This window comes from Strix aluco, chromosome 5 (assembly GCF_031877795.1).
Source record: "Strix aluco isolate bStrAlu1 chromosome 5, bStrAlu1.hap1, whole genome shotgun sequence".
Taxonomy (NCBI): domain Eukaryota; kingdom Metazoa; phylum Chordata; class Aves; order Strigiformes; family Strigidae; genus Strix; species Strix aluco.
Genome location: NC_133935.1, coordinates 17,826,343 through 17,947,406, shown reverse-complemented (window position 1 = coordinate 17,947,406; position 121,064 = coordinate 17,826,343). Strand labels below are relative to the sequence as shown.

The following is a 121,064-nucleotide window of genomic DNA, read 5'->3' as shown; positions in this document are numbered from 1 at the left end:
CTCAGTTTGTTATACAGAGTGCTGCAACCACCAGAATCAGTGATCATAATGGAGGACTCATCTGCTTTTTTCTTGCATATTGGGGATATTGGGAATTGAGGAAATTGGTTTAGCTCGTGTCTACTTTCAGCAGAGCGCTACAGAAAGCTGAGAAGTAAAAGAGTATAAAACTTGTTAATTCAAAGGGAAGAAGAGAGAGAGATGCTGATCTAGGTTGCCTCGTGGTAGGAAGGAACAGTTATTCCACATACCTCCATAAAATGACCCATGCTGGATGAAATATCAAGTTCCTTGCAGGCATTTCTTTATCAAAGGCTTTTGTTGAATAAGGACAAACATAAATCATAGAAAGAGGAAAAAATGTGTCTCATGCTGCTGAGAGGTAAGTAAAAGAGGTCATAAGAGTCCACAATAAGCAAAGGATGAGACTGTACTTCTTACGGACTGCATGGACCAAGACTAGTAAACAGATAAACATAGAAGGATGAAAGTGCATACTGAATTCTGCAGATAACCTCCTTAAAATGGAGATGACAGAATTATCTGGCATCAGCAGGGATCTCATCAGTCCGGAGAAGAAAATCTCAGATCTTCAAAAGTGTTATTTCTGTCCCTTTAAAAGTCGGTGCCACTCCCAAACAGATCTGCCAGTACTTTGGCATCGGGTATTAATAATGGGAGGGTTTTTAGCAACGGGGAGAAAATAATACTGGTTTCTTCCTGGACGCAGCACAATGGTTAGTAAACCTTAAATAAACTGGAAACAAAGCAACATTTTAGATTTTTGCTTTGGAACAGAGTGCATGTAGCAAGGAAATAGTTCTCCCGTCCTAGAAGTTAAGGTGGTACGATTAACCTCAATCGCGGCGCAGGGATGGAGCCCGCACAAAAGCCATCCCTCAGCCCCCCTCCCCCTCTGTCAGCAGATCCTCGCTGCGATGGAGGGGGGGGGGGGGGTGGTGTGGTTGTTGCTTCGACATTCGTGTCAGGAGAAGAAAAAGCCATTTTCTTTCTCGGTAGGATTTCCGCGGAAAACGCAAAGCGCGGCCCGGGCGCTGGCCCGAGCGCGGGGGCCCGTTCCGGCTGGGGGTGCAGGGGGAACATCCCTCATAGGAAATGGCACCATCCCCTTTTTTATTGAAATAAAAGCCGACCTCCCTTATTCACACCCTGGGGAGCGGGAAGCTTTAACCACATATCCCGAGGATGGTGGGAAAAAAACCGCGTGGCAAAGCCGCCCGGGGCTCTCCCGCATCCCCACGCCCAAAACGCCCCTAAGGGCCGGAAATGTCCCGCTGAAAGGCCGCGGAGCGGGGCGGGAGGCGGCGCGGCCGCGGTGCGCAGGGTTTAAATGCCCCGCGGGGGCGGGCTGGCCCGCCCCGTTCCGCTCCCCCCGCCCCGCTCAGCTGACAGCGGGGCCGCTCGCTGCCCGCCCGCCGGAGCCGCCGCCGCCGCCGCTCGGTGCCCGCCCGGTGCCCGCTCGCGCGCCCCCGCCGGGGATGGGGGGCGGCGCGCCGTGACCGGCCCGCGGGCGCGCCCCCGCCGCCGGGAACCGCCGCGCAGAGCCGCGCTGCCGCCGGGAGCCGCCGGCGGGATGAGCGGGAGCGGCGCCCCCGGGCCCGGCGCGGCGCCCTGCCGCTTCGCCCACTACTTCGTGCTGTGCGGCATCGACGCGGAGAGCGGGCTGGAGCCCGACGAGCTGGCAGGTGAGCGGGGCCGGCCGCGGCGGGGAGGCCTCGCCCGCACCCGCACCCCGCTGCGGCTCGCCGCGGCCCGGTGGGGATCCGCTGCTTCAAAATGTCTGCTCCCCCCGCCGAGGAGGGGCGAAGGGGGGGTGAGGGGCAGCCGCCGAGCCGGCAGAAACCGCCGCGGGGGGAGCAACGCCGAAGGATAAAGCACACGCCGGGGGCTGGCGGAGCATCCCCCGAAGGGGCGATTGTCTGGCGGCCGCCGGGCTGCGCCCTCCCCCGCAGGCCGGGCGCGCCGCTGGCCCTGGTCCCTGACGGTGGAAGGGGAAAGGCGGCCCGCGGCCGGCTTCGGCGGGGGGGTGCAGCAGCCCGGCCGGGGGCAGTGGGGTGCGAGTGCCGGGAGGAGGGTACCGGGCGTTACGGAGCTGAAGGGAGCGGAATGACCGAGCTTTCTGTCCGGGCAGAGGCATTTTCTTCCCTATTTGCACTGAAAAGGCGGGGGGGCGCGGAGCTGGGAAGGACTGAATAAATTAATGGAATCGCATCTTTAATTATGCTGCTTTATTCACATCTTACGTGTCTTCAGAAATAGTCTTCCTGCATCTTTCCTTTCCCCTCCACCCCCAAAAATGCTACAGAATCAAAGAACAAAATGATGACTGTGGGATCTAACACATTTTCTAAAATGTTGATTTTTGGGGGATGTAAGCTGATGATGTCGGGAAAAGGCAGTATTCTTTGCTAAATGTCAGTTGTGTTGAAATAAAAGGAACCGTTTAAGTCAGTTTTTACACATAAAACGAGATCTACTCTAAGTTTAATAACGGGGCTTAACTGCATGGAAGTGAAACATTTCTTCACCGAGTTACGAGTTTGGAAGCGTTTAAGCGAATACATTTGACCGTTCCCACGCGTTCGCACTGCGGGCGAACGAGCTGCACGGGACCGAAGCTGGACGAGCTGTGGCTGTCACGGTGGGCACCTCTGCCTGGCGATGGGATCCCGGCGAGGTCCCCGCTGCTATTGCGTCAGGAAGGACATCACCTTCTGCCTCTGTAAGAGAAAGACTCGCTGATCTCCGTCACTGATCACCGTACCCTGGTTGAAGTTCATATTTTTGTCACCTGTAAAAGGCGTGGCTGGAAACTTGATGTTCCAAGGAGCTTTATCTTAACACGGGGTACCTGAATCTTTTTCATTCGCAGTGAGCACACGCTGGAGGCAGCCCTGGGATCTCCAAGTTGAAGCATTAGCCAGATGTGCTTTAATCTCTGTTTGCTTTTTCACATGTACTAGTGACCACAATTGTATGTTTTCAGTTTTGCTGCTTTTAGTAGAAAACTCCTGGCTCGTGAGCCATCTCCCAGCTGATGGTGTACAGGGTTTGATTTGCATAATATGACCTATTGGGGTTTCAGCTACTTAAACTTTGAGTCATCTCTAACTCTTCTATCTGAAAAGAAACTATTTTTAAAGCAGAGTTGACTGGCAGGCTGTGCCTTCCCTGAGGAGTACCCAGACTTTAAAACTTGTCTTTTGCTGATTTCTGCTCCGTCTCCCAGTGAGATGCACAGGCATATTCTTCTCTCTCAAGGACAGCCTGAGCACAGTGGGTTCATGCAGTATAGAGGCTCAGCTACAGGGCTCATCTTTTATGGTCATTCAGTAGGTTTAGCTGAACTGCTCCAGCAGATTTCAAAGCTAAAGGAAGTCTCCTTCATTTTTCAGTGAAAGAAAGATATTTTGGCACATGTGGGATATGCCTATTTATAAAATATAATGCAACCATGAATAATTTCAAAGAGAAATTACCACAGGTAGTTGCTTTTAAAGCAAGCAGGGCTTTTTTTTATCTTCCCCCCAAGAGGAAATAACAAGTGGAAATATCTTTGTAACTGGTTTAAACTAGGCAAGGTCCAGCAGTATGCTTTGAGCATACAAAAAGTTTTGGAAATGCCAATTTGGGAGGCATTCTCGATAGCTGGGAGGGTTGGAATATGATAGAGGAAGAAGTGGAGTAACAGAAATATGATGGGACTTAATATTGCCACTGAGCAATGTTATATTTTTAGGGACTCGTGACAAGAGCTTTCTGCTATCAGCTGGGAGCTCAGCAGTTGGAAATGTTAGGGAGGAACAGGGAGTGCTGTGAGCCACAAATATAATGCAGCAGTGGAAAAATTAACTCTGGTTTTAGATGTAGCTGAGAACATTTCTGTTAAAGCTTGGGGAGTATTAATGCCACTGTAGACAGGCAGTGGTGAGATCCCATCTAGAAGTCTGTGTTACAGGTTTCAGAAACCAAACTACTAGGATTGAATTCATTACCAGAATAGCTGGGGAGAAAGATGCTTAAGGGAACAGAAAGTCTATTATATCACAGGAAACCCACAAATGAAGGCTATTTGTTTCTAAAAATGCTCTTACAACATATTGTAGAAAGAAATGATCCTGTGCTTTCAGTACCAAATTATGTAGCTGTGATAGCTTTCCATCTTGCTATCCTTGTGCTTAAAGAGCTTGTTGAGGTAAGTCACGGTGCCAGTGAAAAGTTGCTGTGACTTAAGCCGCTGCACAGATCATCCCCAATTTCGAAAAAAAAAAAATGATCAGGAACCTGCTTATCTCCAAACCTGAATCCCTTCACAGCTAGGGTACACAAAGTGCCTTGTTCAAGCTGGGTCTGAGGGAATGGAGCTGTGCGAGGGCTGAGCAGAGGAGCACGAGAGGAGCTCTTCTGCCAGCCTGGAGGCCTTGGGGCCTCTCCTGTGAACAGAGGAGCAGAAGTTACAAAATCCTCGAGGGATTTTCATCTTCCAGATGGACACGCTGGTGATAGCTGAGGCACAGACGCCTCACCGGGGTACGTGGGGTGTTAAGGAGCTGCCAGTGAGTCAGCTCTGGCGTCATCTGGAGCTGCCTGACCTGCACCCTCTCTTCTCTGGGGACAGCCTGGGACCCATCCCCACGTGAAGGCTTTCCTTGCCTGATGGCTTAAGCCCTAAATCTCTTTGCATGCAAACCCTCTGCAGTAAAAACAAAAACCCACAAACAAAAAACAAACCACACCAAAAAAACCTCATCTGCTATATCAGGCATGAAGTGAAATGTTTCAATGATGCTCTTGGAGGCAGGGTGAAGAACTGAACTAACTTTTTAATTCTTAGTGTAGGTTAGGTCTGTTCACAAAATGAAATAAAATCAAGGTTTTAAAGTTGTATAAGGTCTTGACATGTTTTTAGGGAAAAGTGACTTGCTTTATAATTCTTGTTCCTGTGGTGCTTAAAATAAATTTGGTACATGAGAAATTTCCACCATGCAAATGGTTCATTTTGCTTAGATTTTTTTTTTTTCTTTTGCATGTATGTTATTTCTGGTACAGATTTTCCTTTTTTTTTTTTTTTTTTTTTTTTAATAGGAAATTACTCCACAGCTGGCTTTTCAAATAGATTCTTTTTGGGTTTTTAAGTTAATTTTGAAAAGTAAAAAGCTGTTTACCTATTGCTCAACTTGATAGCATATCCAGGCACACAGTAGAGTAGCGTGTGAATTATAATGCTGTCAAAACACTTGTGGCACTATCACAAAGCTCTTGGTCAAGGATAGAAGAAAAAAAAATCTTTCTAGGGACTTGAGGGAGGAAAGGAAACTAAGGATTTCTTGGCACTGAGAGAGGTCAGAAAAGTGGGGTATTTGATGTGAAATATCTTGAAAAGCATGACAATTTCAGTATTGGTTTCTGTGCCCTGTTAAACTCCACTAAAATAGGACGAAGGGAGCTTTTCTCTCATGTTAAGGACTGATGGAAAATATATTTCAGTTCGCTTTCATCTTCATGCCTACTTCTTTCAGGTAAGGCCATTTAGAGACTATCAGCCTTGGAATTGTACATGCTTAAACTCCCTATAGTAAATATTTAACATTGCCTCAAACAAAAAGACCTAATTGTTCATTAAATTGTTTCTATTACATATTTTGTCATACTACATGAACTTTATAAGTGTTTGTGCAAGGCACAAGACTTTTCTGTCTGTAGTGGCTTTTGCATTTTGCTTTGAGACCATATTAAATTTTGTAGTAATTTGTTACCAGGGTGTCGCAGACTACAATTTGGAAAAATCCAGAATACATATGACTCAAAAAGAAAATGAAAAATATCTTTTATCGGGGAAGTAATTTAGTGCTCTGGAGGAAAGTAGATAGAGAATTAGGGATGGATGTTTTGTTCCCAAGTGGAAGGCCTGGTCTGTGCTCCATTGAGGATGCTGTTGCCAGAGCGGTTTGGTGGAAGAGAGGATGTGGTAGGCTGGCATGGGAACTGGGGCCTGAAGAACCTTGTTGGATGGTGCCTTCTGCGTCTCAGAACGTGAATATTGGTGGAGTTGTGGTCACCCTCTTGCTGTGTGAAATGAAAAGTTTTATAGCTTTTTTCCACATATTACTTCAAGACTATGCTTATAGTGAGGAGACATTCTAGTTATTGTATCTTGTCTGGGAACATATTTTGCACTGTCTAGTTTCGGCCACTGCATACAGATTCACTATCTTATTGTCCTGGTTCAATGTGTACTTTAAAGCTGTAGAGAGCTTCATTATTCTACTTTTAAGATCGATATTTTATTATTATTATTATTTTTATTTATGACCGGCAAAGCTGAGAGTGCTTACTGGTCATGCTCATTGAAAATGTTGAGTGTCTTGGGGAAAATAAACACTACTTCTACCTCATGCTGTTTCCCTACAAATATCCAGATATTGGTAATTAATTTCCCCCCAATGAAATATTACTTCAGTTCATAAAGTTGAAAGCTGAACAGGGCACATTGCAGTCTGGCTAACCATGCTTCTTATCTAGTAGGCTTTTATTTTTAGAAAGCTAAAAGACTTTTTCGTCCCTGTGTGTGCTTGGCACCTGCGCGCTCATGCCTTGCAGAGTCTTGCTGCAGCCCGCACAGTTCTCCATTGCGATTCCTTTGTGCCAAGTCACTCTGCAGTGCCAGAAAGCTTGGTGGCATTACTGCAGTCATACACCTTCTTGTGTACATGGCTTTTCTGAAAATAAGTAATTGGGTTTTTTCCTAGTTTACTGGAAATAGGCTGAGAAATTTCCCTTGACCAAGAAATATCTAAACAGTTGCGGTTCCTGTTCATGACTTACTCAGTTGCCACAAATGAAAAGTGGGCCACAGGAGCTTTGCTTTTCATTTTTAAGTACAGTCCAGAATTGCACAAAGCATTTTTGGATGTATTGTCCAGATTAAGTAACCTGGATGTGGACGAGAGTGGTACAGGTATAGGACAAGATGGCTTCTGCTGTACAACTTTGTTAACTTGCTCCTCAGAAGCAATTGTAGTAGGTTGCTTAGGATTTCTGATCATTATAGGGCTTGTGGGAGGGATGAGACTCAAGCATTTCTCCTGCTCGCCTTAAGAAGGGATGTTCAAATGCAGCACTAAATCTTCTGACTTTATGGCTGGAATAAGCAAGTTTTGCGCATGAGGGATTGGCTGCAGTGGCTGACTTATTGAAGTAACTTGGCTTTTTTAAATTGTCATAATAAACAAGGAAATGCTGGGTATACATTTAGGAAACCAGTTTGATAAAATCTAAGATGGGTTAATATTTTGTTCATGTGAAATCAAATCTTTTGATCTTAGTCTGCATAAGTGTTGCATTTCTAGTCAAAGGGAGAATGGAGATAATGCCTGCTTCCTTGCAACCTCGACTCAATGCTGAAGTAGAAATAATGTTTCTGCTCTTTTCTACATCTTTAAAGGTGTTGGCATGGATAGTTGCTGTAATGGTTTATTCTTAAATGTGGGGTGTTTTTTTTGGTACTGGGGAGAAACAGAATTCTATTGTAACACCACACAGATCATTTTCTTTTTTACAACAGATGTCTGAATTATACATAAAAGATTTAGCTCCTGTAAGAGGATTTCTGCAGCCAAAGAAAACACTGCTTTTTATAAAGAATTGTCAATATTATTGACAAGTATCATCTCCAGTTACAATAACCTTTAATAAGGAGTAACTCTCTTGCTTACTTGGATAACAGACCATTTGCAGAATTGCTAATGGCTGTGACATATTATTATGCTTTAGTAATAGTGCTTTCATTCTCTGTCTTTATATATGCCAGAGAGACACTGGATTTAAATGCTTCCCCAATCCTTGTGTGACTAGTCTGTTATACATTTGCCTTCATCTAAGTTTTTTATACTGTATTCCTTTGAAAATAAGGTATTGACTGGGTTGGAAAAAACATCATTATTCCTATCAATAGCACTGACCCACTAATGCTAAACCAAAGAGAATTTCTTGTACTTTTTTTGCCAGATAAGCTTCTGTTTTAATTTCCACTTAGAAAGACTAAACCCTCTTTCACTCTTGGAGGCTGTTTCACAGCAGCTGTTGCGGTAGCACAGAGAAGAAGGTGTGACTTCTACGTGATGGGTTTTTTTCAGTGAAAATCCTAGTAAATGGTCTGTTAATATTGCAGTAGGTAGCATTTTTCCTTCGTGTAGCGTAAACCGCAGTAGTAATCAACGTGCTGGCAGGCAGAATGGCTGAGCTGCTGTCCTTTATAAGAACGACCTAAATCCAGCCCTAATCTTGTTCTTGCGCATCAGCTTGAAGTCACTGCTGGCTCCATCCTAGCGGCTTAGTGCTGTGGTGACTGGGGAGACCCAGGGTCCCCAGGACTGCAGCCACCTGCCTCAGGTGAAGAGCTCTGAAAGGCAAACGTGCACATCCTGAGTGGCAGTGCTGGATCAGGCCTCATCGTGACTGGGTGTCAGTAGGGAGCGTGAGGATAGATGGTGTTTTTGAGCCTGTGTTGAAGGTGAAGGTCCCTGTTGCCAGTGGAGATGCTCCCGTGTCAGCATCCGCCTCGGTGGCAGTCCTCGCGGGGCTGGAGGATAGCGGCATCTTGGGGATGGTGATACCTGCCCATCTGAAAATGGGAGAGCAGAAACCATACATATGTCAGAATTGCTCAGGGCTGTGCGTGACTCTAGTATTGATTTCTCAGCTCAGCTGTTTGCTTGTGAAGCCTTTCTGTCCTTGCCAGAGCAATTTCCCAGCGCTGCAGGAGCTGTGCCAGCACCCTGACACCCTGCCCGCGGCTCTCCCATGCCAGTGTGGAGCTCACTGTAGGAATACCTCCAAAATGAGCTGCTTCAGGAGGGGCTGAGATGCATGCAAGCCAGCAGGACAAGGGTGTCAGGGCTCTCTCGCCTGCCTTCTTTCACCTGCTTGTCATGGACTAATCAAGTTGTCCTTAATGCCAGCTCGTCCCTAAAACATGCTGGCAAACGTACAGCCCACAAAGCCTCTGCGTGGGCTGACGCTGGATACGTGGCTGGCACGCTGCTCCCCGCTGCAGTTGCTGATCTGTTGCAATGAGGGTTGGAGTCAACGAGAAATGTGAATGAAGGAAAAAAAAAACCCCAGCATGTGCACTTTGATCCAGCTAATGCTCTGGTGTTTGGCTGGTGCTATCTGAGATCATGTAGGACCACTTAACATATGTGTGAATGAGATTACAAGTAGCTTGTACAGCCATCTCTTGTGCATATTCAGAGGAACTGTAGCAGCCAAAATATGTGAACCTTCACAAAGCTTATGAGTTAAAATAACCCACTTTTTTTTTTTTCATTATCTACCTCTTGATCAGAAAATAGCAAAAAAATATGTATAGTAGGAAAAGTTACATTGAGGAAAAACAAATTTGGTCAGGAAACAGTAGACCTTCACTGTGGTATTTTGGTCACATTAGCCATATTGATAGTCTCAAAAGTAATTAGGGAAGAAATGGTGATGGGTCATCACAATAATAGACACATACTGGGGAGATGACTAATGTGTGACAGACTGCTGAGGTGTCAGATACTGGCATAGCTGGAAGAAGCTTCTGTTGCATTACCACTATGAAAATATAAACAACTCAGTTTGTGCTCCTTGCTTGGAGTCAAAGATAGTTTTACTCAGCTGTCTGATCACTGTATCTTAGCTGAAAGCTTTCTTATTAGGGTGTCCTAGGCTTGATGAAGGTCCCTGGCTGGAAACGTGAAGCTATGCTTCCTCAACGTGTGAGGTTTTGTTTCCTCCTCCCTCCCCCACCTACCAACCCAATCCAGGAAAAAAATAACATCAGAACATCCAAACAGATGCTTAAAGAGTGAAATGGAAATAGTATTCCCATGCTAATATACACTCTGTGTAGAGTTGGTTTGAAGGATCTCAGTGACCTGCTTCAAGTGTAGTATAAAAATTAACTCTCAGTAGAATATAATATTGGGGGGAGCAGTCTGGTTTTGGTGGATCTGTAAAGAAAACTTGTTATCTCACTGGAGAACAGCCTTCACAATTTCATACAAAAATATCAGCAGTTCTTGGTTTGCATTCAGAGACAATGTGTAAATATGTCAGTATTGGAGAGTGAGCTCCCCCCCCCGCCCCCCCTCCCCCTTGGAGCATGAACTTGGCTTTGCTTTACAGTCATATTAATTCATCAAACTGCAATAATAATGCTGGGACCTAGTAGCATTTAAAAAAAACCCACAAAACAAACCAAACAAAAAACCCAAGGTTCATATCAAATGGAGTCAAATCGTGCTTTGAAGCTGTGTGAGTGGTAGGTTGTGCAGCATGAAAGCTAGAAGAATCCTCTGTCTCTGTCCACCCCCTTCTTGGTATTTTCTTGTCATGTTAAAGACTAACATGTGGAAGGGTAAGGGGACTTAATCTGAAACACCATTCTGTGTAAACAATAACAGGATTAAAAAAAAAAAAAAGCAAAGCTCAACTGTCATGGGTGTGTAGTGGCTGCTGCTTTTCATGGATGACTGAAATAATTTGTATAAATTTGCATTTTCTCCTTAGCATCTATATAAACCTATGTTCATTTCCATGCATAGCTATTTTCACGTACAAGCTAATTGGCATGCGGTGGTATGCAATGTAATGCAGTGTCACCTGTATTAGCAGTAACTATAGTTACAAGGAAAAAGCAAGTGTCACCATGGATGCTCCTTACACGGGGCTGCCGAGGTGTAAGAGGTGCTTCGAGTCTCTTGTGACTGAAAGACAAGAGGGCTGAGCTCTTTGTAATGAAATGATGAAACCAAGCGCTCGCTTAACTGGTAATTTCTCAATGAAATATTGATCAAATGGGCCAAGCAGACTGCTTCAGACTGACTGACGTTTGGGATGCAGAGCTGGAGCCTGCTCGGAGAGGATCCTGCTGTCACGGTCCACATAGGTATTGCTTATGCTGACTTTAGATGTCTGATGGGTTCTGGAGCCCAGGTTCTTGCTGACCTGGAGGCTGTCTGGAGGGTCCAAATCCCTGATTTAAGACCCCACCTCTCCTGCTTGTTTTTTCCAGGTTGCTGCTGAGATTAATCCAGTCAGATGGTGTAAATACCTTCTGCTGGGCCCTCTGGTCTCCCATGAGATGCTCGGGAAAGAGTTGAGATTTATTTTCTTAAATTCAAACTATGAAGTATTTGACCAAAGAATGCAATATACAATGAGTAAATATTTGGCTTTTCATTGTTGAGGGAGGGGAGGATTTGCTGATTAGTTAGTTATTCACACAATACTATTTTTCCATCAGTATTCCCACTTGGTATTCTTGTCTGTTTTATGCTGTGCAATACTCTGACATGAATTTAAAATTAAGAACAATTTTATGCTTAAAAACAAAACATCAGCTCTGTTAACATAGACTTTCTCTCAGCTGTGACGCTGGCTGGTGTGGGAGAGATGAAGGGCTGTTTCAGTTTCTAGAATGGGACTTTTTGTAATATAGATGATGTGCTTTCTCACTTTGTTTATTCTTCCCGTATAACAATTTGCAAATACATAGCACCAAGTATTTGGGGCAGTATTCTCACATTTTATTTAAAAGACAAACAAAAAAATATCCAACCAAACCCAATAAAACACCAAAAACGTCCAAACCCCTAAAATTTTGTGTAATTATATGAAGATGAAATGGCTGGCCATAACTCACAATGCTTAAAAACTGCTAGGTGCTTTGCAAAATGACTGAGGGTGGGTGTATGCTCCGTCACAGAGCTTTGAAGGGTGGACTCTACATTTTGCCTTGTAAACACTTCAAGAATGTCAAGGCCGGGAAGAATGGTACTATGGTGTCTCTAATGCACCCCTTTTCTTCGGATTGTTGACCTTTGTCTCTAAGGACTATTGTTATGAATCTATTAAGGGAGAATATTTATCTCTGGAAATCAGGATAGCAGCTATTCAGCACAGATGAATTAGGTGTCCCAAGATGATGCTATTCAAGATAGGTTTGTCTTACTAGCATTTGCAAATATGTTGACTCTTCCTGGCTTTAGTGTGATAGCAGATGTTGTTTGAGTCTCTTAATTCAAGCAGGGATGTGTAGTCTAGTGTTTCTATCTCAAATTGAGGAATGACTAAGAGCTAAAGAATCACGGTGTAAGGAATGCTATTAAGTAATCATTTTTCCCTGTATAAATATGAACATCTGCATAGGGTGAGGCAGCTGTAGCTGTGGTCTGCTGTCATACTTAGCAAAAGGGGAATGATGATAGGAGATGTTAACTTTCACAATAGCAGTTCTGGTTAACAACTTACTGTCGTTTCTATGCCCATATCTTTGTTTTCTTTCTTCTTGGAGCTGCCCACAGGGTGGTGAGTTGGAAGGGCAAAGAAAGAGCCCTGTTGAAAATTGCTCAGTCTAACACACTGTTAAAAAAACACACCCCCCACCCCCAGCTTAATGTGGACTGAACTTCCCATGAAAATTCTGCCTTAATGAGCTTGGACCCTTCAGCCCTGCTTTGTCCCTGACAGCAGGTGAGAAAGAGCTGAGGTCCCTGGCGCGGGTGCCCTGGCTGTGACCCTGAGGCTCGGGGCCCCGATTAGTTCAGCTCTTGTGCTTTCAGCAGGAATAAGAATGAGAAAACATCATGTCTTGGGGCCTGGATGTATCCCTGCTCCTTGCCTGCAGGTCTGTGCTAGTGCTGGAAGAGGCATTTGTTCAGGAGTCAGGGAGAGAAGGCACAGATTTAAGTCTGTCCCAGAGCTGAGAACGAATTGCTCAGAGCAAATATCACAGTGGAGTGTCCAAGATATATCATATCTGATAGTGGTGAAGATCTGAAAACTATTTGCAATTCAAAAATCTGTCTTAAGTTTCAGTTATTGGTTAATATTTTGTCAGCACTTTGTGGCAATGACTTCTGACTGTGTCCCGGCATTGGTCATGGTGCACTGCAAAAGGGAAGCTGATGCTAAGCAGGAGACCATCTGTGTTATTCGTAGTGTAGTGTTATCACACCCAAAACTCAGCTCGTGTGATTGATAATGTGATCACACTAGACCTGTTTCCTTTTTTTAAAAAAGTCAAATAAAAACCAACCCCAAAAACAACCTGTATCCTTATCTACCAACTTCTGAGCCCATAGGTCAATTTAATTTTGTCAGAGGTGAAATTGAAAAGATATGGGATTTTTTTGGGTGAAGTCCCTGCAGCTATAGCAGAGTTCCTAATTAACCTTCCAATAATACAAAGGCTGTGGGAAAAGTAACAGCACTTTATAAAGCAAGAGAGGCCCCTCCACGTGGGTATCCTGGCAGGCTAATTGGCAGCCGCATAGCTGGGATTGCAGCAGAGCGTGCTTTGCCTCCTGCCCATCTGGTGGGTCAGGGAAGGAGGGAAGATCAGAGCTAACAGGCTGATGTGAACAAAAGGAGCTACAGATGAGAGGACCATGATTTCTGCCCTGGTGTCCTGTCACATTACTCCCAGTGCTCTTCATCCATACCTGTGAAACCATACAGCTGCGTTAATGCCATCTATCTTAGTCTTTCCTTCTCAGTCTCAAAAGAAAGAGTATTTGTTAGGGGAGCAATTCTGCTACAGCTCCTACAGTGTGATAACAGCAGTGGGAGAAAAGCTACTTTTGGCAATAAATAGCAATGTAAGGATGGTTGTTTTCTGGGTCCAAGTCCCTCCTCAAGCTCCATGAAAGGATGTAGGAGCTTGGCTGTGTTGGTGCTATTGCATCCAAGAGATGTGTCTATAGCAAAGCACTTTTTGTTGTTCCCCCCTCAATGCACTGAATGGGAGAATCAGCAGCAGAATATGCTTGGCAAGGGGGTTCTCTCTTCTTCCTTCTTAATCTTCCCCCTTCTCACATTTAAAAACAAACCAGCTCATCCTCATGCATTATTATTTTAAAAAGCTCTTCTGACCTTTCTGATAATATTGTTAAGAACCAAGAACTGTATTCTGATGTATTAAAGTGCTAATGATGCATAAGGAGTCATAAAACTGTATTAAATGCATTAAATTTTGAGTAACTCCAGTAAAAGGCACTGCAAAGGATGGCTAATTGCTCTGCTATTTTGGAAGTAAATGGCAATATTCAGCTGAATCTGTCCACTGAAATGGCCTAGAAGGCGATGGCATTGCCTTGCAGTGCAGTGGGAGGCTGGCAATCCACACTTGATTAATCTGCTCATACCGAAGTGGCATCGCTCCATGCTTCCAGCAAGCTTGTAATAGATGAGTGCATTAATGAGCCCCTGGGTAACCGAGACTATGCTCGGGGGCCAGGGGGGAAATCAGAAAGGATAAATGTTGCTGACTCAGTTTCTCTTTCTTCTCTACATGTTTTTTCCAAGCAGTGCTTAAGTGATTCCACATTAAAGTGAGCATTTTAAAATGCCTCTCCTTGTAGCTAACAGCAGCAGAGCTGTTTTGTGTGGGTTTGTCCAGCTGGGTTATTTAAGCCTTTTTGTTTCCCTGAACTTTCTCTACCTAAAAAAATGTGATCTTCAGATGTGAAAGACTGACTCTTGGTTAGTCACTGCTAGACTATGTTGAGTCTTAGTACATTAGAGAGAGGTTGAGGCCAAACCTCCCTCAGGGCCAGGCAAGCGGTCCATTGAGCCATCTTCTTCTTTTGAGCAGATTCAATTAACTGGTTGGTAAAAGCGTGTAGAGGTCTCTGAGGGCTGATGATAATTTGTGGTCCAGAAAGTTTGGAAATTATTCTAGCCTTAAGAGAAACCATGTGAGGAGGCTACTTAGCTTTTGCAGGGTTGATTGTCTTTTTATTTTCACTTTCTGAATATGTTTAATAAAAAAGGATTGCAGCTAAATTTAAGCAAACTCTCGCATTCAGGACTTAAATTTCTGTTTTCCTTTCTTGCAGTGGCTTACTCATGATTGTCTTGCTAATGTATTTAAATTCTACTCCTTAAAAATATATTATCTGGTTTATTTTGTGGGAGGTCATCAGTTTCACAATATTGTATAAAACTGAAACCAAATCCTCCTGTCTTGCAGCTGCAGTGTTAAATAGAGCATCATTGTCATGTGGTGAGCATGGCTGTCAAAACACTTCGGGCAAAGTGGGTAACATGAACAGTTCTTCTACGTTAAATATTTATAGAAGAAAATGCAAACTCAGAAGGCTGCCAGCAGACAGACGTACTGCTTAAATACATTGTTGTGTTGGTAAGGGCATGAATCTTCATGCTGCAGCTTTAGGAAGACCGCAAGTTGTTTCTCCTTGCGCATGGGCTCAATGTGTACTTTTTCTGCACATAAATATATGTGAAAATGAACTGGAAGTTTAAAACTTCAGAAGAAAAACAATAGCTCTGCACAAGTGTTTTGCCTGTCAGCTGCCCCCAAAATGGGTAATTCTCTTTGCCCACTGGTCTTCTGCTACAACAGTCATAGCAAAAGCTCAGCACAAGCCCTCTCTTGCATGCCTAGCCTCAAGGGCCAGCATGTATTTATTTCAGGTCCTCTGGTGCAAACAGGTGGTGAACTACAAGTGGCGAGATACTGAGGAGAAAACCATGTAATTAAATCTGGCACTGTAGTATAATAAATCTCCATTGTATTCTTTAGCTTTCTAGACGCCTTTCGAGCCATACACAATGGCTGTGATTAATGACTATTGTATTGTCTTAAATAATAAGCTTGAGCCTTCAGATAGGTGACATGATTTAGCCGTAATGAGCATCAGCTTCGTGTGTTTGATCTCAATGCTTTGAATTTCAGCGTCGTTGCCATGTCCTTGAGAGATTGTTTTATGCCGAAGAAAACCAGTAAAGGGGGATGGGATGCAATTTCTGCGAGAGTGTGAAGAATCCAACCAATCTGTTGCTCTGAGGACATTGACTTTTTTGTTGTTTCTCATTTTTAAATATGCAAGATGAAAGTAATTGGGTCATTCATAAACTGGACCACTGTTATTGAGATAGATTTTCTTTGACAAAGGTATTCCTTGCTGGGAGGTGTCTGCTGACAGTACCAGTGATGGGTGTTTCCTTTTGTGTGTCAAGATGCACCAAATACCCATAGCAGGGAAAAGGCTTTTCTATCCTTTCCACACCATCACCCCATCAGTCACCTACTCAGCAGGCTTCTCTGTTGTTTCCTTCCTTGACTGAGGGCAGCAGGTCTTTGATATGAGCTCTTTTTTATTCACATTTCTCTTTCCATTGCCTGGGTTCAGCTGACACAGGAGAAAAACCATTATATTCTCTTCCCCGCAGCTACCTGTGAAGAGCTTTCCCCGTCTCTGTGCTGTGTATCTGCGTAGCACTTCGGCAGAGCTGGGGAGGGAGGGCTGAGAAACTACAAAGCACATCAGACCTAATTATACAGCTAGCATAAGGGCCTTTCTTTCCTGCTCGGGATATTTGCTCTTGACTGTGTGGGTAGTTTGACTGACATAGTGTGCTGACTTCAAAGCCATTGCACAGCACCACATAAATGCTTCAAACTCGAATCCATCCTCCTTTGGGCAGCCTGGCCCAAATGGGCAGCCCTAATGGCAGGGTTTGGCAGGGCTCCTAAGTGAAGGGTCAACACAGACTCTCCCCCTTGTCATTATTTTTGCGGGGATGAGGGGAAAGGGATTTAAAATCCCTCACCCTTTCCTATTAAGCCTGACTCATTTTGTCTGGTTTAGCATTGTGGTAGAAAGAAACATAATGGATTTGTTAGGGTCAGTGCTTCACAATGTGACGGTTGACTTTGATGGGCAATAGGGCCTAGTTTGCTACTCCAGACAAAGGATTTGTAGGTCTTGCAGGCTGCCATCTGTTTCTAAAAGCAAGTTTTTGTGGAGAAGGGATGCAGCTTGCATGCTGAAAAAGTTTTTTTTTTTTCTTGAGAACTGCTGAGCCTTTGTATTTGAGCTTTTAATTTCAAAACTAAGCACAGTTTATTAACAGCAGGACTCCCCTTTTGCCCTCCCCCAGGCAAGCTGAACATCCAAATATCATCAGTGATGGGTTGATGTCTTCTAAAATACTTGTATTTTAGAATACATGTGCTCATCCCCCAAGTGTGTTCTATTCTTCTCTCCAGCCCCCACCCAAGCTCTCTGAAATGCAGTGTCTGGCTGCATTCAGGTTGTTTGCATTTATTCTGATACACAGGCATAAAAGGCACAGATTGGAGAAGAAACAATGTTCAGCCTTCATCTGATTTTTCACTTGTGCTGAAGTTTTGTCTTGTGCTTTTTTAAAAACAACAGAAAAATAGCTGATCGTACTCTGCTTCTATAATCAGACGGGAAGGTCCAGCTTTGCTGCGGTGATTCCACTGCAGTCTCTTAAATAAAATGGCCAACCAACCTGTAGGGCTTAGACATGCTGACAAGTACTATCTATTTATGTGCCATGTATTAACCTGACTGTTAATGGATTGTTTCTGTGTATAACTACTGGAGGTAGCACAGACCTGTGCAAACCAGGTCTGGAGGGTAGGAAAACATCCTGCTGCAGGACTTAGCAAAAATAATGAGTAAAGCCTCTGCAGTTTTCTTCTTTCCAGCTGGAGACGAACAGGACTGCCAGCACTGATAAAGAGGTCTTGGCTCACAGTCCTGTCCTGCCCGTTTATTTAGCTGCTTGCTCTCCTGATGCAATATGTGGGGGGTTGATCCAGTCCTTCCTAACACTCTTATGGTGCATTTTTCTTTTTTATTAAGAGAAGTGACTGGTGTGGCTGCTGTAGCTGTGCAGGTACACATGTGCATCACTGAATATGGGCTGGAAGTGCAGTTTTCCCCTTGCAGCAAGTGAGTTAATATGTTGCTGCTGAATGTCACATTAAGACTGTGGTGGCAGCCAAAAGAAACTGGCACCTTCCACTCACCCCCAAACACTGCAGCTGTGTACTGTGCCAGGAAGGCCTGCCTGCGTAGCCATCCCAGGAATCTCGGCACCCTCCTGCAAACCAGTGTTTGCTACCGACACTTTTTCTTTGTTTCTGCCAGTTGCCAGCCACTATCAGAAAGCTGGCAAGCCGTGTGGGGACTCATGCTCTCATTGCTGGAGTGCCGTATTTCTGGCCATTCCTGGAACTTGCTTCTAGCCCTGGCGAGTCGGTGTGGTGCTGGGGGCTGGTGCAGGAGAGGGGGCTGCTGGCTTGCCTGCCCTGCCCTGCCCTGCCTGCCGCAAGGTGGATGGAAACACAGCCATCAGCTGGTGAGCAGCTCAACCAGCTCTGATTCCCTGCCCTGGCTTTCCTTGCAGCTCTGCACCTGAGCCAGCATGGCTTGAGCAAGGAGGGCTTTTCTTCCATGCAGAGATCTGTGAAGAGAGGAAGATTTTTCTGAGGGAATTAAATGAATAAAATGAGTGACTTTGACATGGTGGCATAGTCCTGTACCAAGCTTTCTGCCTCAGGAGGTGATAGCCTGCCCCTCTGCCAGATTTGCCTCTGGAGTCTGTTAATGGCTCCTGCAGAGCAGCCCCTGACTGCCTGGGGAAACCACACCAGTGGTGTGGTTTTGCCTAGGTCAGTTCTTCCAGCCTTCATGTTTACTCCTCAAGGGTATAGGACTCTTCAGGCTTCATCTTGATAGGTGAAGAACAGCATCTATATTCCTTGGAGATCCCACCCTCAAACATGTCAGGAAGATTTTTGTCAGAGGCGGTTCTGCAGCTGGTGTGGAGCACCTCTGCTTGCAGAAGTCCCTGTCTTGCTTCTGAGGAGCTGAGGTCTTCAAGGTGCAGAGGGTAGCACAAGAAGCTTGGAAAACACTCCAGATAAATACCTGAGGCCCAGAGAAGTGGCAGTCCTGGTCAATAGGCTTAACTTAAATGAGAGTGTACCCAGCTCTTCCATCAAGACCAGAGCTGATACATAGTAGGCAGTCTGATCACAGGCTGCTTCTACCAATACAGGCTCCTAGGTGCTCTACCTGGTCATTTTGTGGAGTTGAAATATTTTGCCAAGGAAGGGCTTGTCGGGTCCTGCCATGTAATCTAGCCATCTCAGGATAGCTGATGCTGGTGATTTTCTTTGGAGATATGTGGTAGTTCAGCCATCAAGTATGTGCCCCGGGAGTGAGCCCATCCAGCTTCCTCTAACTTCTTTCAAACAGCAGAAAAATTTGGTGTCTCCTTTTAGGTGCAACAGTGCCATGGTGTTGAGTCCTAACACCTATATGGGACCTTGGAAATATGCTCAAGGAAGTCAAACATTTCCATACAGTTAACTTTAAATTACCAAAGCTGAGAATCTCTTGGCTCTCTTCCACTGACATACAGGGTGACATAAGCTTCACGTAAGTGGCTTCATTAGCTTAAGAGGAGCAGAGTAAAATTGAAAGAGTTTTGTTTAAGAAAAATTTTCATAATTGGATGCAGTAGTCAATGATGATGCATCAAGTACTTCTAGGTGGTTGTGTTATCACTATATTTAAAATGAGTGTTGAGTTTAAGAAACCAACATGCTCTTTATGGTCCATTTGTGGTCTTCAAGATTTTGGCAATGTGTATATACTGCTTCTTGGGAGCTATTGAAGTTGCTGCAGTGGTAGCCATATGATTCTCTGTATCTTCTCGTTTTGTGTGGCCTTTGTATGATCTACACCTTAAAAAAAAAAAAAAAAGAAAAAATGGGGGAGGGCAGGGGATAAAATACTTAAGAGTGAGGACAAAAATGATGGAAACATCATTTGCAGAAAGAGCAGTTGATTTAGCTGGTTTAGCCCAAGAAGCTTTGGCTCTATCAGAGGAGAACTTTTCTGCTGTATTTAATTAAATTTGCCAAGCTGGAACAAGCCCTGGCATAGCAGTTTCAACCCCTGCCTTTGCTAGTCAGCAGCATTCAAAGCTGCAGAGAGGTGATGAAAAACGCTGAGCAAATGCTGTGTGAACTAGGGAGTCAGCACTGAAATGCCTTCTTGACCTAGTGGTGGTGGTGGGTCATTTCCTCCTTCTGAGGCAGTTTGGGACATTTGGGCATGTGTCCAACACACAAAAATGAATTGCTTGCCGCAGGCAGCACAGATTGTCACTGCAGGAATTTTCTTCCTTGCAGAGGTCTGTGTGTGCGCTCAGCGCTGTCCGGACAGGTGCTGCACAAGCTCTGCTCTGGAGAATGCGTCTGATCTGATCAAGCCTTTATGGAGAAGGAAAATTGAGATTACTTGGGAGCTGTGAGAGGAAGCCAAGAGTTTTCACATCCCATTACTCAGGAGCGTTATTTGTGCCTGGAAGAATAAGGGTATAGTAAAGGAGTCTAAATCCTGAATTTTAATCCTGATGTGGCATTGACAGTAGGTCCCAAGGAGCTTTATGTTCTCTTTCCTGCAGTCTACTGGAAAAAATGTGTTATTTGTACAGGGCAATGAAAGCATTGGCTATGAAAGCTGCAGTTATTTTCACGTACAGTTGGACAGTTCTGAACCAGTTCAATGCTGAGTGGTTTCAGCCTGCCTGGTGAGATGATAGGGGACTAACATCCTACCAAATTAGTTGTTACTTTTGTTGGGAAGGGGAGGAGCAGTGTGCAAATGAATGCCTTCCATTTGAGTTCATTTGGAGCCGTGGATGTAGGAGCTGCTGTTTTTGTTTGATAAACTTGATAACCCTCATCTGCTGTAACAGTGATTTCAATTGGAGGAAGATAAATTGAGGTGGAGAAGGAAATTGGAGGGCACAGGCTCAAGCCTGAGCACGAAGGAGGTTTTAATAACCTTGTAAAATGCATGTTGCTCTGGTTCAGGATGAATGCCAACTCTTCAAAGTTTTTTAAGGTAAAAAGGCAGAGACCTCTAATTGTTCAGATATATTTGAATATAATATTTGAATATATTTGAGATGCCTCTTAGAAGCGAGCCAAATTTCAACCATCAGAACAAGACAGAAGACTATGTAACTTCCTTGTGAAAACAGACAGTCTCGCTGCTGGGTTTGTGTTCTCAGTCCTAGAATGAGAGCTTTCTGTCTGAGCTATCCAAAATACTGATTAGTAAGATGTGCTGACAAAAAGCAGGAATTTAATGCAGTCAGGGGAGAGTGATGTAGTTTATCTGTGGGCGTGGGTGTGCCTCTGTGGGTGTGTGAGATTCCTGCCCTGGGTTAAGGGAGATGGTGTGTGCTTCTGTTGGACCCAGAGGAAATGACTTTAAGTGCAATGAATAGTGTTGGGGTAGGGGGGTGTGTGTGTGTGTGTGAAGAATAGAGTTTCTTCCTAACTTCGGGTTGTCTTTTAGGTTTGTTTTTTGTTTGGTGCACTGCATTAAAATAGCTCAGTTACAAAGCTTGAGGTGAAAAAGTACGCTTAAAACAGGAATACAGACTATTTGGAAACGTGAAGTTGCAGAAGTTTGTGGAGGAGAAGTCTGTAACCTAAGAAGCAGACAAAACCAATAAGAAACCTGATAGTTTTTCCAGGTTATAAAGGAAAAAAGATTATCAGACAGAAGAGTGACGAGTTGGTGATGCTGAAAGTCAGATAGTTTTACAACACTAAAAAAATCCTTAAAGCAGAGATACACAATCCCTGGGACGCTGAGGGTGGTGGTAGCTGTTCTTTCTCCACATCAGTGGGAAAGCGGGCGCGTGTGAGTGTGTGTGTGTGTGTGTGTGTGTGTACAGATGCATATGCAGATCAAGTTCCTCTCTTCCATCACAGCTGAAGGGAGCCCAAATAACCAGGGTTGTTAGAAAATGGAGTTTCTGCAGGCTCACAACTCTCTGACCCTTTTCCCCTTGCTAGATGAGAATTCAGTGGAGTTTTCTGATCCTAAACGAGAGACTATGATCTTGATGGCCAACGGGTACAGCTTCGAAGAATCATGGAAACTTAATGGCGGCTTGTGTGATTTTTTTTTTTCTGCACCAGATCTGAGAATTAAATAACTGTAATAATCTTTTGCATGGGGTGTCCAGTCAGTGATTTGAGGAAAGAAGCCTACTTCATTTGGTGCTAAGAGTCCTTGCAGATGAAGAATGTGCAGTGGCTTTTTTTTATGGTACATGACAACTGATTCTAATGCTTGTTCAAGAGCCTCGTTATTCCACAAGTCCTGTTATTCTACCAGGAGTGATCCTCTGAATTTCTCCAAACTTTTCACTTATGTTAATGGTAGAAATTTTGACATCTGGTTCCCTCACTCTGTCCCTCAGTTCACTAACAGAAAGTTGTGGAAACATGAAACAAGAAATCAATCTTTTTTTGTGTGTATGTGTTCATGATGAGTCAAGATAGTGTTCTTAACTTCCTTAGGACTCTGAATATAAAATCCATATTTCAAAATCTATGAGGTAAGAAGTAAAAAGATATAAATGGGAGTTTCTAAGGGGATTTGTTGAGATAGGTGATGTACAGGGATTACCCCATATATACATTTTTTTGTGCTACAAGATCAACTAATGTTAAACCTCTGACAGACCAAATCACAGTATTGCTTAAATGGGTACAGCATTTACATTTTTCTTGTGATATGGCTCTGATGCACAGTCATTTACCTCAGGCTTATTCAGAAGCCTTGCTTGTGTAAAAGCACAAGCTCAGTTACATCCACATTCACCAAAATGTTCAGTCGTCTTCAAAGCAACTAATGGGTGACAGCTGTCTTTTTGTTTGTTTGTTTCTTTTGAAGGTAGCAGGTGGTGTTATCAGCCAGGGTAGTGCTTTTGGGGGCTGCATGGTCTTTGTCCCTACAGTGCAGGTATCACATAGTTCTGCAAGGTGATGTGCAGCTTCTGAAATTGGCTGGAAAAGTTGTCCTGCTGTTGTAGCAGTGAGTGAAGACTGAGTTAGTTGTTTCAGTGCAGTGGTGACAGTTGCTGCACCACTGGCAAAGCAGTGACTGGATGAAGAGAAGAGTTGCAACCATTCATGACAAATTTTAGGGACATGTATGATTTGATCGGGACTGGTCTGTCTGGTGACACTTCACTGCACAAAAAGACTTCGCTGAACTATCATGCTAAAAATCTCGTGGGTGGGAGCATGGAACAAATTTTGACAGTTTTCAGAGACCATTTACCTATATCTGAAATTCTTTCCTTCAAAAACAATTTTCAAAGTTTTCTTATTCTTCAATCTTTGACTCTTATATTGGAGTATTAGCAAAAAAAGAGGATTATCTTGAGGGCATGTAAACTTTTTTTGCAAGAGGGAATGCAGTGGAATAGGCCTCAGAGGACTTGTTCTGACAGCAGTACATACCCTTCAGAAGAGTCCTCTGCTCTGTAGGCTTTGTCTTTCTCCATGATACTTAATCTGTCTAGTAGGAAAGAGGTCTTATAACTCTGCTGTCTGTCTTACCTTGCTACATCTCCAAAGAAAAGCAGTTTCCTTTTTGAAATATACCAATTTAATGTAAGATGACTATGTTGAAATATGTTCTATTGCTTGGTTAAATTTAGTTGGAAGGTTGCATTAAAACCTAATTTGTCTCATTCAGGCAATCCCACATGTTGATTAAGTAGCTTGACCTGCAAATGCTGTTCCATGCTGTGTATCCATGTCACCAAAGGGTCAGCCTAATGCCAAAGAGGATTCGGAGTGCTTCCTACTACCCAGTAATGGTGGATAACCTGCATGGCAATTCCTGTCCTGGTCAGATGTACTATTCATCTTGTCTAACAGCTGGTATGTGCTGTTGCTATGGAGTATGATTTATCGACAGTGTTATAAAATAACTCTCCCTAAGGGGGCACATCTTCATGGTTACCCTTTGGAAAGGCTGATTTACATACTGAAATAGTAGGGAGCTTGTGTGTGTACACATGCATCCTTCTGCTGAGCCCAATGCACTGGGGTGGGTGGGCATGGGCAATGGCCAGTCAGCTTTTCATCCTCTACTGACATCGAAGGGAGTTTTTGGTTTGCTGTCTCCTGTGTACCCAGAGTTCTCTTCATGAGCATCCCCAGCCTGTGAAGTAAGTCAGGTGATGCCTGTATAACTTTGTTCTGTTTGGTGGATGGGATTTATCCCTATCACTGTATTACACTTCTGTTGCAACTTTTAACCTTATTTTGGAAAATGATTTAGTCAGTTGGGGCAGGGGGAGTCATAGCTTCTTGAGACACGATATTTTTGAAAGTGAGAAAGAGGAGGACGTAGCTATTTGGATTGCTTCCTTGAGGCTGCTAGATTGACTTTCTGAAGACTGTACCAGTGCAGGCAGACTTGATGTTTTTGAAGAATATGCTTACTGCTCTTTTACACAGTATTAGGAAACTATTCTGGCTCAGGAAGATGCTGGACCCCTCTCATAGTCTAAGAAACTGTACCAGCAGTGCATGCATTGCCCCTGAATGGGAGCTGGTGCACCCTGCCTTTTTGGAACCCTGTCTCAAATGGTACAGCAGCCTCTTAGTGCATGGTTACCCATGCTCAACAAGCCATGGTCCTTCAAACAGAGGCAAGAATATGAAGAAATAAAATATTAAGCAGATTGAAGTTCAATGTAATCACTCCGTTAATCAAAACTGCCCTGCTATTTAGCACAAAACCAGTTGAAACAAAAGTAATGGACTCATCAATATGGATTTCATTCATTTGCAAATGTTTCCATCAATACTTTGCTCTTTGATGTATTCATTTTATCCAGTTCATTTGTTATGTAGCTATTATTTCTCACCAGTCTCAGCCCTCCATAGGAGGCAACTTGCTTTGACGAGATTCAGTTTATCAGCATGTTTGCTCACTGCAGGCGTGCCAATGAAGTTGTTTATCGGCCTCATGTTTGGGCTTGCCTATAGAAAATTCCTGGGAGAGCCCCAAGAACCCTTCTAGGAAGAGCAAAAGAGAGCTTCTAGGTCCTATTTTAATTTGTGTTTTTATGTCGTGGTTGGCTGAGGGTTCAGCAGATCTGCACCTCCGAGCACATGGGAAGCAGTGGCACAAGCTGAAAGAAGAGGTTTGGGGGTGCTCCCCTCCAGAGTCCTGCACTCAGGCTGCATGTTCTTCCCTGCTGTTCCCTTCTCCCACCTCCTTTCTAGGCAGTATCCCTGAGCTGTCCCTCAGGAGAAGTAGAGATACCAAAACCTTGTCTTCTGATGAGAATTGATGTACAATATCTGTGGGGTCGAGGAAGAATAAAGTCCTCTTGCTAAAACTCTCCTCACAAAGGGGATGTGAAGTACTTTGGATATTTAAGAAAGGCTTAAGGTCCCACTATTTATGGTGGTTGCCTATAACAAATCTCTCATAGAAGTGGTTGCCTATAACAAATCTCTCGAAGAAAAGGGAGGGCGGGAAATGTCTTTGAGAGTTGTGTGAGCACTTGACATGGGTGGACTGGGTGCTGTATGACTCTGAGTAGCTGCTCCTGGACTAGCTGTCATTGATGAGAAGATTAAATATCCTTTCAGTATAAAACATAAGTTGATGTATATTTTAAATGTGATCCTGTGGTTCATATTCCAAGGTCACAGCTTTGGTTTACAAGGACAAAGCTTTTGGTTGCATTGCAAGGTGGGTAGTGGCTCTAGGAGGTGTGTGAGGGAGTGCATCCTCCTAGGGCAGAACACAGGGCACTGCCTTGATGTGTTTTGGAGAACCGCAGTACCTGTCTGAATCAAAAGCTTTTGCAGGTTGCATAAACTATTTGGTACAGCATGGCACAAGGTAATGCAGCACATTGTGAAATATTAATGTAGATCCTAAAATCTTGCTTTAAAAAGTTGTTAAACTTTCATTACAACAAGCGTGGTTTAGACACCTCATTAAAATGTTAGAACTTGATGTTCAGTATGTGAGTTCAAGCAGGAGATTATCCTGAAATATGCATGGAAACAGGATTTTCCCTGCCCTTCTTTTCCTTCAAAATAGTAGGGAGGAGGCATCAGAAAGTAAAGTATGACATTAGCAGTGCCAGTTACAGGATTTAAGTCACTAGGTTCATATTCATAAACTTACCCCGGGAAGTAAAAAACAATTGTTCATCACAGTCTCCTTAATGGGGCCCATAAATCTCCCTGACCTAATGAAAGCTGCAGAACGCAAGAGGAACTTTGATTCTATAATGAAGTTACAAGGTTCATCATGAGATTGAGGAAGTCCCTGTCCATGCTTACAGGACTTGTCCCTGTATTTTGTCTAGCTGAGGATTGGTCAGGTATTTCACCTGACAACACTGAGCTCATCCCAGTCAGATGAGTGGCATCACCAGGGAACTATGGAGTTACAGTCACCTTATGGGTCTTGTCTGTGGTCATTTTACAAGCTTCTTGGCTTAGCCAGGCATAACATTTTTCCTTTACTAAAGAGTTGTCAATGGTATGGCACCATTTTAAGTAATGCATAATCCTTAATGTAGGCTCTGAAGGACTGTGTGTAATGATTGATTTGGCAGTGCTTTGGAGCACCCCATTTGCAGCTAGGTGGTCCATGTCTCTGAAACAGAGAACTCGAGCACTGTTGCATACATCTCTAAGAGGGCCTTTTGTTCTTAGTTACAGCAATTATGGTTCAGTGGTTCTGTAAAACTGGTAGTTCTCTTAATTTGATCCTTTCTTTAAAAATAACAAATACATTTAAAAAAAAATATATCCCTAGCTCACTGTTCCAAAGCAGTGAAGAGCCTCGGGCTCTTCAGGTGCAGGCTTTTCTCACTGCAGTAGTTGCCTTGGTGTAAATTATAAATGCAGTCATGCTGAATAACAGCGTATTATTAGACTGCCTTGCAGTAATGTGTGTGAGAGAGAGTGGGAGGGAGGGCAGAAATGAGCAGTATCCTCCTAAGAGGAAGTCGCTGGCTACACATTTGGAAAACCCCAGGATTACCACTTTGTAAAGCCACTCTTTGGTAAGGTAGCTATGAGAACCTTCTTTCAAAAAGAGGTAATTAAATTTTTTTCATCATCCTACATTTCAGGTTGGTTTTCACATGTTTAATTGTTCCTTTCCTTTCTTCTGTGTCCTAACAGTTTTCTTTTGCAAGTTTGGAGTCTCAAATGCTAGAGAGAATGTCTGTCTTTTATGTCATTTTTTTGAACCAGTGCCCATTAAAATATTTCTTCCTTTAAATAAAAATTTCCACTATTCAGAAATCTAAAACTTCCTTTTGTCTGTGAAACCAGAGGTGGTTACCCTGAACTGTTTAAAGCTGGTGTTGCTTGCTTCCTTTTCTCCATATCCTCCCCATCCTCCAGGTGTCTTTTTAACACGAGACTGAAACCATCTCTGAGACATCACTAGCCTACCATGCAATGCACTGGGGCTTGTGGAGACTTTTATATTGTAATTAACTTGCAGATGTTTAACATGAAAATTTTATATGTGGATCTGAATGTAGCATTATTTACAATCTGTAAATAGAACAAGGGCAGGGCTTTGCAATAATAATGAGACTTGTTAGTCAAAAGAAATGTGAAAATCTGAAACAGAGATGTCTGAGATCCTTTTGTGGCACTAGTAGCAAAATAAATTGACTCAGCTGCACAGGTGCTTAGAACAACAAGGACACAGGAAATAGAAATCTTTAATTTCTCTCGTAAAGCCAAAACTAATAAGCACAGCTTGTGGTGCCTATTTCTAGCCAGTATAAGCCTTCTTGGTAGATCACTTGTAGTCTTCTCCTGACAACAGTCCAGATGTAAAGGCTGCTGGCTCTGGGTTGGATGTGAAGAGCTTGAAGTGACACGAGTCTACGTTTTATTTGGTTTCTGTAATGCTACAAAGATTATAATTCTAAAGCTCTGATGGCAATTAGAGGTGACCAACATTATACAGAGCATAAAAGTACTGGGGATTTTCCACGTTACTTACCACATCAGCTGTACTTTTGCAGGGACCTGTGGGGTCCCAAGCATTGCTGAAAATCTGATTATTACAGGCAAAGCAGATAGCAGCCTGTGGGGACAAAGCCACAGCGTTGGTTAAAAGTGAATGTGTGTAAGACAGACTGGAGAGCTTGTTTGAGCAGTAGCGATAGGAAATCATAAATGGGCCAGGGAAATGGTAATGATTAAAGTTATAAGAAAAAGAATATGGATGTGTCTGATCCTTGCTAAATACTTAACAAGTGATGCTAAGGCAGCATGGAGAACAGAGTATTCATCTCTTCCTGCCTCCTCCCCAGCCTGAGCCTGCAGAGCAGGGACACAGATGAGAAATTAAGCAGAAGATTGCAGCCACTTTAAGGACAGCAAATCCCGTTCCCTAAAATGTATGTAGATGGTTACTGAAGCTTCATTTTATATTCTGCTTCATCCCTTATGTGGCCTCACAGAGATCCTGTAATTTTTGCAATTACTTGAAATATTTCAATGCTCCTTCTGAATTAAGGCAGAAAATTGTGCAGATAAGTACCAAAAGATTATTTACTTTTTCTTTAGATTGTGGACATAATAATTGCTTAAAAGTTATTGTATTCGCTAATTTATAAAAAAAGGACATTATGCTTTCTTATTATGTACAGGCCTGTCCCTTTTAATGAATGCAATATGAACATGTTCCCATCTTTTTTTGTCCAGTTGTTTATTGTAGTATAGTGTTTTAAATAGCTGTTACTGAACAATTGAATGTGTCTTCAAATATGCTTTCAGATTAGTTTTATTGCTAGTGTGAAAAGTAACAGATGCCTTAGGGTGGCAGCTATCTTAATGTTCTTTAGGAGAAGGGTGTAAATCCACAGATACAGGGCACCTAGGTACACCTTTTTGATCCATACCTTTTTATTTCACTTGCTCCTGAGTGTTCCCTTTAACATCTCTAGTCTACTTGGGCTATGTATTTGGTTGGCTTTGTTCTTGTGACTGGATTTCTTTTAAGATAACTAACTTGTGTTTGTTCATCTTTCTTGAAAGAAAGATGATGAGCCAGAACTGAGTCATTTTATACTTTGAAGGATTAAGTAAAATTTGGGACACTAGATTTACTGGTTAGGGTGAATGTTGCAGTGAAGTCGTATTACCGAGGTCCGTCACTGTTCATCCAGTCGTCATGCTGTGGTCCGTTAAACAAAACCACAGCTACAGGAAACATATGGTTTCAGTTTTAGCGGCACAATGTGTTAAGCAATTCACGATTTGTGTTCTTAACCTGTTTATTGAGCCGATTTTTTCTGTCAGTAGGATTTGTTTGTTCTAGGGTGGCTTGTGTCAGGCTTTCCTTTGCCAATTTATTGGTGAGGCACTGCGTATGTTTACAACACAGATGTCTGTCTCCTACAATGCAGTCATACAGTTCCCATTCAAATTGAGCTTTTTTTAGAGCCATTTGAATGTTTTTAATATTCAAGCCCACTGCAGTCTCATAACTTAACCTACCAGCTGAAGTAAAGGCTTTTAAATGAGACTCTTCACTGCTGTTCCTATGGTTACACTGGAACAGAAACCTGCTAAATAGGAGCCAGAAGAGCACAGAAAATCTTCTAGTAACAGTTGCTATCATTATTGCAACTTTACAATTTCCAATTTATTATTTTGTTTCCTTTGCAATATTTTTTCTTTAAGTGGAAGTGTATATTTCTGAGGATTAGTGGCTGCTACTGTTGGAAAACAGTAGCTAGTAGATGATGGAGACAGCCCCCCAGGAAACAGGTTTTTGTTCTGCTTGCAAGTGGATTTATTTTTTACCCCCTTCTATCAGAGTCAACTTAAATTGCAAAGCACTCTTTATGTGCAATTCTAAGAGATAATTCCTGGGTTAGCTGTAGGTGACTTGCATGCAAACTACAAACCAGTGTCAATGTACACCTTTCTATCAGATGGTGGGAGTAATAAGTGGTATGTTAACTGCTATTGTGGGGAAATAATACATATTTAAAGCAAACAACCAGCAGTCCCTTGAGCGCTGGAACAAATGGACCCCAGGTCTCCTGTGGATTTGCCTTGTGCATGATTGATTTTTACTGTCTGAGAATGAGCACAAGCCTTTCCTTACAGCTGGGGCATTTTGTGGTGTTTCCCTCACGTCGCATCTCCAGGGGAAAGCTCACACGGCAACGCTGGTGGGAACTATGGTGTCCTCCTCCCTCTCTCATCCCCACCTTATGCCCACCTTTGGGTTGGAGCAGAGGGGTGTCCCCACTTACCCAGTTTTGCCATCTACTTTTGCTAGGACAGGAGTGTATCGGGTCACTGCTGCAGTCTCCATACTCATCGCTTGGGCTCCCTGGAGAGGTGTGTGGAGAGGTTAGGGCACCAGGCTTCTCTTGCCTGGAGGTTGGAGAGGACATGGCAGGTCCTGGGAAGCCACTGAAGGGGTGCAAGGCTGGATCAGCCCCTCTCCATCTCTCCAGGGTGGTGCCAAGCAGGCGGCTGGCTGCCCCTCCAGCACCTGCCTGCATTGCGTCTGCTTTGAGCTGCCTCTCCCAGAGAGCTCCTTCCTTTGCCTAACCTTCCTTGGGCAGCAGATTGAGATGTCGCTTCTCTTATCTCACTAACACTGGTGAACGCAGAGTTTCCACTGGAGAGCAAAGTGAATGGTACCTGTGGGAAGGCATGTTACCTGCTTGGGAAATGACCTCCTGGGGCTTGTTCTGGTTCCTGTTTAAAAGCATTGCCCTTCTGCACTACAGCAGGCTGAAGCCAGCTTTTGTACTGCAAAAAGCCCAGGGTAATTAGACTCTATATAAATAACACTTGAGGACACATTAAAACAGAAGCATCTTTATTCTAGCTGCTCTCTGGATACGTGAGTTTGCCTTGCTTTTTAGATTGTCGTAAAGAGGAGGAAAAAAATCAGACAATAATCACATAATGCAAGCTTTCTTTCTCTTTTATAACATGTTTGTGACTCAAGTCATTTGTGAGATCTGTCAAACAAAAATGAGAGTAAAGAAGTATAGAGTTGTAATAGAGATGGTTTGGGAGGGATGGAAGGGAAAGTGGCAGGACTACAAATTGTGAATTAGGGGGTTGCTTCCTGCTCTGAATAATTTCAAGCTGTATTACACAGCATGGTGCCTACTGGAGCAATCCTTGCTTGTATCTCAGTGGTAAAGTGTCAAGAATACCTGGGGCCAGTGGGGTCAGAAATAGCAACAAGCTGTTGGGACATTGGGAGGTAAAGCAGCAAATCAATAAACTGTAGCAATATATACCTGTTTTTCAATCATGACTGTGATAAATTAATTGCTTTTGGTGGTGGACTCTGCCCTTTGAGTCAGCAGCTTGGTTCTGACCTGTGGATGTTACCTGGCACTGGGGGTTTGGGGCTCCCTGGGGGGGTTTGGGTGCTCTCATCCCCTGTTCTGCTGCTGCCAGGGAGCCAGCCTGGCTGTGTCCTGCCACGCACAACACAGGAGGAGCCACCTCCTCAGTGCCACGCTGTTGTCTCCAGAATATCCAGAGGATAGAGGGTTTGGCATAGTGATAGTGCTCTGGGATAGCCACCCTGAAGAAAGGGAGTATCTTGTGTCCATCACTTGGCCTGAAATCTTATCTACTGTTAAGCAGCTTGAGGTAAACATGAAAATTTTTTTTTCTTAATTAAATAAATCATAACATTGAAATGCAACACATAGTTGCAAAGTTGAGGTAAACAGGTGAACAGGGATGAAAGGAAAACTAGAGCTATCATTTCTTGGACTACCTTCTGCCAGCCAAACAGCTGGCTGTCCCTCCCTGCTCTACGGAGGAACCAGGCAGCTGTGTGCTGGGGAGATCCTCACATCTGTCTAACCCCCCTGATCTACCCAAGAATCAGGCTGTGTGCTGGTATCTCGTCAAGCCTCACGTGCTAGAGGGCTGTTGGCAAATCACATATGAACCTTGTAAGTGTATATGGGGTGTAACTGTGATCAACGCACCTTGCATGCTATTGAAATTTCACCTGAGACCAGCAATGACTGTAGTCAGTCACTCGGGGTGATGGTTGGTTTGAAGATAACTTGTGCAATTTAGTCATAAGGACTAGTGTAGCAAAGTGAATGACAGAAATACATTTGAGTGCCTCCTTTCTGAGGGATGATGGAATGATGAACGCACTGCTTGTCCAGTGCTGGATCTGAGACTTCTGCTAAGCTTCATCTGTAATAATGTTTTAGCAGAGGTGAATTTCCAGCACTGGTGCAGTAAATAACTCTGCCATGGTAATTTTACTGAAACATTTAGTGAGGGTTGCTGTCTGCTAAGAGGCTGGCATTTCTCCCCAGTCTGCTACTTCCAGGGAAGTGAAATTATTGTTCCAGAAGCTAGTGGTTTATTGGTGTTCATCCTGAGATGCTTAAAATCTCCTTCAGTCTTTGATATGGTTATCTTTACGTAAACATGGTAAGTCTTGGAGGTAAAATGGGGAACTTCAGAAAAGCTGTTAACTGCATGAATACATTCTGAATTTAAAATAGTAACACTTCTGTCTTGTCGATATATAGACATATAGAAGTTCACTTTGTACTTTCCCCTCTCCTTCTGTGCCCATTTTGTCTTTTAACAAAGTTTCTGTTTTTATTTCTCAGCATGATCAGTAAGACTGCCTTTTTCTCTTCCGTGTGTGTAGAAGCTGTCTATTGAATAGCTGATGAGGGAAAGGTGTTTAGATTGTGACCTGAAGCTGGTTTCTGCATGGCCAGGTCCTTCTGCACAGAGTTCCCCAAATGGCTTTAAATGCAAAGTTCCTTTGGTCTACATCTAGACACTGAGAACTACTGAGAAATATCAATTTCTTCTATTTGCTCACTGGGCAAGATTTAAGCCTTATGACAGGCCAGCAAAGAGTTTAGTGAAATTCCTTCTTTTGGCAGGATTTTGATGGTAGTTGCTTGTGGGGTTGATGAAGTAGCAACTAGTAGCTCTGGGAACCTTGTTGTGATATTGAGAGTCCTACTCTGCAAAGGGTGATGTGGTGCCTTCTTCTGCAGGTACTCAGATAATTGGAAGATACTGGTTTTTGCTGAAGATAGCTGCCAGAGTCCTTCAGGTGTGTGCTTTATTTGTTCTTAATAAAATGGAGAAAGGAGTCACCTTTTTAGTGAAGGTGCTACCCTTGTACTAGAATGTCGGTGCCATACCTGAGTGGAGAGGAGGGACATCTTTTTTAAAATGAGTAGGATGTAGGAAAATAGATTAAGCTTTGTGTTTTTACTCATTTATGGTTAGTATATGTGAAACAGAAGTTCTGTAGCCGCTACTAAACTTGTAAGAAAAGTTAATTGATAGATTTTCTTTTCACTTTTTCAAGGACAGAATTTCATTTCCCCTACCTCAGCCCTCCTTCTGGTGATCTTGAACAAAATGAACTGAAGAGATGACATTTTTTTCCCCTTGCTCTTTCTGCCATTCAAGAACATATGGGACTCAAATCCTGTTAACAGGAAAAAAGGTTGGTTTTTTTTTTTTAAATGAACTTTATAATTAAGACAGCATATTGCTCTTTTGGAGTGTTGTAGGTGACATATGAAGTAAACCTAAAATAAGGAATATCTTTCTTTACATGCCTTTAGTTCTTAGGATCTCCTTTGTTGGCTAGACACATCACTTGGGAGTTACCACTCATAGCCTTCTCCACAGCTGTCTGTGTGCCAGTCCCTGCTCTCACACTGTTATTTAAGGGCTGGTTAGGAGAATTCCCATGCACGTGAAGCTGGGCCGGGAGCAGACCGCAGGAGTGTTCATGCACTGACTGAAAATCCGGACCACTGGGTTATGTTTGAGATCGTTCTTGCATGTCTCCTTTCAACGTATTAATGGTGCACTTCTCTTTTTTTTTTTCTTTTTTTTGTGCAGTAAGCCATTTTTGGTTGGTATCACCTCTTCTGGAAGGTGAGAGGGAAATTTAGACCCAGCCTCTTCCCACTCCAGCAAGTGAAAAAACCCCAAATTGAACAGTTTTCATGCCTGAAGGCAAGTGTTTTACCTCTTATGCCATGTTTAATCAGACTCTTGCTATTCATTTAGAAAGAAGCTATAGCTGCATTCTGTGAGGATACTTGCATCCTCATATGATTGTAAAACACTTGAAGTTTGCTTGCTGGATCAGGCCACGCAGGTACTAGAAACCAGACAAAGTGATGCCTGAACTGTACCTAACGTGGGCCGGAGCTTTGTCTCTGGTGGCTGAGGGAGGAAACGCGATGGGAAGGAGCATCCTGCAGAGCTGGAGGTGGCCAAGGAATTTTCAGGCTAAAGGAGGATTTATTTAATGAACCCATAAACCCCGAATCAGTGGTCAGCCAACCCTGCAAGTGCCAAAAGCCAGGCTTTTTATATATGTAGAAGGAAAATCCTGTGGTGCTATACCCACTTTTGGATATGAATTTAAAGTTTTTCAAAGACCAGAGAGCTCAGCTGTGTGTTATTTTTCCATTAAATCCCTTTTGTAAGAGCCTGAGTAATACCAGCCTTGCTAATGTTAAGTTTGTGAAAGCAGTTCACATGCAAGTGTTGCCTCTGTGCATGTGCTGCCTCTGGGAAGATGATGTATTCTGTAATTCATGTCAAGAGATCTGTGCCTCATTCTACAAGCGGACATGATGCTTCAGATCAAATCAATAGATCACTTCTGAGCAGGAAACCTTCCAAACAGGATACCTCCTGCATTTAAAAAGTATTGTAGGTAATACTGCTATACAGGTACTAACTGTCAGCATGCTGATAAGGGCATCTTATTTTAGAAACTTCCTTAGCTTCGCAGGTGCTCTTTAAAGCATCTCTGAGGTTGGTGAGTATCTTTTACATGTGGAGAGCCAGGCCATTGTAGCCCAAGGTGCTCCCCAAGGAGGGGAACAAGGAAGTGTATGATTAAGTGATGACAGAAATTTCCCTTCAGACTACACCAACAAACAAAAAGCATAGCCTTAACCTCTTGCTATTAAGGCAGCTTTCGCAGCTACGCATAACGCAGTTTTAACCAAACCAGAGAACAGGTGAATGAGGAAGATATAAGCACCTTGTCAAAAAATACTTTGGTTGTTTCTCTTCAGATTGAATCTTCTCGACTCTTTCTTCTTTCCCTATTTCTCCATATCTAAACCAAGAGCAGAAATCATCTAAATGAGTCTTTACTTATACTGCTTCTCTCAATCTTGATGCATCCTAATTTTAGTTATGTTCTGTGGCCTTAACAGTATATTGTCAGTCGTAATGGTTTTGCACCTAAAGACCATCTGTCCTTAAATATATACCAGAATGACTTTAGAAGGCATGTTGAGTTTTGCTTTGGCAACAGTCTGGAGATGCCTGTGTGCCTGATGAGCTTTATGGTGTTGCCCAATACCATAATACAAGCATCTTAAGTTAGCTGGATAAATGCTGATTGATTCCAGTCTTTCAGCACAGGAGAAAAGCAGAACAGGAGGAAAAAGTGGTAGTGAAATTAGGGCCTGCTGCTGCCTTAAGGGCACTGAGAAGACGGGGGGCTTATGGAGGCAGGAGGCTTCTCTCTTCCTGGAGCTGGAAGAAAAGGAGATGGAGAAAAATATGCTCCAAGTAAAGTATACACTGACTGTCTCTGAAAAAAAATCTGAGGGCATTCTGCTTGTAATCTTTCCCTCCAGAAACCTTTCTTTTTAACCTTTAGCTCTTACCTGGGCTAGGGAGTTCGCTTTACACAAAGCTTATGCTTGCCCTGTGGCTTATTTGAACCCAAGCAAAGGGACCTGACCAAGTCGCATCTTGCACCTTCCAAGCCAGGTTGGTATTGCTGGCTTTTAGGATTTGCTCTGTCCTTCTGTCTCGTGCTGGGCTAATTTAGCCTCATCTTGGTAAACAAGAAAAGGGTCCTTATTCAACAGATTTGAGCTGGAGTGACTGCAGCTGTCGTCTGGTCTGTGTGCAAACCAATTTTGTTCATTCCCTCGCCTGGCAGGAAGCCTGCACCAGCATTGTGTCGGGACTAATCAGCATTAAACCGATGTCAGGAGGGCTGTAGCAGGCTGCCCTGTAGCAAGGCAAGAGCAACAAGGCTGTTCAGGAGGGATTAGCTAAGTCCTGCCCGGGATGCAGCTGTGCTAGGAAAGGCACTGAAACTGTACGGAGTGTTTTTCTTGGGCCTTCTTGTTGTGAAAGTCCCTAGCCAACTGCCAAAAAAAAGTGGCTTCACAGTGAGAAATCAGCATGATTTGCTGTATGTGACCATAAATATGGAAGCCAGGAGAAGGTGCAGTGTCCATGGAGCCGTAATAGCCAGGAGATACAAATGGTGCCTTTGAGCATACTGGGCTTTCTTCTCCTGGAGAAGCAAGGCAGTGGGTAATGAGTAAGTTCAGTGTGTGGTCTCCAGCCAAAAGATGATGTTAGTGATGCTGCTGCTAGTCATATGTTATACCATAATAGATGTGTTAGTACTCAACAACATGAAGGTTGGGAGGTAGAAGTATTTCTGAGAGAAGACCTGAGGCTTGGCAAGGGATGATTCATAGCTCTAATGCCTCACAGTCTCTGTTTTCCTTCCTGGTATTTACACTGCAAGTTCAAGAGTGCCTCCTGGTTTGCACTAAAAGCATTAAATCAGAGAGATCTCAACTTCGGCTTTTGCTCCAAAGATGCTGAAATATTGACATCTTACTTGACTCTCCCCTCCCTACAGCTATTGAATTGCCTTTGCAGTTTTTCATCTCAAAAATTATTTTTGTCTTGCTCCTGAGCACCATGATTTGGCTTTGAAGTCAGCCCTGCTTTGAATGGGGGCATGGACCAGACGACATCCAGAGGTCCTTTCTGACCTGATTTTTCTGATCCCCTCAATCCTGATCCCCCTGATTTCACAGGTACATGTTTTGGGTGATCCTACACCTAAATTTCTCCAGCTTCCTCTGACTCTGTTAGAGGCCCGTCTGTGTATCTGCTCAGCATTAGTCATCCCTTCTCTGACTGTAGCTATAACAGTTCACTGTATAACCACATAAAATGAGTATGCTCTTGTTATCCACAGCAGGCATGGCCATACTCTAAGTGCCTTTTAGGCCTCCTAAACCTCTAGATAAATCTGCGTCTGCCTAAATTTACAGGTCAAAACTGTTTTCTAGTACAAAGCTAAGCCCACATGAACTTTTGAACCATGTCCCTGCCACATGTTTTCGTTGTTTAGGAAGCTCATTGAGAGTGAGCAAGCAGACCTTCTGGTCTAAGATGCCCCAATTAATTATAAGCTATGCAATGTAAGAAATCCTCCTTCTTAGGGAAGAATCATTAGCCACAAACCTTTCTGAGATGAGTGAACGGAGACCCAGGAATAGAGCAGCTTTCTGAGTGCTCTCATCACTAAAAAAATCCTTCAGGCCTCAGTGAAGAAGGGACCTAAGTCCCCAGCCTTGCCTTGTGCTTACTCATATGTGAGATAGCACTGGTGGGGATCTTGGCAAGACTCCAGCTGCTTTGGGTGTGGGGGTGTGACAAGATACAACACTGTGTTACCAAAGCTCATGTAAAGCCTGAATGCCTCTCCGTGGAGGTCTCCTTGGGTGGTGTCTGATGGGGTGGAGCATTTAGTGGGTGTGAGGTTATTAATTAGGCAGTGGAGTATCATCTACCAGCAGTGCCTTCTGAAACACAGCTTTCCTAAAGGGAAGTGAAATGGTTTGGGGGATACTCGTAAGCGGGAGTAAAAGGTTTCAAAAAACAACCAAACAAAAAAAATTAATTTTTTGAAAACTTGATATCCAGCTAGGCACTAACAGAAGTGGATGGGCTTCCAAAGGAGTCTCCAATGCACATCCTTGAATAGTCACTGAAATCATTGGTGCCCACATGTGTGTATGGAAAATATTTATGACCCTCTCCAACTCTTCCAACTCTGGTATCTCTGATGATTTTTTTTTTTTTTTTTTGTGGTAGTGTTTTGGGGTATTTTTGGCAGTCCTGGGCGAGAGAAACCTGGCTGGTGTGGGAGCTCTGCCCACGCTGGGTGGTCAGGGCAGACAGGGAAGGCTGGGCAGGATCTGGTCCCTTGTCACTCTCACCTCCCACGCTGTGGGGCAAACGGGATTGTGCAGTGCTGAGCATGCCTCCTCTCAGGTTTCTCCTTTTCCTTTTCCCTAGTCATCTTCTTACCTGTCATGTTCATGCTAATGATATGTCTCATTCTTTCTTGATAAAAGTGACTGAAAATAGCTGTTTAAAAGAGAGATAGCCAGTAACAGAAATTAGATGTGCTGTAACCCAACCCCCCTTTTATCTTCTATCCTTAAAGACTGGTATTTTTTCCTAAACAAGTTACTGCTTTTTCAGAGTCTCTCTGTTAGTCTCTGGATCTTCAAAAATTACTTTCCCCAATGCAGTTGTTGCACTTGGATTCTGGGGGATTATTTTTCATGCTTAATCATACGCAGTGTGCTCTGCTGACAACCAGTGGCTTCAGGCCGTTACCCTGAAATTGCCACCTCTTGCCATTTCTAATTCAAGAAATTTGTTTTTTTAATTCAAGGCATTTGACAAGTTTGAGCCCCCTCCCTGTGGGAGCACAGATGGCAGCTAAAGGGATGCTGGAACAATTTCACTCCTACCTTGATGATGACAAACCAGGTTTCAGGAGAGAGCAGCAAGACTCTGCCAATATGTTTGACCAGATCCCCTGCCCACAAATGTGGAAGGGATTTGATGCTCCCTGTGATGGCTAGTGCTGTGGTCTGAGGTCCTACCTGCTTACCTGTGCTCTCCTGCTTGATTGTTATGTCCAGGACTCCCCTCCTCTCCACCTCTCCAGATCTGTTTGTTGATTTCTAACGCTCTGATGGAGCTTGTCCATGTAATGTCAAACCAACCACTTCTTAGTTTTGTGAGGTTTTGTCTTCCTATTCCCCCCTTCCCCCCCCCCCCCCCTTACAAAACTCCAAATGTCATGATTGTCTACTAAAAGGGGATTTTTGCATTTGGTGACCTTTTTGAAATTGTAAGAAGATGGGAGAGAGAAAAACAGGTAGCATTTCTAAGACGGGAAAAGGTCTGCCGTAACAGACCAGAAAGGCACCTTGATATTCTAGAGTTGAGGATGTAAAGGAAGAGTTAGCGAAAACAAGGCTGAAATCCTGTGGAGCCTGTCTGCGTGATGTCCCTGATGGAAACCCCCTTTTTCACAGCTCGGATTTACCTTGCAGCAACTCCCGAGTTGGTCCTGGAGGAGCTGAAGTATCCTGCAGTGCATTGCTGCCTCTTCTGCCTCAGGGCATCCTGTGAGAAGTGCAGAGCTGCTCTGGTTGTCAGGGAATTAATTATTCATCTTCGAGGAGAAGGGCTCTTTAGGAAAATTCGACCTGGTGCAGCTCCTTTCTCCATCTTAAGGACCATGTGTGGGTTTCAAGTTTTGTATGTGTCCAGCTTGCATAAGACCAGGGGTTTGAAGAAAGGGAGAGCTTAGACCTGAAATGCCTGGAGGTGCAGCAATTTCCAAGTTCGTGATCTGACTTGGGAGTTTTGTTTTCTGAATAGTGCTCAGAAAAGAAGCTGTAGTCAAAAGCTTTTCTTCTGCTTAAAATCGTGTATATATATAAAAAATAGACACACATGCACATTTATGCTTCTTGCCATAGTGCACTACTATTGTATTGCCTACCTTTGCCTGTACTCTTTGTGGGCCAGATGGGCTGGTGCTTGTAAGTTCATTTTGTAGATGTGCCGCTTGTTTTTTCAGTTTTTGAGACATTGTGGGTTTTGTTGGACTTGAATGTATTCTCTTGTTCTGGGTAGTAGTGCCAGCGTGTGCAGTCCTCCTTCCTCCTGCTCTCCCTCACTTACTGTTTCCCACCCTCCTACAGTCTTTGTACACATGTGATAAACTGGATGGAGAGACAAATCCAGCTTGGAGGGTGGAAAGCAGTGCTTTCTCCTCTATTCTTCATCCCTCCCCCAGCTATCCTTCAGCTGGCTCAGCTCTCCTGTGTGGGTTCCCCACTGGAAATGCCTGAGCTGGTAAACCAAAAGCTTGGATGCTGGCCTGGGAATAAGGAGAGGTGAGAGGAGAAGCTGGGAGCTGCTTGTGGTTCTTGAAGCATCGCTGTGGCTGCTGGGTCTCAGCTTTGTGGAGCACCTGCCCTGTGACCAAAGGCCAGGTGGCAGATGAGTAGCAATGACCAAGTTACAACCTGGGAATTGTCTGGGGCTGAGGTGACACAGGCTTGATGTTAAGAAATAATCCATTGCAGCTTTTTTCTATTGTAGCCACTGAAGTTAAAGCTGCAGAGGAACTCATGCAATTTTCTCCCCCCTTTTTTGCTAATTATGGGTGTAGATTGTTCTTAGAAGCCACTGCAGAAGTTTTCTGTTGTGGACCTTTGCAAAGCTTTGTGCTATTTTGTGATTGGAGTACACTTCTGCTGTAGCTTGCTTACTGAACTGCAACCACATAAGATACGATCTTTCTCAATAGAGTACAATTTCCAAAATATTAAGTAAAAGAAAGATTAGGGAAAGGGAAAAACTGACCTTCTGTCAGGACAGAACATGTATTGAAATAAATGCTTTTGCTTCTACAGGTTGACACAAGGTTGTGATTAAATGTATTTTCAAAGCAGAAACTAAAAAGGCTTAGGAAACATAAGTTATTTTAGACAATGTTGATTGCATGGCTTCTTCAACATGCCCTGACAGTTCAGGGAGATGAAGCAATGTTGTCGTTTGCCTAAGAAAGTGCAAACCTCTGTCAGAGTCCACCTGGATGACTACTGCGAAGTCATGTGAGTCTGTGTGTTATCATTTGGGTAGGGCGACTGCACTTTGATCTAAACTGGAGAAGGAGCTGTTCCTATACAGGGCTTGGGTTTTGCTGCCATTGTCAGTGGCTCAAGATCTACCCCTGCGGGCTGCATCGAAATCCATTGTCTCTTTAGGCTTGGAGGAAGCAATGGAGAGGTGGGAAGGTGATGTGGGATACTGCTGTTGCAGGATTGTTACAAGTGCATCCTCCACCCTCACAGCAAAGCGGACAGTGTTACTGACCTGCATGAAACAGGCTCAGCACTAACCTGCAGCCTAAACCAGCTTTGTCGGAAAGCACCAGTATAAGAAAGGGAGCAGAAAAGGTGAGGGAGACACCTGGATAAACACACCAAAGAGTTCAGATCTCTGGGACAGGTGGCAAAAGGATGTTTCTTTGGGGAAGGATTAATTTGGGAAGGGGTTAACCAGAAGTACCACCAAAACACACAGTTCCTCAGGCTGTTTATAAATTGATACTCTGATGCCACAAAATACAGATTCAAGTTGAATTTTCATATTTCTGTATTAAAATAAGTTGTATTCAGGCTGTCATATTGGTATAAATAGAGAATAAACCTTGCTGAATTCAAAGCCTGGGGTGGAGTCCTACTTTAACAAGCAGCCTTCTTCAGAGGCAAAAGGAATATATTTTGGAAGCTTTGTTGTTTTGGCTTATAAATAAGCTTAGCTAGAAGTTTGAATGTTTTGTAATTCTTTCATGACCCTTGAATTTGCAGCTGTAGGATGTATGTGAGCGCTCAGATTCCTTTAATCTCATGTACATACATAGTCTTTTTGATTTCAAAGGGGAATTCTGTTCCCCACATGCACTGCCTGTTCTTGTGACGACTCGGAGACCAGCCCTGTTGAACTGATTTGCTGTATATGTGGGAAGCCCTTGAAATATTCATTATAGTCTGCAGTAATCTAATATTAGTGAATCATTTTACAGTCCTTTACAAGAAGGGTTTTTTTTTAGCCTGATAATAAAACTGCAGGCTTTATTTAAGCAAATATCCAGTAATACTTGTGCTCAGCTATCCTCTGCTTAGCTTATTGCCAACAGCTGTGTAACTTCTGAGATCTGCATAATTTGTTGTCACAAATATTTATAGTTTGGGTCTTTCCTCTTGTGTGTGCTTCCTATGTAAGTATCAAAAAAAAATTTGCTTCCTTAATGTAAATATTTAATCCAACACAGAGACCTGTTAACCTTTGATGGAGGTATCCATCAGGGATGCTCTTGGTGTATTTGCATGTTGCAGAATAAATCACCAGAAACCTGTCAAACCCCGAAGAGATATGCAAATGCCTGCGTCTCTTTAATCTAGCATGTGTGTATCCTGTCTGATTTGAGATGGGAATTCTAATCCCGTGGGAGCAATGCAGGAACTCCTGACGCTGCTGCAGTGCTGTGAGGAATTACGAGCCAGCTGGTCTCCAGGTTTAAGGACTGTCCCTATTGTTGCTCAGGCCACTTTGTGGAGCTGGGAGGAGCCCCAGTTGCAGGGGACAGCTTTTGAACCTGTAATGGAGCATTCCTGCCAGTCCCCTCTCTTTGGGAGAGAGGGAGTGTGCACACATATATGGTTGTGAACACATTATACGTGTGCTCTGTCTTACATAGAATAATGCTTTTTAGTTGGTAGGCTTATGTTTTATAGGGAATGTGAGTTGGGGCTATTGAAACCCATCCTTACACACCATAAACAACTCTCTCTTGATTTGAAGAAATAACAATTTTCTCCATGCAAAATTATTATGCTCTTGTTTTCTGTAATAGGATGCTCAAATTTAGCTGTCCCACACTGTCACACCACGACACCATCATTTTCAGAGTTGTGTTGCTATACCCATACATTTTGTTAATGCCATTTCCTTTTGCATGCACTTTCCTGTATTTATGAGACCTGCCAGACCTTGGTACACTCACAGAGACCGTAGGTATTAAGTGTGTTCATCTATGCTGTGGCTCGTGCCTAATCCAGCCTTGATCTGCTCAGTATGAAATACTCCATTTCTGATGTATGTTCAAACAGTTACTGAGGTCTTCAGAACAGCATGGTGTGGCTTGCTCCATTATGTGAAGCATTCTATTTAACTCCATGAAATTCCCCTTTATGTGAAAGGAAAGTGTAAAATACTATAACATATCTCATACAGAAATAACAGGAGTTGTGTGCAATGGCCAGGAGGGCTCTCGTGTCTGTTTGGGGTGGCTCTAAATGCCTTCGTTTTGAAGTAGCCTCTCTGTAGTCGGTGACAGCTCACGCTTATTTAAAAATTAGAGCAGCAATTACATGCCTTCTACCTACGTATTTTTAGCGTGCCAATCAACCTGGGATCCAGGCACTAGAAGATTAGTGGATTAGTGGTAAAGAGGAAACATTTGCTTAAATGCCAAGTAATTTTAAGGTTGTATAGATCTCCGTTCTCTGCTGCTTCCATCTCTACTAGCAGGGCACTAAAATAATAGGCAAAATATGCACTTTGGGTGAAAGTGGACTTCAATTTCTTACCCTTTTGTGCGTCTCTCCAGCTCCTCTTTCAGAGTCTCACTGGCTCTTTTCAACACTGTTTCAAGCCAGGAAAAGTTCCCTGTTCCCTTTTGTGACTCTCCACAGTCATTTTATCTTTAGGGTCTAAAAACATCCCTGAAACATGTACTGTTTTTGCACAGGTATCTACTGCTCTAGAGAGGGATTTTTACTGTAGTGACAGTGGAAATTTGAGGGAAGAGGAGACAAGGCACTGGTTTTCATTGCTGGGCTTTGGCAAAAGAGAGGCTTCTAGGATACAGAGTCCTTTGCACTGACCCCTTTTGATTGTTTCGTGGGACTTTACCTGTGTTCTTTAAGAGATCTTGTTTATGACAGTGGAAGGTATATCCTGGGGTTTAAGGCTGGGTTGTTGGGAGAGCAGGCAACCCCAAAATACACTGGAGAGGAAATTTGATAGAAGTGGTATTTTGGGGGCATGAAGGTTAGGACCAGACCTGCAGAATCGCCTCCATTTCCAGACATCTGTGGGGACAAGTGGGACAAGGGAAGAAAAGGTCTGAGGTGCAGGGGCGTTTGTGAGCTGAACTCAGAGACAATTATTTTTCTGGCCTTCTCAATGGAGATCCACCTTTTACAGAGATGCTTTGGCACCTAATACTTCCCAAGGCGTTAAGGGAAGCCAAAGGACTCCCTTCTGGGCTCCCCTTTGTAGGGATCTGAACTAAATCTAGAAGCATGGTAGAAATGCTGCTGTGCTTTGAGTTTTCCATCTGGACTCTAGTTTGGATCCAGAAATTAGTATTGGTCCATGCCTTTGGATTTGAATCCTGACACTTTACTGTAACATGGTGATTGAGTCCTGGTTTCAGCTTTCTGTATTTTCAGTAGACTTGGAAACTGGCCACAAAATGGTCAGCAGTGATAAAGTATAAATGTAGTTGTTTATGCTTTGTCTGAAATATATAGAGTTCTGTTGCAATGAAAAACAACTAAAGCTGTATCTAACTAGTCATGGTTTACTTAAGCATAGAGAATATTTTTCATGTGGCTTAGATGTGCAATTACTGTGCACTGATAGCTTCTTAATGATCCCTCATGTAAACTCACTGGCAGCAGCCTGTTCTTCAAACAGTTTCTAAATGCAGGTGGTGTTGACCAAGACATGCATGTTCTTGCAAAGATATTCGTGGCAGAAGAGGTATTTTAACTGAATAGTTACAAGAACTGATCTTTCTTTCAATATGATGATTTTTTTTGCCTCTTAACAATGTTCTAACACTTTTAATTGACAGAACTCCATTGTTGGTTTTTAAAAGTTAGTAAGAACTGCATCATCCAGCATGTTGTATAAATGTCTTGTTCCTTCGGTTGTAGATTTGTCCATAGTAGAAGCATTTGCAGCAGTATGCTGATCTCCAATTATTGTAGCACAGCTGGGTTGAAGAAGCTGAGAGTAATCTCCAAATTGAAATGGTTTTTCAGGTAGCTCTTAGGTGGAAGTATGAGCTCTAAGGACCAATATGGCTGTGTGAGCAGTGGATCCTCATCTGCCCACATCTTTGTTCCTGCTCACCACCCTTCTCCATCCAGGAGCTCTGGTAACTTCAAGCCTTGCCTGCAGGTTCTTGTGACTTTTCGGTGTGCAGAAAGTTTTTGTCTTTTTTCCTTCTAAAAGGATTCAGTTCTTGTAAACTGCCAAAAGACTGGCTCTTGGAAACTCTCATAAGGACAATTCTTTATTGGCAGCAGCTTGAACAGCAGTTTCTCAAAAAACCCTAAACAAAATCAGTTTGTGTTACACAAGGGAGTGTTTCTACTTCATGCCGATGAAAGAGCTTTCTTGACTACAAGAAACAAAGTTATTTGCCAGACTTTTCCCATCAAAACCACATTTAACTAAGTTTTCATAAAGTTTAGCAGCTGCAGCCTAACAAGTGAGCATTTCCTTGCTGTAACCCTTTGCTTGTAAAGGGTATGTAAAAAAAGTAACAGTACAGTGAGGAGGTAATTCTGTGTCTGTCTTCTCTAAATCCACCTCTTGCCCCACTGATAAAACCAGTTGTCTAAACCTTGCAGGTGTGTGCTGGCTCTTCGAGGACCATGAAGAGGCTGTCCCTGCTCAGGGTGTTTTAAGTAGCCAGCTTGAGTGCCACTGTTGGGTTGTGGATTGTGCTGTTTGAAGAAGAAAAACCTTCAGAAACTGGGGCTAGCTTCCTTCTGGTCACCACAGCCTGTGCTTCTGGAGAGTGCTGATTAAAAACCAACCATGAGTCCTTTGGATCATCTTTGTTGCTCAGCACACCAAAGGACAGCTCTTGGGGACATCAGAAAATGAGGGTTTTCTTTAAACCAGAGAAATCTATTGCGCAGCATAACAGTGCTAAGTCCAGGGAGCAAGGCCTCAGGCTTGTGCAAGATGGGTAAAAAGAAAGCCACTAAAAAGCAAAACCCCAAATCAGGCATAGCTGACTGTTCGAGCTGCGGTACGGGCATCTTCATGCTCTGTTTATATCAAAGTTGATTAGTGCTGAAAATGGTCCAGGCCAAATTAAGCTTCTTTCTTTCCTTGTACTGATTTGCAAGCCGAGCTTAATTAGGGTGGCAGAAGGTGTTATCAATGAATTTATTCACACCCTGCTGTTATATAAAAGCAGATTTGGTGAAACTACTTCTAACTTCAAGTAACAAAACACCTGAAACTTGCCATCCTGATGAGTCAAGGGAGACTAATATTGGTGCATGATATTATGTGCATTGCAGAGTGGTTTTAAAAAACCTGTCTTAATAAAGCCTGGTTTAAAAGGTAACTGAATGCACTGTAATTATAAAAATAAAGCTGCTTGTTCTTGTACTAAAAAAGCCCCAAAGTAAAATTTACTGAAAAATTCCCCTTTCTTTCCTGCATCCTTGCACACAAACCTAAACAGTAGTAGTACAGGGATTTTTAGGATGACAAGTTCTCGTTGTTTGTGGGTTGGTTTTTGTTTGGTTTTTTTTTCCCTTTTCTCATCTCCAGAAATACCAAGTGTAATAAAGCAGATCTTGAGACAAGACTCTTGTACTACCTCTGTCCCAGTGGGGTAGACAAAACTTACTTTAAGATTCATTTGAATTGAAAATTATGTTTGTGAGTGCCTGCTTCCAAAACCAGTTTGAGAATGCAGCATCATGTTTTAATGAGAAATCAGGTACATTTGAACTTGCTCCTGCCCTTGAGTAGGAAATGCAAGCGTGAAAGGGCTCCTGTGGAAAAGGCGCGACTGGATGCTGCCTCCTGCATTCAGTCCACAGATGGAGGTGAACTCCTTGAAACAGGGAGTGAGAAACAGGCATTGCGATGAGCAGGAAGCTGTCCAAACTTTGCGGAGGATGTGATGGCATCTAAAATGCCTTCACTTCCTTGGCACTTCAGCCCAAGCCTGCAGTCAGGTGCCTGTTGCTCCAAAGCCAGGGACCTCCTCGCCAGATGGGCTTTGGCATCCTGTGGCATTTAAGGACCTGAGCTGGTGTCTTGCTCTTGCCTGAACAGTTTTCACTCTGCCATCGATAATGTTCTTCTGGGAACTGAGATGAATTTCAAACCCCTCAGTTTCGTATGGTTATGTACACTGCTCATTTGCTATGTAACTAACCAAAAGGTTAGCAGGCAATTTAAGAATAATAATGTATGAAACTTAAATTTAAATTAACTTTTAATTATTGCTCAAATTGTTTTCTCTATTAGTAAAAACATTCATTCTATATCAAGTATTCAAAATTAACAGTAGATTTGAATATTAAAGTGCAATAAAAAAGAAAATATGCTACTTACTGTATATAAACAGGATGGACCAAGGATCTTTGGGGCACGCTTTCTGTATACTGCCTAGCCATGAATTGGGAGCCCATGCTTGGAAAGGCAGTGTGGCAGCACAAACAGAATGAGTGAATTCCACAAACCTTGATTTCTAGAGAAAATAAAGTCCTGAGACATAAATAACTCCATATCATGTAAGTATAGGTCCAGTTTTATACCTGCTCCACTGTTTCCTGCTAAATAAGTTCCAGCCTTTGGGGACAGATTCCAAGATAATCATGTAGGAGCACTGTGCCTCGGGTACCTGGTTATTAAACTCCCCCGACCCTACTGCAAAAAATCACCCAAACTGACATAATTTAAGACATGACTTTCTGGATTTGACAAGATTATGATGAAATTTTATGTAAAAGAGATGGTATAATTCATACTTGTTTGCTAGTGTAGTGGGATGTCTGTGGTCTGTTGGCAGCTGGGACTTGGGGTTATTTTAAGCAGCTGACAGTGTTAGTGCTGTATAATGTTACTCTGTAGGCAGATAGTTACATATTTTAATCAAGGTCAGAAGGAAGGAGTGATGGCAAACTACCCATGTTAGAGCCTTCTTCTCTTTGTTTAGGCTTGTGCAATAACTCTTTAGGTGAACACATCTCCTTTTTTAAAGGATTTTTGAAATACTGAGCCTTTTCTAAGTGTAATTACTTTGTGGCAATAGTTGTGTTCCATTATGTTGTGATTGCATAAAGAATTAGGCTGTACAACAGTGTTGGTAGCTCTGTATTTCAGTGATCTGTCATTTGACTTCTTGTGCAGGAGTGTTTACATAACTTCTGTGACTGTTTAGCCATACGACTGATGATGATAAATGGTCAAAATACAGAAATGGGTAGCAAAACCAGAAACTGTCCCAGTGCACCTGGCTACACACCCCTTCACAAGTTATGTCTTTCCTTTTCACATTTCCCATTGCAGAGGTGGTGGCTAAGTGTGTGGAAGCTTGGTGCCAAATTTTCTTTGAATGATAAAGTTGTAAAGGACTTCTGGGGAGAGCTGCCAGGGCAGCCTGGCAAAGAGGCTTGTAAAGGCTGTTCGGGTATGGGCCATTAGCAAGGGGAGTCCCCAGCTCTGACAATTGTTTGTTTTGTTTCCTTTAATTTAAACATTTATGCAACTTTTTAGTTCAAACAGCTCAAAAGTAGAATGAAATAGCTTAAGACACCTGGAGTGGAAAAACATCATCCTGCGGATTTGAATGTGGGTTATCTTCAGGTGCCTCCTAAAGAAATGAGAACGTTAACTTAAAATACAAATTCATATCTGAAAATCTGTATTGAAAGAAATCCTGTGCCCTCTGCCAAGGGCTGCCTTCCCAGAAAGTACAGCCTTGGCAGAATTATCTGGGTCCTCTGAACTGATGCCTGGATTAACAGCTCAAGTAGGAGGTAGTGGTGGAAATACTCTGAATTTACACCTAGAAACTGAATGACCAGGCAGGTCAGTGATATTGCAGCTTTAATATACACTCCAGGTTTATAAAAATACACTTCAACTTGAGGAGGATTGCATAATGGCTTTGCGTAGCGTACAAATGGGACTTTTTTGACAAAGGAATGCCATGGCATCTGTGAAAACACTTTTGGTTTTCTGCAAGAGATGAGCAAACCAGTTGGAAGAAACCTCAGTTAGACATACTATCAGGAAGCTTCTCCATTAGAAGTGCCTGCTGGGGTAGCTGGTACTGGAAGAGATTAAAATTGTTCGTCCAAGTTCTAAACATAGTTTATTTATTCAAATTTTAGTCTGAAACCACCCTATTATGAGACACAAATGATGAGTAGAGCTATTGGGTAACTTCACTAAGTCCTAAAAATGGCATGCAGTACAGCATTGAAGGTGTAACAACATAGCTAACAGTATTATACTGAAGAATACTTATTGGGTTTAGTTCAACACCAGTTAAAGAACTGGTGGGTTTTCCCCCTAAGTTTCACAGGCTCTGGAATGGCTCAATATATGAACAAAGACATCTTTCATAACAGGGAAGCTGTATGGCAGCATGCTGTTTGAAGTACTGAGAATTTAATCTTGTTACTAATTTTGACAAGTATTTCTACAATGTCTCTCATTGCATTCAACACCTTTATAATAATTCAGTCGTGGAGGGTTTTATTTATCATGTGGATTTACCCTTTGCCAGTAGTGGGGGGAAGAGAGTTTGCAAGGGGGAATGTTTAACGTCTGCCTCACATTTTTTTCCCTTCCCCAGTACTTTTGTATATTTCTTCATTTTGTTCATATTTACTTTTTTTATCTCTGTTTGTTATGTTGTGTAGTCTTGTACAAATGGCTAGAAGCAGATCTCCATGGCAAGAGCTCAGATACTGCAGACAAAACCTCAGGTAAAAGAGGGGTTAAGGACAAAACAATCACCAGGCCCTCTCTATCTCTTTATTTTCATCTTTCAACTCCCCTTGAATCAAATTAAGGGTCGGAGTTCAAAAGCAAAACCAAGATCCCTGGACTTCATCGTTCTTTTACCTAATTTAAATCAATATCTGGAAAATTCTGTTCTATTTCTTGAAGCTCTCTTGGCAGATATACTTCCACTCTCCAACAAAATGTCACCAGTGGTGTCAGGTATATTGGTGCATATATGATATGCTAGATCTTTGTGTGCTTGATTAAAGACTGAGTAATATCTTGTGTGAGGCTGTATGAGAGGACACTTATCCAGAAATCCAACTAGGCTTGTTATGTAGATCTGTGAACAAAGGGTACTGGAAGGTCCAACTCACCAATTTCTGCTACAGAGACCCAAAGGTTCCTGACACCTCAAGGAAGCATGTTTTGCAGTCTAGATTTAAATAGTAGTATTAGTGAAGTCCACACAGATACATACACTCCCCCAAAAAGCAAAATCATTTAGATGTATTGATAGGGTACACAACCCACTTGGCTTCCTGTTTAAATATGATACATCAATTCTTTTACATATTGACATGCAAGAGGTAGGTTAGACCCTGCCCCCCTCCCCAGCCCTGCCCCCACAAGCCACCATTGTCTTACAGACTACTCAGATTTTAAAATTTTGGATTGAAAGCTGGTTTGTCTGCCTTGTCCCAGTTCTCACTTTCATATAATTTCCCTCCTCCGCTGCAAGATTATGAGAATACATGGTCAGAAATCATGCCTTTGAGTTAAGGTCCTTGAACTCTGACAAGATACCACTGCCACTTTGGTGTCCTGGTAAGGCACAGAAGAAAAGCAGCAGAGCCCAGTTTCTGCACTACTTAAACTAACTAGTTCCTGAACCTGAGAACTAACAGCTTAGTTGTTCCCCAGACAAGCACTATTATTCCTTTTCCCATGTTGTTTTCTCACTTGCACGTTATATATTACTTGATTCTCGTGCAGGGTCATCCAGTTATCCAATAAGCTTAATAAAGTTCAGTCTGCAGGGAAAGAACATAACTGGATGTGCTGAATGCTTTTAATTAGAAATAGCTATCAAAGAGGCTGTCACCATGAGGTGCAGTACTGTACATAGTTGTGCTCCCAGTTTGTTCCTCTAAAGGAATAAAAGATATTTTTATTTCTGTGGTCACAAGCATTCCTGTCTGCGTTCCAGAGCTTGGAAGGAGCGACAGATAGCTCGCATTCCCTGGGCCAGAGTGTGCGTGGAGGATGCCTCTGCCTATTTGGTTCATATTTTGTTTTGTCTCTATAGCTGTGATAATTAATTAAAACAAATCTGCTTAAGCCTTAAGATCACTAAACTTTTAAATATGATCACTAATATGAAGGCCATCATGACTGACAACCTCACAACTGTAGCTACACTTCCTTAGCAATTGTATCCTTCATCCAAAACACAGATCAGGCTTATTTTCTAATTTGGGGAAAACTTTTCATTTTGAAATTAAATTAGCACATTTTTTCTTGATCTAGCATCCATCACTTCACCATCTGCTTTTAATTTGAAACTAAATGTCCCTTTAAAAATTAGTGCCTTAAAGGGAAGGTACAAGTTGTTTACAAGTGCCATTACATAGGATATAGTATCCAATTGAAATGGAACTTGGGTCTGACACATTTTAAACTATTTTGAAAAGTACTTGAATGATTATTTTTTCAATATCCTGAAAGCAAAAGGATTCCATTCAAAACTAAATTTTTAATTTGCTTCTGAGAGGCAGTTTACACTATGAGAGATACTGTTTGCATGAATGGGTATCATACATCAAATACAATGTTTCTGTCTGTATTCATAGTACTGTTATCTGGCCATTAATATTTTAGTATATGGATTACATTTGCATTTGATACTTGCTTCATTTTTAATGTGCCTTGCTAATCTTGTTTGGGAAGTTAGCAAGCAAGCACTTAAAAGCACATAGTAGATTTAATGAAAATTCAGTTTGCCTAGAATAACAGCTAAATAAATTTTATTTGCTACATGTGACTCAGCAGTTCAGAACTACCAAGGCTGAGAGCTGATAATATCAGGTACCCTTTAGTTCGGATCCCTTCCCTCATGTTTGCCAAGAAGGTTTTTCTCCCTGTGGTTCTCTTCCAGCTGCTTGTCAGTGTGGAGCTGGCTGTCACGGTCCATGTCTCTCATCTCATTTTGGTGAGAGTCGAGGTGTTTCCTGCTAGTTTGGCCAAATGATGACATTTCACCCTGACATGCAGACTGCTTTCTGTCATATCCTTGTACTGTTTCTTTCTAAATTATATATCTTCTCTAAAAGTTTACCCTGCCTGGCTTCCAGGGAGGCAGCTTTGTATGGAGAGTGTGATGTCGTGTCCTTTCCAGCTAATTGACTGATTGATTCACTCCAGTGTGGTTTTTTGTCTCTTCTCTTTTGTCTCATGATCACTGATTGAGATAATTGCATTTTCTGTGTGTGTGTTTTACCTTTAATTTATATTTTTAAAAAACTACTGGAGTAGTAAAATGCAAACCCTGCAGACACTCTGCAAAGGTAAGTTATTTGTGCCATTTACTTTTCTGGATAAAATAAATCCATGTTGTCAGCCTACTAGGAGATTGTTACTGCTGGTTTTGGGAAGCTGGATTTCTTAAAGCAATGCTTGTGCTTCATAAACAAAACTTTTTAGATGTGTCTGTTGTCTAAACAACTGCATGAGTATTTGCAGCAGCATACAAATTATGGTCATTTCCAAAAATTGATTGAAACCCTCAGTTTTTCATGATTACAGTGGTTTATTGGCAAACATGCCTTGTTCTTCTCCACTGGTTTCAGATGCTGCCAGAGTATTATTGCCTGTCAAGATTTGGGGGGCATGGTTATAGGAAAATGAGATGAAGGATATTCAAAAACAAGAACAGCAAAAAATCAAGACCTTCCTAACTCCTACATTGCCAGTGATGTAGTTTTTGGACTATCTTGGAAATAAGTACAACTTTATTTGGTGAGGTTAGTAATTGAGCCACCAAACTAGGAAAGGAGGATATTTTCCCATGGAGAAATCTTCCAGGACTGCTTCCCAAATCTCTCTGAGCAGTCTGACATGCTTCCAGAGTCTGCTAGTGCTGCTTTAACACCAGAGGACAGGTTAAAGGCAGGACAGCACCTAGCACCGTGCAGCAGCTGCCCTCTCTGCTCCACCACAAGCTTAGGCTTCTGGGTGCATGTGGAAGTTATTTAGGTGAAAGTTGGGTGGTTTGCTGTTCCACACAATATAAGCAACACAGAGCCACATTCCCTGAGATGCCACATGTCTTAGGTGTGTAGGAATTGGGGCTCTCCCGAGCATGCCCAGCACACAGGGCAAAGCTTGCACCGATTTCTTTTGTGCCTATAAGTGAACACAGTCATTAGAAACAGTAAATGCAGTAATTAATGTGCATGGCTACTGGAGTCCCATTTACAGTTATGTGCTAATACCAGATGATTAATCAATTTAGTTGTTGACTGTCATCACTGTGGGCTATTTTTCAAGCAAAAGGTGTTTTTACAACACCTATACAATGTAGAGGGGAAAACTGGCCCCCAAAGATCCTGTGTAGGGCTCAACCACTGAACTGTAGAGGTGATGAGTGCCTCTGAACCGGACAAATTACCCAGTTAGCATCAGGTTACAGTAGCATTTTTTTTGTCATGAAAAAGAAAACCTTTAAAGAAATTTGGACTCCAGCAATGACTTGCTCTTAGCAGTGGAGAACTTAATGAAGTCATCCAGATGCTCTTTGAACTTTTAGTGGAAGCAACCAAACAAATTTAGCATCAAGTATCTGCCTTTCTGTTAATTCAGTTGTAAGGTAAACTCTGTCAGATGTGAGAAAGATTGGAGATCTAATTAGGAAACAACCTCATGCATATTTATTTGAGTATACAAGCACATTAATTACTGTTTGATACTATGAATTAAAAATGTTGCCAAGTATGTTTAAGTGCATACCTGGAGAGAAAATTTTTGCTGGCTTTGCTTGTTGAGATTTTTATTTTGTGAAACTTCAAGAATTGGTGAATGACACTATATCTTTATCTCTAATGCCTCTGCAAAGAACTTCTGGACCAAAATAAGAGGTTATTCTACTGCCATGTTCTGTAGTAGAGTAATGGTCTCTGGTTTTGTGAACTTCAGTCTGAGCTTTGTAACCGAGCATGGAGAGGATCTTCACAGGGCTTGTGCTCTGGATTGCCATAGCAGCTAGTGGCAAGTCTGATCCAACTTGGCAGATGTGATGAGCTAATCAGCTAAACCCCGACATGTCTTTTAATTTGATACAGTTTAGCTGAGGCCTTCAGTTTTCTTTATTTCTATGATACATACACTTTTGCTGGATTTCTGGTTTGCCTTGAGCAATTCCAGAAGCAGGTTGGATTCCCCTGCCAGAGCTCCTCACATGTTACCATTTCCATTTATTCCTGCCCCAGGAAATATGGCTGCAGCATTGCATCATCTCGCACTTTTTTTCCTCCCAAACATCCTTGTGGAAGCTTATTTGCTTTTCTCCCCCAGGGTTACCCAGCAAAATCAAGGGAGAGACAGACATAGTGCTAGGAAGAAAAAAAGCTGCAATGTGTCTAAATCCTGTGCTAAAATAAGCCATTGTATAACAATACCCATATCTTTAAAATCTTGGAGTTGTCTTGGGAAGGAAAAGATTTTAACCCCTTTCTCTGAGTGTATTTGAAAGCGAGCGCTGTTGGAAGAGCTAGTTGGCTCTCCTGTACCTGACTCCTGAGCCCACTCAGTGCAGCGGCTCTTACAGCCGGGCGAGCTTCAGTCCCACAGCTGACTCGTGCATCTCGAGGAATTTCCACTTGCCTGCACACATCCTCGTGGAGGGGAGCTATGCCGTAAGCCTCTGCTTCCCCTTCCCCACCAAGCGGGTGGCTGCAACACCAGCCAGAAATGCCTGACCTTCACCTCCTCTTCCCCCACTGCCTCTGTTGTGCAGGTGCCACTGGGATGCCCCTGGCACTGCAGCCCCTGAGAGGCAGTGCAGGCTCTGCCCTCCTCCACAGTGAAGATGTATTAAGGGTTTCACACAACAAATGGTTTTCAACCCTCCTAAAACTTTGCCTGGATAATTTTTACCTTGTGAAATGCCGCTGTGTTTTTCTCCGTCATCTTGTGTTCCCTGCAATTATCTGCAGATCCCAAGCTCTGCCAGGCAAAGACCGAGCAGCTCTGCTTTCAAATATCAGTTTGTACAGAAATTGCCTTGGATTAATTCACTCTGAGCTTTCAGACTGTGCTTCGCAAGGAGCAAAGGGCACGTGCCACATGGCTGTGGCCTCAGAAACCTTCAGGTAACTGCTGAACTGTGAATTTTGCAACATCACTCAGAGGCCGCTAGCTGTGCGAAGGTTGAGTTGTCATATGTAACTCAGCAAGCACAAATTATGCTCCAGTCCATGTTGCCTTCAGAGAAGGGTTAGTGAGGTTAGTGACTTGTAGTTCAACTTTTCTGCAGGAACAGTGGATTGCCCTTAGAGCTTGCCAAGTGGTTATTTTTTCATCCAAAATAACCTCTCATTAAAAGCATTAATGAAATGCTGGTTGTCTCTTTAAGTGTAAAGAGAAATATTATTTTTTTAAGAAAAGAGATCCAATTCTATTTCAGTAACATATTTTTAAAAGTATCTAGGTAACACTAAGATGTCCCAAAAGGAGCCTGTGAGTGCAAAGTAAGGTTTGGTGAAAAACATTTCACATTGTGAACTTAAGGCTTTCATTCCATTCATATCTCAGGTGAGAAAGGAACTGAACAGGAAAGACCCACCTGTAGTCTTTAAAGCAAAAAGCCTGAAATTAGTAACCTGATAACTGAGAAAAGTGTAGTAGATGGTAATACAATTACTGTGTTGCATACTGTAAGCTATCCAGTGATGGAAACTCCATTAACAATATCACTGTGAAATACACTATTTGTATGCTGATAACTGGATGCATTTCTGCTTGAAGTCTTATTTCAGTCTTCCTCTTTGCACTTGCTGGATTCTTTGTGTGGAAAAAGTCTGTCCTTGAAATTTGATGTAGAAAAAATAAATGTTTAACCTTCATACAGGACTTGTGATATAAAAATATCTATAATGAATCACTGAACAATTAATAATAGCTGAAAGGTGCTCATACTTTTTTATTGACCATAAGACAGTTTCTAACAAAATTGAAGGAACGTGCTCTTTCAGTGTCTAAGTAAAGCCATCTCTAGATATTCTAGCTATAGGAGAAGGTGGAGAATTCAGTTGTTTGCAGGGTCTTTTTCCATAAAACTCCAGCAGTAATTTTTCTCTTAATAAATTTCGATGCCATAAATACTAAGCTGGAAGCTGTGTTGCAACTGTAGTAAGATTTTGTGGGAAGAAGAGTAAGATCAGTCTGAATGTGCATCTTTTTGGTTTCTCTTTTAAAAATAGTACATCTGTTAAGAATGAAAATTCCCTTCAGATTTCACCAAAAAAAAAGTGAAAGCAAGCTGCCCAGGCCAGCTCTCTGAAGTCTCACTGCTGAGACAAGTCATTATTTCTTCATTTGTTGCAGGAGAGAATTTCGACCAGAGTCCCTTAAGAAGAACCTTCAAGTCCAAAGTCTTGGCCCATTATCCTCAGAACATTGAGTGGAACCCCTTTGACCAAGATGCCGTCAACATGGTAGGTAGAGAAACTCTCTTCTCAGGCTGTTTCCTGACAACTTCAACTCTCAAGTGGTTCCTGGGTTTTTAACAACCAGCCCTTGTGATGTGATGAACAAGGTGCTTCTGCTGGGACTAAGAGTAACTGCTAGGCATGCAGGTTGAAAAGCTGTAGAGGAAGAGGTAGTGTTGTGAAAATACCAAATACTTTCAGGCACAACAAAAGTAAAATGCCACATTTCCCTCATTAGTTCTAGTTAAGTCTACTACATGATGAAACAAGTCTAACCATCATCTCAGTGACTGGGTGTAGTCACCCAGGATACATATCCACAGGTGGGAAGGAGGCAAACCAAGGAATTTTTAAGATACTAATATCCATGTGAAATTTTTGAGTACAAAAAACCTTGGTGCTACATATAGCAAGGGAAAGAGGAATCTTTACAGAAGCTGGAACTTACCTAAACCAAAGCTTTTGTGGGTAGTCACTTTTAATGGCACCTGCACCAATGCATCTTCTGTACATCTCTTTCCTCTTAGCTAAATTTGATGTGAATGTCTGTGTGGCTAAGTCCCATGAACAGGGGAGGGAGAAGAAAGCAGTTTCTGGAGTGGGGGAAGTGACAACTGGAAGACTGATGATCCACTGGAAATTTTCCCAAAGAGTTGCTATTCAAAGGATGTTTCCAAAATCACCAAAGCACTTGTTAAGAACATGTCCTGACAAAGACAACAAGATTACTGGTATTTGAGCTTCCCAGTACAGAAAAGGCTATTCGTTTTATAACTTAAAAGTAACCAGTTGATGTAATAATAACATTGAACAATATTACAGCTTCCATCTGTTTTCAGAAAAATGTATCACGTCTAACTCAAAACTGGAAAATTAGGGAACCCCTTCCCCCCAGTCTAGTTTGGATGTGCTTTGCATTTGAGGAGGGTAGGACTACATACTAGCTACTTCAGAATAGAACCAACCTTACTGTATGGTTCAGGTATGAAGTCAAGAGAACCTCCTGGCCCTCACCCAAGAGATGGAGAGATGGGAAACACATAAAACCCACAATAAAGTGGCTTTTGCAAATGCAAAACTGCATTTGGAACTTCTCTGCAATCGTGAAGAAGTAGAAATCTGAAGTTCATCTCAGTTTCCACTGAATTTTAGTTTTTAGCATTGTGCCAGATATTTAACATGAAAACACACCGGCTGGAAGTAGCAGTGATAGCTGATACTGTGGTACTGCACGTCCATAGGAAGGCAGAGATGAGCCTGATCACTCCCTCTGCCCACTGACAGCTGGGCATGCCTGTCCTCTGCTTCCAAATGTACACTGATGGAGGTGGTGCGGTGTTTGGGCAGGCCTCCACATCACTGTGCTTATACAGAAGGCATGAAGGACTCGGAATGATGCTTCATCAGCACAATTAAGATGATAATAACTCAGCTACCAAGGCTACTTATGCCATTTAGTTCTACCTTTGAATTGGGGGTGTTCAGAGGAGAAGTGATGGGGGGTGTGCAGTAGGAATATGGCAGCAAGAGGTAATAGCTGGAATTGCTGCATTATTTGTCTCTCACATTACAGTTGAAAATGTCTAGTATTCATGAAGTGTGATCATATTATCGGACAAAAATGGAATACTAAAACCAGCAAGAGACCTATTAAAATAAAATGATTGAACTGAACTGCATTCCGCTGAAATCATATAGCTGAAGAACACATCTTTCATTTGCAATGTGTCTTGGAGAAAAAAAAAAAAACATTTACTAACAGCAGCAGTATTTAATGGTCTTTTAAATAATCTTCTGGAAAACTTCTTTATTGTTTTGATCTGAAACATTATTTAAAGTAAAATCCACCTCCACAGAATCCCTTGAGGCAATTATTGGCCTTTCTGATCTTGCCTTGCTGTATTAGTTCTGCCTATGTGTTTGCTTTATGTGAGCTTCCAGAAGCAATTTTCCTCAGAGAAGAAAATGCATAAATCCTTGAAGGTTAACTTGTGAGAACTCTGGCTTTGCTGGATGCCTAAGGAATTTCAATTGCCTCCTGAAGCCATCCTGTCACTTTAAAAATAACCCCTGAAGTCCCAAGCAATCACTCTGCCTACAGAGTCATGTTTTCTCTCCCTTTCAAAGTATATATCAAAGTGCAGAGTTCTCTTTATAATAGGGAAGTATTTCTTTCCCCCCACTGCTTTTTGTGATTATCCCTGCCCAACGTCCCATATTATCTTCTGTGGCCATTCTGCAAGTAGCTAAGTTGTACTAAGCTGAAGTTCTCAGTAGAGAGGAAAGTTAATTTTTTAGGAAATAAACCTCCCATTTTAGCCCACTGGTTCATTCAGGTATATAAATCTTTGCCTGTATTTCTGAAGTCTTAAGGAAGCATTGTCTGTTTAACATCTCATATACTGAAATAAAAGAATTAAAGGTTCCCCAGTGTAATTCGAAGGAGCAGGCTTTAGTACAAGCTAAAGCATCTTTCTCTCCATCCCCTCACCCACAGTGCAATTTGGGTATGGAGTTTGCTGCCACAGCATGTTGTGAGCATGAAAAATATACAGGGACTTAAAAAGTGAAATAGAGGATCTATTGGAGAAGAGATGAACCAGTGCTAATGGGCAGTGGCCCGGAGGGGACCTTTGGTTCAGAAATATCTGTAACTGATTATGGCTGGGAGGAGGAAGGAGGGAGGGATTACAGTGTGTGTGTGTGTCCTGCCTCCATGTCTAGGAATAGTGTACCTCCTACTCATCACTTCTAGAGCTGGGGTATGGATTAGCTGATACCTTTTTGCCTGTCTCTATGCAGCTTCCTTTTGTTTTTACAAACCATGTTGATTATAAGCCTTATTGCAAGTATGATTTAATTCCATATTTTTCTGTTGATGGATATGTTTAAATATAAATAGTAAAGTGCTCTGAAAACCAAAATCCTGTCTTTTGATCGGTAATCTTAGATAGTTTTCTGTGTTTATACAAAGATGCGATAAAGGTGACTTACTGCCTTCTTACTGTTAGCCAGCCAGCTTCACCAGCAGGCAAAGCTTTCCAACCCCCTTAGCACATCCCAAGCTGCCCTTCCCCAACACTCTCCTGTGGTGCATGTGGCAAACACAGATGAGATGGGAAGTGATTGATGTCCAAGGCACCAAGATGAAAGTTTTCATGCATTAACTGCAAATTTGAAGCTTTCTGTATTGCTGGAAAATGAGCACAGGCCGTTCCCTTTGATCTTAACTTCTTAAGTGACTCTTGGTCGCTCTTCCCTGCATCGGTGCTTTCCCGTCTTCTTTCTTTCTCTGCCTTTCCCTGTGTTCTCTTGTAGGTCTAACAACAGCAGCAGTCTCTGGGCCAGGGTTTGCAGCCAGGGTCTTAAAATGTTGATATTCTGCATATGCCAGGCTGTGGCTGAAACTTAATAGATGGGTGTCCCTTTGTGAGTGTATACTCAGCATATAAAGGACAAGGGAATAATAATTAAGACATGGAGGAAATTTATTTAAAACAGCCTTCTGAAGCTGTCTCAGCTGGTCTGAATTTCCCTGATGCTTATCCATTCTTGATTGTACCAGTACATATAATTTGCTTATCCAGGTATTTTTCTGTCAAGTGAATAAAATATAGTCTTTGATAGTGTTGACATTAAAAACCTATGATTTCAGCCTGATTGGATTTGATAAGGCTGTAGCCACCATTGAATGTCCACATTCTGGAAATAAATTTTTATTAAGCAAACCTGTCAAAAATGAGGTTAAGAGATATTTATTGTGCAGAATAAATTTAAATAAAATGTGAAACTAGGATTTTTTTATTACTTCCTTATTGGAGAAGCCTTAACCAGCTTTATCAGGTTGTCAGATGGTCTCTGCAAGGTGCAGTGGTGAAATTCAGGGTAGGATGTACCTGAAAACCTGTAATTATTTCTCTTGACCTCTTCCACCATCAGAAGAATTTACTTCTGGTCAAGGTGAGACATTAGGGGATGCACTCAGTCGTGTGTAGGTTCACATCCCTTGGGAAAGTTGGCTTCTAGTGTTGCCTTTTGGAACAGGAAGAGCACTTTGAAGGCTCTCCCTCTCTTCTTTCCTTTTATTTCTTCAGAGGGAAGGTACAAAGGAAGCTTTAGTTCTTAGTTTATAAACATACTGATTTAGCTAGAACATAAGGAGTTTCATGCTGACACACATTCAAACAAGTTTTGCTGGATGTTTGTTATTTTGTATTAGATGGCTGATAGAATTCCTGAGGAATGCCTGGAAACACCCGGTGTAGTAGACTCACTGCAAAAGATTCTGCTGAGTGGTGCATCAAAAAACGAGGTTTTCATACATTTTGGGTGTTTACCTCCCCTCCCCATCCTGTCCCTCCTGCCGCCTTCTTCCATTCTAAGCTATTTTGTAGCACTTAAGGAAGAAAGTAAATGTAATAGCTGTCAGTCAATTGGGGTATTTTTCTTTTAAGAAAATTAGGGAAGATAAAGAATTTCAAGAGTCTGTGTAATTTGAATTCAGTGGTATAAGATGCTTCATTGGCTCTCTGATTCACATATATTGTGCCCACAATACTCTAAAATGAGAACAAAACTGGTTGTTTTTATATGATGCTTAAGTAAATGAGACAAAGACAGTAGTGAAAATAATCTCAAAGTAATGAAAATGAGTCGTAATGACTTAATAGGGAGGTTGTTTTGGAGGGTGTTTCCCTTTCTGTCTACCTTTTCTTTTAAGTAGCATCAGTTTTAGGCTGTTTGTTCTTGGGCTACTTTTCAGAGGGATTATGTTTAATGATAAATGGCTTGTTATGATGCGGTGGCTAAAAAGAATGTGCCATGAAAGCAAAAGTAACAAAATAAAATTATAGCTTAGATAACTCTATCTATTTCTTTTCTCTTTTCCTAGCTGTGTATGCCCAAAGGGCTGTCTTTCAGGACACAGGCAGATAACAGAGATCCGCAGCTCCATTCGTTCATCATCACCAGAGAAGATGGCTCCCGTACATACGGGTTTGTGCTCACGTTCTACGAGGAGGTCACGAGCAAGCAGATCTGCACAGCCATGCAGACACTCTACCAGATGCACAATGCAGAGCAATACAGCAGCGTCTGTGCCTCCTCCTCGTGCAGCATGGACTCCCTGGCCAGCAGCATTGATGAGGGTGACGCCACTTCCCTCGCCAAGCTCCAGCGGTACAACTCCTACGACATCAGCAGAGACACACTGTATGTCTCCAAATGCATATGCCTCATCACCCCTCTGCCCTTCATGCAAGCCTGCAAGAAGTTCCTGATCCAGCTCTATAAAGCAGTGACCTCCCAGCAGCCGCCACCTCTGCCCCTGGAGAGCTACATCCACAACATCCTCTACGAGGTGCCCCTACCACCCCCGGGGAGGTCACTGAAGTTTTATGGGGTTTACGAGCCCATCATTTGCCAGAGGCCTGGGCCCAATGAGCTGCCGCTTTCTGACTACCCGCTGCGGGAGGTCTTCGAGCTGCTGGGCCTGGAGAACCTGGTCCAAGTTTTCACCTGCGTTCTTCTGGAGATGCAGATTCTTCTGTACTCACAAGGTGGGCACTCGTCCAGCAATACATGTTGGGTCTGTTCCCAGTGGCAGCTCCTGGGCAGCTGCAGCCACAGGAGCTAATATAAAGCTGTTGATTTTCAGCGGATTTGTGAAATGTGAGAATGTAATGAAAAAATGTGAGAGAAATGAGTCTGTCCTAATGAAAGCACTAAATAATTGTTTCCTCCAGGCAGTCTAGGTGCCACTTGTTTAATTATGCGTTGTATTTATCACTTGTGACAGCTAGCAATAGAATTCAGTTAATTATTATCCTTACATTGCCCTTGATCATGCTGCAAGACAGCATGAAACTAATCCTCATCTTCTGCAAAAATACCAGCAGAAAGTAATACATCTTGCAGAAGCTACTCTTGCTACTCTCTTTTTCAAATCCCAGCATCATATTGAAGTCTGGTGAGATTTCCTCCCTCCCATATGATGGATATGTTGTTAAAGCACTGAGAGTTTTTTAGCACTTAGAAGCTGAAGCTTTAATGCTGTGTTGAAACTGAGTGGAGTTACAGGGCATGCCTTTGTAGTCCTACTTGAGATATTTGGGAACTTTTTTGACAAGGATGCTGGTACATCTTTTTAAGACACTCAAGAACGCAATTGGCAAAGGCTAGCTACATTGGCAGAAGTTGCTTGCACAGGGCCTGTCAATGCTGAAGTGTGGCAGCAAGCTTTTGTAAATCTGGCCCGTACCTTTTCTCTTCTGGTTGTGTCTTTGCAATGGTGAAATACTCTGCTACAAGTTTTGAGAATCTTGACTTAGTGCTGGCATGCTCTGAGGTTTTACACCCCAATTACTGTTTTCTGTATGATGTTGGTTGCTGTGAGTCTGGCCCTGGTGATATTCAGGTACCAAAAGGTATGTGCTGCAACTGTTGCAATGCACCAGAGTGCCCAAACAAGTCAAGTTCAAGTTTCTTGCTGACTTTCAAGGGGTTGTCCAGACTTGTTGGAGGTTCCTCTGTCTCACTGGATGCCTGTCTGTATTGTCTAGGTTCCCAAATGGCTTCTGTGATGCTGACCCTAAATTAGTAAAATGTGTCTCAGGGAAAAAAGCGGTGGGGGTGTGTGTGGGGGGGAATGATCTTCAGACTAGAATAAACAACGTGAAGCCAGGAGGTATGCATACCTTTTAACAAAAAGAAGAAAAGATGCTGAATACCTAGACTTCTCAAGAGATGTGGTTCAAACAATGGACAGCTTCAAGTGGAGAGGAGAGAGAGGATAGGAAGTCATCTAAAATGAGGACGGGTAATTGAACCTTCAGGCTCCAAAAGTGAATCTTGGGTTTGTCATATGAAAGAAAAGGTCAGTAAGTGTGTAATAGTAATACTAGTGAATAAATGACTGAGAATAGGGAGTAATGTTCAGGGAGGTGGAAGGAGGGTGGTACTTCTGAAAATTACTGAATTCAAAGGATTGTCAGTTCTTTGCAGAGCATTTCTCCACATGGACTCCTGGGGTTTGCTTTCAAGAACCGAAAATGAAGGGCTTTATCTGCTCTCAGTTTGAAGTGTGAGCAGAAATCCTGCTGTTAGTTTTGATTAGGCTGCTTTTCCCCTCCCTTCTGCTTCTGTGTGCATGTGTTCTTACCCCTTTCTTCCTCGATTTGAATCATGCTGCCTTTCCCACTTGACACCAGGGTTTGACATTAAGCAGCAGCACTGCTGAAATGCCTCCCCATCCCTCCTTGTCATTCCTTGCTTATGGACTCAATGAGAACTGAGTTTTTTGGGTTTTTTTTACTGTAAGCTAGTAGCATTAGGAAAAATCTGCTTGTCAGATTACATTTTAGTAATATTTTGTGCAGAGAGAAAGCAACCTGCATATGCATTACTTTTGTAATAGTCCTTGAGACGGATACAAAATATCCACTAAATAACTTTGACTCAATTTTCAGTGTCACCAGAAATTAGATAAGTAAGTGTTTTTCTGTGATAAGTGTTTTACTGGCTATAATTTAAGGGTTTATTTGTTTTGTTTGTTTTCACTGTGGGGGTTTTTTTAAATAAAAATGAGATAGTGAGAATTAATTTTCTCCATCCTCCAAAATTCAGATTTTTTTTTTTTCTCCCTCTATTATTGGTGAATCTAGGAACGTGTTTGACATGACCTTTACTTCCCTGATGTAGATACAACTTGATGGTGCATGGGGTAAAGCATACAGTTGTATTAGGGAAATTCTGTGATTATGTAAATAGCATCGTAATGCTGATTCCCAGAGGTGAGGAATGTGGAGTGGAGGTCAAGTGCAAAGCCTCAGTTTTGGCATATCCTGATAGTCAAGTGCTTGACTAATTGTGCACTGTGGCTTCTTTTAAATGTCAGTCTTGTGATTCCTGAAAAAGAAAACAAAGCAGCTCTTTTCCTATTTGAGAGATAACCAGCCTAGATACTACTGACATCTCTTCTCTAAGCTTTGAGATCCACCGGGGAGAAATGCTTTCTTAACTCCAAAGTTCTTGCAAGGCAAAAGATGAAAAGAAGCTTTTGGCTTATGTATCTCTTGTTCAAAGTAACGAATGAGTGATTTTGCAAATTTGTCCTTCTTTCCCTTTCTGCTTTAAAGAGGATGGACTCACTGCACTGTTTGCAGTGGCCTGGCCTTGCTGCAACCTTCCCAAACTCCACAAGAGATTAATAGAAGATGGTCTTGGCATCCAGAAGGTGCAATTTCAAGCAAGACTGCATTATGAGCCTGAAGTCAGAATTTACTGAAATGCTACCATACCCAAGAAATCAGAGCACTGAACCAAAACCAACTTGAGTTCACCAAGTGAGAGCACTGCTAATAACGCATGGGAAATGTAATCTGTTGGGGGTTTTTTTTGTGGTTCTCCTAGCCTTGTTGGAAGGAAAAGCTTGCAAAAAAAAATGTTCATCTTTTTAAAGAATAAAGACTTATTCTGGAAAGTTGAGTGAAAAATATAAATTGTTGCTCAACTCTGACAGTACAATGAGCCCACTGGCCGTCTGCTGAGAACCTGAAACTTCTCACTGAACATCTCTCCACTAAAGGCAGATTGCTTATTGCAGCCAAGAAAGAGCAGGAGGGATATGAAGACTGCAAACTCTGGGAGTGACTGGCCAAACAGCTTTGGTTCCAAACTTTATAGGCAAGCATGGGCAGTGGTCTGCCTGGCGAAAGGATAGTGATCAAGTGGAGTTGCGTCTAGTTGGTGATAATGGCAGTGAAGGCCTGACAGAAAGGTTGCACAGAGACTACTGGCTTTTCTGGAGTGCTTTTTCTCTAGTGAACTAGGAGTAGATAACGAAAAAGTTTATTTTTAACACTGTAGCTGAGGCATAAGGTTTCCAGCAGCCTGAACAAAGGTATCCAACTAAATGAAGAGGTGAGGGTGTTGGGTGACTTTACCCAGCTTGACCCAGCTGCATTCCCAGCACGATATGAGAGTGTCTGGCACAGCTCTGCTGTGGGGACAGGACCAATTACTAGCTATTTGTACCACAGCTGCTACTGTCAGCTTTGGCCATCTAGTTGTTCTGTTCATGGTGTTTTATGGGTGAGTAGTATCCCATCACTTGAGAAAATCAAGGGATTGCAGTGGACTGTAAATTCACTTTGCAGCTGTGGTGGTCAAGCAGAGTGGTGGAGAGACTGACGTGAAAACATGATGAGCTAATTTTTTGAGCTCACTTTTTAAGCTCTTTTGCTCCCAAAACGTTTTGGACTGCAGGCAACTACCTTAATCCTCCATTTCTCTCAATTTATGGTTTAAACTTTAAAGCAGCCTGATGCTAAGGAGCTATCACCATAGCTTTACAAACCAGAGTTTGAGAACCACTGGTGTGGATAATTATGTGTTTCTGGGGCAAAAGCTACTATGACCAAAGCATTTCAGCCTGAAGATGTGAAATGTCTGTGCAGCTTGGGAGCAGCAAATAGTGCTGTGGCAGCATTAGGGCAAAACGCAGAACAAGGCGAGGATAGCTTGGGAACTGGCAGACACCTGTGCTTGTACCCTAAATGACAAGACTGAAAAGACAAGTCCTTACTGTTAATGGAGACAGTGTGGACTTCCAGAGAGTTAATCAAAATCACTGTCGGTGGGTAGATGTGATAGACTGCTCTAAGTGCTGGCTTTGGCCTGCAAAGGTAGTACAGAAAACTGTACCTGAAAGCACTAGAAGCAGAACTCCTGTGGCTTCAGGTTACATCTTCCTGCATATAGAGAATACTTTTAAGTTTAAATAGGGCCAAATTTTAACAATGGGGCTTTGAAGACCGAGGGGAGGGATTAGATACTTTTTCCCTGCAGTTCTTCAGGGTGCAGTCTTTGGATTGCAGCCTTATAAACCTCATCCTCTAAAAATCAAAGCTTGGATTATGATGTGTTCCTGTGACTTTCAAAGGAAGGGTGTAAGAACTGCCAGACTCCAAATAAAGCAGAAAAAACTGATACAGATTCATACTTGTCACTAAACAAGGCACACAGTGTAGCATACATCTAATGTTGTGTAAGCTTGGGTCTTACAGACTTTCATTTATGAAGCAGACTTGCTGTTATAGTTTTATTATAGTTTATTCAATCATAGAAATGAATACTCTTGCAAGTGCCCTTTACTTTATTCAGAGCACAGCTCTCCTGTGCGACCGTGGAGATGTAAGGATATTGTGAATGTCCAGGCTTCCAGCAGTGTCCAAGTTAATAACACTCTGCGATAGCTGCTACAATTTCCCAAGGATTGGTAACAAAAAGCCACTGGCATGAGATGTCTGCTGGGGAGAGATGAATTAAACTGTGGGCTCTGTGGAAACCTCGGCAATCCATTTTGTATGTCTGCATTTCTAGGGATTTAAACATGAGAGGGAACATGTGGATGAGACAAAGATAAACTTCTTAGAGCTTAGGCTGTTTTCACTCATTATAATTCTGAGCATTTCCCAAGTTGTTTTCTAAAGGGCTTGAGTAATTGCTCCTCAAAGATTTAAATATTCTTTACATTATTTTTTTTCAATCTTAGAAATTGTAATACAAATCACTGCATATATATTATGATATCATCATATCATAAAAAGGTAATGTCTGAAAGATCTTTCTTACAAAGTCTGTTTTGGGGAAATTTTTTAAAACAAGTACATTCATGATGTGTTTGCCTTTTAAAGCACTTTTACACCAAATAGTTACATAGAAAACCTTTGCTCTTCTGCTGATTACTTAAATAGTTGCCCTCCACACTATTATTCATCAAAACCAATGGGAAGCTATTGCAGAGAACAGTTTACATGGGGACAAAATGTGTCTGTGCTGTGAAAGAGACCTGGGTTTAGGGCCTCAACAGCACCACGGAGGTGCGCACACACACACAAACACACACGCTGGATCCACCACCTCTTCACTTTTTTAATGGGATATTATTGTTTTCCATTATAAAACATTTTTACCTTTTAAGAACGGGGGGAGGAAAGTTAAATTAGGCCTTTACATTCCAATTATGCCAGATAAATAACATGGCACTCAGAAGTGATCTTGAGCAAAGTTGTTGCCTGCTGGAGTCCGTGCCCTCCCCACCAGCCTGCTGCCCTGGCACAGAGCTGCTGCCTGGGGGGAGGCTGCTCGGCCCCAGCAGCCACAGGGACCAGCAAGGGGCTCCCTGTGTTGTCAGGGGCATCTTCGGTGTCCTGTTGCTGCCTTGTCAGCTTTGTCACAGACTTTTGCCCTGCTCTTGGAGGCTTAACCATGCTGGTAATGGGAGCTAATTCAAGTTTTCCTGTGAATTAATTCTTAAGGTGGCTCTAAATCATAAACTAATTTATGCTGAACCACTGATGGCAGGCTGTGACACGGATAAATCGCATAAATGGAAATTTATTGAAGTGGAAGTGATTTTTTTTCCATTAAGCGTTTGCCAACAAGGGAAAATGGGAAGAATTGGCCTTGGTGAATATCAGTCTTGAGATGTTTTCCTTGGGGCAGAGCTGACCCCCAGTCTGAGAGGCTAATTCTTAGTTCAAGCACTTGGATGCAGGCTCGTTTTGATCATCCTGTTTAAGAAAAATATGTATTTTCAGATTTGCATAAATTGCCGCTCTGCTTTTATCTTGTAATTCATGTGCTGTGTCACTTTCTGGTAAATCCACTCTTCTGTTGGGGATAAAGGGTGTTGAGATACCATGGGTTATTTTCCCAGGACGGTCTGCTGGTTACAACCCCACGTCACTGACCTGTCCGAGTTCTCTGAAGGCAGCACTGGTGCAAGGTGATTTCTATGGTGCATAAACATTTCCTGAAGCATTTTTGTGCATTTTATCTGAACAGCTCTTGAAAATCACCTGGTCTGGCTTGTCAGTCATTGCAGCTGCTAGTATACAAACCAGATGAAAGATGGAAGCTTCGAGGGCGCTTTGAAGTCTGTGACACTTATATGCATTGCTTTCGTGAAGCTATTGAGATCTGATTTGAAAACCTCTGCTTTCATAAACAATTTTTGTCTCAGATGTGAATTTCAGATTTCCCTTTTCATCTGCTGTATGCTATATATAAACATTACAGATCTGAAGGTGCCAAGCCCCTAGACAGGTCTTATAACTGTTGTGCGCCGTTCCTGACTCACACTCAGAGCTCAAAGCAAAATATGAATTTTTATTTTCCAGTTTTTCTAATATACTTGGCTCAGCTAATCCATATCTTGTTACAGAAAGTAGCAGTTGAAGAGCAGTTGCTTATAATACTTTGAAGAGGTAACATGTGGAAAAACTGCAAGGATGTTTTAACGCTGGTTCAGGTGTTTCCTTCTGAAGAATTAGCTCTTATTTATTAACGTTCATTGATTTTTATTTTTTTTTCTCTGTTGTTGGCTTTGTTTTGTTTAGAACTATTGCTTAGAATCATTTTGTTCCTTTTGATAAGGTACTCTTTGAGAATGTCATCCAATTATCATCTTCCAGGATACATATTTAAATACGTGACTTTGCAAAGCTGCGGTTATACTTTATACATGTTCAAAAAGCAGTAGAGGAAAGGAAGTGGTGTCCAGGTAACCCATCTTTTCAAATGCTTCCGAGTGCTTTCAAATTGTATGTAAAGTGGGACTTAAAAAAGAAAAAAAAGAGGAAACACAGTCTATTTTTAAAGCATTATACTGGATTTAGAAGATCCAGGCTGAGACTCCAGCTCTGCAGTTTCTACCTTCCCTTTGGTAGGTTACTAGAACAGAGAGTTGGAAAACTGCCAACTTGTTCTTTCATCCGGAAGGCTGGGTATGTTGGAACCAGAATAACAGTGTACTGATCACAGCAAGAACGCCCTTTCTGGTTTGAATGAGTGTGTGTGTGCTCTTACACATGCCTTATACTCAAAAATTGTGCGACTGGGCATTTGCAAGAAGGTCCCAGGTGAAATTCTCTTCTGTTCATGACCAAAGATTTGAACCTGTTTTGGAGGTAGCACCTGAAGAAGGGAGGTCTTAGCTGTTCTGGGCAGGAATAATACTGATGTCCCTTTCCCCTGTCAAAGGATCTTGGTTTTGCTTTGCTGCAGCATGGGAAGGATTTTGAGATACCAGACTCCTCTGCAGCAGGAAAAACAATTTTTATGTTGAACTTTGGAACTGCCTAACATCTCAGAGCTTCTATACCCAATCTATAAAATGAAAGGAGAATGATTGTTTTGTTTTCTCAGTCACTGCTTATGTTTGGACTTTATGCTCTTTGGGATATATATTTCTGCATGTACAGTATCTGTTGTAATACCATGCTTCTTGGTTATTGTATTATGGAGAATCGATATCAAGACAAATATTTGTCAAATCTAGTACTCTTTCAGAAAAACATTTATAGTGAATTGATGTTCAAATGCTGAAACCATTTCTATCTCCAGCACCAAATAATGTTTCGTAATTATACAGGAATCTCTCAGGATTTGCATTTTAAGCCTTATGTTATATTTGTGAGCCATGTGGATGTCACCAGACCTTTGTAAAGCATGGCTAAAACATGGCACTCACACAGTGGAGCTGCCGCTCTGCGGCAGAGCAGATCCCCACTGCAGTTACTTGTCCTGTGCAGGGAGGTGAGATGCAGGAACTTGGACAAAGGCCCCCAGCACATGCTGCCAGAAAAAGGGTTTTCATCCAGAGTCGTTGAACTTGACTTTGTTGCCCTCTTCTTCACTTAGGGAGAAGGTTAAGTGTGAGAGACAGACCCATGCCAAATCCAGCTAGGTGGTTGTTAGAAGGCAGCCGTCGCAATAGAAACCCCTAGGGGCCACTTTGCCCTGGGATTATCCTCCTTGAACAGTTTCTCTTGGAAAATGTCCTGTGTACAAATTAGAGATTTAACTCTGAACACAAAGAACTTGCTGTAGGGACTGTGCTCAGTGGTGTTCCCTGTCCTGGAGAACATAGGATGGTTCTCTGTCCCAAGAAGGCAGGCTGCAGGTATAGGTGCCAACCAAAATAAATAACGTGGTATAAGCTATCGTCACTTTGGGAGTGGGGAGAAGTGAAAACTGAAAGTAAGAGAGTGATATAGAAATGCATGTAAGAGAGGTGGAGCAATCAGATGGAAAGGAGATCCAGGGTAAGAGAAATTTAAAGCTAAAAGCTCATCTGCACACTGCAGAGAAATGCATCTGGTGTTTGGGACATTCAGTAAGTCTCCAGATCTTCTGGGTCCTTTCTCCACTGTGCTGGACTGCACAGCAAAGAGAAGGGAAGGCACTGCCCTAGGTTTAGGTCTCCGCTGTCTGTTACTTATTTCTGTACCCAGGGAAGATTTTGCATGGATCAGATCTTTGCTCTGGTGGCAGCAGCTGCTGCTGTGGGCCATCCCCATGGACTGTGACCTTCTGCTCATGCATTTAAAGCAGTCAGTATTAGCCTTGTTGGCATTGCAGGACCTTTCACTGCATCCAGCATGGCATACACCACATGAGGTGGATAAGCCCCAAGAAGAGGAAGTGATTTATTTCACAGATCTCAAGAAGTTGCCTTGATTCGAGCCATTCATCACTCTGAGTTTGTGACCTTCTGTGGATATCACCCAGACAGTTTTTACTTTTTGTATCTTTTCCAGATGTTTCTTGATGTCAGATGGATAGGAAACAGGACTGTTGTGTCCCCACTCTGCTCAACAGACAGGCCTTTCTCAAAAGACACTCCCTAAACTGGCAAATACTATCTAATCCCCTATTCTAGCTTTAAAGGTTGGAGCAGGATCAGAGAATAGTTTTGCTACCTGGGCCTGTCATTCATAAAATAATAGGCTTGCAGTTGGAGATTGTTATCAAAGTCTAGTAGTGATGATGGGATAGGATCTGAAAACACTCTCTCTGTTGATGCAAGCACACACAGTTTATACAAACCCTGTTTTTTCCAGCTGCTTCCATTCTTTCCCTCCTTCCTTTTTTTTTGTTCTGCCTCCCCTTTCCTCTCTGGTTTGGGAAAATGGAGGAATCCCTTATTTCCAGGGTGTCCTCAGTAACCACATAAGCTTCCCTCAAATGCTGATAGGTACAAAAAGCTCTCCATCAAAAAAGGCTTTATGCCTTACAGGATAGGTGTCTAACTTTGTACAGGCTTGAAAGTAAATACAAAGTAACTAGACTTTCTTACTTCATTAAACAAATATCAAAAGAACCTTTTCCAGTTTTTTAATACTATTTTTCTGGAGGAACCTGGGAACTTCCTTCTCTTCAGTGAAAACTGCTGGGTACATAAATGGTTTTTTATCTCTGCTAATCACTAACAAGCATTGCTAGATGGTAACAATTAGCCTAATAATTTGGTCATCGCTAGGGTTTTTTTTAAGAACAGCTTTCCTCATAGTAAATTGGTTACAAAACCTGTGCTAGTGGCCATGTTAAATATTATCAGTAGCGTCAAAGAGAAGTAAGTATGCATTTCCAGAGTTGAATACCCTTATGCAAAAAGATACTTGCAACTTTGCTGTGAAAACCTGTTATTTCACATGGCTATGCAGATCAGAACAGACTTTGAAATCATCTCATGCATACTAAGACATGCTACCTTCTGTATTTGGGGTTTTTTTAACCTTTAAAGCTTTCAGTTATGAAATGTTATGATATGCCCAAGCTTCACCAGTAGGGGTTGTAAGTTGAGTTTGTATAAGTGCTCTTCAACCAGACAGCCAACAGACATGTATAATTGTAGACCATTGCACAGGGAGGGATTCATAAATGGCTGATCTGTAGCTGTGAATGGTTTTGAGGTGTAACCTTGAGACTGACTTGTATGCATGAAAATAATTTTGAAGATTGAGTGACTAGCTATTAGGGAGACAAGATGAAAAATGTTTTTGCCCTGCCAGCTGACCTTCTGCAGATCGAGGCTGGTTTTCCACAGAGAGGTGCTAGCAAGAAGGAGAATGGGTTATGCAATTTGTTGTTTTAATTTGCATATTTATTCAAGTGCATCTTCCCAGTGACCTCCTAATAGCTGAGCAGTGTCAGATGACAGCGCTTTTGCTGTTGCTGATGTCTGCCAGGGTATCAGGCTGGCTTGGTCAGGAAATGGGAAAGGGCCAGGCAGGGTTCCTATCCACGCTACAGCAGTCAGTGGGGCTATAGGAAAGAAGCCTTCTTAGTCGACTCAAAACCCGAGTGTTCATACATATATCATTAATTTCACGAAGTGGGGCAGAGGGGCTAGAGGAGATGGGCACAACCCAAGTGTTACCAAGGATCTGTGTCTGGCCTTGGTGAGAGTCAAAATCTTTTGGTTGCTCAAGCCAAAGCTCGTGAGACTTACCTGGCACTGATGAGAACTGGTTTTGCGTACAGCCGTAGAGGAGACATCCCTTCTGCCACTCTTGCTGATTACTGACCTCATAACCATGCACTCAAGCTGCGGGGAACAAATCCTTTTGCAAATAGTGAAGAGCAGCTTTCACAAGTAGCGGAGGCCCAGGACAGGAATCGGAACTAACTCCCCCTCTTGTCTGTGCTATGCACCTCGTGCAAGTTCAAAGTTAATTACAAACTTGCACTTTGGTGTTCCTGTCTTTAACCACTACCATTAAATGAGATGTGCTGCTTCTTCATGATAAGTTAAGATTCCTAAGGAACTTCGGTTTAACTACATTCATGTTCTTAGAAATTTGAGGGGATTTGTTATTAATGCAGAAGCTGCTGTAATATGAAGTAGAAGCAATCATCTGGTTTCACATTCAGCAGCAGCTTACAAGACCCAGGGGTCTTTCCCTGTTTCCTGGTGGGTTGTCTGCAGTTTGAGATTCGCTGTAAGGATGACCACCTCTTTAACACCATGTGATGTGTTTATTTATTTATTTTTAAAAAACACTGTGTTCTCAAATTTAGATTCCCTCAAGTGTATTAATAAATTGGTTGTGGTATTGCATCATGCCAGCTGGATATTTAAGAAATAATTTGCTCTTATCCAAATTCTGAAATATTCTTGCGGCTCAGCTGGGTTGAATTAAATTTTAATTTAAAAATAATGCATGATGTGTTTACTTGAACCAAAACATTGCAAAGCAATGAACTAGTGGATTAAATACGAATTTGGGAAAATAAAGCAATATAAATATGCTCGCTATACAGAATATTTTTGAGAACTAGATTTCTATTAGGCTTCTGTTGGATTTTACTTATAAGCAGTGCTTTTAAATACTTCAGGACTGTAAAGTTCTGCTGGTATGTGGCCAAGGTGAGTCTTCTGGAAAGTACACTCAGCCTTAGAAGTAGTAGCAAGTGCAGTGGGAGCAGGCAGGCAGGAACAAGCAAGAAACCACAATGTTTCCTTGAAGTTCACTTCTTTATTCTCCTTTTCCCTTGTAAAAATACTTGCTTTTTATAGAATTAGAGTATTATTATCCCGTACTATGGAGAGAACTTTTGGTATCCTTTTAATAAATGAATTTAATGATGGCATAGATCTAGATAAGATATGAATATTTATGCTGAGCAGTTTCTTCCAGGGGTAATGGGTTTTGACGAATTAAATAATGTTTAAGTACTGTCTTATTTTCAAAATAACATCTTACCATATAAACATGGTTTCTGTCTTGTTTTGTCACTGATGTCCTTGCCAACCTGATTTCAAAAGCAAAACACAGAAAGATAATTCAATGTCTGTCTCTCTCTCCCTGTCTAGATTATCAGCGTCTGATGACAGTGGCGGAGGGGATCACGACGCTGCTGTTCCCATTTCAGTGGCAGCATGTGTACGTCCCCATCCTTCCTGCCTCTCTCCTGCATTTTCTGGATGCTCCCGTTCCCTACCTAATGGGGCTGCAGTCCAAGGAGGGAACCGATCGCTCCAAGCTGGAGCTGCCTCAGGAGGTCAGTCTCCACGTTTGGGGTTGCTACCCTGAAACCACATTGTTAATATTTGTGTGAATCCCTGCTGGAAAATGCCATGCCTGGTGTTAGGAGGCTTCTCTGGCACTGTGAAGATTGTTTGCCAGCAGGAGTAAGATAGTAGGGGAAGTTTTCGCAGCGCTTCTTGGTCCATTTCTGAATTTAATGAGTGCCACTAATTGTATAGACTTCTAAATGCTTCTGCTTCTGCTTCTTGCTGTGATGTTGAACGTTTCTCTGCTTTCCCTACATCACATGCTTCACCAGGTTTTGATACACTTTGTCAGTGTCACGGTCCTATTGACAGGGCTGAAGAGCATTTCATTTGGGGATGGTCTTTATGAATCTGGATCTTGTGTGCAGTTACTAGATAGTATAAACCTGTCCCTGTTCCCCTGCTGCTGCTGAGAAGCATGCCCCATCCTGCCAGCCTTGTCCCACCCTTGGTTGAGCCCGTGTGTTCCTGCCTGGGTCAAGGTCTATTACTAGACCAGCGTCCTGGCCTCAAATGAGCCACATTTGCATTAACACTGTGCCTGTGACCCACTTAGAGGTGTACTCGCGTACGTACTTTCACAATATTGAGTCACTCCAGTGATGGTCTTTTGAAGATCTTCTGTCCTCCCACGCAATGGGAAGTGAAAATTTTGCCTGGTCTATCACTTTTTGACAGAGGAAAAAAGGAAGGAAAGATTGTCCTCCTAATCTAGGTGTTAAAATCACTGGTGGTAGAGAGTGAAATGGAGATTTTTCTCCTCAAAATTTGACCAAAATGATTAAAACTGCTTCACGTTTTAACCTGGCCAATGATCACTCTCCATACTGCAAAGTCTTTGGGATATGGCTAGCCTGTCTGCATTTGAGATGGTGACTGGACCCATCTCTTGAGCGTGCCATGCATTTTAACTTGGGTTTCTTCTTAAAAATCAGTGGGAACCCTGAGAATAACTGTTTGTATGACTGTAACATCTTGTGACGGTGGCAGCACTGTGCTCAGCTCCATGTGGGGACCTCTCCCCAGGGCAGAGTCCCTAGGGCTTGCAAATAGTTGCCCTTACTAGAAGGCAGGGGGGAGCAGCAGCAGAGGAGAGTATGCGGGAGAGCGGGTTTCTATGTGGAAGTGGAGGGATAAACACAAGGCAAGGAAAATATGTTTTTTAATTAAGTATTGGGTTGCGGGGACTGATTCGTAGCCTTGGTGGTATGTAACAGTGCAAATCAAGCCTTACCTCGTGGGTGCAATGACCCAATTGCATGAAACTTGCATTGGTGTGGAAACGAAGCTGGTATCTAGCTACGCTTTTCAGTAAAACCATGCTAATATTACATAATTACTGCATATTAGTCATATGCTTTTAGTTAGCAGATTAAGCTGTCATTTTCCTTAAATTAAAATTTTAATGTGATGGGCTTGCAGTATCACTGGAATAATAAATTAAATATCGCGACTGAGAGAAGAGTAATAGCGGGGTGGAACACCTCCCCCCTTAAGATGTTTAACAAATGAGTGAAAAATATCAGTATTTATGCACACCACAGGTCCAGTAACTATTGGAGAGACAAAAAAAAAGAAGAGGTATTGAACAGGGAAGATCTTGAATCTTAAATTCCTCTAGACAATAAAAAATAGAAAATCCTTCAACATGCGAGCAGTGATGAAGCGCTGTTCGCTTTAGCATTCCTTTATTGTTCAGGCCAGGGGCTAGCTGTTTCAAGCTCTTGCTCTAAATGTAAACCATTTGTTTATTAGAGATAAAAGTTCTAACAACTGGCCATCATGCTGTCTTAAGGTTAGTAATCTCTCTGCATTAATTTTAATCATCAGATGTTTTTGAAGAGAGAAGTGAGACCAATTCCCCAAGGGTTTTCTGAATCCAAATCTCATTTTTCAAATTTTGTAAATGATATGCAGAGCTGAAATTAAAAAGCCTTTGAAATGAAATATTGATAGATAAGAAGACAGTCCCTGAGCTGAAGAACTGTACCAACGCACATCACAACTCTTTAATAGCTGCATAGTTAAGTAAAGCAAATTGTTTTGTATCAAGAAATGCTTTTCTTTGTACGGTCCAAATTTATTATGAAAAAGTGAGCTGAAGGGACACTTCTGCTTTACCCGTTGAATCCTAATACCGTTTAAAGTATCTGTGTGAAAGGTGATTAATGTCAAGCATGTCTCTGAAATATCCAATCTATTATAACCATGTTTGCTGTGGAATGTACTGTCCTGCTGAAAATTAACCTTTTCAGAAAAGGAGGAAAATAAGTTCTTTCTGTTCACATAATCTGAAGATCAGTCTACAGTGTTTGATGAGAAGTAAAGAGCAGTAAAAGTGCTTTGGAGAAGGCAGAGGAGCTGTGCTAATGGCCAAGTCAGGCTAACAAAGACCTGCTGCTGCCCTGTGGGTTTCTGCAACTCCCATTCTGCAGCTTTATGCCAGGGTAAAACCTGTCAGAGCCCAGCATCTTGGGAATCTGACCTGGTTTAAGATTTTAGTCAGCACAGTGCACTCAGAGAATTTCAGATATAAGCTGCAGTTCAGAAGATCAATTACTGTTTTTCATTCTTCTATTATTCCTGAGGGTGCATTTGCAATGTAATTAATTTTTATGTAGGGTTCTTCCATCCCCCCATTGTCACTCTCCTAGGAAAAGTATCAGCTCTGCTAGATTCATGTCTTCACTTAGCTTTAATCTTATGGGCTGAGATCCATCTCCATTTGTAGCAAAGCTAAGAGCACTTTGTTTAAATCTCAGGCAGAGGAATCACCAAGATTGAAAGCCTCTATGGAAACGGGGCTTACGGTGAAGAGGGGAAATAGGACTTGATCTCCAGTGGACAAGCTATACTTAGACATGATCCCAAAGGATTTGCATGGGGCCCTCTTTTGTAGCTTTGCTCATAGCATCGTTATTTTTCTCACTGAACAACTCATTCCTTGGTAGCATGGCTACAGAGGCTTTCTGTAGTTGGCTCTTGGTAAAATAAATGTGCCCTTGAGATGCAGTAATTCACACAGATAGTATTTACATAGGATGAAAAGTGGTTCTGTGCATCCTACTTGCTGGTGTGTCCTTGGCTGGTCTGGGAGGGCATATCAAATCTTTGTAGTGGGAAGTTTGGGACCTGCAAGTCTCAGGAGAACAGGAGGGGGCAGGAGGTTTTATTTATTTGTTAAGTCATTGCCATCCAGTTGTCCCCCAGTTTTACTGAAATCTGAAATGTCACAGGCTGGATGACACAGCTTAAGTCTCCTGCATATGTGTGCTCTTACCCTTTTGCCTGGAAGGACCCCAGGAAGATAGGGCTACTTAGCAGAGGAGCCAGTTCAGTGCTGAGTGTCCATTTTGAAACTTTTCTTTGTATTTCAGGCAAACTTGTGCTTTGTAGACATCGATAACCATTTCATCGAACTGCCAGAAGAATTCCCTCAGTTCCCCAACAAGCTGGAGTTTATCCAGGAAATCTCTGAGGTTCTCCTGCAGTTTGGGATCCCGCCGGAGGGTAACCTACACTGCAGCGACAGCACCACCAAACTCAAGAACCTGGTTCTTAGTGACTTGGTGAACGACAAGAAGAATGGGAACATCCCTGGTAATGCCCTCAACATGTACGAGCTACTGAAAGGCAACGAGACGATCGCCCGCCTGCAAGCCCTTGCCAAGAGAACCGGTGTGACGATGGAAAAAATGACCATCACAGCTTCCCTTGTGGAGAAGGAGAAGGATGGGAAATTGCCTTGTGAGGAGGTGGAGCTGAGGGACTACAAACTGAATGTACAGCTTCGTGAAGTTTTTGCCAACCGCTTCACGCAGATGTTTGCAGACTACGAGGCTTTCGTCATTCAGGCTGCCCCTGATATGGAGTCGTGGCTGACAAACAGGGAACAAATGCAAAACTTTGACAAAGTAAAGATAGCCATGTATTCATTTTTCCATCTGAAAGTGCTTTTGGGAGGGAGGGAGAATAGCTATATTATGTAAATATAGCCTAAATACTCTTTAATCCATTGTTCTTCATCTACCTCACTGAGATATTTGTCTGTTTTGATTACATAGTGCCAGATTGCCTGGCAGAGTAAACCTGTGCAGATCCACTGAGCTGGTCAGAGACATCCTGGCTTGTACAAACCAAGCTGGCAGGCTTCTGCCCAGCTGATGGAGCTTCTCTGCTGGGTTTAGTGGAAGGGTAGCAATCAAAAGTGACTTTTTTTCTTTTTCTTTTTTTTTTTTTTTTTTTTTTTCTGAGAGGAGAGGTGCACAGAGGAGACAGGAACCAAATCCAGCCTTTCTTGTTTCCTAATCTCACAGTAGAACTTTTTCTTAATGGGTAGTGTTGTTCTGTAGAAGGTTATCACATCATTATGCAGAAGAGTACTGTTATGACTCCATTGTAGTGTGTACACAAGAGTGAAAAGGAAGCCAAGATTAGAAATGGGAAAATAAAGAGACTGTAGGCTAGCAAAAGGAATGAGAAATATTGGGAAGCTTGCACAGTTATTATTTCTGAGTGACTCTGCAAACTAGATAGCACTCTTAGCCATCAGCTTTTTTTGGCTACAAGTCCTTCTCTAAGGAGAATGGTAGAAGGATAAACAGTCGGGAACAGACTAACTATTGATCTGAGTCAGTTTTTGATAAAAAAAAATGCTGCCATGCCTTTTATTGGTCTTGTTTGTATTCAGGTGTTGAACAGTGCAGCATTCAAAAGGAGGGAGTGGTTTAGGCAATCTCTGCTAGTACTGCTACAATAAAATGGGCTGCTAAGGTTAGGATTTTCAAAGCTCATTTAGACACTTGCTCAATTTAATTGGAGATTTCTGATTAATTGCCCTGCATAACTTCACAAAAGAGCATTAGCTGAAGAGCACTGTACACCCCTTGAATATGTACAACACCTTAATAAGTGATGTGGTCCCAAGCAGGGATGTGCAGACCAGAGGTGCCAAGTGGGCACGTGGTGGTGGTCTGCTGTGGGTTGCACAGGGCTCGTTCCTGCAGGTGGTAGCTGCTAGGCTGCTTTGATAAAGCTGGTAGCACGGGCACTACTTCAGTAACTCCATATTCCCTTTACTCTAGCTGTCACAAAGCCTCCCCGACTGCTTATTTCTCACAGTGGTGACCAAAGAGGTGACCCATGAACAAAAGCCCTTTGTAGATGGATTCACACCTCTCTGAGAGGGGTTTTTGTGGTGGGGAAGCCTTGTCCAAGCCTTCGCATCGGCTGATGGATCAGTCCTCTGATGCAGGACGGCTTGTCGTGGCAACACCGGGCAGGAACACGGCACTAACGAGCTGTTCTGTATTTCAGGCTTCCTTCCTTTCGGACCAACCCGAGCCTTACCTCCCATTCCTTTCACACTTCATCGAAACACAGATGTTTGCAACCTTCATAGACAATAAGATAATATCCCAGTGGGAAGAGAAGGACCCTTTTCTGCGAGTTTTTGACTCCCGAATTGAGAAAATAAGGCTATATAATGTAAGGGCCCCTGCACTGCGGACATCCAACTATCAGAAATGCAGCACTTTGAAAGAAGCAGGTACGTTCAGACGGGCTAGTAAAATATTCAGAAGTACAATGTCAGCCACAAGAAATATATGTCCTCAGTCATCTGAGCGTTGCAGCTGATGAGAGAGCCCTAGAGCTACCTGCGGAGGACTTAGCGCGGTGTCCTTATTTTCCCTAGGCAAAAACTTCAGCATGCTTTTAAACACCAAGAATAGCAGGAGCCTTTACCTTCCCTTTGAGCTCTCCTAGGCTGGTGCCTGTAATAAACACAAACCAAACCATGGAGCTGGGCTTGCTGTTTCTCATTTCAGGCAGCTCCTGTTCCATTGCCAGGAGAGCTTTCCTTCACCGTGGTGGTGGGACCAGTGCCAGCCACACCAAGGAGCCGAGTCCCGGTGTCTGCTCCACTGGCCTCATCTCCCCCTTCCCGTAAAAAGACTTTTTTTTGCCTTATGCCATTTGGTTAGAGCAGTGGGGGATGCCAGGGATGTAATCCTGTGTGGCATATTTAGTAGCTCCAGCAATAGATGCTCAGTGTTAATGAACAATATGCTGTGTACTGAAGACTGATTTTTTTTCCATTACAGTCACAGGATGCATTTTCAAATTATACTTGAGTTTCTTACTGTGCAAGTATTTATTTAATTTCCAAGTAATACAGGGAAATTATACTCTTAAATTTGTTGGGACACATATTAATGAACTGGGGCAAACACATTTCTCATGGGTTTTTTTGTTTAATTCCTTCAGAGTGTTTTACTTGTTACAAATGTGGCAAAAATAGAAATCCTGTGTCTGCTTAACTTTGTCTGTCTAAAACCAATTCTAATTTGCAGGTCGACTGTCTATTCAGCGTCTAGTTTTGGTAGATATTGTGGCACCGGAACCTCATTTTCTGTCTTGTGAAAAGCAGCAAACTGATAGTAATACCAACTTTCCTTCATATTTACCATTCACAATATATGTGACCCTACCACCAGTCCAGCACCTGTTTGTTTAACCTGCCATTTTCAGAACCCTTCAAACCCTCTGACCCCACACTACCCACTCCTTTTCTCCAAAATAAAACCATACAAAGCATGGGGGTGTTTTTTGAGGGGGGAAAAAAAAAAGCTGCTGAGTTTCTAATGATAATGTATGTAAATCTTATGACAGTTTCTTTCCCATCACAGTTTCATAACATAGGAAATGAGTTCTGTGTTGTTCTTACCAAATGGAAAATGGATTTAACTTCCACATTTTGCATATTTATTCACTAGTGGTAATATGCTGAAAAGAACAGGCCTGCCTGTTAATGGATAGACTATAGAGATGAATATTAAAGTTGCTAATTAAATGCTGATTTCCCCCATACACCTCTTTTCCCCTCTCCTTCACAGTGCATCTGACTCAACGTTGAGAGGGTGACCGCTTTTATTTTCATCCTGCTCAAGATTTGAGATTAAATCCTCATGTACTTGAAGCAAACAACTGAACCACATTAGTCTCAATGGAGCTGAGATTTCTGGGGAGCCCTCTCTGGTCTTGCCATAGTTTCCCGTGTTTCCAAGCATCTGTTCATCTTCTTGATGCTGCTCAGGCCTTGCTACAGTTAGCTGTGCTTTTTGAAGGCCTGTCATTCAGTAATGGCATATCTAATTTCAGGAGGAGGATCGTTATAGGTGCCAGATGTTTGCAAAACTTGCGTATTGCCACCCCATGCGTCTGCCCAGGGAGACCTGTCTGGGGCAAAGTGAGGTGCCTTACCCCACAGAGAGTTGCAGCCGGCCTCAGAGGTCTCCATCCTGCAGAAGGACCGTTAAAGCCAAACACTGAATTTCAGGGAAAGATTGAAGTGCTCTTGTTGATTCATAACCCATCTTGTAGGCTCCCGTAAATACCTGCTTGCTTAACAGCTAACTTGTTTGTGCCAATACTGGTTGTGTTGGGTGAAGAAACTAAAAGCACAATAACAAAATAACAGTGCAGATGTTTCCTCACTTCTGTAAGTGATAGATTTCTGGGTCTAAAGTCATTATTTAACTTTTTAGAGCATTTTCAGGGATCGGAGCATGACCACTTCTGTTGTCGTAGCATGTGTCTTCAGGTGGTCCGTTAACATGGTGGTTCACCTGTGACTGTAACTTGCAGCCCAATCCATCGAGCAGAGGCTGTTGAAGATTGATCACACAGCTATCCACCCGCACTTACTTGATATGAAGATTGGCCAAGGGAAATATGAACAAGGATTTTTCCCGAAGTTGCAATCGGATGTCTTGGCAACGGGACCCACCAATAACAAGTAAGCACAGGTTTTCTTTTCTGAATTTATAAAAGATTCACACCACTGGACAGAAGTCCTAATTTTGGATGGCTTATGACCAGTCTAATGAGCCCTAGCAACTCTTTCCATTTCTGGTTTATATGGGCTGCGATTTTTGACGTTATAGCTGTGGCTTGGGTTATGTTAGAAAGCGTTAGTTCTGATTTTGGGAAGATTCCTCAGTACTGTTTTCTGTTAAGTGGTAAGTACTGTGTCTTCTCATACCCATTTTTTAGTTTTATCATTGCCGTAATAAATTTAAAGTTCATGTCTTCACTGTTTTGCACTGAATAGGATAATTTGGAAACTTGAGCCAAAATTCAGATTCTGAAAGAAATTTTGGTATTGAAATCTCCGCACCATCATGCAGAATAAAATTAATGTTCCTCTCTTTTCTTTAGCTGTTATTACATGACCCAGCAACTTCTATAGCTCTCTTTCAGTTTCCACGTTGGAATAACCTGGAAGAATAATTTGGTGAGGGTGGAAAATATGTGGTTCTATACCTGTGTTTCTCTTCTGAGTCTGATAAGGTTCTGTAGTGCACTTTGATGGGAAGGTAGGGGTACTGATAGCTGTGGAATTGAGCACGTCATTACATAGTTAATGTACCTAATGTAAATGAGAACCTGGAGTACTGATACATTTTACATTTATAACAGTTACAATATAAAGTAAGTGCTGTAAGTTACATCTTTTTCTCTTTCTTCCCTCAAAACCCAGGAATGAGGTGGGTTTTCTCCCCCTTCAAAAATGGAAGATTTGTGCATCAGTGATTACTACTTCATGAAATTATTAGCTCAAGCCCTCACTTCTGTGGTAGGTCAAAATGTAGGAGCACAGATAAATCTGAGAGCTGCAAAAGCTATGACTGTACAAACATTAAAGCTAGCTCTTGTTTTAGACATGTGTATGCTGCTCTGAGCTCCTGAATTCTATTTATGTATCTTTTGTGCACCCCAGTGCTAGCTAATACCTGTCACCACCTGGACTGGAAGCCCAGAGAGTCACAAGGGTTCTGTGATCCCCCCGGGTTAAATTAAGGTGAAACACCAAACAACTGGTTAAAATGTTTTACTTGCGGTAGAAAGCAGTTCAAACTTGGAAATGGGTAATAAGCAAGGAAAGGAAAGAAAAAGAAAAGGAGAGAGTCAAACAAATCCGGATCACCACCCCTGGATCCAGTGTTGTCTCAGGTCCTGTAATCTTGGATGGTGCGTGCACCACACAGCAAAGTTTCTGTCGCCTTTTAAGTTCATCTTATCAGCTGATCAGCATACTTTGGGTTTTTTTGTCAGTTCCCATAATGTTGCTGACTTCATGCTTCTTGATCAGTCATCCGGCTCTTGGGGCAGAAATGATCACCTCTTATCCGTCCTTGTCACCTCTTCAATGGTGAAGGCGCGAAGTCGTTAGCAAGGCATGCCTGGTGTCTGGCTTACACAATAGAGCCACAAAGTATCGGGCTTACCCAGTGGAGCCGGTGATTAGCAGTCTTGTGCTTTAGGGGAAACATTTGGTTTCATTCAGTCCGTGTCTCCCCCTTTGAGGCTTATCTAAGGAGTTTGTCAATACAACTGCAAGGCAGTGGGGGGGTGCATCCTTCGATACACTCCAGCTCCCTTGGGTGACATTCCTCAGATTAATCACAAAGGCCACAGCTTGTCCTTAAGGTTTTCTGTGTCGATGAATGTTTAAGGCACTACTTCCTTCAGTCCCTTACAATACCTTTTTAATAACCTACTAGGAATGAGACTTGCAAATGATGAAATAAGATATCCTTAAACACTGAATGTTAAAGAACTGAAATTCTTTAAAATAAATTTAAAAAACCACCCACAACTAAAAGAAGGAATGCATATTTCAAAGTTCCTTTGTTTGCAATCTTCTTGCAAACCAAGACAAAAGTTTACGGTTAATGCTTCCTTGAGGAATGGAGGATTTCTTCATCTTGTGGGATGCTGTGTTGAGCAGTCTGCCTCTTATCCTTATGGTGGGTTTCAGTTTTACAGTGTCAGCAACAGTGTGAGCATGCCCAGCCTGCTTGAAGTTGCTTATATCTTCTGGCTCTATTGCAGAATCTTAGTGAATCTATGAATAAGCATCACATTAAAAATAGTTGTCCTTGTGCCTTTCGAGATGCTTCCGTTACATTGGTACCTAGTCTAAAATGTGACTTTAACTCCTTGAGTGATAATTTTGATTTAGATAGCATGTTTCAGAATTGTAAGTACCAAAATCCCATTACTCGCTGCAAAGCGGTGTCAAAGTGACAAATGTTTGGAATTCCTCCAGTTGTATATTGCCAGAAAGGTTTGTAATTGGAAAATCTTAAGACCATCTGTTTATATCTTTTTGCTTCCTGGCTTTTTATGTGAGCAGCTGAGAGGACTCTCTCTCTCATTTAAGATGTGTAATTCTGCTGAATTTACACCCACATATAAAACAGCCTTTTCATGCTCTCTGCAAATACAGCATAATTCTTTTGACCACAGAATCAATTGAAGTATAGCCTTCCATTAATTTAAATTTCCCAGTGTATGCTTCTCGGAGATATGTTAGTTATACTTGCATACAGGGCTGGGCCTCTGTGTATGGGGATGGGGGATGAGAACATTTCAGCTACATTCCCAGGCACTTCAAATGTAGCTATTGCATGTTAATGCAAAGGATATTGCTGTGTAGATGAGACTTATTTTTGCAGATTTCAGTTCTACTTAGCAAATTTTGTCCTGAATAATCATTCCCATGTTACAGTCAGTTGGTTCTGGACAGTAGCAAATAAACCAATTCAAAACTTTTTTGATGAAAACCTTTTCTCATTGGCCAGCAATCAGATTTTTATTGCTTCCTTTCTGGGCAGATAAACTAACAAATATATAACTGGAGCTCATAATATTATCTAGCTATTCCCTTCCTGTAACCATGCAGAGCACTGAAGACACCTCTTCAGTTACTGGGCTGTTTGTCATATGTATAATATGGTATATCTGAATCAGAAATATAATGCAAACACTTTTAGTTCTAGATCCTATATGTGATCCCAGAAAACCACGTTGCCTAGACAGGCAGAAATTGTGTTTGGGAGAGGAAGTGTCTGGCTCTTGCTTGCTGGGCGTGGAGAGCAGGGCTTGGGGACAGAGGGACAGTTGACAGTCATATTGGATCACTTCCACCTAAACACAGCTGGAAACAAATGCCATGTGTAAATGTTAAAACACCAAAGTCTGTCACAGAAGTGAAGTATAATGTTTCATCTGTCAACCCATGGCCATGCTCGGCATCATGCTTTGCCCCACTTCTTTCACTGTGCTGCCTCTTCCCACCCAGGAGCTGGGTGAGGGAGTGAGCCTGTGCTCCTCTGGCCCCAGCCAGTGTCACACTGCTTGCTGCTTTCTCTCACCTGCTCAGTCATTTGTGGGTCGGAAGAGCAACTCCTTTTACATTTGCTCCTATTCTGGCCAGTGCACTCGGACTGCAGGTGCATGTTTGGTGTCATTGAGGCTGGTCTGTACCTCTTCCTCCATGGTGGTCAGGAAATCTTGACTTGCTCAGTGAAGCAAGAACTTAACTGAAAATAATGCCAAACTGCACTTTACTGAAAAGAAATAAAAAGTTTAAAAAACAAACAAACAAAAAAACCCTAACCAACCAAACAAACCCCAAACACCCCCCACCCACCTCCAGAAAAGTGGAGAATAGGCTCCCAGGTATACAGCTTCTTTAATTATCTTTTTGACCAAAGCTGCCATAACATAGAAATACATTAACTGCAGAATACGCAGGTCTCAACTTAAGCAAAAGATAATAACTATTTTATCCAAATATTTCTAGAAAGCAATAGAAATAGTATTTTTCTGTAAAGAAAAGAACAATTCATTTCATCTAATAGCAATTAAAAAACAAAACAAAAAACCCCCCACCCAGTTCTATCCTCTTTCCCATCAGGCAGCAGTGTTCCATTGGAGGGACTCCCTCTGCACTCTGTGCCCTTGATACATCTCCCACATCATGGGAAGACCTTCTGAATCTACAGACAGCAGCCGCAGCTTCCTCTGGGTTCAAAAGTGGCCTGTCCATGCTGCTCTAACCTTGTAAAACAGTGGCTTCTGCAGAAGTCCTCCTAGAAGGCATCCCAGGAGAAACAGGCTGCAGTCCCTTAGGCAGTCAGTCTACTTATCTAGAAATGAGCAGTGGTTTCCAGAGTCCTCCTTCCCTTTTTCAAACCCCAGCACCACATTGTGATTTCTAATGTTCCCCTCTTCCTTCCCCACGTGCGTTTTCTGCGAGGATTTTAAAATTGCAGCTGGGACTCCACTGGCTGATGCGTTTGCAATGATCCAGGAGAGGAATTTGAATGACAAAAAGCCAAGCTACATAAACACTTCATGGTTTTTGATTAGCTAATTGTTAAATTAGGGTGAATATGCTTACAGTGCAAAATTAAAACAATGAAACAAGCTGTGTTTTCAACCTAATTGATTACCTTGTAACTTAATTTGTACTAAGAAGCTTGATAAATGAGATTAAATATTGCAGAGGGAAACATTGATTGCACACCAAGCATGGGAATATATTTGTATTCTGGCAATTTGTAGTGAATGCCTGCAAAGAGCAACTGAACTAATTTTTTTTTCTTAACTTCTTTAATTTGTCAAAGGAAGCTTTTGCTTTGTTACACGTTTACAAAATTATCCTTTTTTTGCCTTTCTCTTTGTTTAGCCCTGGTTTTGCCACCTTCTTTATCTGAGCCCCACTTTCCTCCTTGCTTCATTCCCTGACCAGCCTGTTTCCTGCCCTGGCCGCTTCTCTTCCCTGAGCTTCCTGTGAGCCTTGTGCTTTTGTCTGTCCTCTGTGTCCTGCCTGACCTGCAGTGATCCCCAAAGGAGGGTGCAGTCCATGTCATCAAACACAGATCCCACTATACTTGGCCTTCTAACCTCGGGCTTTAGCTAAGTGATGTGTTACTCTTACCCATGAAGCAGATCTCAAAAGAATTTGTTTGCTTTCTCCAGGCATTTGTTCCTGTGCTATGTTTTGCTGACCTCACCGATGTGTCAGTATTTATTTGTAAAAATCATGCATTAGGAGTATACAAAATTGGTTCAGTTTTGTGCTCCAGTTTATGGCAGGACTTGCGTGGGCACTGTCCTGTGGCCTCCATCACTGGCCCCCACTTCAAGTTGTGAACTGCCCAGGATTTATCTGCCTGGTGCTCTGCTTCTCCTCATTTTTAAATAGGACTACTGTTTGCTTATTTGCTAACATTTAACATCAGTTAACATTTTTAAGGAAAATATGATACATATAATGTAAAATTGTTGCTGAATCTCTATGTGATGATGGAATTCAGTCTGGTTTTAACTAAATTATTTTTTGTATGGGAAATGTCTGTCTCCTGTACTGAGTGCTTCATATTAAATGGGCTTTTTCTACCTCCATATCTGTTGGGTACTGTTTTAAGGCTGTCTGTCTTCAATTAAGCTTTTTTTTTATCAAGCCAAACAATTGCATTTTCAAGTAGTATAGAGTAGCATCTCTGCAGTGCATCTAAATGAGCAAGAAATGAGTCAGCAATGAGCCACGCACACACAACGCTGATATTATTTAAACTTTGTGAGTAGTAAAAGCTCACTTTTTACATATGAAAATCTGAAACAAGCAGTTACTATACATTAGGTAATCTAATACAGCAAACCACTGACAGGTGCAATGAAAATATTAACCACTTGTGTTCAAATACATTCATTTTCAAGAATGAAGTGTGACTGACAATCTGTGCTTTGAAATGGTTTCTGAAATAAGGAACTATGTGCTATGGGGACTTGGAACCTGATGGGTGAGTCTCATGAGTACTGATCCTCTGCTCAACTAGTGCAAGGTGGTAAAAGGGCAATTAACTTCTTTCAGATAATATATCATTTTAAAATAGCTGTGCAGAATTAAAGTTCACAAGGAAAAATGTGTGTCAAATCCTTGCATCCTCTATTCTGTTTACTCTCCCCTGAACAGTGTTACTGTCTCAAGGGAGTTTGCAAATTAAATACCACTTAGAACAGTGGTTTGTCAGGGCTTAAGGAGTGATGCTGGCAAATTGCTACCACTGTTCCTTGCAGAGGATGGTGGTTGTGGGTACCAGCCTTTTAAATCACTTCTTTTCATATAATCTGATGAGACAGCCTGTCAGTGCAAGACCACTCTCTCAAGGCATTTTGCTCATTTTTGTCCACCCATTCAGCAGTTTAAAAGCTTTCCTGTTCAGCCCTACAGCAGAGACAGAAATGGTGCATTAGTCTCTATTTGAGCCTTCATCCTCCTTACCATGGAGCAGTGTGTGCAGAGCAGATTCACAGTGCAAACCCCCTCCCCTGTCAACCCATCCGTGATCAGGTGGAGCTTGGTTTCGACCTTCCTTTTAATTGGTTCGCTCCGATGTGTATTTGACTTGGAATCTCTGTGTAGTCCCATGCAAACTGCTTCTGAACCCAAGCAGATTACATGTGCAGTCTCTGTGTATTTAATGTGTGCAGGCTGCATGAGTGCTTCAGGGGGATTTGGTAGAGGGTGTAGTACAGCTTTGTGCAAATTTGTGAATACAGAAATGCAGTCAGATAACTCCTTTGATGGAAGTATATAGGTAAAAAGGGTATTGTCATGATTTGCAGACCTAAATAGCGGTCTCCCTCCGGAGATGGTCAATATGAGGAGATTTAGCTTCTGTCCTATAGAGAAGTGCGTTTGTATCCTTCCTTCTCTCTGTTATCACTGTAAATAGATTGTAAATTACAATAGTGATTTTCATGGTGATGCCAATATTGGTTAAATCTGTCTGTGAATGAAGTTCTCTAGCAGCATGCTGCATGTATTGCAGTATATATCCTGCCTGTTACACCCATGTCTAGTTTGGGTAGACATCTTCATTTCTACATGGACCTTTAAAAAGGGGGTGAGGGGGAAAGGTAGGAGGAGAGAGAGATAGATGTACACATGGTTGCAGTACAGTATGGCCAGTCCCTGGTGTAAGGCTGCTATTTTGTTAGATTGTTTTTTGACAGTTTAGCTTTGATGCTGACTACCTTACTATTTTTATTACAGAAATTAAGCATCACAGGTTAAGCATCATCTTTTCCAAGTGTCATTTTTTACATTTCCTCCAATGTCTACAAACCTATTCCTGTGCTTGTTGGGTCTAATTTGATATTAAACAATACTGACTTCACTGTCATCATGTTAAAAGGGTCTTAGCTGGAGGTGTCTTCATTTCATTTCCCTATATTGGACAGAGCACCATCTTCCTTGGTCTCTCCTCTGAAATATCACTGCTTTTTTGCAGTCCCTGGAGGTGAAGAGTGTTCACCTTTGAACGTGGGAGTTAGATACAGGCAGACTATACCAAAACGAGCCTTTGCTCCCTTCTCCATGCAGGCAGCTTGTCCCTGGGCTCTCCACAACATCCGTCCCCGGAGACTTGGTGCTTGTAGCAATGCCTCTGCTGCGAGGATAAATGAAACATGCCAGTAGTCCATGCTCATGGTTCTACAGGCAAAAAATAAAGGGGAGAGGGCATTTTTGGGGTTAGAGAGTACTCGGGCAGCACTTAGGCTGGGCAGCAGTGCTGCGTGTGCTCCCAGGTGCCGGACAGCTTGAGTCTCATCCCCCCGGGCAGGGACCAGCCAGGAGGGCTTCATCTGCTCTGGCATTTGCTCCACAGGGACAAGGGCAGTAGTGGTATAGGTGAAAAGCTCGACTAAGGGCTGACAAGCAGACGTTTGCCCACGTGAAAACAGCTTTCCTTGCTGCTTTGGTAGCAGCAGGGCTGAGGTGTGAATAAGGCAGCGGCTGATGGCAGGGCCAGGAGAGGCACCCACGTGGGATTTCAGCAACCCAAGGGAGGTGGTGTGGCCCCTGGGGAGGGCTTTTACTCCCCTTAAAATCTCTTTGAGTGACTGAAGGGAGAGGAGGAGTAATTTAAAATGCAATCTTTGCTGACAAGAGGGGAGGGAGTAATTATAATATTGAAGCATTATTTTGGGAAAATTCTATGTGGCCCATTAAAGAAAAGGCTTTGAAAGATTTAGCTGCTTAATTCTGTTTATCTGCTGTTAGATCTTTAAAAAGTCTCCCGGAAAGATTCAGAGCAGTATCTGAATGCACAGACCTCACCCAGCAGCTCCTCTTCCTCAGCCTAGAGGCTGGGGAGGAGGGAGCACACAGCTTGCTGTGTGTGTAATTGCTCCAGCTAATGAGCAACAGTCTTTTTTTCATAAATGCCCAATGATCTTTACGTTTCTATGCTTAAAATGTTCAAATAGTTCTGATCAGTAATCTGGAGAATGGTCTGTGCCTTCTCCCAGATGCAGTACAGGGCTGGAATTAACTGAAAATGCTTTAATGATGGCATATTACTTGTAATTATTCTGTGGCTTTTAGTCTGCTTTCACCTTCGGTGACACATGTTCCCTCAAAGAATGCTTCTAGCAATTCTTGCATCTTCCAGTAACTGCAGAAATGCAGGTGGAAAGGGATCCAAGCCTAGAATTCAGAAAATACCATATAAATTGGAGCAGAAAAATATTATATGGGTAATATTTCATCTATAACTTAACTTTCCAGTGTATTATTGGCATTCTATCATGTGAAATGTAAGCATGGTACTAATTTGCAATAAATGGAAGGTCTCCAGAGGCAGGTGGCTAAAGACACTTTTGCATCTGCTATCCTCTGTTTGAGGGGCTGGTTTTTTCTGCTGCATTTCTACTTGTTGAGATTATTAAAATGCAGGGGTTTACTTCCCTCCTCTCAGACATCTAATGAGGTGTTGGGTGTTGCTTCTAAAAAAAAAAAAAAGAAGTGGTGACTTACTAAACTCATGGGCTGTATATTTTTAAGACTTCTGAGGAGGTGCAAAGACACTTATGTCAGTAATGTATTCCTCTGAGAAGGTATTGGCGTTTGCTGTACAGACACCTATTGGACTGTTTTGTTTAGTTACCAGAGACTTGAAGCTATGTTGCTTTAAAAAAAAATTTCTTGTCATATGGGATGGTGAGGTGCAGAACCATAATTATGTGCAGACACAGATGTTTATTTCTTCCTTTGTACTTGTTTTCTCGATGTTATTTGGGAGGTAGGAAGGCACTTTGACTATAAAAAATATAGTTTCTGTGACTTTTCTTCCTTTTTGTCTGTGCAGTTAGTCAAAATTTGGTCTTTGGTTGACCCACTGGAGGAATTGGTGTAGACACATAGTTAGGTACATGTATGCAAAGTCCTTCTCTCTGTAAAGAGGAGGGTTTGGTCACCAGGGGTCACATCCCTGCACTTCTCCTGGGTCAGGTTCCCCTCCCTATGCATCCACAATGGCTTTGTGGACCTGCCAGGACCCAAATCCAGCTCTGTGCAAGGGTTTTGTCTTTCAGGCATGCATCTGCCTATGTGTCACCAGCTGAAACTCCTCACCCAAATAGTTCAGATCCCAGATCCTATTTGTATATACTCCTGTTTGGGGTGCACACAGAAATAGATGGGTTTGGGATCTGAAGACTGCTGTCCTCTCCAATACCACCTGTGTGGAGAAGCTCACCAAGCACACACCTTCTGTCTTTGATGTGGGCATCTCTAGGTTTCCCTCTGTATATATCTATCAAAAGCAGAGCACCCAAATCTCCAGGGGCTCTGCCTGTTATCAGGCTTCTGTAGAAAAAGCCATCTCAGAGCAGTTGTTCTGGTGTGGTGCCCAGCATGGACACTTTAGTCTGGAGTAGAGGGGCCAGGATGGAGACAGATTTTGAACGGTCCCTTTGACTCAAGTACTGAGGTTGGGAAGTGTGGAGTGTTGTTTTTTTGGTGGGTTTTTTCTTTTTCTTTTTTTTTTCTTACAGATTTAGGTTATCCCTTCAAATTCTTCCAGGCAGTTTCCTCCCATAGGTAGAGCCTTACTTATACATCCCACCAGGCATTGGAGCTGAAGCACTGCCCTGGGTAGGCTTTGTGTTCTGCTTCGCGTTGGTTTTGCTCTTTAACTTCTGAGTGCAGGAGAGGGGCAGAACAGATGACTTCATGAAGTGACTGAAAGGATTTTGGGTTTTTTTACTGTATTTGAAAGATATTTTAAATTTTAATAAACACAACCACAGTAATTAAGTAATATCATTCTGAAGATATAGCCTTCATGTGCATTAACATACTTATTTTTAATGCTTGGTAGGTTGTTTTATACAGTGTTATTTCAGCTTTCTTTTATAAATAATTTATTAACTTATTTATTCTCTGCACCACTAGAGCATTTTTGTTTTCAAGGATTTGACAGAAGGCTATGGTATTCCTAGAAACTCTAGAATCAGACTAGAAATTCCTTGGGACAAAATTATCTTGTTTTGTGGTATGTTATAGTACCTGACATAAAGGAGTTTGGACACTTGGGAGCTTTAAGGTTGCTTCGTTTCAAACCTGGTTACCAAGTGGCTGCTTTCAGACAACGGCTTCAGATGAGGAAAAAATTCAACTGGACATATATGAACATGTAGAAAAAAACCAGGCTTTCTGTGGTACCTAGAAAGCCAATGCAAAAAAAGATATGGTGAAGATAGCAACATGATTAATCCCAGGAACATCAATATTGTTTATAGCCTTTAGACACAGGTGTACCCAATATCACAATACTTACTATCACAATGAGAAGTTTTTCTGAAATAATTCCTGGAAGTACCACAGAAAGTGGAGAAAGGAGAAGTACCACCTCTCACAAAAGAGCAATATCTTAGAAGCTGCTACTCAGAATACATCATTGTATTTTGTTTGTTGCTACAGACACCATTTTTATGAAACTTCAGGAAATGCAGCAAACAGTGGTGTTAGGTAACTAAGTACAATGATTTACCTAGTGGTGGCATCAGTGTTGTGGCATGACCTGCATTTCAGGTAACACAGGAGCTCTCACTGGTGACCCTGGCAGGCAGCAGGCACACTTTCATCAGGGCTTTTGTCCCTTGGGTGCATGGTGGCCTGTGACCTGCCAGGCGGTTTCCCACAGGAGGTCAGGCACCAGCTTGCACCCGTATATATTGCAAGGTCCAAGTTTGTGCTTTCGCTTCTCCTGCTGCAGACCCATTGGGTGTCCTCTGGCTCTTGACCCAGGCTTTCCCTCCTGGTATTTTTGCCACTCACATGTGTCTTCTCTCTCTCTCTGACTTCCCAGCCGCTGGGCCAGTCGCAGCACCACTGCGCAGCGGAGGAAAGACCGCCTGCGACAGCACTCGGAACACATCGGGTTGGACAACGATTTGAGGGAGGTAAGTGGCATCATCTGCGGGCAGCACGAGCTTGTGATCCAGGAGGTGAGATTTAGAGAAATGATGTGTTATTACTTTGGGCAGTTTTGTGGCTACTCTAAGGTTTGTGAGGGTCTCTAGCCATTTAGATGCTGCTTGTCACAGATGTTGTACAACTTCAAAGCACACAACATAAGCAAAATGCTTTTGTTATTCGGGAATAAGACAGCCCCTTTGTGATCAGGAAAATGACTTATTTGCTGATTTAGACCCTGGTTGTGTTACTGCATGTAGAGAGCAGAGCTCTGGCACACACCTGAGTGAGGCTGCTGAGCTCTGGCCAGGGTGAAGGTCTCTGGAAAAGTCGAGTCCTTGAATAAATGTCAGTGTTGTAGAGGTGAATGAGGTAGGGCTCCTTCTTTTTTTAAAGGAATTTTTTTCTCTCTCTCTTATGTAGATTCCTGACATGAGTAAGCCTATTTGAAAGGTTAAGACTTAGGGGCCTAAAGCTTGGAAACTCCCATGCATCTTGTAAATGTCATTCACATACACTCATTTCTTTCCCATCTTTTCAGTTTCTCATCCTTCATTAAACATTTTCTACCATATTTTTCTACTGATGTCCGTGTGCTTCTTTTGTATATCACTAGCAAAAATAAAACATTCATGCTGTTTTGTGATAAATCTTGCTGAATAATGTTGGCTGGTGTTGGCATTTGCACTCTGAAAGAACCCAAAGGGATGAGTGGACTCCTGAGCCACAGTTTTGAATGATGTTTCATGGAAACACAGCAAAACAGCACTTGTCCATGTTTGTTGCTATTTTTGCTAACGTGGCTTTGCAAGTATATTTTAAATGTTGTCTCGTGTGTATATCTCAATAGAGCCTTTTCAATACTTTGTCATGTATTTACTTTCTTCTTTTTTTGGCTGTGGATCATATGCATGCTTCTTTTGCTTTGTTTCCTCTTTCTTTCTGGCTATTCTGCCATTGGGGCATCTGCCTCCTCTTAGCCATCGGAGGAGCTTTTGCTTCGTCAGAACTCAATGGCCTTCTGGGAGTGGGATCAGGGACCACCCCCTCCTGCACGGCCTCCTAAAAAATCCTTCTCTGAATGCTGCCTGGTATGTTTTAGTTTTTCTTGTTGAAAGCTGCTTTTGAGATGTAATTAGTGTGAGGAACTGCTGTCTTCACTGCATCTCAAACCTCTCCCTTTCTTGTAGAGTATGAGCATGTCCCTGTAGCACTTGGAAGTGTGGTTATAATCGGAAAAGTAGCTGGAAATCAGCTCTAGGCTCCCATACCAGCTCCATGGCAAACATGACTGTTCCAAGGCTGAAAGATGAGAATTTTGTTTTGCTTCTTTTTTCCCCCATGTTGCTCTCCTGGCAATTCAGCTTAGGGTGTCAAACCCAAAAAAGCATTGCTTTCTGACTGCTGGATTGTCGCATCCTGGTGTGGAAGAGGTTGGTGGTGTGTGGATGCTGATGAGCAGCAAAGGGCAATCAATTGGATCTTTCATCCCACCCTTATTCTTTTCTTGAACTTACAGGAGTTAATAATTTTTTAATTTTTATTTTAGTATAGTAACAAGACATACAATGAATAAAGTAAGGTTATCCATGTTTTGTACTCTTCCGACTATAACCGCACTTTGCATTTTATTTATCCCTTTACATTTAAAAATAAATATTAGATTTCCTAACTATATATTCTCTGTATTACTTTTTCACTGGTTTTGTTGCTAATTTTTGCACTGAGTTAGATGGAAGTCACTTGTGAGATTGCTTGCTGAACAACATGCTTTCATCATCTGTGATTTTTTTCTTTTTTTTATTCCCACATGTAGTTTTTCAACTATTTTAAGTCCTTACAGTATCAGTGAAACTGTAATTACCTAGCTAGCACTTTTGCTGAACACAGTTTTCCATGGCAGAATCTGACGTTCTTGTCTGACCTGTGGGACTGATGTTAAGTGGTTCATGTTCAAATTTTGTATTGAAAAAATCCAATTGTGTCAGGAAAAACTGTACTCCCCCATAAAAAGAGTGAACTGTTTCAATTAACTTCAGTGTGTTTGGATTTTGCTTTTGCTTTTCCTGATCTAGTGGAAGGTGTCCCTGCCCATGGCAGAGAGGTTGGAACTAGATGATCTTTAAGGTCCCTTCCAACCTAAACCATTCTGTGATTCTATGAAATAAATTATTTTCTCCTCAGACAGAAAGCTCTAAGGATGCAGCAGCTGTAGTGTCCTCTCAGTTCCCCAGAAATCCCAGCCAGCACCAGCGCTGAGTCACTGGAGAGGTGTGATCAGCTCCTCTCAGGGGAAGAATGGTCGTGTTCACATACCGTCCCCCAGAGAGGCAGCATTAACTGGATAAAAACCCGCTATGGAAATGGAGCATTCCCACACCAGGCTATGAGCACTATGCTTCAGGACTGTTTTATCTGACAACATTATATTATTTCACTCTTTTTAACAAAAACTTTATGAATAATGCTTGGGCAACTTTTTGATAGGCTTCATATTTGCACACCTAAATGTGGCCGACTACTTAGCTTTGCTCAGCATATAGCCCTCTCACTGATGTTGGGGGTAGAGGACAGTTTGTTGATTGGTCTGTGGTTTTTTGCTTAACAAAAAAAACACCCCCACAAAACAAAACAATAAAAAAAGCCCTGAACAGTGAGGCAATGGAGCAGGAAGGTTTAAAAGTCTTTTATTATAGCTTGGATCCATTTTTTTTAAAGAGCATGGCCAATTTTTGTCCATACTTCTCAATTACCACCCTGCAGTAAAAACATGAATGACCCTAAATGTCAGTTTCCTTTAAAATGAACTTCACTTGTAGTTAAGAAGTTAATTGAGAATAAAATCAATTCTGAATTTTTTTTTTTTCCCCTCACAAAAACTGTACAGATGGAAAGCAATGGATTAAGTCTTTCTCCTTCACTAGGTGTATTTCTTGTGATTTCTTTTCATAGGACTTTTTCCATTCATGTACAGTCTGCAACAAATTAGACAAATTGGTTTTTTTAAATTTTTACTTTTTTTTTTAAGTGAAAACCAAATAACAATGGAAGAAAATTTTACTTGATATTTTGATTTTATTGCTGAATGAAGGTATCACACTTTCATGCACTTGCTGTGGCTACCTTTGTGCTAGTGCTTAACAGCACGGTTCACTAGCTAACATTGACTGTTTTGGTTCCATGCAGGAAAATATCTTCTTTTTTCTGTTGTCAAAAGGGAGCATTCCACTTCTCCAGCATGACACCTAAGCATCAGACAAATCATGATGTTGTTCCTAGATTAACACTAGCTCATTCCTTTTCACCAGCATTTGCTTGCCTAGGATTAGGACGAGGAGAATCTCTCTGACTTGTAATATCTAAAATTATTCCATTTATTTTTAGAAATACATGCAGGAGGCAAGGAGTTTAGGAAAAAATTTAAGGCAGCCCAAACTCTCAGACCTCTCTCCAGCTGTAATTGCACAAACCAACTGGAAATTTGTGGAAGGGTTACTGAAGGAATGTCGCATGAAGGTAGGTCCTCCTCCTTCCCGCTGCCTGCTGTCCCCTTGCTCTTACACTGAGCCTAAACAGCATCTGTAGATGGTGTCCTGAAAGTCCTTCAGCAGGAATGCTGTTGGTCTGTTGGTGTACCAGGCTATTGCAGGGTGGATGTCCCTTTAGTGTTCCATTTTTCAACTGCTAGGAAAGAAAGGAACGTATTATCGCTCTTCTGTTTATGCAGTCAAAGTCGGTGAAATGAGTTAAAAGGACGGGAAGAAAGATCAGCATGATCAGACATCTTAGGGAGGATTTCCTTTAATTGTTCATATGTAAGTGTATCCTAAACATAACCGGCTCGAGACCCACAGTCAAAAAAGGAAGCGTTCAGCACGTGTGACTGCTGTTCATGCAGAGCAAATGAAGTACAGCAGTTTCTAATGTTGAAGAAGCTTTTATAGCCATAGAAATATAACTTCTTTGTGTCAGTTGCAGCTGCTGGTATACTGTATTACCTGAGTTTTAAACTTTAGATACTTCAGATACTGAGTAAGACCGAAAATGTATCTAGCTCTGTACTCTGGTTTTGATACTGGTTGGTAATAGATCAACAGCGTAGGAATAGGACAATATATAAAGCGTATAGAAATAGGACAGTATGGAGTAATCAGGCAAACTTTTTTTACGTATTCTTTTTAATTTACAACCTCTGTAAAGAATTCGAAGGTCAAGCCATTAGCGATGGTCTCTAGGTTAAGCATATTTAAGTAGACTCATCTATAAATTCTGCCCCTTGTTGAATAACATTCTTAGAAACCTCTGGGGATTTTTTTTTTATAGACTAAACGCATGTTGGTAGAGAAGATGGGCCATGAAGCAGTTGAGCTGGGACATGGAGAAGCCAACATAACAGGTCTGGAGGAAAATACGTTGATTGCTAGTCTCTGTGATCTGCTAGAAAGAATCTGGAGCCATGGTCTGCAGGTCAAGCAGGTTGGTAACTGGAAACTTGGGACTCTGTGTGTACAGTACTCTAGAAATACTGAATGCCATCTCTACCTTTTAAACTGCTACTCAGTGGTGTCATTCCAACTTGAGGTGGGAGGTATCTTTGGGCTCAGAGTCCCTGGTTCGTATCTTGTGAGGGCTTGGGTAGTTTGGGGGTTTGTTTTGAGGAGGTTTTGGTTTGTTGGTTTTTGGTTTTTTTATTTGAGAGGTACCTCTGGAAATTGCAATGATGGTGTCAAGTAGGTGTTTGGCTTTTTCTCTTTCAACCTTCAGAAGGGAAACCCAGGGAGAGGACAAAGAAACAAGGCAGGCGGTGTGACTGCTAGGTCAGTGAGATGGTCCTCTCCTCTTTCTGAGGTCTCATGGTCCAAGAGAGAGGGACTGATTCTTACGACTGAGTGTTTGGCCAATTGAAATGCCATCCCATTATTTTGCTGTGTTCACTGGCCTCTTTTGCCTGATTTATTTAAAGCTATGTTCTACGTATTCAATTTTCAGGGGAAATCTGCTTTGTGGTCCCATTTACTTCAGTACCAGGAGAGAGAAGAGAAGCAAGAGCACAGTGCAGAGTCCCCAGGTGAGTACTTGGCAGTTGACTCCATGTCCATCACAGTGAATGAACTTGGGCCTGGGAGGAACAGTGCAGCCAAACAAAACCTATGCAGGATTTTCAGTGTATTTGCTTGCTAATATCACGTTTACATTTTGAGAACTTTCATAATCATTACAAAGATGCCTTGATGTCTGGACAAAATAGATTGACATCGTTGGAGGCAAATGAACATACTTATCCCTTGTGCCGGGGTAGAGTTAATTTTGTTCATAATAGCTAGTAAGGGGCTATGCTTTGGATTTGTGCTGGGAACAGTGTTGATAATTCAGGGATGTTTTAGTTATTGCTGAGCAGTGCTTACACAGAATCAAGGCCTTTTCTGCTCCTCACACCACCCCACCAGTGAGTAGGCTGGGGGTGCACAAGAAGTTGAGAAGGGGACACAGCTGGGACAGCTGACCCCAACTGACCAAAGGGATATTCCATAGCATATGATGTCATGCTCAGCATATAAAGCTGGGGGAAGAAGGAGGGAGGAAGTGGGGGGACAGTCGGAGTGATGGCGTTTGTCTTCCCAAGTAACTGTTAATGTGTGATGGAGTCTTGCTTTCCTGAAGATGGCTGAGCACCTGCCTGCCAATGGGAAGTAGGGAATGAATTCCTTGTTTTGCTTTACTTGTGTGTGCAGCTTTTGCTTTACTTATTAAACTGTCTTTATCTCGGACCATGAGTTTTCTCACTCTTATTTTTCTGATTCTCTTCCCCATCCTACTGGGCGAGAGCGAGTGAGCAGCTGTGTCAGGCTTAGTTGCCAGCTGGGGTTAAACCACAACATCCCTGTCTGGAAAATCACTCGATGTTTGTTCACTACCATCATCCCCTTTTAACCAGCATTGAGTGAGGTGTGAGAAGCAGTGCTTCTACAAGAGGAAGCACACGTTTCTGAAGGAGATGAAGGTGTGGAGCTGTGGCTAATATAGCTGATGTTTTTCTTTCAGTGAGCATAATCTGTCTCCCAGATCCCAATGTGAATAACTCCATGTTCAATAAATATTTATACTGGTGGACAGTACAGTTCAGAAGTTGTGTAATTAATCTCTATCCATCAATCTAGGTACTCAGTTGATGATTTGGCTTGGCCCTTTACAATCACTAAATTACATCTGTGTTTTGAGAGGTTGGTTTTCTGATGACCTTGAGATCTCCCTGCCCCCAGGCTGCTGCTGGGTATTGTAGAAGAAGTCTCTGAACTTCAGTGGGTCATCTTCCAAGGACTCTCCAATCCTCCAGATCCTGCAGTTTGGAACTTGTATGATCAGTCCTCAAAGACACATCTATGGACAAACTAGTCTTGCTCATGAAAAGGCTTTTTAATAAGCTTCAATGAGTAATGCACTAAGCAATCTGGCTGGCAGGCACAAATTCCTGAGAGCAAAATGTGTCACCACAAAGCAGTTTGATCAGAGTAGCGGAGCACAGAAATGCTTGGCATCCTTAGCATCGAATATGCTACTGTAGCTTAATTTTATCTCATCCATCTTGGTTGTGAGCTTTCTATAAAAACATACTACTAATAAAACTCACTACCATACAGATTTATGCTAATGTATTTCACATACGAAAAAGGAAGCTGTTAAATCTCCAAGTTCAATGCTGGATTAAGGAAGGAATAGGTAATGTATTAAGCATTTTTCATTTTGTCTGCTTCTACATTTCCAGGATAGAGCTAATGATAATGCACAGAAACATTGCAGTTACCAGACACTTAAGATTGTTTTCAGCTGGATGTAAAACAAATGCATTGCAGACCATTACTGTAATTTTGTATTAACTTCATACATTTTCTCCACTGCAGTTGCTGTTGGAACAGAAAGACGAAAGTCTGATACAGGAATTACTCTGCCTACTTTGAGGGTTTCCCTGATACAAGATATGAGGTACGCAATTTGTTTCCTAAAGCATTAATTGTGGTTTTAATTGTGTAGCATAAGGTGAAGATCCTCACTGGCTTTGAGTCTACAAAGGCTAAGGAGAATTAAACCTTCTCCTTAGTCTGCATTCAAATCTACAAAGTGTTGCCTTTTTATTTTGCAAAACTTTTTGCACATTCACTTGATTTATTTTAGCTAAAAGACAATGAAAACCACACAAGTTTTACTGGGGTTTTTGTTTTCCCAGGGAGGTTCTAGCGATAAAGCCATCTTCTACAGATAACAGCGGATATGTTAAATTCCTTGGTACTTTGAGTTTGTTTCGTTTTGTTTATTTTAAATTACTGACCAAGCAAGTACAGTTGATAGACAAAGCAAAGGGATATAAAAACCTGCTTGCAATGCCTGAGCGATATTCTTTCTTCTCAAGTTAGCGTTTCATAGCAAATAGTAATAAATGTACAAATTTAGAAATGTAATCAAACCCAATATTTGGGTGAATTTAAAGTTGGGATGTGAAGTAAGGGCAGGTGCTCTGTAGGAGACCACAGCATGGCTGTGGAGAGCTTTGTAAGCAGTGTTGGTTGGGAAGGATTAGAGAGTGAGAAGAGGTGGAGCCTGATGTGACAGCACCAGGAAGTTCTTCAGGGCATCTCCTTGATCAAGCCACTGCCAGGTCAGGCCACTGTTTTGACACTTTGCTTGCCATGGCTAAGGATTGCAGTGGGGTAAAAGTGCCATGAAAAGAGGGGAGGAGTAATGTAATAATGCTCATCTGTAAAGAGCTGCTAGCAATTGCTTAGCAATTTAATGTGTGAGGCAACATGAGTATTGTTTCTTGTAATACCATGTGCTTCTTCCACGTAAAAATATGGCAAAAAATCTTATGGTAGAAATAAGATTAATTGTAGTTTGTTCACATGATTACAGTGATGTGATTTTTACTATATTACAGATATGCTTTTTTCTGATGTGAGATCACACAGATTAGTCAGACTTTTCTGAAAGAAAATTACTGTACTTCCCACCTGCAGTGTGCAACCTTTTTGTTTGATGCTATGTAGTTTGAGTCTTGTGCTCTGATTTCGAAGAATATGACATGCCACATAAGGCTAAAACAGCATGCGAAAAAGGGAGGGGAGGATATATACAGTGTAATTAGGAGTATAATGCCAAGAGGTCATTTTGAACATGTGTCTGTCATTTTAGCATCCCTCTCATGGGATGTGGCAGCTATTTACTTAATTCAGTCCTGCGAGGCTGACAGGCATGTAGGGGGTCAGTCTGAGGAAAGGATGAAGGAGGATCTGGAGCGGAAACTCACGTGCTGGGAGGGGACTGCTGACAGAGGAGGCTATATGCACTCACTGCTGCGTGCGCGGGTTTTGTCTTCTGCGTACTTCCACTTGAGTAATGAAAGCCCAGCACAGATTTGAGCTCTCTTGCTTGAATCACAAGAGTGTTTCCACTGCTTTCCAGAGAAAAAGTACAGAAGCAGAACATCACCTTTTGTAATATCTTGGGTATTAGTGATTGTCCACAAACATGTCTGGTCATAGAAAATGCTGGGCAGAAGGTGAGTTGAATTTGTCATCTTTAATTTCATGGCGTACTTTCTCCCACTTGGAAGGAATGCTGCTTAGTATTTGCTTGCACACATAGATTTATGCTGAAGTTAGAAGGATGGGTAATTGTTAAATTGCCAGGGTTGTGGTGCTAACTGAACTAATGGCTAGAGGATTAAGCATTGCCTTAAGCACGACTTGTTTTTGATGGCTCATGCAAGGTTATGTCAACAACTTAAAAAGCAGGGCTGAATCACAGTCACACTCTGAATGGGCCATGAGCCTGTGCTACAGGTAACATGGTCTGTCCTCTGCCTCCATCGCAAAGCCAGGCATCTTAGATGTGGTAAGGAAGATGCTCAAGATGTTTATTTTGATTCTCTGCACGGAGAGTCTCTGCACAAGTGTGTTTGGGGTTATGCCCTTCAGCCTTTCCCCTGGGCAAGGATCTGCAACATCTCTCCCACTCCTCTTCCAGCTCCCCAGCAGACTCCTGCTGCAGCCTGCCTCCAGCACAGACTCACCCCTCAGGCACATCGCTTCTGTCCAGCCAGACCAGTCAGCACCAAGGCAACTCCCCGAAACCTTTGGTCCAGCTGGGTTCAAGTTTCAGGTCCTTCCCCTTTCGGGCAAGCTCTTCCTTGCTACCAGCGCTTGCTTTCATGCCCACATCATGCCTCCCCTCCCGGGCACCTGGGCCCACAGCAGTGATGCTTAACCTGCTGCAGTCAAAAGAAGCTGGGTTAGCAAAGACCTGCTGCCTATGTGGGGCAAGCTAGTATGACACGTTTCTGACTGTGCTGGGATGGGGAGCATGCACACACCATCCTCAGGGGCATGGTGATACCGAGCAGCTGTAACCTCTTCTGTCAGCACTGCTATTTGCAGAGGGTATGTCTCGCCATACCCCAGGCTTACATTTGACAGGGTAAATAGATTTTTCTTTATTACTAATGGGATTAAAAGCAAGTCCCAACCTAGGGAGTTGTATTGAAATTGCTGTTCAGTGATCTGACAAGAAGAGTTTGCTGTGCGGTGGTGAGAATACTGTGCTTACGCTTAGGTCACCGATAAAAATAGAGCTGTTCTGACTCTCACAGCTGAGCGTGAAATAAATTTGAGTTCCTGAATGCTCTGTTCTGTTACACTCTGCTTTTGCTGACACCAAGACTGATTACTGAATCTTTTTAATGTCTCTGGCAAGCCACATGGTTGCAGACCTTTATTTTTCCCAAATCCACAATTAATGCCAATCTGGTCTGAACCAGAAACAGGTAATGAAGAGGCACAGACCATGCACAGAATAAGATTGAGTCCATCTGGACTTAAATCTTCTCACAGTAAAATAACATTCTACTCAGTGTTTCCTGTTAGATGTAATTCAAGCTGAGCACTGGGGGGGAAGAGAAGGGAGATGATAGTCTGTGCTTTGATCTTCCCATCTCAAAAGACTTGAAAAGTCTGAGGAGAGTGTCTCAACACCATGTAGTTGGGTGTTGTGTGCACCCTGTTTCTCAAGGACTCCAGATCATGTGCCCAGCTGTCTGGGCTGGAAGGTCTAACGCTGGCTGCCATGCTCTGAGCCAGTAAGGGCTTTCCAGCGCCAAGAGCAAGGCTCTCGGCAGGGATTCAGCCGGTAGCCATCGCTGCTGACAGAGGGAGGCTGCTGAGCTTGCTTACAAAGGGCAAGGACTTGTATGTGAGTGTAATGTGCCCTCCTGTGTTTGTTTTACAGCTCACTGAGAGTTAGTACTTCTCACCTGGTCCATCAGAGAACTATCCATGTGTCACATTAGAAAACAGAAGGAAAGCTTCTTTTTAAAAAAAACAAATTTTTTTTTTTTTTAAAAAGGTTTTAAGTAACCTAGGTTTTGCCACTGGCAAGCTACCATTACTCTGTTTCTTCCTGATGGTGCTTCAGATATGCACATATAGCACAGAGCCATGTGATACAGACATCTCAGCTGCAAAGGTAGACGTGTATTTTGAGAAATTGGGCAAGTCAGCCTGGCAGAGAACGGTGCTGCTGAACTATGTCTGGTGTCCACTTCATTTGTGCAGAGCGAACACATATTTCTGGACAGCACTAAGTTGTACTTGGCAAATTTGCCCTTAAGGTCCTAGTCCTGTTATGTTAGAAGGTCTACAAACAGGAGAGTATTTTTCTCAAATATTGCAGGGTCTAAATATAACACAAAGCACGCGCTTGGGTATAACAGATGGGGGAAAGCACGAGACAGTGAGACTATACTAGTCAATGTAAAAAGCATCAGTCACAGCATGACTTTGTTGGATTTTCTTTGGAGTAAACATTGCCACATTCCGTAACACTCAGCAGTGCATGGAGGGCCCTTAAGGAAGACGCAGGAGTTGGAAAGTAAATTGCAACTGAGGATCAGTTCAGACTCAGCTGATGGTACCTGGAGCCTGCCATGGTTTGGAGGGCTGAATTGCCTGTGCACTTAACATGCAAACTGAGTGAAAATTAAGAAATCGCAGCCTTTTCTTTCCCCTGCTGGAAACTGTTACTCATTTTTCTTGCTGTTTATTTAACCAAGTGGGGGGTTTTTGGAAGTAGCTTTGCCCTGCCATGACAGTTCTCTTCCTCTTCTAAAGCTCCCTGTGCTCTAAAAGTAGGTTTTCTGGCATTCTCCAAACTGAAGTATGGGAAGTTTAAAAAAAGAAAAGCAAAACCATAGAAGAAAGCCCCTATGGAACAGTTCTGCTTTCCTACAGACCAAGCATGTGAAGGGCTGTTCAGATTACCACTTAGAGGAGGGCTTCTCATGTCGCTGAAAATGTGATTCTGCTTGTGACTGCCTGTTGCTGTTTTTTCCAAAAAAAATCCCTTTTTCTCAGATTTCCCATTGCTGTTGACATCAAGGGGTTTGTTAGAGCCATCAGAGTAGATTGTGGCTTGGAGAAACTCTTAAGATATGTATTTGTCCTCTGCCCTCCCAGACACACCTGAGGAAACAACTGTGGTATAACTGGGTCTCACAAGGCGGCAGCTTTTTTTAACTGTTAGCAGTGTCCATGAGGACCTCTACCTCCAGCAATGCAGGGATGAGCAGATCTACCCCTGCTCACCTTGGCCAAGCAAATGCCAGGATACAGAGAAGCTGATATGGGCTGTAGTGTGTCTGGGTTGCAACCTGACATGCCCGGGAAGGGCTGCCCCATGTCCCCAGGTCAGCCTGGGGCTCTCTTTCTCTAGAAATGTTGTCAGGAGATGTTTTCCAATTCAGCTGCTACATCACACTGGATGTTGCCATTTGAAGCATGTAGAATGTTTATGATTCATCTATTATTATTTTTTTCCCACCTGTTTCAGGCATGTTCAGAACATGAGTGAGATAAAGACTGATGTGGGACGAGCCCGAGCCTGGATAAGGCTTTCTCTGGAGAAGAAGCTTTTGTCTCAGCACCTGAAGCAGCTGCTTTCCAACCAGGCACTTGCCAAGTAAGCTGGCTCTTTTTCTCAAAGCTTCACTTTTACATCTTCTTCAGCGATGTGTCAAGGTGCTTGTGCAGGCTTGGGGTGCAACCAGGCACTCTGTTTCCAGCTAGAAGTGACTGAAGGGCAGAGGGGAGCTGGGGGAGGAGGTGCTGCCCACCCAGCAGGGCAGAAGTCTGCTCATCTTGCACGGAAAAAGGATCACAATTTTCAGGAGGAAGGTGTTAGGTTTTGACCAGATCACTGCATTGATCCAAGCCATTTCACGGCCCTACAATACTATACCTTGTGCAAATGAAGCAACAGGGTCAGGAATGCCCCTTTTATCACAGCAGCCTTGCAGTACGTTGACTCATCCCAACTGCCAATGAGGCGGGTTAGAGGCCAGCCCTCCCAGTCACTAGCAGCTCCCCCAGCTTGGCCTCCTTTTGCAAACACAGGCGCTTAAGGATCTGCCTGGGTAGATGTTCCCTGGCTTCACTTTCTCAAAGCAATGCAATTAGAAAAAAACCCCAAACCTTATGAAAACGTCCTAGTTATTGCATGCAGTTCTGGCTCTGTGGTGTTACATGCATGATTCATGCTGGAAGCTACCAAATACTCAAATCCGTTAACAGGAAAAAAGAGGAGTAGCTGGAGACAGTCACCTCCTGGGTGATCAGCTGAAGGCTGAAAGGTGGCAGGCCTATCTTTTCCTGAAGTTTCATCTACATCTGTCTACCTCAGCAGCTTTTTGGGAGTCTGCTGCCTTCAGACAGGCAGGTTAACTCCCGGTGTGCCTTCACACTGCTTTGGGCAATGGGTGATGTACCCTCGGTTCACTGAACTGAAGGAGTGGTAGGAGGACTCCTCCTGCTGCTTGGTGCCTTCCCTGGTTTGGTGCCTTCTGCTTATTTTTCTCTGTCGCGGTATGGAGCAGAAGGAAGATTAGGTTATTAGACGAGGCTATTCCACAGTAGGAAGTTACAGGGAAGAAATGAGGTTGCTGTATGTTGGTTCAGGTTTGCTGCTGTGAGTAGTGTTAGTTTATATCTCTGCTTTGCAGCAAAACCAAAACTGATCCTTTAATGAGATGAACTCTGTAGCTTTGCTATGGAAGCATGGAGCCAAGAGTGATCTGTAAAACACATGTGTAGCAGAGGGGGTAAATGCCCCCTGTGGGTTTCTAGGGGCTTGTGTTAGCTGGGGAATCTCACTTTTCATACCTCCCATTAAGATCAACTCTTCATTTGATGTTTTGAGATTCAAATATCTTTTAAGATACATGGTGCTTTTTCAACAACAACAACAAAAAAAAAGCAACATATTTGCTTCTACCAGGAAACTTTACAAGCGTTATGCTTTCCTGCGCTGTGAAGAAGAACGGGAACAGTTTCTGTATCACCTGCTCTCACTCAATGCTGTGGATTACTTCTGCTTCACAAGCGTCTTCACCACAATCAGTGAGTTGGAGAATCGATTTTTTTCCCCCTGAATAAAAATTAGTTGCTGTCATGATTTGTAAGAGACAATGTTGCTGTTGCTGGTGCCTGAGTAGCTGAGTCCTTATCTGGAAATCTTGGTTGTTGCTGCCGGGCTCACGGGTGCTGGGTGTTGCTCTGGGAAACCAGCTGGAGAGCCAAGGTTGTGTGGGAGTTGTTCTGGATAACAGCATTGAACAAAGGAGAGTAATCAGCAGAGAGTGCCTCTGTAGCACTTGGTTTTCCTCACAGAGTTGTATAGTGTCTTTCATCTTCCCTCTCTGACAACTCCTTTACATCCTAATGCTTCTTTCTGGCCTTCACATTGGAACAGCCTGCTCTCCGCCGACTGAGGAGATGGAAGGCTTGGAGGATGAAATACAAGGCGCTTTGTGCTCTGCTGTGTATTTTAAATCTCTTTTTGTCTCTCCTTAAATACCAAAAGGATTCCCTCTCCATTCGTCTCTTTGTAAGGACAGCAAAAATTGGATTGAGATCTGAAAATGAATCTTTGTCTCCCCAGCGCTGGGCAATGTGGAGAAGGCAGGACCCCATGAGATGACCTAATTATTTGGGTTCACCTTGGCAGCCCTTAGTCTTCATTTCCCTGCCTGTTCAGAGTGAAGTGAACCAAGTTTTACGTGGCTGTCAAAACAGGCACTCATTCTACTTTTTCTCCTGTTAAAGCAGCAAATCCCCTCAGAACTAGCAGAGCACAAAGAGATTTATCCATCCTTGATTACCTTATTTCTGCGGGGCATCCAGCTTGACAGCTTTCCCGTGCAGGACAAGCGCTAGGAATTTGAGGGTATATTCTCAAGTGCAGTATCACGGTCTGGCACACAAATAGTAGAAAGGCTGCCTTATCTCACCCAGGCCAAAAGGCAGCTCGTGAAACCTCAGAGTGTCTCAAAGTGCTAACGTGCCATATCGGAGTCCCATCCAAATCGGGGTGGGTGGCAGGCCTTGTCTGAAGCTAATAATCATTTTTAATGGGGGGATGTCCACGTCAGACTTGACACTTCGGCCCCGCCGCCACCAGCCACGCCACCATTTCCGACCCCTTGCTCCCTCTGACCTTCCGTGCGCACCCCCCGCCGGTCCGGCCCGCCGGGGCCCTGCCGCAGGCGGGAACGTTCAGCCCTTCGGTTCCTCGGCAGGCGCCGGGGCCATCCTAGCGCCGGCCCGGCTCTGCGGCGCGGCGGCGGCCGGTCCCGCCGCGGGGCTGCAGCACCACCGTGCGGCACCGCTGCCCGCCCCGCCCCGCGCGCTGCCGGCGGGCGCCTCAGGGCAGGCAGCACCCGGCCGCCCGCCGGAGCCGGAGCGGCGGCAGCAGGGGCCGCGGCAGGGCCGCGAAATGGCGGCGGGCACCCCCCCGCCGTGAGGGGAGCGCCTCGGCCGCCACGGCCAGGCCGGCCCTCGGCAAGGTTAGCCCGGCCTTTGTGGGGAGCACAGAGGAGGGGTTCTCCTTGTTAGCTTGCTGAGACATGGGACGAGAATTTACCTTCAAGAGAGAGGTGTGGTTTACTCCAGAAATTGCGTTTACTCAAAGGGGGGGGGGGGAAAGTCAGGACTAACTTCTTTTTCCCCATCCTGTTCTTAGTGATCCCTTATAGGTCAGTGATAATTCCCATCAAAAAACTAAGCAATGCAATAACCACATCAAACCCATGGATATGTGTATCAGGAGAACTAGGAGATACAGGCGTAATGCAGATTCCTAAAAACCACCTAGAAATGACGTTTGAGGTGAGTACATGCTCTCTACATTTTACCTGTCAATTTGAAACATGCTTCCAACTGACCATTAATTTGGTAAGGATTTATTGCCTTAACATCACAGAATTTAAGATTCTGTCCAGGTTCACTGTATGTTCAAATACGTACAGGAAAACAGCACTGCCTGCCCCTCCTGTGCTAGAGGTAGATTTCCTGTGAGCACATACCACTTTTAGTCACAGGCTTCACTGCTGTCCCTGTCCCAACCCAGGGCGCCTCTTCTCACCTAGCCAGTCTATTTCCAGGTCTGAGACCTTTCAGGGCTCTTTTCCAACTCCTTATTTCCCTTCCAAGTTTCTTTCCCCTTCTTTCAATCTGTTTTCCCACTTATCACCACCCAGGTCCCTTTCTACCTCTGTCCAGTTCCCGCTCCAGCTCCTTGTCCAGCGTTGCTACTTTCCTTCCAACCAGCCAGTCTAACCCCCTGAGCCCTTCAACTTCCCAGCTTCAGGGGCTACTCCCAGGAAACCATAGACCTGCCATCCCCATCGGTCTCTCTTCTCCGTGCTTGCTGTGATTTTCTCTTTGCATTTGACAACCTGGCTTTCCCCTCTGCTTTCCCATCCATCAGTTACAGGTTGGCTTGGTGCCGACCCAAAGCAGCTGGTAGCAGGAATTGCAGGGAAAGCCCCATCAGGCTCCTGTAGCTCCAGGCTCTACCATATCAAGTAAGGAGTGATTTTGTAGGAAAATTGCTAGTAAAACTGAAGTTGCATCCGTTAAGCATATGCAGACTGGTCTTCAGCAACAATAGTAAAAAACCCTCTTGCCAAACATAGATTTTGACAGAGATAGAGAGGATATTTTTTGTGGTACAATGGCTGCCTCTCATTCAGATATTAGTATTTTGTAGAAAAGATCTCCAGACTTCTAACAAGCAAAATAATATATTTAGACATTTCTAAAGACCATACTAACACTGTTCTGGATTATTCCTTTGATTGAAGCTTTCCTAAAATATCAACTTGGGTAGCCAGTCACTATGGAAAATGTCAACCCAAGCTGCTTGTTTGGCAGTATTAGAAGTAATGAAAACCAAGGTCTTGCAAAGGAAGTGTTTAGGTGACGTTAATAGATGTTGCTGCCAGCCCCACCTACAATTACATATTGCACTGGAATTCACAGTCCCTTCTTTCCCTTATTCTGTCTCTTTGTGGTATTAAGAGTCTCATGCTAGTGATTTTTGTCTTGCCCAACAAAAAGCAAATCGATAATAAAGGATCTAGGGACTGCTTCGTAGTGGGGAGTGAGTCAGCTGAAGGTCAGTCTGCTCAAAATGCATTTTTTTTAGTTGTTTGTACTGAAGATCTATTTCTTCTACAAAAGCACACCTTTTTATCACCTTAGCTCAGGAGTTGGTAATTAACATTTCTCAGAAATACTCAGAGTGAGTGCTCACAACAAAGAATGTAATCTCTTCACAAGCTTTTAATTTCAAGGTATTTATTTTCTCCTCTGAAATAATTATTCTGCTTTTCAAAACATTCTGCGTGTTTCATTGAAAATACTTGCTGTATAAATCAAAGGAAACTGAATAAAAACATACATTTGAGACCATATGTGTGCATGTGGTGGGGGTGTGTGTTGTCTATTGTTTTTTAAATTAAGTAAAAACTGTTATTCATTTCAGTGCCAGAATTTAGGGAAGCTGACGACTGTTCAGATTGGTCATGACAACTCAGGGCTACTAGCCAAGTGGCTGGTTGATTGTGTCATGGTCAGAAATGAAATAACAGGACACACGTACAAGTAAGCAACAAGTTTTAATTTTCTTTGTCTGAAATCCCTACTTGTTAAATCTAGAGAAAGCAAGAAGGCATTCGTCTTTTCCTCAGCTGACGGAGCGCTGTGGGCTGATTTGGGTACCCAGTAGGGTTGGGCTGGTCTCCCCCACCCCCAGCTCTCATTTCAGAAGCCCTAGTTGAAGTCAAATAATCTAATAAATATTAAATGAGACTTGAATGTAGGATTTTCTTTGCATCTCTCTGAGACAGGACAGACAGTATGGATACTTAAGAAGTGATGGTATGTTTCTGTCTAATAATTAAATCTCTCAATTTAAAGTAGTGTGGTAAAATTGTGCACAAATGAACTCTTTAAACCCCCAAGAGCTGGAATGATAGTTCAGGGCAAATATTTGGTTTCTTTTTCTTTTAAAAAATACTCAGATGTGAAAGTACTGTAATAAATGTACAGAAACTCATCTTACAAGAAAATAAAAGGTTTTGATGATTTCTTAATCTGTTGAATACATACCTCTTGTGTCGAAACGATCTCCTAATTCATCGTTGGTCTTACAAAACAGCTGGCTAAGCAGACTTAATTTTTTTCTAAATGTGGACTTAGAAAACTATAATTCAGAGAGGTGAGCTCCAGAGCTCAGGGTTGACCACAGTGTATGGGGGAAAGGAGGAGGAAATGGAGTACAAGCACTGGAGGTGTGGACATGTGCATGGATTTCATTAGGACTGTGGATGGAGTCAAAAAGTACAGCAATAAAATGTGAGGTGAGGCTTGAGTATGAGGAGATGTCACAGCTTCAGTTGGATGGGAACTCTGTGTGGAGATTTAGCTGTTAATCATCACAATATTTGTAAATGCTGAATAATTGGTTGTAGTTGCAAGTGAAAAATAATCTGGCGGAAAGCAAGATGTGGCCCATGAAATATATGTGTGTAACACTTTCTGTTGTCCCATGCTTTCACGCAAGCTTTGCATATTTCCCTTTTCCTAAGGATGGAGCTGAATGTAGTTCTCTGGTTTAGTCTTATCGGTTGTGGTGCAGGGGATGCTGCTTGCTGAGTTCTGGTTTGTGAAGTTTCTGGCTTCAGAGCATTCCCTGCCCGTTAGCGGTGTTTATGGGTGCTAGCTGTCCCTCTGACTTTGAGATCAAGCTGGACTATCTGTGTGGCTGACCTGTGCTTGTGCTGCAGGTTTCCCTGTGGGCGATGGCTGGGAAAGGGCGTTGACGATGGCAGTTTGGAGCGAATACTCATTGGAGAGCTGGTGTCCTCCACGTCTGACGAAGAGCTGGGAAAGCAGTGCCGTACCCCACCCCAGCAGAAATCTCCTACCACGGCTCGTCGACTGAGCATCACTTCCCTCACAGGGAAGAACACCAGTAAGTCCTTTCCTTTCTTCCCAGGGCCCTAGAGAAGGGGGCAGCAACTGCTGAGAAATAAAACTCCTGTGAACAGGAGAGCTCCTAGTTAAGCAAGGCTTGGTGCAGAGAAACAGCTGTGAGATGATGAGGTTTTCCTGCCCCGGATTGTGTGTCTGCAGCTTGCTCTGTGACTGTACACACTGCCTCTTTCAGTGTCCCCATTTGACAGTTGAGAGATAATTATCTCTTTCCTTGGAGCACAGAGATAAGAGATGAGGGAGGAGGAGGCAGCAGAATGTGCAGTAGCTCATGCTGCTCAGCTTCCCGGCTCACTTTGCAGTCGGTGGAAAGACAGTCCTCCCTGAAGGGCAGTTCAGAGTCTGATGTGGATAGGAGTACCTCTCCCAGAGGGACCCTAGGGGACATCAACTTCATGTCCCTAAAATTAGCTTTTATGAGTAAGTGCACCTGGCTACAATGGGGCATGGGACTGTAAGGGCCACCTGAGGCATTCGCTGCTAAAGCATACAGATGAGCACAGTGTAGATCCTGTTCATAAATCTGTCCAGCTCCTATAAAATTAGAGAACATGACTGCTGAAATGTCAAGCAGGGCAAGATTAGCCTCAAAGACTAATGCAGCATTTAAAAGCTACCACAGGACCACTGCAGCTCTTCACATGTGTGAGTCCATGTTAGCTGGAGAAGTGTGCACCAGAGCATTTCCTTAGATCTGAGAACACTAAGGCCCAATAATTCATTTATCTTATGAGCTCTGTGAGGCTCTGTGTTAGACCTGCCAGAGACTATGGAGGTCATCATGTACTAGAATGATACTGAGTTACTCCATGTTTCCAAAATAACAATTGTAGGACAAGCTAATAGTAACCTACATATGTCTGAAAACTAGAAAGGACTCATAGAAAAACCATGAAAATAATTGAAGTCTGGAAAACACCTGCTTAAAGTTTTAAAAGTTCAGTCTGTTTTAATCAGAAAGTGGCTGGAGACTAGATAATTTTCTGTTCTGTTGAGGGACTAGATAATTTTCTGCAGGTACCTGCATAGGAAGATGAGATGGTAACAGGTAGAGGCATAGCATGACTTAGTAGCAGAGGCATACAGCTAAACAGATTCAGAGCAGAAACATGGCATACGTTTTAACACAGAAGATTACTTACTCTTGGAACCATTCATAAGGAATATTCTCTGCCTGTGGCCCCTCACACTGGTACAATGACTAGACATGTGCCTAAAATAGATACCTATTTTGGCTCAATAAAACATTGTGGGTTCAAGTCAGGAGTTAATGAGTGCTGGGTTTTTCTGGCCTCTGTCATGTAGAAGTGAGTCAAATGACTGGGCTACAACCTTTCAGCCCATGTCTCTTCATGTGAGGGTTGCTCTACTCTTATGTGATGAGCAAGATGTGATTAACTCAAAATATTTATCAAGCCAGATCCTCGGGTTGTGCATTTTTAAGTAGGGTGATTTATTTGACTATTCCAGGGTTGATCATCAGTTGCTTGTAATTAAGGCTCAGATTTACCCAAGACAAATGATTGCCTGAACTTTGTTAAAGATACAGAATAATTCCTGCAGTTCAAGCTATGTCACCATGAGAATCTGATGAATGTTTTAAAGTTGGTATCCCCAGCTAGTATGCTCTCCATCATTTCACAGAGCCTAATGCAGGACAGATCCAAGAGGGAATCGGGGAAGCTGTGAACAATATTGTGAAACACTTCCACAAGCCAGAGAAAGAGGTACTTCCCACTTCTTGTTATTTGCCTGGTATCTATAATGCATGTAAATATTTTTATAAACAGAAATGGAACTAGTATCACTAGATAAAGTATCACTAGAGACTGCTAACCTTTAGATTTGAAGCTTCTGGCATACAAACAAGGCAAGTCGTACTTACAGACTCTCCCTTTCCCACAGAGAGGGAGCCTTACCATTCTGCTGTGTGGAGAAAATGGTCTGGTCGCAGCACTGGAGCAGGTCTTCCACCATGGATTCAAATCAGCTCGCATTTTTCATAAGAATGTCTTCATCTGGGATTTCATAGGTAAGCTGGTATGTGATTTTGGAGACAGGAGAAGAAAGATTAGGGCAAAATGACTCTTCATGCACAGACCTTGGATTCTCGTCAGCTAGGGTGCTATTTGTTCCTGACAAGCACCTGCTCCAGGTTGCTTAAAGGCAATGAGAAACAAGATGGAAGATGAGAAATACTAAACTCTATATAAAGGGCTGAGTGTGAATCTGTGCAGAAATTTAAAAACACTTCAAATACTAGTCATTTATTTATAGATGAATGAATGTTCAAATAGCTGCTTTTCTACCCAGAAAGAAGGTAGGCTGGAAGTTGAGGTAGAGTAGCAATTGGTGTTGGGGAGAGAGTTAGGAAAGGACAGGGAGTGAAAGGTTTAGATTTCTAGTTGTTTATGAGAACTCTCCTAATCACTGCACTGGTCTTCTGGTGATGCTTATCTGTAGGCCTATGTTGCGGTAATTTAAGACGTACTTACTCCCTTAAAACATGCTCAAAAGTTGAGATACTTAGCCTGAGGGTAAGTGCTTACTCACAGGAGGTGAAAAATCAAAGCTGATGATATCACTTACAGTGAAACCATTGGTAGGTACTCTGGTGCAGCTCCTTGGTGTTACCTAACTATATCAGACATCAACCTGTCTGCCAACCACTGCTGTGTAGCAAAGGTGGAGATCACTACCTACTTATGGTCTTCAGAGTGAGGAATCCATGTATAAACTTTGCAATAGCTCTCAGCAGGTTGTTTTTTTAAGGATTCCCTTGTGTGATTCTATGTCACAATGAAGTACTTCTGCTCACTGGGTTCTGATTTTCTCCCTACCACAGAGAAAGCTGTTGCTTATTTTGAAACCACTGACCAGATTGGAGACAATGAGGAGGCCCTTTTGCTTCAGAGATCTTCATGCAAAACCTTCTGTCATTATGTGAATGCCATCAATACAGCTCCAAGGAACATTGGAAAGGATGGCAAATTCCAAATTCTGGTTTGCCTGGGGACAAGGTACCTAACTGCTCTTCATTATATGTGTCCTCTTGCATTAGACTTTTACGCTGTTGTTATTACCTTTAGTTTTCCATTTTAAGACATCTCATACCTATCTATTATCCAGTACCTATTTTAGGCAGCTTTAATACTATATGAAAAATTGGAGCAAAGAAGCTGTAATGATACATGGCTAGTATCTAAACTGCTAAAAATGTTCTGAGCTTCTTTATAACTGTTAGCTTGACAGTTATATGTATGAAATCTGTCTTGAAATTGTTTTTTGATGAAGTGCTGGCTTTGGGAATGCAGAGTTCCCTTTCAAGAGTTGGTGCATTCCTAAATCCTCATTGAATCATTTTGCCTATGAAAATGGGATGTCTGTTACAATTTTGACAAAACTATTCTAGATGAATCTTTATTTCCTAATAGGATACTCTCTGTCTTGCACTTGGGGAGGGACCAGGGGGGTGGCTTAGTTGTATTTTGGAGGGTGAAAGTTAGTATGTCTAGAAATAAGTACCATTTTTGTCTTGTCTGTCTGGATACATGGAAAACCAGTTGGAAAACAGTCTATTGATTTTTCCTGACTTTTACTTTACCTTTTCCTGATCTGAGAATGTTGCTGAATTCTTCCAAAGTCAGCTGTCCAATTCTGCTGATATGCTTCCATCTTCATTCCTACAGTATGTTAAGTTACCTGTATTTTACTAACAAAATCAAGGGTTATGATGACACAGGAAATTTTTATGTGCGGACAACATGCACCACCCACAAAAAGAGACTTCATGTTTTGGGTTGTGTTAGTTCTTGGAGAAGAATTTCTGTCTGAGATCTGTTGTACTTGGTGCTAAAATACTTCCTTTCATCCCCTTTGCAGGGACCACTTGCTCTCTCAGTGGATCCCACTGCTGGCAGAGTGCCCGCCCATTACAAGGATGTATGAGGAAAATGCTCTCCTACGGGACCGCATGACTGTCAACTCCCTTATCCGAGTCCTACAGACATTGCAAGATTTCAACATCATCCTAGAAGGATCACTCATTAAAGGAGTGGATGTTTAGCATGGCTTTGCTGAGAACTTCATTATTCCTTTCCCAAGCAAGCAAACCACAATTGGAGACCTGTCAGGACTTGAACGTGATGGTAGTGCACCACTGTAAGGCAAAGCTGCCGGTTGAAGCGGGAGTGGGAAGCCCAGTTTGTGCCCAATGGGGACTGTCTTCTAAAGCTGCAGAAAGCTAAGATGCAGTATTGTAGTTTATTTGAAACAGAAATTTAGTATAAAATAGAGTATTTTCATGTGTTAGATGTGTGTAAATATGCTATCTTCTTTAAGAAATTATATTGCTCTAAGAAATTTTTCTTAGACTGAATGTTCTTGTTCTGAGTATGAGTAGCTTAAACCCAGGGGAAGGACTGGGGGGAGGGAAGGACCGAGGTGGGAAGGGATGCCGCTACTTGCTTGCAAGGAAAAAGCCAATCAATGTGTAAATACAACGCAAACTCAGCAGGGCTTTTTTCAGGTATTGCAAATTAATACAGCAAATATCCTTATGTAGCCATTGTGATTGTTTCACTCTTGGGAATGTTGTAAGCATATGCTGTTTTACCCTATTGTACATGGTCTCTCTTAGTTTTTTGTTTGTTTGAAGACTCAACCCTTTCCATGCACAGAAGTTGAGAGTCGTCATTTTTTTTCTGTAGGGTCTTTTGTGTCACTTCTGTTGAGCTCCAAAAGGGGAGACAAGTGTTGAAATGCTTAAACACTGGAGAGGAGGACTGCTGTCAGCCTCGGAGCCTGACAGTATGAGAGACCTGTTTAAGCAGTGCTGCTGCAGCCTGAAATGGGCAGTGATGGCTTGCTTGACTCACTCGATGTGTCCCTTGCCTGTCTAGATGTTCTGATGATTTGCCCTCAGCCAGCCAGTTTGTGTTGTGGATGCCTTTTTTTTTTTTTCCCTCCGTGTTGAGGAATTTGGTTCATAGCAAATTCTTGCTGTTCTTGAGAAGAATCATTGCTGTAGAGCCACAAACACCAACGTTGCTGTGCTACTGAACTGTATCAGCTGGTTTTGAAATGCTGATAGGTTATGAGTCTTCCTTTATCCCACAGAATGATTGTTCCTAGGAAGTACAGCATCTTTGATTACTTTTTTTTTTTAAAAAAAAAAATCACCCAGCTATAAGAAGGAAAAAAAAAGAAGGAAAAGCAGGGGGAAAAAAAGAATCTCACTTTGGTATTTCACGGCTCCTCTCCTACACTCTTTCCAGTTAATGTGTTAGTAATACAGCACATATATATAGATACAGCTCTTGAAGATGAACTGGGAGTAACTGAAATCCTGTATGCTAAAAATTTTAACAGGAGATAACATTAAAATCATCTTGTGGATACCATGCAGCAAATATGGAGTGTATTTTCCATTCTTGTGGATGGGAGTTGGAAGGATCTGAGGGCATATTTAGCTTCATCTGGTTTTAGTTTTTGGAGGTTAGTTTAAATATAGGTGTTTGCTTTCACTTGTTTATTCCCTGTGATCTTGGCCATTTCGTCAGCGGATTTCTGTGGATGTCTCACTGTCAGCTGTGGCTTGGGAAAGGCCCCTAACTGGTACTGTAAGTGTATTGCCTTGCCCTGTGCTCCCAAGGGGCATTAGGAGGGACTTGGGAATGGTGGGCAGTAGCAGGTCTCACAATAGTGTGCACATGGTGGAGAGAGGGATGAGAGCTAAGGAAAAGAAAAGAGGATAATAATTAGGGTTTGCTTTCTCACCTGCCTTTAGTCAAGCTTCTCTACTTTCCCGTGGTCCTTCTGCTGTCCAGTTCTTATAACAGCACTCACTTTAGTGTCATAGTTCTATGTGATATTCCCAGCTAGAAGAAAACTCTTTATGTGACTTTGTTTCATTAGAAGGGAGAGTTTTATGTTGTAGAAGTTTTGTTTTTTCTAAGAAAGAAGTAAAATAACGCTGTCAGGGAGTTGTTGACTTTAATGAGGGTTCTAGCTTTTAATAACCATTCTTTCCTCCTGAGCTTGTACATCCTTAAACTGACTAAACTCAGCCCAAATACTGTAGGCAGCACTGCCATGTCACTACTGTGGGTGTCAGTAACTAATGTAAAGGCTGTGGATGGTGTCATGAATTAGTAGCCAGAGCCCACAGCTGTGTGACATCTCTTACATTTCCAGAAATGTGAAATTTGGGGTGTTCGGGTTTTCTGTGAGGCCAGGCAAGTCTGCTTAAAGTCAGCAGAAGATGCGTGACAACCCTTCAGCAGCAATTGAAGATGCATCCCTAGTACTTAACTCTATTGATAAATTATACATTTAGCACCAGAAACCATGTGGCAGCATTATTTGGTAATGACTGCTTAGGATGTTTTGATTTCTATTACAACCCAGGCCTTTTATGTCTAATGACTGCTATACATGATTTTTTCACGCCCAACCCAGTCTAAGTGACTTTCATTTTACTGAAATAATAACCTCTTTAGTCACTGGATTTCTTCACAGCATCATCTGCATTTGCTATCTGGATACTTCTCAAAAGTATACTGCTGCATACTTCTCCAAAGACTATGACTTAAGCAGTCGTAATGTTATCCAACATGGCACGGGTTAAGTGCAAGCAGGATAAAGTAGAAATGTGGGCACCTCTAAAGGTCAAGCATAGATGAATAAACCACACACAGAGAAAAGGGCAATAACTACATGAAGTCTTTCTTAAGTTAAAATAAGTCAAACCCTGAGGAAATTTAAAATTCAAAACAGACCCTTTCCCCCCTTTCAAACTACATTAAAGAACCTTTAGCACTTAACTTGAACACAACTTCACATCAGCTTTTTCAGCAAGCGTTGACTTGTTTGTTTTGTCAGGTTTCACATCATAATAATAATACAATAAAAATTATGTATGTCTAATATTTCCTTCTAGGCAATAAAACACTCTAAGATATGTTGAAAGGGGCACAGCTGAGTGCCTCAAATTCCCAGAAGTCTCGTTATTCGACAACATTGGGAGTACGGTTCTTGGTAGTGAATTTTTATTCTACCATGTATGATTTTATTTTTTTTTAGTAGACTACTTTTGTTTATTGGAAACTGTGAGTTTTTTTCTGTAAGGTTTACAGAAATCATTCTACCCACTAGAATGGTGAGAAACGCATCAGGATTCTTCTAAGCTAATGCAGTTTTTAACTTCAGTGTTAAAGCACCTTCTTTGGTTGAGAAAGGGAATCTTGGAAAAGACCAAAGCTCTCTGGTATCTGCTTTTTTTTAAAAAAAATTTCCTATCCAATACCTGTCTGCAGATGTCTGAGTCCTGTTATACTAACATCCAGCATGGTAACTTGAGGGAGTCAGAGAATCAAATGCCTCACTATGTACAAAATGTGTATTTATAATTCTCTGAAACGAATGAAATTCTGCTGTTTAGTGAAAAATCTACTCATGTTTATTCTGAGTTGGTTTGTGTAATTAGATATCATTGTTCAAAAATGTCTTTTTAGAATAGTTGTGCAACGGCATATTTGAGAAAATTCCTTCTTTCAATCAAATGAAGGTGTCCATCTTAAGGGGAAATATTGTATGTTACACTTGAAATGTACAAATGTGCCCTGTATAGCTTAAAATAATCCTTAAATGTCTCCATTAAGTATATTTTGTCTTTACATTATTACTAACTGAATAAGAACTGGATTATTTTCAAGACAACATTAGTAAAAGTATTGTTAATATCAAGCACTTTAACATACATACCACAAACTGACATGGGTTTTTCAGGTTTTGAAGTACATTGAAATACAGCTTTTCATGCTATGTCCTTTACAAATAAAACTCTGAGAATAATGGTTGGTGTCACTTTCTCCTTGCAGAGGAGCCAAGGGATTCAAGTCTCAAGCCAAAGAGCTGATCTGAACCTGGAGGGCATGTTTCATCAAGGGAACAAGTTGAAGAAAATGGTTCAGCTGCTAGTGACTCCTGTACTGAGAACTTGCTGGAGCAAAGAGGGGGAGGGAGGGCATGAGGTTCTGCTCTCAAAACCTGCCCTTCTGCCTCCCCTGACACAAAAGCCTGACTGCACCAAGCCTGACCAGCTCTTCATTTTCAAGGCTTAGGTGTGAAGCATGGCTGATTGAAGGGAAGAAATGGGATCTCGGTGAAGTTTAGCTCTTACCGGTGCAGCATTTGCTAGGCAGCCTGGGTTGCTCTTCCTTAGTATCTGGAGTGCGTGGGGAGAAGGGGGTTGGGATCCTGTTGGCAGCAAAATGGGAAGCGTGGGATTAACTGCAGCCGAGGGTCTCTTGACATGGGTTGCTCTGATATTTGAACTCAGGGTTAAAAAGCTGGAATGAAGCTCATGCCCTCCAGTCTGTCAGTTAGCACATCCCATAAGAGGTTGATAGAGAAGAGAGAGATGGGTGCCTGCAGCAAAAAAAAGGTGCAAGAGAATGATAGTGAAATTCCCTGCTTAGTAATTAAAGGCTTTTCTAAGTTGGACTGGATTTTCAGAAATTCCCCCCGCCCTGTCCCTCCCAGCTCTAGCTCTGCTGGAATTGGCAAAAATACGAGAATTTTTGAAAACTGCATAGTTGAAATGCAGTTCCCTGCACCTGTGTGTGCATGGTGTGTGTGAGGTGGGGCATGTCTGTTCATTTGTTTTAACTCTTGGTTTTGAAAATGCAGAGAATCTCAGGAGAGAACTGAAAGTCTCAGAGCCTGGGACCATATATCTGGAAATCCTGAAATACATCATTTGATGATACTGATGTTTATCAACAGTGTAGCAGCAAAATGACAGGATCCCATGAATGTGAATAAAAACCATAGAGCTGCTTGTGGTCAAATTTCAGTAGGACTTGTGGCCATACTTCATACACCTCCTTACTAAATGTGTTAGGCTTAAGTATATAAATTAGAGATAGTGGGATCTGACATATTGAAGGCACTAAGTACTTGTAAAGCAGGACTAAACTTGTCCAGATGAGGAAGTGCAAATAACTTCCTCTCCACTGCACTGGGGACTACAGTCTGGGAACACTACAGTGTTTTCTGCAAAGGGTAGGTAGAAGGAAACTGTCTGAGAACTTGCATGGCTAGGAGTTGAAATAGCTCACAGATCTATTTTGTTCCTTTCCAGCATTTCAGGTAAGCTTGTTGGAAAAATTGTGCTCAAGAGCGAAGCTGCTTCCCTGTCTGTCACCTCATCAGCTCAGAGGTTGAGGCTCCTGTCACTGCAGTCAGGGAGCATTTCATTGCTGACATCCCTGTTTTCTCTCCTGCTATTCCATCAGACATGTATCATTACAAACTGGTTTGAGCTCAGCACAGGATGTGAAGGGAATGGGAAAATTTCTGTACAGGTCTGCTTATCTGGTGGCTGCTTAAGGTAAACTGTCTGCTGAAGCCACTGTGGAGCTGATTTGTCAGTGGAAAGCTGTAGTTCTACAGGAAAGCTTGACACTTTAATAGGCCCATCTGTATTTCCCACAGACCTCACAGAGCATCTCAGCTCCTCTGAAAGAACTTCTGTCAGAAGGGAATGTGACCAGACAAATTATTTTCTCCTTTCACCAAGCCCACCTTTGTCTTGAAGGGGGAGGAGGGAAGAAAAAGAGGAAAAAAAGCACAGCCAAAACCCCTCTGACCCTTACCCACAGCATCTTTTTTCAAAAGACATTGCTGTGAAGGACCTCACTGCTGTGTCATCTAGTGACAAGCTTGT

The 121,064-nt window shown here is 42.5% G+C and overlaps 1 protein-coding gene across 5 annotated transcripts; it reads left to right on the top strand.

Annotated features, from left to right (window-relative positions):
• Positions 1–1,534: 1,534 nt before the first annotated feature.
• Positions 1,535–119,188, top strand: DENND5B (DENN domain containing 5B). 5 transcript variants are annotated; one of them, XM_074826231.1, is made up of 24 exons: positions 1,538–1,706; positions 49,180–49,245; positions 55,868–55,977; positions 60,863–61,529; positions 73,634–73,821; positions 77,212–77,748; positions 79,151–79,382; positions 80,188–80,274; positions 81,482–81,632; positions 92,851–92,944; positions 93,938–94,048; positions 96,342–96,473; positions 97,281–97,433; positions 97,947–98,025; positions 99,857–99,938; positions 104,832–104,960; positions 106,275–106,396; positions 108,018–108,163; positions 109,824–109,942; positions 111,127–111,314; positions 112,979–113,061; positions 113,240–113,366; positions 114,180–114,354; positions 115,217–119,188. In XM_074826231.1, the coding sequence occupies exons 1-24, from the start codon at positions 1,595–1,597 to the stop codon at positions 115,398–115,400; spliced, it is 4,074 nt and encodes a 1,357-aa protein (XP_074682332.1). In that variant the 5' UTR covers positions 1,538–1,594; the 3' UTR covers positions 115,401–119,188. The 5 variants fall into 5 exon arrangements, with proteins under 5 accessions (XP_074682333.1, XP_074682336.1, XP_074682334.1 ...); XM_074826232.1 differs by lacking the exon at positions 49,180–49,245 and having other exon boundaries at positions 1,535–1,706; XM_074826233.1 differs by lacking the exon at positions 80,188–80,274 and having other exon boundaries at positions 1,537–1,706.
• Positions 119,189–121,064: the final 1,876 nt, after the last annotated feature.

Bases quoted from the DNA above. Each gene is read 5' to 3' on its own strand.
- DENND5B (XM_074826231.1), top strand. From the start codon at position 1,595: ATGAGCGGGAGCGGCGCCCCCGGGCCCGGCGCGGCGCCCTGCCGCTTC. The intron at 108,164-109,823 runs GTGAGTACATGC...TATTCATTTCAG, and splicing joins ACCTAGAAATGACGTTTGAG to TGCCAGAATTTAGGGAAGCT. The intron at 113,367-114,179 runs GTAAGCTGGTAT...TCCCTACCACAG, and splicing joins CTTCATCTGGGATTTCATAG to AGAAAGCTGTTGCTTATTTT.